Raw genomic sequence first — 118,107 nt, forward strand, 5'->3', positions numbered from 1 at the left:
CAAGGAAAACGGGTCCATAAAAAACTCCTGTGTCCAGTGTCCATTGTATGGAACAATGAACTGGTCGCCAGCCAATCGCAGTATAAATCAACTGACTTTTATTTCGGTCATAATCGTGCAACCCTAGCGCCAACATACCTTGCACCTCGGCTAGTCCTACCGCAGGAACTTTGGCAGGAACTTCCCGAGGTACCCTGGTAGCTTGAGTTCCCCCTGTGTACCCACTGAAAAAAAACTACCAGGGTACGGAAAGTTCCCCCTGAATTATTTCGTTCCTCTTGGCGGGAAAGGTCTTCTGAAAGCTACTAGAAACGCTTTGATGGGGTGGGCTGTGCTGACGAACGCTGATTGGTTGACAGACCTCTCTAGGCGTTGACTTTTTCCATTCACCGAGCCGCCATTCTGCGGCATTACACAAGGCTAGACATAAGAGGATTAAAATACATTGAAAAGCAACACTACCAATTACCGATCTTTATGTTTTCCAGCTGAGCCGTACTCTAAACTCAAACTCTGTGCTCACCAACCTAACAGCGCCGGGCCAAAGCCGGGCTCGGCGGCGGTTGGTCGGTCGGAGGCAAAGTTTGCCATGGGCTCATTGGTGAGATCCGCCGCAGCCCCGGCGGAAAGGTTCACCGCTGGCCGACCCAGTCTCGCTCAGGAGCGGAGGTCCAAGCCCAAGGGAGCGTGTGTGTCTTCCTCGGCCAAGTCAGAGGAGACGAAAACCGCCGTGAAAAACGTATAAAAGGCATGTGAGTACATGTTCTCTAAAGCTGAATTCCAAGACCTTAGAGAAACTTGTCTTTTTGAATAAGTATATAAATAAATATAAAGCCTGCAGATGACTATAATGTGATTTATTGTTCTCAAATTTGTAGTGGAACTGTTTAAGGCTTCAGTAAATAGAATATATTTGAAGTTATTGAAATGTACCTGTATATAATAAAAACCCCTACCTCAAAGAGTCTGGAGCAAGGTTGGCATTGCAAATGAGAATCAGTTCTCAATTGCCTCACATGGATAAAATTTTAGGTTTTAAAGATATCACAAGTATTTGAAATTTAGATTAAGATATAGAATAAGACATTAACTTGAAAGCTTGAAATACCAGCATATTTTAGATGTAGTAGGTCAGCCTCATTTGCTTAAACGACCCTGAACTAATAAGTGTGATGGAAACACAAACACCACAACCACAGGAACCTTTTGCTACCAGGAACTTACAAGTTCCTGGGCTGGTTGGTGGAAAAGCCCCTATTGCTCCACGTTGCTTTTGAAAGTCGCGAAGCGGCCGCCTGCCTCCATCGTCGGTCCAGAGCAGGGGGGCAAAGTGTGGCCACTGACGAGGCGGCATGCTCCGTGTGACGACGGCTGAGTTGGATCAGGAGCTTCGATTTCGCTACGGGACTGGCCAGCCGAGGAGGCGCGGCTTTTGTTTACTCCCACAACTTTGAAACAGGAAGTGGAGCAGGAAAAGGAAGACTGATTGGCTATAGTCACACATATTCCCGCCATGTTAGATCGAGGCAATACGCACACAGCTGATCACCGAGCTCGATGGGAAATTTATCACGAGCTTCAATCTCGACCATATCATCAGCTCAGCCCTAGCCAAGCCACACAATTGTCATTCTATTTTGTTTGTTTTTTTGGCTGGTAGGTCAAGCAGAAAGGACTATCTGTATCCCATATATGCCGTAACAGTTTTACTGTGCCACAGTGGAGTATCACACAATTATATTGCAGAGACAAGCGGAATGTCACACTCCACCCACCACAACAAGTCAAATCGCATCTTGTGACGTGCCATATTCCACGTTGCATGATCTCTGTGCAAGAATCCACTTGAGTAGCCATAAAAGGATGAACCCATGTGATGTATACATGTTAAGACATGTTTTAGATTCCTTGTCCATAAGGCAACTCAACCACTGAGGGGAAGTGTGAAGTGGAGTTTGATCTAGTTAACTATCATTCCAGAGAACTGCTGGATCAACAAAATAAACAGGGAGAAAGGTGGTAGACGGGTCAGCCCTCCAACCTGAAGGTTGTGGGTTTGATCCTGAGCCCATGTGACCATGTCAAAGTGTCCTTGAGCAAGATACTGACCCACCAGCTGCTCCGAGTGGGTGAATGAGGGACAGTGTTAAAGCGCTCCAAGTACCTTGAAGGTAGTAAAGCGCAATACATGTGAAAGCCCAAAGCCCAATAACGTCATGCACAAAAAAGATGCAGTACAAAAGCTACATGACGACACAAAAGTCAGGCCACCACGAGCATTGTTGTTTAAATAACATTTTAAAGGGGGCGCATTTTGCCAAACCAACTTTTTCTAGTATTTGGGATGTAATATTGGCTCTATGGTGCTTCACTAAACGCGAAATATGAATTAAAATCGGCCAAACAGTCCTTTGTCCCAGACGTTTTTCTGCCAAGAGGCACAAAATCAGGTCATTCGTATTTCTCGAGCTTATCTACGTCACTCGCAAAGATTTCCGCCTTCCCTTTCCGTTCCCGAGCCAGCACTGTCAACATAACAAACACGTGTGCTCTCACAAGTGGGTCTTCTGCACGGAGGTAACCAATCAGAGGAATGGGGGCAGTCTTTGCCCAAAATGTACAAAGCGGAAACAAAACTGGGTCAAACAGAAGTAGCTGTCAGAGGGGCCTTTATTGGACACTCGTATGACAAAACCAAGGTATTTTTGAAATTGTATTGACACTTTTATACTGAGTCCATGTTAGAGAATCAGTCTATGGAGGTCTAAATAGCCAAAATACGTGTTTATATGCGACCAGTTAGCAAGACTACACAAAAGATATAAAACAATTTTTTACAAAAATGGCACGGTGGCAGGCGGCACGGTGGCCGACTGGTTAGAGCGTCAGCCTCACAGTTCTGAGGCGCGGGGTTCAATCCCCGTCCCCGCCTGTGTGGAGTTTGCATGTTCTCCCCGTGCCTGCGTGGGTTTTCTCCGGGCACTCCGGTTTCCTCCCACATCCCAAAAACATGCATTAATTGGAGACTCTAAATTGCCCGTAGGCATGACTGTGAGTGCGAAAGGTTGTTAGTTTCTATGTGCCCTGCGATTGGCTGGCAACCAGTTCAGGGTGTACCCCGCCTCCTGCCCGATGACAGCTGGGATAGGCTCCAGCACGCCCGCGACCCTAGTGAGGAGAAGCGGCTCAGAAAATGGATGGATGGATGGATGGCACGGTGGCATGTGGACCAAAGATGAGCCTATGGTGAAGATGGTGAAGCTCAGAAGAATGACAATTTATTGGACATGGATGCCGATCAGCAACAAGATTAGATAAAACTGCACAATATAAGGCTTCATTTACACTGCATTGTTGAAGTGACACAAATTTTGACTTTTTTTTTTTTTTTTTTAAATAGAAATGCCATTTAAATTAAAAAAATGTATGGCTTCAGATATTTTTAGATTGGAATTTGGCTTCTTCCAAATGTGGATAAAAATTCATTAAGTATTGGATATGTGCTAATGCGAGAGCGGCTTAAACGCTCAGATTGAATCCACCCGTCAATGAGCGCTTGAGATCAAAATAAAGCAAAGCAAAGCACATTTATTTATATAGTGGATTTCATACACAGGTAACAATGTGCTTTACAAAACAGGGGGATGTTTAAAAATAAAAAGCAATTTAAAAACATTTAAAAACTAAGACAACAAATAAGACAATTTTAAAAATTAAAAACAACGTGCAGTGCAGGAAAGCTCATTTAAAAGAGGAAATGTTCGAAAAAGCACGAGGAAAGATAAAGTTTTTAACCTGGATTTAAGACATTGACACTTGGAGCTGACTTCAATTCTATTGGCAACTTATCCCATTTTCCTGCAGCTGGTTGCTTAGGACTCTGTGCATTGTTTTCTGATCTGAGTCTTTAGATCTCAGAGCCCTACTGGGCTTATATTCCATTAGCATGTCTTTAATGTATTCAGGACCTAAACAATTTTGTGATTTATAGACCAGCAACAGTCTATTCTAAAGTTGACAGGGAGCCAGTGTAGAGACTTTAGAAATTGAGTCATATGTTCTGATCTCCTTGTTCTGGTCATAGCTGCAGCATTAAGAATGAGCTGATGTTGTGTAATGGTCTTTTGGGGGAGTCAAGTCAGAAGACCATTACTATAGTTAAAACTACTTGAAATAAAAGCATGGATGGGCTTCTCCTGGTCTGCTTGGCACATGCAAACCTTCACTCTGGATATGTTCTTCAGCTGGTAGAAGGCTGTTTTAGTGATTGATTTGATATGACTGTTGAAAGTCAGGTCATATCAACACACCGTGACAAAACCCCTCAATTGAACTGTAGTCATCTGGAGACACTGCGAGATATAACTGTGTCATCTGCATACCTATAATAGTCAATATTGAGGTTCTGAAGAATTTGGTAGCATGTACAGGGTGAACAGAAGGGGTCCAAGAACTGAACCCATATGTCCTTGCCATTTGATGAGATTGAACACTTCCAAAGGTTACGAAATAACCTGAACCATTTCTGTTACATTTGGTCCTACCCACGTTTCCAAACTGTTCAGCAGTATGTCATGATCTACTGTATCAAAAGCCGCACTGAGATCCAACAAGACCATAAATGACACCTTTCCTGAATTAGTGTTCAACTTATATCATTTAGCACTTTCAAAAGAGCTGATTCTGTACTGTGATGTGTTCGGACATCTGATTGAAATTGGTCAAAAAGTCAATTTAAGTTCATGCAATTGCAAATTTTGTCAAGAACATTACCACAGGACAGTTATTGCAGTATATTTTGGAATAGGATAAAAATAATTCCGCATACTGTTCAACTGCACAACATAATCATTACTCTATAATCGTAATCGTTAATAAATTATGGCTTCAATATGTATTTTAATGTTTTTATTACATCATCCTTGTAATGGCGGACGCAGTTGCAGCCTGAATCAAAGTATATGAGATTTTGACATGCCATCGTCAAAAATATCTGTGAATATGGATGAATTTGCCTTTACCAATTCTGTTTTTAACCTTGGTTTAAAAAAAAAAAAAGTGTGTGTTGTGTGCTCAGATTAATCAGATCTCAAAAGTCTATTAAAACTCAGCACTCTATTTTTCAAACAAACAAATAACATTAGTGATAGATTGAATTTAATAGTTTATGCATGGACAATATTTTAGATTTCTATTTTGTGAATGTACTTGTATCGACGTCTTCTCTTTCATGATATTTATATTATATATTTATATTTCCTGTATCCACTATTGCTACTGAAATGATGGAAATTTCCCCACTGCGTTCTCCGATTACATCTCCAGTGATGTATTAAATCATTCCCGGGTCAGGGGGCGTCTTGTGAGGCCGTGAATTACTTTACATTTATATCTCCAGACGCGTATTAGTTGGCTTGTTATTCAAACTTGGTTACTCTCTGCTATTACATGGTTCCAGGGAGACCTATGTGACAAGTGTACTGTATAACCCAATCACTGTGTTTTGTTTTGTGACTTCATGACACTACAGCTTAGCAATTTGCATTATGCTTTTCCGTCCTTTCCTACCCACTCAGCTTCCCGTCGTGATAACGTAAATGATACGTGTAAGAAGCATGGTAAGAAGTGTGGTTTATTCGCGGTCATGGAGGCGATGATTACATAGGTTACTTACAACGCGCTGACACCGGACGCAAAGAGAACTTTCGCCTCCGCGACTTGGCAGCTTTTTTTCAACAGTATAGTGTTTATTTCAGCAATTTCATTTATGAAATTTTCATCACGGTGGCCGGACACAGCGGCGTACTTGTCAGACGTTTGATTTCCCCCCCCCCCAATATACATTAAGGCCGCTAACAAGATTAACGGTGGGTTGCACTCTTGCACTGATGGTTTTTAGTGTTTATTTTAGTCTTAAAACCAACGTAGGAGCTGATGCCATACAAAAAAATAAAATATGAATTATTTTACCATACTGAGAAGAAAGTGGAAACAGTCTCATTACAAGCTTAACACTGAACTAAAATTTCACCAAAGGTCAAACTAGCAACTTTACGTCACAATGAATTGGGACAAAATTAATTTGTTGTCTCACAGTATCACAAACACTAACCTTGTGCCTCATCGGTCTCATCATTATTCTTTTTCTTGCCGTTTAGTTTGAATTCGTTTTCAAAATTCAATGTCGTGTAAAGTTATCTTTCGTGCCAAAATCCTGACGAAAAGGCTCCAAGCTTAAAACAGGAAGTCAAGTTAAAACTTGCACATATAAACTATTTGAAGTGATAAAACAGTTGAAAATAACTATTTTAACAATGCTATATTTAACTTTTAGCTGAAATGTTAATTAATGAATAGTAAGTCAATTGGGTTAGTTCCACACACATTGCCAATTAGCTCATAGGTTTGATATTGATACTGGTTATAAAGAACCCCGACTCAAATGTTCATTTTAGTGTAAACTGCGGGCTTCTAACAAAATGAATGTTCACAATTTGGACACCCTTTATTTAAACCATGCAAATGTTTTTGACCCAGCCCCCGAAAAGAATCGGAATCGAGAATTGTTTGGAACTGGAATCTAAATGAGAAACCGGAATTGGGACCGGAATCGGTTAAATTCAAATGATACCCAACCCTAAAAATAACAGATTGATTTCAGAAGAATTACTAATGTTAAGAATATAGTATCCCAATGTAGTGTCTAAACGTCACGCATAGGCTATACGTACTACAGTAAAACTGGGCATAAAAATAAAAGATATTTTCTTGAATTCTGGTGAGAGAGAGACAAAGAGAATTGTGTGCTGGTTTTCAGATGTCTATATGCATCTTAACAAAAAAATGCTTTCAAATATTATTATGAATGAATAAATACACAAAGATGTTGTGTCATCTATGATTCCACTGCCTTTACGTACGGTATGTTTAGGTTTTTGCCATGATACCGTTTAAGTGTCAGAATTGAGGCGTATAGAGTTCCATATTTTGGTATTATGACAACACACCAATGACAATGCCCAACATTTCAACCACGGTGAAGTACATACAGTACATTGGCAGCAGCGCGGATGGTTGCGTTTCCTTTTAGTTTACAATAAAGAGACACCTGCAGCGACCCGTTTGTGACTTCAATGCGGGAGAATTTCGTGCATTATTGCAATGGGACGAAATCAGGCTGATTACAGTGAGAAGAGATTAAAAAACGACAGCTAAACCGATGAGACGTTTGAATTCTGACGAGAAATAAACAGGCGTAGGTAAGTTCGCATAGTTGCTCGCATGGGTCCGAAACTATTAAGTGTTGAGCCTCTTAGTGTAGCTGCCTCACAACAATAGCCGTAACAACTAAAAAAGATTAAACACATCCCAAGCTAGTGAAGCAGTTTATATTAAGCAGACGTGTAGTTAGCATTCAAGCTAACGGTGGTTTCACATCCCAGGGAGAACGGTGAGCTTTGAAGTTATTGCTTCTTTTTTTTCCTCCTTCTAGTTCCGTTAATACGAGCCAATGTGCTCCATGTTGTTATACACACAGGACGGTAAAGTGATTCAAAAGAAGAATGTTTAACGAAGAGGACAATTGGTGATTTTTTTTTCTTTTTCTGTTTTTTTTTTGTCTTCTTCTTTTTTGGGAGGGTGTCGTTAAATTAAATACAAGATGCTGTTCGCCTTACCTGCGACATCAATGGTGATTAACGGCGCAGAGCTGAATCTTGTTCGGCCAAGCAGACGGTAGTTGTTTTCGCCTGTAAAACTACTTACTTCACCTCAGGAAAGTAAAGGACGAGCGGGACGTACTGTCTCCCAGGCACAACAGCGACTGACCACAGTACAGTGAAGGTTCTGCTTGGAGCATCGAGGATTGTTGGTGTCGCGAGATAATACGAGAACGCCAAGGACCAATCAAATGGCAAATTTCGTCGTCAATGCTCCAGGAACACAGGGACAATAAGAGATATGGCCACTAGATACGCCAGCGCGTTGTAGTAGCTGGGCTAACTAACGTCCCTACGTGGCGGCCATGTTGGGAAGGTCGACGTTCCCATCGAAGGCAATGATGGACACTGAAATTAAATCGTAGCTTGCTCATTTCTCAACCGTTTTTCACGAGGATTGCCTCTTTTGTCAACGCCAAAGCGTATGCTGTCAATACGCAACATGCAAATTAGAGTTTTCAATTAACCTACTGTGCATGTTTTTGGGATGTGGGAGGAAATTAGAGCATGTGACTAGTGAAAAATATTTACAGTGAATGGTGTGAGTGTGTGCTAAGGGAGTGATTTAAGAGGCATGGCTCCTGCAGGCCGGGCCCATCCAGCGGGACAACCACAGAGAGAGAGGTGCATGTCAGCGCAAATGAGAATCATGAGGTCAAAGGAACTGCCTGAAGAGCTCAGAGACAGAATTGTGGGAAGGCACAGATCTGGCCAAGGTTACAAAAAAAAATTCTGCTGCACTTAAGGTTCCTAAGAGCACAGTGGCCTCCATAATCCTGAAATGGAAGACGTTTGGGACAATCAGAACCCTTCCTAGACCTGGCCAAACTGAGCAATTGGGGGAGAAGAGCCTTGTGAGAGAGGTAAAGAGACACCCAAAGAGGCTGTGGCTGCGCTCCAGAGATGCAGTCGGGAGACGGGAGAAAGTTCTAGAAAGTCAACCATCACTGCAGCCCTCCACCAGTCGGGGTTTTATGGCAGAGTGGGCCGATGGAAGGCTCTCCTCAGTGCAAGACACATGAAAGCCTGCATGGAGTAAGCTAAAAAGAACACCTGAAGGACTCCAAGATGGTGAGAAATAAGATTCTCTGGTCTGATTTGCCCAAGATAGAACTTTTTGGCCTTAATTCTCACCGGTATGTGTGGAGAAAACCAGGCACTGCTCATCACCTGTCCAATACAGTGAAGCACGGTGGTGGCAGCATCTTGCTGTGGGGGTGTTTTTCAGCTGCAGGGACAGGACGACTGGTTGCAATCGAAGAAAAGATGAATGCGGCCAAGTACAGGGATATCCTGGACGAAAACCTTCTCCAGAGTACTCAGGACCTCAGACTGGGCCTAATGTTCACCTTTAAGCAAAACAATGACCCTAAGCACACAGCTAAAATACCGAAGGAGTGGCTTCAGAATAACTGTTCTCGAATGGCCCAGCCAGAGCCCTGACTTAAACCCAATTGAGCATCTCTGGAAAGACCTGAAAATGGCTGTCCACCAACGTTCACCATCCAACCTGACAGAACTGGAGAGGATCTGCAAGGAGGAATGGCAGAGGATCCCCAAATCCAGGTGTGAAAAACTTGTTACATCATTCCCAAAAAGACTCATGGTTGTATTAGCTCATAAGGGTGCTACTACTAAATACTGAGCAAAGGGTCTGAATACTTATGGCTGCGTGATATTTCAGTTTGTTTTTTTTAATAAATCTGCAAAAATTTCAAAAATTTCGTTTTTTCCTGTCAATATGGAGTGCTGTGTGTACATTAATGTGGAAAAAAATTAACTTAAATTATTTTAGCAAATGGCTGCAATATAAAAAAAGAGTGAAACATTTAAGGGAGTCTGAATACTTCCCATACCCACTGTACATACAGTACAAAGAAAGTTTAAAAAAATAAGATCAGAAATTAAGTTGTGTGTAATAATGTGAAATGACACAGGGAAAAGGTATTGAACACATGAAGAAAGGGTCTTGCAAAAAGGCATGGAAAGCCAAGACAACACCTAAAACCAACCAATAATCAAACAGCAATCCAGCCCCTTGTCAGTGCAAATGAATATCAGCTGGTTCAGTCCTAATTGATGGCCTACAAAAAGGTCTCATTGCCAAGGTGTGAGTCAAGAGACATCTCATGATGGGTAAGAGCAGAGAGCTGTCTCAAGACCATCCATCCATCCATTTTCTGAGCCGCTTCTCCTCACTAGGGTCGCGGGCGTGCTGGAGCCTATCCCAGCTATCATCGGGCAGGAGGCGGGGTACACCCTGAACTGGTTGCCAGCCAATCGCAGGGCACATACAAACTAACAACCATTCGCACTCACATTCACACCTACATTCACACCTACGGGCAATTTAGAGTTGTCAATTAACCCACCATGCATGTTTTTAGGAAGTGGGAGGAAACCGGAGTGCCCGGAGAAAATCCCCGTAGGCACGGGGAGAACATGCAAACTCCACACAGGCGGGGCCGGAGATTGAACCCCAGTCCTCAGAACTGTGAGGCAGACGCTCTAACCAGTCGTTCACCGTGCCGCCTGTCTCAAGACCATCCCAAAGTAATTGTTGCAAAACATAACGATGGCATTGGTTACAGGCGCATATCTAAGCTTCTGAACGTTCCACGGTTGGGGCTATTATACATAAGTGGAAAGCCAAATAATACCACCATAAATTTATCTCCATCAGGTGCTCCTCGCAAGATTTCTGACAGAGGAGTGCAAAGAATAATCAGAAGAGTTGTCCAAGAGCCAAGGACCACCTGTGGAGAGATTCAAAAAGACCTGGAATTAGCAGGTACTGTTGTCACAAGGAAAACGGTGTGTCATGCACTGCGCAGCCATGGCCTGTATGCACGCTCACCACGCAAGACCCCATTGCTGGAAAAAATTAATAATGTCAAAGCTTGTTTAAAGTTTGCTGAACAACATTTGGACAAGCCAGTTAAATACTGGGAGAATATAATCTGGTTTGATGAGAGCAAAATTGAACTGTGGATGTCATAGTGCACACCACGTTTGGAGGAGAAATGTTACTGCACATCACCCTAAAAACACCATTCCAACAGTGAAGTTCAGAGGTGGGAACATGATGGTGTAGGGCTGATTTTCAGCAAATGGTACTGGTAAACTTCACACTACTGAAGTAAGGATCAATGGGCAAATCTACTGAGGCATTCTTGATAAAAATCTGCTGCCATCTCCACGGAGGATGAACATGAAACGAGGGTGGACATTTCATCAGAAATGATTCAAAACATACTGCCAAGGAAACTCTCAATTGCTGTCTAAGAAAAAAAAATAAAGCTGCTAGAATGGTCCAGCCAATCACCTGACTTGAATCCAATTGAAAATCTATGGAAAGAACTGAAACTGAAGCCCACTGAACCTTCAAGATTTGAAGACTGCTTGTGTGGAGGAATTGGCCAAAATCACAGAGCAATGCATGCGACTAGTTTCTCCATACAGGAGGCATCTTGAACCTGTCATTGCAAAAAAAGGCTTTTGTTCAAAGTGTTAAATAAATAACAGTTGGTGTGTTCAATACTTTTTCCCTGTGTCATTTCACATTATTACACATAACTTAATTTTATGATCTTATTTGTTCTACTTTCTTTGTATGTATGGATGACTTGTGTTGTTCCCAACATCTGGTGAAAATTTCATGTCAATAGCACCTTTGAAAATATATTTAGTGAGAAAAATGGTGACGTGTTAAATACTTATATCAGCTGCTGTATATCAGACGGGGAAAAGCCCATTTTGTGCATACTGTATTGCTTAAAGGGTGCTCTATGGAGCACTTTATATTGTATAAATTGTAAATTCGTATTGTTCGTCTATAGAATGTATTGTTACAGATTTGTATACAATAATTGCGGTCAGCACAGACAGAAAGGTCTTCTTCCCAATTAGTGATTGGGAAGTGCATTGAGTTTGAGATTAATAACAAAGTTTAGATTATTTTTTCTTTCTTTCTGGGAGAAGCTTGAAGCTTCACCATTTTCTGAACAAACTCAAGATGGTTGAGGGGTGCACTGAAGTGTTGGGATTCTTTTTTGGGATTCATCCAGCCATCCATTTTCTTCCGCTTATCCAAGGTCGGGTCGTGGTGGCAGTAGCTTTCGCAGGGAAGCCTAGACTTCCCTCTCCCCAGCCACTTCCTCCAGCTCTTCCAAGGGGCTCCCGTGGCGTTCCCAGGCAAGCTGAGAGACGTAGTCTCTCAAGCGTGTCCTGGGTCGTCCCCGGGGTCTCCTCCTGGTGGGACGTGGCCGGAACACCTCATCAGGGAGGCATCCAGGAGGCATCCTAAACAGATCGGGCTCCTCTCAATGCGGAGGAGCAGTGGCTCTACTCTGAGCCCCTCCCGGATGACCGAGCTTCTCACATTATCTCTAAGAGAGAGCACGGACACCCTGCGGAGGAAACTAATTTTGGCCGCTTGTATCCGAGATCTAGTTCTTTCGGTCACAACCCACAGCTCGTGACCATAGGTGAGGGTAGGAATGTAGATCGACTGGTAAATTGAGAGCTTCGCCTTTCGGCATAGCTCCTTCTTCACCGCATTGGACTGATACAAAGTCTGCATCACTGCAGATGCTGCACCTATCCGCCTCTCGATCTCCTGTTACATTCTTCCCTCACTCGTGAACAAGAGCCCAAGATACTTGAACTCCTCCACTTGGGGCAGGATCTCATCCCGACCTGGAGATGGCACACCACCGTTTTCCGACTGAGGACCATGGGCTCAGATTTGGAGGTGCTGATTTTCATCCCAACCACTTCACACTCGGCTGCAAACTGCTCCAGTGAGACTTGGAGATCACAGCTTGATGAAGCCAACAGAAACACAACATCCTCAAAAAGCAGAGATGCAATAGTAAGGCCACCCCCTCTACGCCTCGACTGCGCCTAGAAATTCTGTCCATAAAAGTTATGAACACAATCGTTGACAAAGGGCAGCCTTGGCGCAATCCAACTGCCGACAATGCGGACCAAACTCTGGGACCGAACAGCCTGTATACCCCATACTGCCGAAGTACGTCCCACAGGACTCCCCGAGGGACATGGTCAAACGCCTTGTCTAAGTCCACAAAACACATCTAGACTAGTTGGGCGAACTCCCATGCACCTTCAGGGACCCTGCCGAGGCTGTAGATTTGGTCCACTGTTCCACAGCCAGGACGGAAACCACACTTCTCCTCCTGAATCTGAGATTCGACTTCCCGACAGACCATCCTCTCCAGCACCCCTGAATAGACCTTACCAGGGAGGTTGAGGAGTTGGAACACACCCTCCGGTCCCCCTTCTTAAAAAGGGGGACCACCACCCCAGTCTGCCAATCCAGAGGCACTGTCCCCGATGTCCACGTGATGTTGCAGAGGCATGTCAACCAGGACAGCCCCACAACATCCAGAGCCTTTAGGAACGAATCTCATACATCGCCGCGGCCTTGCCACAGAGGAATTTTTTAACCACCTCAGTAACCTCAACCCCATAGATCGGGAAGACCGCCTCAGAGAAGAACCTGGTCATTCTTATTGAGATCAGGTCTCCACAGGAGGCTCCGCCTATCCACACTACCGAGGTAACTGAGGAAGTAAAAAACACAACACAATATACGGACAGATAACTGGATCATGACATAATTTCTGTAACGAATTTGAAGTTGTGCATATGCTTTGTAAAGAGCAACAAAGAAACTGTGTAGCTTTTTTTGGTGCTCTAATGTATTTTGCATGAAGCAGTGCAAGGCCACTTTACCAAAGTCTTAAATAATTCAAGCCTTCTTAATCCTGATGCCAAATCTTGGGAAATATTCTGCGAGACAGAATTAACAAAAGTGTCAGATCATGGAGCACAAGACATGCAAGACATTTTTTTGAGACATTATTGTCCCACATTCCCACGGCCCACTGCTAAGGCTGTACTTCTAGAAATAATACTGTAGAGAAGCAAAGTGAAAAAAATTGTTACAGTTGATATATAATGTCCACACTCCCTGTACAAATGAAAGGATCTGGGGGTAAAAAAAACATGAACCAAGATACATAATTTCAAAACTTCTTCCACCATGAATGTGACATGTAATATAACAAAAAAAAATCTGAAAGAGTAAGTACAAGTAAAAATATACAACTGAGATAATGTGGTTGCACAAGGCAAGGTAGATTTATTTGTATAGCACAAGCCATGCAGAGGGCAACTCACATTGCTTTCCAAAAAAGGTTTTGTACTTTTATCACTGACTGTTATTTCGAACTGTTCATAATTCCTTCCACCTTGTCTGAGGCCCCATTTCCAACTGAAGAAAAACAGACCCAAAGTATGATGTTGCCACGACCATACTTGACTGTAGGTCTGGTGTTCTTTTGGTGATGAGCAGTATTGTGTTTATGCCAAACATACCTTTTGGAATTATGGCCCAAAAATTGAACTCTCAAACAGATGTGGGAAAATGTGTTATGGTTCGATAAAACCAAGGTTGAACGTTTTGGCCATAATTCCAAAAAGGTATGTTGGGTGTAAACAAAACATGACTCATCACCAAAAGAGCACCATACTTACAGTCAGTCAGATAGTTTCCTCCAAAAGAAACAGAATTTATGTGTTTTATTTTCAGGGTTATTCTTTTGCATTTAATCTAGACGTGTGTGTGCATGTGTGTGCGTGCCTGTGTGTGTGTGTGTATGTGTGTTTGTTAAAGAAAAAGTCCTGAAATAGTAGGTGCATATAAAATAGACTACTAGGAAGTCATCGGAGAGGACTCTGGAGTAGGGAATTTAAAGGTTATGTGGTTTGAAGAGTCCAGACTGTTTTCCAGACCCTACTTTGATGCAATCGGATTTCTTGCCACCATAGGCCTCCTCTGAAAAAATGTCCACTTATCATGGTCAACAGCTCTGTGACAAGAAGTAAATAAGAAGAAAACCTCTTTCTGCTCCATTTAGCTTTTCTCATTCTGACTGATTCGTTCAATGTGGCGTGATTTTCACAGTTTCCTGTGGTACTATTTCGTACCAAACACAGAGGCAAGTAGTGTTGAGCTGAGCCGTAACAGGGCTAGTCTTAAAAGCACATTTGCTGAGCAAAAATATGTTTTTACATTTTCAAAGGCTGATTAAACATAGCACATCTGCAGAACTGTGATTGTGGTCTTTCTCTCGGTGGTTTGAATTAAACAAGGTCTCTTAGTTCCATGTATAAAAAATGTGGACTCACCAAGGCAATTTTAAAGGAACTTCAAACAGCAGTTCCACTTTTGATTCCTGTCAGAAATCATACCAGACAGCAGCAGCGAAAGGGAATTAGAAGATTTAAGTCACATGGCGAAAAATAAAATGCACCACAGACTTCACAATTTAGAAATACAGTCGGTTAGTAAAGCAAATTATGTATCATATTTGAGGAAGGCTTAAAAGTGTTATGTGTGTCTGTGTGTGTGTGGGGGCGGGGGACATGTTTCCACAGTGCCAGTTGCCTAGATAAGAAGGTCACTTTCCTCTCCATGGACCTATGTAGCAGGCACCAACTCCGAACTGACTGACTGGGGGAGATAAGGCACTCACCCCCCCTAACATTCATTTGATCTATGCCTCGTTTGTATTCTAAGCCCATCTCTCATTTTGAGTTTTGGAAGGAGATGAGGCCCACGCTTTAATGTGGCTCTCTCCCTATCTGACATCGAATTAAGGCACAAGGGAACAGATAAATTGATGGAAAGAGCTGTGTGGACAGATACAGTATATTGAAAGTGTGTGTGTTTGTGTGTGTGTGTGTGTGCGTTCGTGTGTGTGTGTGGAGGAGCTCACAGTGGATGGAGACATTCATATGAAACTCCTCTGTCACAACTCCATCACTATGATGATCTTTGTCAGCCGTTTCTTGGCCAAGGCCTGGAATGTCACGCGATGATTTTTGTGCCCAGACAGGATGGGCTCATCCTCATTGCCTTATCACCTTAATTTTCTACTCATAGGTGCTTCGGGTGGCAGAATATTTGCATGGATGAAAAGTGGTGCACAGGCACAATGCAGTAACTGATGTTGCACTGTAGTGGTTCAACTGCCTTACTATGCAAGCAGAGTGGGCTCAGTTCCCGCTCAGTGGCGGTGTAAATGTAAACCTGAATGATTGTGTCACGATTAGTAATCATCGGTATTGGACTGGACCCAAAAGCAAACGGAGGAAGAGGAAGTAGTTGAGAATGGTTTATTTGGGGATAGCTCAGGGTCTGTATTTCCAAGGAGTGAAACGTTGCAGGAAATGTTGCAGTTCCTTGTGGGTGGAGGGAATGGGCCAGTTGACGACTGCTTGAATTTTAGCCGGGTCCGGTTGTAGTTGTCCTTTGGCAATGATGTATCCTAGAAAGTGTACAGAGGAGAGGTGGAATTCGCACTTTTAAGGTTTCACAAAGAGGTGGTTCTAAAGGAGGAGCTGGAGGACTTGGCGGACACGTTGGCAATGTTCTTCCAGAGAGCGGGAGAAGATGAGGATATCGTCTAAATCAGGGGTGCTCAATGTGTTGATCGCGGTCGACTGGTCGATCGCGAAGGTAGTATTGCTAGATCGCATGACATCGCGTGACATAAAAAAAAAAAGACATCAGCCTATCATCCATCCCGTTGCTTGATTGATATACATATATAATCGATGATATCTGAATTTCTCTGATACTTAGGTCACGCACATGCGCAAACAATGCTGCTAAAAGGTAACTGCAGATGCGCAAACATCGGCGCCAAGTGTGTCAAAACTAACAAGCTAGTCAGTGAGTTACCTCTAATTTTTATCTCTCGGTGTTTTCTCTTAAACTTAAGAAAGCGTATAAAAATGAGTGGGGGAGCTGGACCAAGTAAGAAAACAAAAACTTACCACTTTCATACGGAATGGGACGAGGAGTATTTTTTTCACGATGACATTTTCGAAATGCGTATGCCTCATCTGCTAGTCTGCCATCGCATTACCAGAGAACGGAAATGTGGAGCGGCATTTTAGAACTGTCCATGGAAAATATGACCAAAAAATATTTCAATATCATGGAAAAGTTTATTTATTTCCATAATTCCATTCAAAAAGTGAAACTTTCATAGATTATAGATTCAGGGCCCACAATTTAAACAATTTCAATAATGTTTTTGTTTATTTTTACATAATTTGGGCTTCCAGCTCATAAAATCCATGAAATCAGGAATTCAAAAAATTTGAATACTGTGAAGAAATCACCATTGACTTATCTGGTACTTTTAAAACAATATGTTAATCTTCAATACTTGGTTCGGAATCCCTTTGCTTTAATCACAGCCTCGATGCGCCGTTGCATTGAGGCAATCAGCCTGTGGCATTGCCTGGGAGTTATGGAAGCCCAGATTTCCTTGATGCTTTGCTGTCAGTTCTTATTTGTTTTTGTGTCTGGTGCCCCTCATTTTCCTCTTGATAAAACCCAGTTGATTCTCAATGGGGTTTAGATCTGGCGAATTGACAGGCCAGTCAAGCACTGTGATGGCATGGGCATCAAACCAGGTTTTGGTGGTTCTGGCGGTATGGGCAGGGGCCAGATCCTGCTGGAAGATGAAATCTGCATCTCCATACAGATCCTCAGCAGAAGGAATCATCAAGTCCTCTAAAACATTCTCTGCTTTCTTCAATCTAACGTCACAGAAACAGTCTGCCAGTTTACCAACACCTGCACTGGACATTGCACCCCAAATCATGACTGACTGTGGATATTTCACACTGGAGCTCAAGCAGCTTGGGTTCTGTTCTTCACCTGTCTTCCTTCAAACCCTTGGACCTTGAATCCCGAATGAAAGGCACACTTTACTTTCATCGGAAAAGAGGACCTCGGACCACTGTCCAACAGTCCAGTCCTTCTTCTCCTTGGCCCAGTTGAGACACTTCGTACGTTGGCTCAGGCTCAGAAGTGGCTTGACCCGAGGAACCCGACAATTGTAGCCCATCTCCTGGATGCGTCTGAATGTTGTGGTTTTTGAAGCTGTGATTCCCGCCTCATTCCACTCTTTCTGGATCTCTACTAGATTTTCTTAATCTTTGTATGATAATCCGCTGAAACCCACGGTCATCTGTTTTGCTGGTCCAGCTTCTCCTGCCACATTTTGTCCTTCCACTAGTCTTTCAATTGATATGCTTGGACACAGCACTCTGTGAACAGCCAGCCTCCTGAGCTATGAACTTTTGTGGTTTACCCATCCTATGGAGGGTATCAATGATGGTCTTCTGGCCAGTTGTCAAGGCTGCAGTCTTCCCCATATTAAACCCAGCTGAGACAATTGAACCAAACTGAAGCGATTTAATGACATCTGGGGAAACCTGTGCAGGTGCTTTCAGTTTAGTAGATGATTAGTGTGTAACACTCAGTTTAAAACATTTTTGGCCTGCAAAATCTGGGCTGATTTCTTCACAGTATTCTAATTTTTTGAATTCCTGATTTCGTGAGTTTTATGAGCTGGAAGCCCAAATTATGTAAAAATAAACAAATAAATACTTGACATTGTTTAAATTGTGGGCCTTGAATCTATAATCTATGAAAGTTTAACTTTTTGAATGGACTTTGGAAATAAATAAACTTTTCCGTGGCACGGTGAACGACTGGTTAGAGCGTCTGCCTAACAGTTCTGAGGGCCGGGGTTCAATCCTTGGCCCCGCCTGTGTGGAGTTTGCATGTTCTCCCCGTGCCTGCGTGGGTTTTCTCCGGGCACTCCGGTTTCCTCCCACATCCCAAAAACATGCATGGTAGGTTAATTGAAGACTCTGAATTGCCCGTAGGTGTAAATGTGAGTACGGATAGTTGCCAGCGATTGGCTGGCAACCAGTTCAGGGTTTACCCCATCTCCTGCCCGAAGATAGCTGGGATAGGCTCCAGCACTCCCGCGACCCTTGTGAGGATAAACAGCTCAGAAAATGGATGGATGGAAGGATAAACTTTTCCATGATATTATAATTTTTGGAAAGGGTCTACACATGACCAAATATATCAAAGCTGTGAATCGTCAACCAGAGTCCGCCCTAGCCAATGTGGCGCCCGAGGAGAGATTTTATATGGCAATAGTTTTTACCATTGCCTTTAACTTATAAGATAGCATACCACACAATTTAAAATATAAAATAGAACATTTTCTTCATTTCATGACTGTATTGTTACTGCCAAACAAATCATGCGAGTAACTTGCTGTTGCAAAACCTAATAGGACAAACCAAAAGTAGCAACAAATTGAGCTCTCTTTCTCCCATTTTTCCTCTTTTTTCCTTCTTCCCTGTGTTCTGGACACTGTTGGTCGTTTTGACGTTTGCAGAGTTCTCAGGGGTCACAATAAATTTACCCCTACCCCAACAGAGAGCGAGCAGTATAGCAATCAGCCAGAGGAGAGAGTATTTGCTATAGTAGAAATATTATTTGGTCATTTCTTTAAATTTGAATCTATGTTTTCCATGTTAAAAGTTAAACAGACGCCATGTTGCGCCTGCTGGAGCCCTCATGCCCCAGCGCTTGGAGATGACAGCCTTTTACCTGCTTTTCCTCCCCAACTACTCCCATACCACCACACCGCAAAAGTACCCAGTTGGGGAGAGGGAGGCTGTGGCCTGTGTTAGGGCATGTGAAAGTGGCACATGCACCTGTATGAACACCACTTTACAGACGGACCACCAGGCTCTCAGAGCCTTGCTGGTTATGATGGGGTCAGGGCACAAGTCGCTGCGCTTGTACCGGTGGACTGAGAGACCACAGGTGTACAATTTCACCACTCAGTTCACGCAAGGCTGGATAATGTGTTGGCAAGACTCTCTCTCCCGGTTCACCTCTCGTCCTGCACCGGACACCACCCGTGACACTTTGGAATAGGGACTGGTCCTCATGCTGCACACACCCCTTCAAGCTGTTGATCTCACTGCAGGAACTCCAGGTGGCGTCCGCTCAGGCCCCTACATAAAGCGCACCTGGGAGTCAGCCTTCCCTTCTCTGTTGCACTACAAGGTACTCTGTTGCACTATAGCGCAACATCACATGCCACAACGGGAAACTCCCCAGCCCTCCTCATGCTGGGATGTGAAATGGCGCTTCCTCTCAATCACCTTCGCCGTCCAACAGGGGCCACTCCAGCACCAGTGACCTCCCGGCCAGCTGGATGGCGTATAAGCAGCGGCAAAATGAAGCGGCGGTTCGATGAGAAGCGCCGGGTGAAACAACCTGCACTTGCAGTATTCGCCGGCACAGCCGCTCACACAAACTGAGCTCATTCTGGGCAGTTCAAATTTAGATCACCGCCCAACTAAGACGGCCCCTTTTCGTCTTGCTGATGGTTCACGTTGGCATGCCAGCCACCTCAGGAGAGTGTCATCACTGCCTCCCTGAGACAGGCGGGCTGTGGCTGACCTGGACCACTTGGACAGTGAGAGGCTCCGACTGGCCTTGTTTCTATGTGCTTGTTGTCGTTTAGGACAGCTGTCTGAGTTCCATAAAAGGGGGTTAAATTTAGCTGTGGAAAGGAAGGAAGTGAAGCACATGACTACCCCCCGCCCCTCCCACACACACACACATCACCTCTCCTTTGGCAGTGGGCAAATAAATGTGTTTGAAACAAATCTAGCTTTTTTATTTTTAACTATTTATGTTGTACTCAGGGCTTGACTCTGACACCCGCCAAGCCGCCATTTGCAGGCCCATTTCCACCGTGGCGGGTGGCACAGGCACTCCCACAAGCCACTTTGTCAGGTTGAATTGTATTCACTTGTTTGTAATCCACGCAGACTCTGCCGCTATGCTGCTGCTGTTTGTTACTCATCCACTCTGCCAGCAGCCTGACCCCCCCCCCCCCCCCCCCTCATTGAGTCCACACACATGCACACACACGCACACACATGCACATGCACACACACACACATGCACACACAGTTGTGTCTTTGTGACCTAAAGATACTGTAAATGCAACTTCACTGTTGCATGTTCAAGAAAGACAAGAAAATCATTCCATGAATGATGCTTGCACTTACAAGTTTGAAACAGCAATATTGGATAATACAACATGAAACATAAACATTTCAATAGTAGAAATAAATGCTCATCTTTTCATTTTAGCCTACCTGTTTATACTTTTGTTTGTTTTTTCCTTGTTGCACCCAGACAACACATGTCAATCATCTGGAGAGATAAAAATATCTCACTATATGTACTTTATTATTGGGTTGAAAAATGTTAATTTTTACTTTTTTACTTAAATGCATTTATAACTGTGTACTTGTATACCTTTGCTGAAGTAAGGGAGTGGCTTCAGTACTTTTTTTTACCAGTTTTTTTTTTTTTTTTTTGCACAAGTAACAGGACTTTTACTTAAGTATAGAATACTAGTACTTTTGACATCTCTGGCAGTTTCCCACCAGATCAAGGATGGAAGTTTTTTTCTCTTTCTATAAGTATTTAAAGGGCCCATATTTGATCAAACTAACTTTTTATAGTACTTGAGATGTAATATTGGTTCTATTGTGCCTCAGTACAAATGTGAGATATTCAACTAAAATCGTCCACGCATTCCTCAGTTCCAGATGTTTTTCTGCCAAGAGGCCTGAAATCAGGTCATTCTAATTTCTCAAGCTTATCTACATCAGTAGCGAAGATCTCCGCCTACCTCTCCACTCCCAAGCCAGCGCTGTCAACATAACAAGCACATGCACTCTCACAAGTGAGTTTCTATTCGGAGGCAACCAATCAGAGGAAAGGGGGCAGTCTTAGCTAAATATTGACAAAGCGGATACAAAACTCGGTCAAACAGAAGTAGCTGTCAGTGGGGCCTTTTCTGGACACTCTTATGACAAAACCAAGGTGTGTTTTGAAATGAAAGTCACTCTTTTATACTAAGTCCATGTTAGAGAGTCACGCTATCGAGGTCTAAATAGCCAAAATATTGGCCCTTTAATGTATTTTTTCCTGAAATTGTTCAAAGTACAAGTTGTTCAATGAGCGAACTGGTCCATTCACTGTAATTACTGAGTATTTGTCTGTCTGAATTCCTGTTCCTGCTGGCTCTATCTCCAAAGGCACAGTGCTCTCAGCCACTATAGAAACAGAAGTGGTCTCGTGGGGTGTGATTGGCATAAGATTTTTATATTATTTTTTCTGTCCCATAAGGGAAATGATGAGCTCATAAATTGACTCAAAAGCGGTCATGCGAACCTGGAAATGAAGAACAAAGAGTCGACAGACAGTAAAAGAGTATATTTTTGTATTTATTCTTACTAAGTAGTAAATTCTTTCATTTAAAGACACCGAAGCACAGGTAATCATCAAACATTAACAATGATTGCTTACAATCTATGCAAAGGGGTAAGTGAAAACAACACCTGGTTGTCGTACGTAAAATATTTAGAATTGAGGAAACAAGCTATTCAAATGTAACACCACAACAAAACTGTACTGTACAAAGGGAAATTAAAAATAGCATATAGGATATACAACATGGAACACTGCTCTGTGATTGGCTGGCGACTAGTTCAGGGTGTACCCTGCCTCTTGCCTTGCGTCAGCTGGGCTCCAGCACGCCAGCGTCCCTAGTGAAGATAAGTGGTACGGAAAATGGATGTATGAAACATGGAACACATGAGAGAAAAACAGGAAATCACCATCATCCTTGAACTCCTTTCATCCAAGCTTCTCCAGCTCAGCGTCTCACCTGCCATCTGCCAGTGGATTTACAGCTTTCTGACGGGCAGGACACAGCAGGTCAGGCTGGGGGAGGCCACCTCATCCACACGCAGCATCAGCACTGGGGCGCTGTACTGTTTCTCTCCGCTGCTCTTCTCTCTCTACACGAACGACTGCACCTCAGCGAACCCGACTGTCAAACTCCTGAAGTTTGCAGATGACACCACTGTCATCGGCCTCATCAAGGACGGTGACGAGTCTGCATATCGACAGGAAGCGGAGCGGCTGGAGCTGTGGTGCGGCCGACACAACCTGGAGCTGAACACGCTCAAGACTGTAGAGATGATCGTGGACTTCAGGAGGCATCCTTCGCCACAGCTGCCCCTCACGTTGTCCAGCTGCCTTGTGTCAACCGTCGAGACCTTCAAGTTCCTGGGAATTACAGTCTCTCAGGACCTGAAGTGGGCGACCAACATCAACTCCGTCCTCAAAAAGGCCCAGCAGAGGATGTACTTCCTGCGGCTTCTGAGAAAGCACGGCCTGCCACCGGAGCTGCTGAGGTAGTTCTACACAGCGGTCATCGAATCAGTCCTGTGTTCTTCCATCACAGTTCGGTTTGGTGCTGCTACAAAAAAGGACAAACTCCAACTGCAACGGACAATCAAAACTGCTGAAAGGATTGTCGGTACCCCCCTACCCACCATTGAGGACTTGCACGCTGCCAGAACTAAGACAAGAGCGTGCAAAATCCTCTCGGTCACCAGCTCTTCCAGCTCCTTCCCTCAGGTAGGCGCTACCGATCAATGCAAATTAGAACTAGCAGACATTCCAACAGCTTCTTTCCTCTTGCGATCAACTTCTTAAACACCTAACCTACAATTCCATTACAACATGCTGGCAATTTTTTGACTTGAGTTCGTTGTCACATTTCTGTGGGGCCAATTATACATGACTCGTGCACTCGCTGTAGTTGTCTCGCCATGCTGCACTATTTGCATATACTGGCCACTCATGCCAGAGTAGCATCTGCTCCATTTGCACACTGATTGAGGAGTATCTGTAACATTTGCACAACCAACATTGTCCCAGATTATCGCACTACTCGTCACTTTAAACCGCATACACTCCTTGAAGTCTCGGCGCCCTTTGCACAATGGTCATTGCACCGGGCTATTGCAATATCAGTCTTTTGAACTGCTCTAAGTGCTAGAGGACGCTGCATCTTTTTGCATAATTGCCAAAAAAAATTAAAATTATGTACCGGCATTACCAGATAACTAGCAACCCTTTACTGCTCAGTGACTATTTTTTTGTCAATGTCTTTATGTCTCCAAAGTGTTCTCTGTCAATTGACTGTCTGTTGTCGTACTAGAGCGGCTCCAACTACCGGAGACAAATTCCTTGTGTCTTTTTGGACATACTTGGCAAATAAAGATGATTCTGATTCTGATTCTGAAATAAGAGGTCCCAAAGAGAAGCTTAATAGTCCACACAGGGAGTTTAAAAATATAGGCTACACAGACAGCGTTTGCTTTTTGTAGTACGCTGAGAAAGGTCATATACATAGAATTGATTGCGTAAGTAGACCAGACAAAGACATACAGCAATTTGATCACAAAAGCATCATTATTCCCAATTAAAGTACTGGTATATTATTACATACATTAAAACTACTAATCACTTTGATAACCTGTGTAATTATCCCTGCATTATCTTCATCGTAGTTATATAAACAGACAGTGGCAAGTGATTAAGAAACAAGAAAAACATCCTTTGGACACAGGAAACACCCACTTAAATAATAATAATAATAATAATAATAATAATACAACAATAATTGAATTGATTCTGTGGCGGTACACACACCTTGTATCCATTCACACAGGAGGAGGGTCAGGCCTAGAGGTCATGATTATGTCAAAGCTTTGCACTTCAGCTATTTCATATTTTGTCGTGATAAAATATTTTTATGTCCTTGGTTGTTTTAATTTCCTGTCACTGTCTGTGTAGAAAATATCTCACTTAGAGAGCACAAGGGACAACCTCAAAGCATTCCAGTTAAACCCAAACCGAAATAATGATGACTGCAAAATTTAGTTTTATTCATTAACAAGTATCATAATGACTGTCAGCAGTCCCAGCCTGAAAACCTTTTTGTTTTGTTTTACATTTTACAAAAGGCTGAGATAATATAGTGATACAGTAGCACATTCATACTTTTATAAAAACACATACACTATATTGCCAAAAGTATTCACTCACCTGCCTTGACTCACATATGATTTTAAGTGATATCCCTTTCTAAATCCACATGGTATGACATGATGTTGGTCTACACTTTGCAGCTGTAACAGCTTCAACTCTAGTGGGAAGGCTTTCAACAAGTTTTAGGAGTGTGTTTATGGGACTTTCTGCCCATTCTTCCAGGAGCATATTTGTGAGGTCTCTCATCCATGTCTTTATGGACCTTGCTTTGTGCACCGGTGCAAAGGCATGTTGGAACAGGAAGGGGTAATTGCCAAACTGTTTGACTGTCCAAAATCTCTTGGTATGCTGAAACATTCAGACTTCCTTTCACTGGAGCTCAGGGGCTAATATTTTGGACATTTCCAACTTTGCGGGAACAGTTTGGAGATGACCCCTTCCTGTTCCAACATGACTATGCATCAGCGCACAAATCAAGATTTAAAATTTACATGGATGAGAGAGTTTGATGAACTTGACTGGCCTGCACAATCCTGACCTAAAACCTATAGAACACTTTTGGATGAATTAGAGTGGAGACTGGGAGCCAGGCCTTCTCCTCATCCAACAACAGTGTGTAACCTCACAAATGCGCTTTTGGAAAAATGGTCATAAATTCCCATAAACACACTCCTAAACCTTGTGGAACGCCTTTTTCTAGAAGAGTTTAAGATGTTATAATTGCAGAGGGTGGACCAATATCATAATAAACGCCATGGATAAATAATGGGATGTCACTTAAATTCCTATCTGAATCAAGGCAGGTGAGCGAATACTTTTGGCTATATACTGTATTTAACAATGATAAATCAATAAGTGCATTTTAAAATTAGCAAATGTCACAAAGCACTGCAAAAAAGTGGTTAGACATTACCTTGAGAACTAAACTAGTGGTGCTGCTGGTGTACTGTACAGCAGCATGTCAAATGTACTATTTATTGAGTTGTTGTCCACACTGCCTTCTTTAAAATTAAAATTATGATTAGTGTGTCTCACCCCCTTCACCCTACATAACCTGTTTGAACATGAACAAACGAGCAGTCAGAGAAGTTTCAGAGTCTTTCTCAAGGGGGGGGGGGGGGGGGGGGGGGCTTAGCACCAATCTGTGCAGCAATCGGCCCCAATTATCATACTTGGTCTTTAGGAAAACCAACATCTCTAAGTCAAGTCCTTTCACCGTGAGCTACGGCTATTTATGTTGTATTTTCGACTGTATTCTAGTCATCTACAAACCCCAATTTCAATGAAGTTAGGACGTTGTGTAAAACGCAAATAAAAACAGAATACAATTATTTGCAAATCATTTTCAACATATATTCAGTTGAATACACTACAAAGACAAGATATTTAATGTTCAAACCGATGAACGTTATTGTTTTTGCAAATATTCTCTCATTTGTAATTTGATGCCTGCAACATGTTCCCAAAAAAGCTGGGACAGAGGCAACCAAAGTCGTGTCTTCGTGTTGCAGTGTCTGGGTGAGCGATGGTGGGCGTTGACATCGGTGACGCACCTGTCGTGAATTGTAATCATCAGCCTTTTCAGGGGCCACCGTGACAGAGTGCGGGCATCGGAATATTCACCCGTTTTTTGCCCCGTGTTCGCCACTGACGTTTGTCCTCTGTCTCAACTTAGCTACTCTACGAGTATATCGTTTACCACACGGACCTTTTGTCGTGTCCCCCCTGTTATCCGTTTTTTTATTCTCTCTGGATGTGAGTCCCTTTGGCTTAGTACGTCTCACCATCACATGCTCTTTCGTTGAATTAAAATTGTTTTGGGACCTTTTATCTCGATCCTATTTTTGGGATCTGCTCTTACGGCATTGCCGTCCACGACACAACCAGCTCAGGGTGTACCCCGCCTCTCGCCCAAAGATAGCTGGGATAGGCTCCCTAGTGAGGATACGCGGTACAGAAAATGGATGGATACTTTTTTCCTTTTCTTACAGTTGAAACACTTTGATTTGAAATTAAGAATTATTAGTAATAATTCATTTTAATACAATTATATTTACCATGTGCTAATCTCGCCGTATGGGCAGGCCTGGAATTGGGGTTTGTATTACTGAATTGTTTGCCTTTTTGCTAGCGTCTCTGTGACTTGTTAGCTGTCTATTTATTCTAAGTGGTACGAATCTGGCAATCCTGGAACACAAGCAAACAAGTGTAGACAGTAAACTTGATCCATTTGATCTTCTGCTGGGACGGGGCCTATTCTGACGAAAGAACAAATGGTGTCATTATGTTTATGCAGTCTGTTGCACAAAGACATTGACAAATATTAGTCACTGTTGATATTTGAAGAGGGTGATGAAGACAGTTAGTACTGTTACTGAGTATGGCCAATTGTTTTCGTTTGGTTGGTCTGTATTTATCAAGCGCTTACCACAACATTTGTAGAAATAAACATACAAGTGATGGCCCTGGGTTTTGCAAACAGCCCCAAGCTGAGCTGCTCAAGTTATGCATAGTTAAATCCAGTGGGCAAAGCTTGTTTTTAGAGGCATGGGAACCTCAGATCAAGTACTCTATGTAGGTCTTTGGCTCAATTTAGGATTTTTGGGAGAGTGTGCTACATTCTGCTGTGCAAGCGCAGGAAAAAAAATAGCATGAATTTCTAGCTACTGTATTTCTATAACCAACATGAAGACTGAGCAAGGAAGCAGTATAAGAATTTGAATTCTGCGGTTGCTGTGACCTTGCTCCAACAGTATAAAAACAATGCAATAAATGGGAATGTTAACAAAAATGTTCTCCACTTGGAAATAGCCTCATCGCATCTGCCGCAGTTGTGTCAAGTGCTCTGTTAGCTCGTAATTAACATGAGGACACCACTGCAGATTATCACACAGATATGTAATTATGCATTATGATGTTGGAAATTCTATCAAGCACTGGCAGCGATGTGTGTTCCTTTTGCACAACACTGTCTAGCTAGCTCTCTTTCTTCTCTCTGTATTCTCTCTTCTCTCTCTCTCGCTAATGAATTTAAGACGTTTCATCTTACTTTTTTGAAGCAGCACCATTTCCCAAAAGCTCAAAGGCAAAATCAGAAATCTTTCTTTTCCACAAACCCGTCTATTAGACCATAATGTGTGGTGTTTAGTATTTACATGCCAGGGGAAAAGCGAGGTGGTGACAGTAACCATGAGAGTGTCTGCACATTACTGTAACATCCGACTGCTCCAGTTGAGCCGAATGAAGAGGCCTCATTAAAATTTAATTGCCTCACAGTGCTGAGTGCTTTACCATCTACATCAAGATGGATGCAACCTTTTTTGTTTCCTCACTCGCTTCTACCAAATCAGTGTGTACATCTCATTTGTCCTCTTGTCAGCTTATATAACTGTGTGATTAAATAAAAAGTCTCTTGTAGGAAACATGGGCGCAATTAATCATCACCACTTTAATTGTGAAAACAAAACATAACTGCATTAAAAAGATGCCTCCATTTTTGTTTGTGTATCAAAGGCTACTGACATGATCGTTTAAACCGTCTTATGAGATCCAATCCAAGAGCTTCTGCCTTAGATGTGGTTTCAGGGCCCTGTAGCAGCACAAATGTGTATGTAACGGTCCAGCGATACACAATGCTGTCCTTTTCATCATTTGTGTTTCAACCGGAATGTAATGTGCAACTGACAAAATTAGCAGATGTTATTTCTGGATGTTATTTCTGTGTTCTTTTATTACTGATTTCTATCACACTATAGTGCAGTTAGAGGCTAAACTATTTGTATTTGGAGTGTTTTGGCAAGATGACTGATTAAAATGTGAGGTTGACCGTGATTTCCATTCAAGGTTGCACTTGACGGCTGCAGGACCTTGCAGGATGTGCAAAAAGATTTCTTGAGAGCACTGATTCCCAACCACTGTGCCGCAAGACATTAATGTGCCAGGAGATTGTCAGGTATGCAAATTGTATCCGAATTTTTGAAATCGCAAATTATCGAATTTCACTTAATTGTTTTGAAAGCAGTCACTGATGGTGTAGTGGTACACTCGCCTGACTTTGGTGCAGGCAGCGTGAGTTCAGTTCCCACTCAGTGACGGTGTGAATGTGAGTGCGAATGGTTGTCCGTGTCTATATGTGCCCTGCGACTGACTGGCGACCAGTTCAGGGTGTAGGCCGCCTTTCGCCCGAAGTCAGCTGGGATAGGCTCCAGCGTCCCGCGACCCTAACCAGGATAAGCGGTGTTGAAAATGGATGGATGGCTGTTTTGAAAGCTATTTTAAAAAAGTATCATTGTTCATCTATCTATGCAAGTCACATATAGTGACAGGCAGAACAAATACATGCTCTTCCACTAGATGGCTGAAGCTACAGTACAAATAACCTGTGTGCCCACTTGTTGCCATTCATACCTCAGTCACACTGAGTTTCCTCACACATGACTTGGCAGCTACCATGTTTAAACCAAATGCCAAGCATAGCTGCAAAGCTTTGTTTAGATTAGCATGATCAGTGTTAGCTTCTGATAAGCAGCACATACTTGATTGCTTGGTGAAGTTGTCAACATGGTGGCCATCATAGGGTATATGTGTCGGGTGATGTGTCCATGCGCCACATATACGTTCAGCATAGTGTATGAAGTGCTACCCCCACGAGTGGAAATGCTTTGTCTTGATGGGTGCTTGTTTTTTTCCTCATATGCTGGCCTCTGCTTCCACAATGAGAAGCCGCTCTTATTGAAGCGTCCAGGCACAGCCCCGGTAATCACTTGACTCACCACAGTTTATATGGCGGTATGTCGTTCACTTGCATGAGGCAGGGTGGCCCCCTAACAATGAGCTAATTCCAGCAAGACAAGAAATAGGGTGTGTACACACAACCCCAATTCCAATGAAGTTGGGACGTCGTGTTAAACATAAATAAAAACAGAATACAATGATTTGCAAATCATGTTCAACCTATATTTCATTGAATACACTACAAAGACAAGGTATTTAATGTTCAAACTGATAAACTTCATTGTTTTTAGCAAATAATCCTGAACTTAGAATTTTATGGCTGCAACACGTTCCAAAAAAAGCTGGGACAGGGTCACGTTTACCACTGTGTTACATCACCTTTTCTTTTACCAACATTCAATAAACGTTTGGGAACTGAGGACACTAATTGTTGAAGTTTTGACGGTGGAATTCTTTCCCACACTTACGGATGTAGCGCCGAACTGTATTTACTGACATTGGTTTTCTGAAGTGTTCCTGAGCCCGTGTGGTGATATCATTTACACATTGAAGTCAGTTTTTGATGCAGTGCCGCCTGAGGGATCGAAGGTCACGGGCATTCAATGTTGGTTTTCGGCCTTGCCGCTTACATGCAGTGATTTCTCCAGATTCTCTGAACCTAACAATAAAGTTGATCAGTTTGAACAGTGTCTTTGTAGTGTATTCAATGAAATATAGCTTGAACATGATTTGCAAATCATTGTATTCTGTTTTTATTTATGTTTAACACGACGTCCCAACTTCATTGGATTTGGGGTTGTATTACAAAACGTATATGTCGTGATCCATGCCCTGCAGTTCCTCTTTTGGAGCTTGGATGGCGCCGTGTGCCTCGTCTCTCCCTCTCCCCCTCTGTCTCCCTAGCAATCATCAGCACCTGTGCAGCGCACCTGTCTTCAAGCAGCACTGATTACTGCCTGCATTTAAAGCCTGTCAAGTTCTACAGTCTTCGCCTGAGTATTAATTGTACGGCCAGTTTTTTTGTGTGTGGTATGACTGTACTCACCCGATTGTGTACTTTCCCGTCTCCAGTGTTCCTCCCATGCCTTCCTCGCCTTGCTGCCTGCTCCAGCCGCGCCGCCAAGCTTCATCACCTGCTCATGTTCCCGTTTCCCGCTCACTCCTTCTCCTGCCGGTCCTCCACCCTACCTCGGATATTCTTACCCTGTGTCAACCTGAAATAAACTATTTAAAATCTACTCCCTCCGCCTCAGTCTGCTCTTGGGTCCATCGTGACAGTATATGCAGAGGTGGGTAGAGTAGCCAAATTTTGTACTCAAGTAAGAGCACTGTTACTTGACAATAATGTGAATCAAGTAAACGTAAAAAGTATCCCTCCCCAAAATTACTTGAGTAAGAGTAAAAAGTACACAGTGAAAAAACTACTCAAGTACTGAGTAAATCGTGTTTTAACTTTTTTTTAATCCGAGCATGAACATCAATAAAATAAAAAATGCAAATGTGAAAATTCTTATGTGTGTGTGATATTACCACATAGATGCATGTTTTACAGGTATTTGTGATAAAATAGGGCAAATGTGCACGGCCAACGCAACAACAAAACATCTGCAGTTAACCACAAGGTGTTTTCTCAAGTTATAAGTGAGCTGAAATATCCACATTTGGGCAGACCGTGCCAGACAAATACTACAATACATGAAAGCTGTTGTTTTTCTTCATCTCAATGTAAACACGAGTCACGAGCCGTTGTCTTCAATGGGAACGACGACCTTTCCAACATGGTCGCCATGTAAGCATGCCGATTAGCCGGGATGGCTTCTCTAGTATTTTACCTATGCCCGGGAAGCCCAATAGAAGACGTGTGCGGTCATGTGACTTCCTTGTATCGTTTGATTGGTGAACTAGACTTAAACATCCCGAGCCCATTAATTGGATTGGCGCAAACAGCGCCCCATGCGGAGGTTGTAGTCTCGCGCCCGAAAGAGTTGATAAATAAACAACAATTGATAAATAAAAGTAGCGAGCGGCCCCTTGTCTTTTGTAAAAAGCTCACTAAACATTATTTTGCGTTTCTGTAGCAAAAAATAATCATCCAAAAATTACTGTGTAAACGAAAACTAATCGCCGCGAACGAACAAAACCTCTTTCCGAGGACCGCTCAGCTGTCCGGCAATAGTGATGGAGAGATGAAGCTTCATGAAGCATCGTAACACTTCTGCCATTGGTTCATTTCTTGATGCTTCACGTGCACATGAAACCATCTGCTGTCCATGTGCATAATCACAGGCGGCTGTATCTTAAGCACATATGTCATACTCAGGCCCGGGGGCCAAATTTGGCCCGCGATGTTATTATATTTGGCCCGCAAGACCATATCAAATGTGTCTTAGAGCTGGCCCGCCAGTATATAGCACATGCGCCACTAATATTACAAATCCCAGAATGCTTTCCTAGTGTGTTGCCCCATCATTCTAGTCTGGCGAGCGCCCCTTCTCTTTCTGTTGCAGTCGTTAGTAACTATGCTACCAGTCTCGTCGAGCAAATTTACACTTCCCCTTCTCAAAAATGGCCAAACGAAAGATGGAAAACAGTTAACTTCCAAGGCAGGTGGGAGGCAGAGTATCTGTTCACTTTCACTCCGTGAAAGGCAGACCTGTTTGTCGTGTGCGGACCAACGTGGCTGTAGCAAAGAATATAACATAATTGAATTAATGCTTTTTTAAATGCCCTTTACCAACTCCGAGGCAGGGACTGTTAATAGTTTGAGGTTTGGATTTTTATTGAAGCACATTCTTATTTTTTTGGGTTGTTTAGTTGTTGGCCTTTGAAAAAAGATTTACATAAAAAAAGAAAGGTAATTGGAGAAAGATAAATAGAAGATTGAGCGACAGAAGAATTCATGTTATCTATTTAAATATAAAACAACAAACAAATGCCACTTATGTCTGTTATCGCAAATTAGATTTTCCGTGTTTATAACATTCATTCATTCATTCATCTTCCGTTCCACTTATCCTCACTAGGGTCGCGGGCGTGATGGAGCCTATCCCAGCTAACTTCGGGCGAGAGGCGGGGTAGACCCTGAACTGGTCACCAGCCAATCGCAGGGCACATACAAACAAACAACCATTCGCACTCACATTCACACCTACGGGCAATTTAGAGTATTCAATTAACCTACCCTGCATGTTTTTGGGATGTGGGAGGAAACCGGAGCACCCAGACAAAACCCACGCAGGCACGGGGAGAACATGCAAACTCCACACAGGCGGGGCCGGGATTTGAACGCCGGTCCTCAGAACTGTGAGGCAGATGTCTTAACCAGTCAACACCGTGCCGCCGTTTATAATATTAAAGTTTGTTTCGTCCAGATTATGTGTTTAAGCAAAATGTAAGTTTGTTGACATGGTAAACTTCAACGCTTAATTTCTGCAGAAAAACTGTGTTTATCACCATTTTTGTCTTTTGTTTTTATGTGATTCATTCAAGAGTAAGATTATATAAATTGGGGGAACAGTAATTTTTTCCTCTCCCACTGAGGTTTTATTGTACCCTACTATCATGGAACACAATTAACACCTTCCCTTTGAATAAAATAAGAAACGGTGGAAAATGCAGTTGTTGAAGGAGGCATCCTTCGCCACAGCTGCCCCTCACGTTGTCCAGCTGCCTTGTGTCAACCGTCGAGACCTTCAAGTTCCTGGGAATTACAATCTCCCAGGACCTGAAGTGGGCGACCAACATCAACTCCGTCCTCAAAAATGCCCAGCAGAGGATGTACTTCCTGCGGCTTCTGAGAAAGCACGGCCTGCCACCGGAGCTGCTGAGACAGTTCTACACAGCGGTCATCGAATCAGTCCTGTTCTTCCATCACAGTCTGGTTTGGTGCTGCTACAAAAAAGGACAAACTCCGGACAATCAAAACTGCTGAAAGGATTGTCGGTACCCCCCTACCCACCCTTGAGGACTTGGACGCTGCCAGAACTAAGACAAGGGCGTGCAAAATCCTCTCGGACCCTCCCCACCCCTGTCACCAACTCTTCCAGCTCCTTCCCTCAGGTAGGCGCTACCGATCAATGCAAACTAGAACTAGTAGACATTCCAACAGCTTCTTCCCTCTTGCAATCAACTTCTTAAACAGCTAACCTATAATTCCATTACAACAAGCTGGCAATTTTTTGACTTGAGTTCATTGTCACATTTCTGTGGGGCCAATTATGTATTACTCCTGCACTCGCTGTAGTTGTTTCGCCATGCTCCACTATTTGCATATACTGGCCACTCATGCCAGAGTAGCATCTGCTCCATTTGCACACTGATTGAGGAGTATCTGTAACATTTGCACAACCAACATTGTCCCAGATTATCGCACTACTCGTCACATTAAACCGCATACACTCCTTGAAGTCTCAGCGCCCTTTGCACAATGGTCATTGCACCGGACTATTGCGATATTAGTCATTCGAACTGCTCTAAGTGCTAGAGGACTCTGCATCTTTTTGCACAATTGTTTTTTGTCTTTATGTCTCCAAAGTGTTCTGTAAATTGACTGTCTGTTGTACTAGAGTGGCTCCAACTACCGGAGACAAATTCCTTGTGTGTTTTGGACATACTTGGCAAATAAAGATGATGATTCTGATTCTGATGATTCTGATAAACAAATGTAACTAATAATCCTCAATGATGGTTATTTATGCAGCACAGTCCTGCTTGTAGTTTGAACTCACGTGACCACCATACACCAGGTTGAGCCGACCTCTGAATCGCTCACGTGGTACAGCTGGGCAGCGAGGCTTCGGACGTCATCACTTCCGGCTCCTCCCCTAAATGAAGCAACGCTCAATACGCGCTTTGCGGAAGCGCCCCTTCCATGACCCGACACACCCCTCGAAGACTCGCCACATCTTGTAGCATCACTACCCAGCAAGGTGCCTGACGTTAAATACACGCGCCAAACAATGCATGCACAAACGCAACAAAAATAGGGAATGACTCACTCTATCTGCATTGCACTGCCTGAGATATTTCTGTATATTTATGTCTGTATCTTCATCACAAATGCAGACACGCTTCGATGATAAAAGAAAACAATAAAAACCGTCTGCCGTGAACGAAATCCATGCATCTTCCTGAGGACCCAAGCTGCCCGGCACGGTGCCTGTCGTAAAATAAACTAAATTCCACAACGTCCGAGTCGTCACTGAATGTGTAGCGATACACTCGCCTGACTTTGGTCCAGGCAGCGTGGGTTCAGTTCCCACTCAGTGACGGTGGGTGCGAATGGTTGTCCGTGTCTATATGTGCCCTGCGATTGGATATCGTAGCTGCGGTTTCTGTTGTTTTACTAGGGAATTCCGGCCTCGGGGCAATATAATATAGCTTTAGCACAGTGACAGCTACTGTAATTGTGAACGAAGACCTTTCTTTCTTTGACGTACATGATGATTTGCTTATGTGTCAAACTGTCGAAGTGTAGGCCTTATCAAAGTATCGGTTGCTGGTAATCGGCAGCCTTCACAAGTACCTGATACGTTGAAATAAGGCTGGTATCAGCTCAATACCGATACCTGGTATCTTGGATTGTTGTTGCAATGTAAAATTACTGTACCTAGTGTCACTTGTACTTAGCACTCAAATGCAGACAATGCATCTCATACCCCCACAATTGGGAATAAAAGCTTTGGTTTGATGTCAAAAGAATCCATGCAATCAGGAAGCAGCATGTTGGGGATGTGTTTATCAACCTCCCGTCCTGGATGGGTGTTGCATTACAAAGAACTGTCTCCAACCTGCCAAAATCAATTATCATGAATAAGGAATGTCTTCTGATGCTGATGGTTCACTGCTTATTTTGTCAGAGCTGCCATTGTTCTTGCACATGCACATTGGTTTAATTTTGCTGGAATTATAGTAAGTGCATTTTTTTTAGGTAAGAAAGGTCTTTTACCAAATGTTTGTTGGATCATCATTTCAACTACGGATTTTCTTCTTTTTATTTATTTATTTATATTTGCCACTCATCAGAAAGTTTCTGATCAGTTTCATGATGGAATGGTTCAGAGTGGATGAATTTTTTACGATGATTATGTTGAAGTGCTTTCAAATTAGGTTCAAGAATGAATAGAAAAGGTCGACAGATTCATGTTTGTATAACTGGTAACACCAATCACATTATCTGATACTGAGATTAGTCATACTTTTGTGTCAGACAACATGGGCATACTCATTAAAACATATAAAATGGCCAGCATGTCATAGTCTGTTTTTGCTAATTCCATTGCTGGATCAGCAATCCATCCCGCAGAGGCTGTCTTCTTAAATCATATCACCCTCTGCTGGTGCAATATAGTATCCTTCTGCAGTGCCAGTAAATTTCTATTACTATAAAAGTAGCGGAATGTCCTGCCAGTGCTTTTGGAATTGACACAGCAATTGTTCACTTGTGTATCTGGTGCATAAGTCACTTGGTTTTGGTCACATTTGAATGAATTTCATTCAGCTGTATTTGTTGGATTTTTCACTTACTTGTCTAGTGTTATGCTTGTCTACCTCACAGTTCAGAGGTTCTGGGTTCAAATCTCTTTTTAAACATATGTGACCCACTAAACCAATTCAAGTATGCCTACAGCATGTTTCTTGCTAAATAGGTTTGGGTTTTTTCAAGCAATTTTTCTTCATTTTTAACAAATATTACAAGCATCCCCCATCCCCATCAAATCCCTTTTTGACATAAAGTAAACAATAGTTCTGCTTAAAATTTGTGTGATTTCAAATTCAATTTGTTGTTACTAATAGATTTAACAATCAATTCAGAATCAGAATGTCTTTATTGTCATTGTAGCAATGAAACATCCTCCAAAATGGAGATGCTCAAGAGATAAAATATGCTAACAAAAAAATGGGAGGGAAAATAAATATACATATACTAAAAAAATTAAAAATTACACAATCACACAACATATTGCATTGGTGCCCTTAGCCGGTGTTAATGCGAAGCTGTTGTAAATGTGTTAACATGAGACCATATTAAAGCATGAGACAGTATATAAGCATGAGTCTGTCATGTCAAAAATGCTGTCTAAAAGTGCATTAGATCAACTTAGCAGCAATTAACATAATGGCAGAAGGATAGAAACTGTTTCTTAATCTGTTTGTTGTAGTTTTTATGGGTCACTGATGGTGTAGTGGTCCACTTGCCTGACTTTGGTGCAGGCAGCGTGGGTTCAGTTCACACTCACTGACGATGTGAATGTGAGTGCGAATGTGCCCTGTGACTGACTGGCGACCAGTTCAGGGTGTAGTCAAGTGCAGGGAGGATGATGCTTTTCCGGACTTCCTTAATTACCACTCCATAATACACCAACAAGCACTATGCGCGAAAATGCTCAACATGAAGGAAATAATGGATTTAGCAACGAAGATCGCCTGTTCGATTCGCACCAGATCTCTTCAAAGACAGCTTTTCCATGCACATCTGGATAACGCTGACAGACTATTCTGAGTTACTGTTGCACACTGATGTCAGATGGCTTAGACGAGGGACATTCCTGCAAAGATTTTGAGACCTCAGTCCGGAGATTAAGGTTTTTCTCAGTGAAGCGAAACATGCAGAATATAGCCAATTAAATGATGACCGGTGGCTGCTGGACTTGGCATTTTTAACTGATCTGACCAACATGCTGAATGAACTGAACCTAGAGCTGCAAGGAAACCATAAAACTGTGATCAATATGAAAAGCTCAATTAATGCTTTCAAACGAAAAATGCGACATTTCTCCTCAAAGCTCCAGTGCCATGATTTGGCAAACTTCAAAAACCTTGTGTCGGAGTTGGAGACGCAAAGGAAACCATGTGTGCAGCTCGACAGTGTACGCTACACAGAACAGATTGATAATGGTCTGTCAGAGTTTGACAAACGATTTCAAGATTGTGCATTACTCGAGCCAGTCGCTACGTTCATGTGCTACCCTTTTCAGGAAGATGCTTAGGTTGTTTCACTCGCATAAAAAATGACAACACTCTTTGACCTAAATTCTACTGACATTACAAGCCGATATTGAGCTGAAGTCCAAAGCTCATGGACAACTCTGGTGCTTACTCACAGAGGGGAAGTACCCCAACATGAGAAAATGTGCAACTTATTTACGTGAGTCAGCCTTTTCTCACATGAAGATCATCAAGTACAAGTACCGTTCCACCATGACTGAGGATCATTTGGAAGTGTGGTTGAGGCTAGCTGTCAGCAGCGACTGTCCGGATTATGCATCTCTGTCTGATTCCATTTAGTGCAAATCATCAAAGTAAGGTAAGGACAAAAAATGGGTTCACACAGTTATGCAAGGTACACTACCATATATGGTTGATATAAAGAATTCTCAATATATTTATAAATAAATGTATGTTTTGCAATTTTGCACTGCATAATCCCAGGTCTCCAACAAAAGAGGTCCCACCCAAATCTGATGTGGTATTTCAAAATAAAAGTCCCCTCAACCTTGCATATTTCACTGTCACTACCACTAATTTAAATTATTAATGAAAAGAAATCTATGAGATATCGCAACACCAGTCCAGTTGTGGGTGACACTACACCTCCCCAGGTCTCCAACAAAAGAGGTCCCATCCAAATCTGATGTGGCATTTCAAAATAAAAGTGACAGTGAAATGCATATTTCAGGGGACTTTAATTCTTAATTATTTTAGGGTGGCTTTGGCTCACTAGGTAGAACAGGTTCGAATCCCTGCTACGATTGTCCGCATGTCGAAGTGTCCTTGGGCAAGACACCGAACCCTAATTTGCTCCCAGTGGGCATGGCAGTGCCTCGCATGGCAGCAGTCGCCCATTGGTTTATGAAAGAATGGAAACTAGAACGAGCAGACATTCCAACAGCTTCTTCCCTCTTGCGATCAACTTCTTAAACACCTAACCTACAATTCCATTACAACATGCTGGCAATTTTTTGACTTGAGTTCGTTGTCACATTTCTGTGGGGCCAATTATATATTACTCGTGCACTCACTGAAGTAGTCTCGCCACGCTGCACTATTTGCATATCTGTTGTTGACCACTACTGGCCACTCATGCCAGAGTAGCATCTGCTCCATTTGCACATTGACTGAGGAGTATCTGCAACATTTGCACAATCAACATTGTCCCAGATTATCGTGCTACTCGTCACTTTAAACTGCATCCACTCCTTGAAGTCTCGGCGCCCTTTGCACAATGGTCATTGCACCGGACTATTGCAATATTAGTCATTCGAACTGCTCTAAGTGCTAGAGGACTCTGCATCTTTTGCACAATTGTCCAAAAAAAAAATGTACTGGCATTACCAGATAACTATTAACCCTTTATTGCTCAGTGACTGTTTTTGTCAATGTCTTTATGTCTCAAAAGTCTTCTCTGTCAATTGACTGTCTGTTGCCGTACTAGAGCGGCTCCAACTACCGGAGACAAATTCCTCGTGTGTTTTTTGGACATACTTGGCAAGTAAAGATGATTCTGATTGTGTGTGAATGTGAGCCTTTGTAAAGCGCTTTGGGCACTGTGATGGTGTAGATAAAGCGCTATATAAGTGCAGTCCATTTACCATTTATTTTTCATAAGATATCAAATAAACTACATTTTTAATGCATCTCAAGATTCAAATTAACTTTGCTGGTTGCATTCCTTAACCGAAGAGCATTGACGTCCGTATTATTGGGAAGCTTTTTTTTGAAGGTGACTTTCGCCGCGAGTTGGCGACCTATTGCCGTAATGCCTCGTATGAACAAAATTAGGAGCGGCTGGCTTGACTGCTACTTTACGAGTGGAGGCTGGCTTGACCGCAGTGCTCTACGCACCCCGGAAACTTCGGTAACTCAAGAGCGTTGGTAGTGTGTGTGCCACTCGATACAAGTAAAACTGACACATTCAATATGGCGGATGTACTGACGCATCCCTAGCAATAGCCAACACGTTCAGTAGTAAAGTTATAGAAAGTTGAGCGCACACTGTCTCTGGGTGCCGCGGTCTCGGGGCGTGGTGGGAACATCGGACTGAATTTCCGAACAGAAACACTAGGGTGAAGCTACGATTGGTCCGCAACTGCATGACGTCATGACGGGAAGCATCCATCCATCCATTTTCTGAGCCACTTCTCTTCACTAGGGTCGCGGGCGTGCTGGAGCCTATCCCAGCTGTCATCGAGCAGGAGGCGGGGTACACCCTGAAGTGGTTGCCAGCCAATCGCAGGGCATATACAAACAAACAACCAGTCGCACTCACATTCACACCTACGGGCAATTTAGAGTCTCCAATTAATGCATGTTTTTGGGATGTGGGAAGAAACCGGAGTGCCTGGAGAAAACCCACGCAGGCCCGGGGAGAACATGCAAACTCCACACAGGCGGGGCCGGGGATTGAACGCGGGTCCTCAGAACTGTGAGGCTGACGCTCTAACCAGTCGTCCACCGTGCTGCCACGACGGAAAGCAGTTTTGGCCATAAAACAAGCGGACAAGAACTTTTGCGATCTCTTTTCCAAGGGCGCTATTCTGAACCAAGTGGAGAAGAGCCCAGCGCTGAATCTTTTACAACCTTATTGTTTGACTTTGTATTTTCGAATAAATTGTTAAACCTTTTATCCGGCCTAATCATTGAAGTTTTACCTCAACCAGAATAAAAGAACCGGGAAATAGAGGTTTGTACAGCCAGCAGGTTATACCTGGGCCACTACTTTTCTTTGTTCCCTTTTCCAAACCTCTAACAGACCTATTCATTGACTCCACTCGTGCATGTGCTTTACTTTTTAGCCACAAGAAGATATGAAACGATACATATAGTCAAGTATCATAGGAAAAAACAAGATATATACTGTTTATACTGTATTGGTAGGGCTTGGTAGCAGCAGGCTGGACCTCACCTCGTACCCGTAAATGTCATTTTTGTTGTTTAAGATCATGTGATACAACATGGCATTTTTGATTGGCTACGACGCCATTCACCTACAATTAAAATTTGGAATCTCAACAAAGGTAGTTTCTGATGGTCGGTCACTCATGAAAACTAGCTGCAGAATCCTGCAGTGTGCGGCAGTGCATAAGTGTCCAGCTCCGTCCCTCGGTGTGCGGCAGTCTTTGGGTTAATTACAAACTTAATTGTCCATAAATGTGAATGTGAGTGTAAATGGCTGTTTGTCTAGATGTGCTTTGCAGACTAGCTTCAGACAAGCCCAGGGTGTATCCCACCTCTCGCCCAAAGTCAGCTGTGATAGGTTCCAGCTCATCCGTGAACCTAATGAGGACAACTGATATAGAACAAGGATGGGTGTTTTTTTTAATGTGTGAGGATGCCTGAGTAGTACGTACCCAGAGAAAACCCTCACAAACATAGGGACAACATTCAAACAGCAAGATGCAAGATGCAAGGGAGGCAAGATGCAGAGAACCACAGAAATGTGATGCAAACATGCTAACCACTAGGACAAAGTGCTGCCCGACATTAGAACTTGACATTTTATCTTTGAAAGAGGAATTTGCACTTTTAAGTAAGCAGTTTCCTGATCACATAATGACTTCAGTGGAATTATGATAGCACTACCACATTTTTATGAAAAATAAATTAAAGGGCAGCAGTGTGCTTGTGGGTAGCACATCTGCCTCAGTCGAGAGAATCTGAGTTCAAATCTTAGGTTGGGCCCTCCTGTGTGGAGTTTGCATGTTCTCCCTGTGCTTCTTTGGGTTTTCTCTGGGTACTCCAGTTTATTACCATATTCCAAAAAATGCATGTTAGATAAACTGCTAACAAAATTGTCCATAGGTGTGAATGTGAATGGTTGTCTATATGTACCAAGCTTCTCGCCCAAAGTCAGCTGCCAGAGGCTCCAGCTCACCTGTGACCCTAATGAGGTCAAGTGGTATACAGGGATTGAAATGTAACTCCCTACCCTAAATTACTAAATTTATAGTGTTTGTTTTTTCCCTCTAATATTTATGGTTGTTTTGGTATATATGAGAGTCACTGATGGTGTAGTGGTACACTCGCCTGACTTTGGTACAGGCAGCGTGGGTTCAGTTCCCACTCAGTGACGGTGTGAATGGGAGTGCGAATGGTTGTCCGTGTCTATATGTGCCCTGCGACTGACTGGCCACCAGTTCAGGGTGTAGTCCGCCTTTCGCCCGATGTCAGCTGGGATAGGCTCCAGCGTCCCGCGACCCTAACCAGGATAAGCGGTGTGGAAAATGGATGGATGGTATATATGAGAACTTAAGTAATGGTGTGGTGTGGTATGACTTTGGACTGGATTGTGTGTGGGTCCATAAATTCTGTGATATCATGAATGCCAAAATGTACCTTACCCTGATGCAAGATGAAATCCGCCTAGTTACCAGTGCTTCGGAGAAAGCACATTCAACATTTTGCTGTTGTTGTTTTTGAATGGCTGAATGCCCACTTCCTTGGGAGATGGATGGGACTGTATGAGTGGTCATCTTTGGGGTTAATAGTTTCACACTGTACACTGGTGATCGCAAATTATGATGCCTATATCTCATTTTGAATAAGACCTCGTGCTAAACGCTTTCTTGTAAAATTTCACACAAAAAAATGAAAAAGAAAAAAAACTATAATGAATGAAAAAATTACAGGTATTTTGAAATAGGGACTTAGGGAGCTACTTTTCAACCAACCTTTAGAAACTGGAGGTGTGATTTTATTATTATTATTTTTAAATATACAAAATAATGCTTATTTTTAGTTATATTAGAACCAGTGGCGGGTGTACATCTACTTTCCACAGATGTTCAGTGTAATGTTTCTCGTGTATATATATATATGTGTGTGTGTGTGTGTGTGCAGTACTGTCACTTTGGGTTTTATTTCAGTGTAACTGGAGTAAGAGACTGCAGCATAATTAGACGTGTCATCTAGGTCCATTTGTTCTGTCGCGGTCGCCATTGTTGTTGCTTTGTTCCTTGTTACTGTAAGGAAAGGACAAACGGCTACCGGAAATGGCCAAAAAAAAATGCAGAGGGAACTCCACCTTGTGGTGTCCTATCCAATACCAGCCGTAGCGACACGCCCGACTTGGAGGAGAACTGCAGCACATTTTCATAACAGCGCGTGTGGGTCGCGCTCGAGTATAAAGGCAAACTACGCGAGGGACAGCCGCAGTGACGTCAACGCGGTCGCCGTCTGCGCGATTATGAAGAAGCATTGAGCCTCAGCCAGCCGTCGACAACAAAACCCCACACTGTTCGACGGGAGGGGGGTCCGTTCCATTGGTTCGTGCGTATGTACATCAACGCGCTCTAAATTCGGCACCTCCCATTGGTCGACAGTGACGACAATCCCGAGCCCGCGCCCACCTAGCGGATCAAGTTTGAATGGACTGCAACAGCCTCGCTCTGGAGGTGCCAGGAGCATTTGCGCTAATTATTTCAAAAGTGTGATTCAAAGGGCGCGCTGAACCAGGATGGAGATGAAGAAGAGAATTCACCTCGAACTGCGGAACCGTACTCCGTCAGAAGTAAGTTACCATGCGGACCATGGCTTTCCCTTGTCAGCGAACGGTGAACGCTTTCGTGTGCGTTCTTGGCGTGTTGGAGAGAAGAAGAAGAAGAGAGAGAGCGAGATACAAAGTTTGTCAAGTCTGAGGAGGATGCGGACGTCGACGCTGCTTTGTTGCTAAGGTGTTGACGAGTGACAGGTGTTGCCGGCGCGTCGGTCAACTCGATCTCCCATCTCCGGCGTGCTCGGGACTATTAAAGTGCGCCCGTAGAAACAAGGCAAGCGGCGCGAGAAGCCATAGCGGTAACTTTTTATCTGCGAAGCCGCTCGTTGATAATATTGAGGCGATGCTTCGACCGCCCATTATGGAGTAATATTTTTTTTTTTTTTAGCCAAGCAGTGACAAATTAATAATAAAGCCTCGAAGTGCCGCTGGCCAGCTCCACCCAGCAGCATCCCTCAACGCTTTTAGCGTAGTATTGCAATGGTGAGGCATACTGTATTGTAGAGAGAACGTTGGCGGGCAGTGCTGCTCAGCAAAGACCGTTGTCGTATTTTGCCCCAGGCGAGTACGTCGACATACTTATTCCGTTCGCACCTACTAAATGCTTGTATCGGTTGGTTGCTTGTTTGAAGCAGTCGTGCCATTTCGAATGCGTCGTAGACGTCCACACCTCGCTGTTTGTTTCAAGAAGTAGGACACGCCGCCATTTTACTGCCATGCAAACGTCCTACTTCGAAAAACTGGAACGCCGCGTTTTTTGTTTTGTTTTCTCGATACAAACGACGAGCGATTTATAATACCTGGTTATAAATAGAGACGTATAAGCGCCCGTCGATCCTATCTGGGTTTGTTTGTCGTAAACAACAAGGAGAAACGTTCGCCTGGCAGCGGCATAATCCGCTTTCGTTGCCCCTCCTACTCACAAATGACCCTCTTTGCCTCCGATTTGTTCGGACAGACGTGTCTCTGCGTCGTTCACACGCGTCTCTGCTCGCTACAACAAATTAAGTAAACCTGTTTTCTTCATGATAAGCAAATAAATGTTAAATTAAGTTACATTTACGTCATGTTAAATGAGCCAATTCATCGCGAGAAGTACTGCGTCGGAAAGAGAGGGGACCGTTGTCAGCGCAATAATATTATGCAGGTCTATGTTCCGGTTCTCGATGCTGATTGGTGTCACATTGAAGGACCCAGCACTCCTGTGAATATCCATCCGCTCAATTCACTTACTGTACTGTAGTGCATTTTGTAAGATCATAATGATAATACAGCACTGTATCTCTAATAGATCGCACCCATTACAGCACGGGTGGACAAAGTATACATCCATCCGTCCGTCCGTCCGTCCATCCATTTTCTGAGCTGCTTCTCCTCACTTGGGTCGCGGGCGTGGTGGAGCCTATCCCAGCTATCATCGGGCAGGAGGCAGGGTACACCCTGAACTAGTTGCCAGCCAATCGCAGGGCACATACAAACAAACAACCATTCGCACTCACATTCACACCTACGGGCAATTTAGAGTTGTCAAATAACCTACCACGCATGTTTATGTTATGTAGGAGGAAGCCGGAATGCCCGGAGAAAACCGGGGAGAACATGCAAACTCCACACAGGTGGGGCCGGGGATTGAACCCAGCTCCTCAGAACTGTGAGGCAGATGCTCTAACCAGCCACCACAAAGTATACATACATTCTTTAATCCTACCAATATCAAGAGTCCTGTAATATTTGTTGAAATAATTTAGCCCTTTTGGGGGTTGGGTGATTATAATGTATTCATTATTTTCTCATTTATCTCATTTAATAATTATTGAACATGAACAAACTTTATTTTTATATAAATATTTTACACACTTTTATTTAAATAATTGGTTAGTTAATTTAACTAAAATTAAATATAAATAACACAGTAAAATGTAAAATGTGTTTTTCTATGACAACAACCAATTTTGTATACACTATACTTTTTTACTTTTTTAATCCATCCATCCATTTTCTGAGCCGCTTCTCCTCACTAGGGTCGTGGGCGTGCTGGAGCCTATCGCAGCTATCATCGGGCAGGAGGCGGGGTACACCCTGAACTGGTTGCCAGCCAATCGCAGGGCACATAGAAACAAACAACCATTCGCACTCACAGTCACACCTACGGGCAATTGAGAGTCTCCAATTAATGCATGTTTTTGGGATGTGGGAGGAAACCAGAGTGCCCTGAGAAAACCCACGCAGGCACGGGGAGAACATGCAAACTCCACACAGGCAGGACCGGGGATTGAACCCGGGTCCTCAGAACTTGGGGCTGACGCTCTAACCAGTCACCCACCGCGCCGCCTTACTTTTTAAAAGTGTTTTTAAAATTATTTAAAACCTATCTACGAAGGACCCGACTCTTCTGTTGGTTATAATAAAATGTGGCCCTTGAGCACCAAAGTTTTCCCACCCCTGCATTAAGTACAAGATGTAGTCTTCCGCCTCGTTTGAGGAGCAAAGTGAACACTTACATTACTGCTCACCGTCTCCATTTGCTCAAATTTTGTCATTAAGATATTCATGTTTTTTTTTTTAATTTAAATATCCTACTTAATGTAAACTGAACAACTGCCGTGAGTTTAGATGTAGTTAAAATATTGCTTCACATTTCAATAGTGGTTAATGTTGCTTATTCAGAAATAGATTATTGTTTCTCAAACTTTTTACACTAAGGACCACAAAAAAAAAATACTTGCTAATGATCTCTAAGTACCACCATCATAAACAACATGAAAATACACTAGGGTAGTAGGCCCACATGTTCAGAAATGAGACAGATGTTTTAGTCCTAAAAATGATATGGAATATTGTTGCAAGGCCCCGCGACCCTAGTGAGGATGAGCGGTACGGAAAATGGATGGATGGATTATTGTAATCCACTGTAACATTATGCTGTTTGTTAAATATAGGGGACAAGACAGGTTAAAAAGAAAAAAAAAATTATTGCACATAAAAGTAAAAAAAATTGTACCTCGATTACAGTTGAAAAAACAAACAATTGTTTCAAAAGCAAATGTATTAAACTTTTAAGTGTTACACGCAAATACCCAGTAACCCCCCACCCCCACCCCAAAAAAATTGTTGTAAATTTGAGACACCATATTGAAGAGTCATGTTAACAAGCCAGACAAATTTGAATAAATAAAAAATTGCAAGTAGGCACGGTGACCGACTGGTTAGACTGTCTGCCTCACAGTTCTGAGGACCGAGGTTCAATCCCCGGCCCCGCCTGTGTGGAGTTTGCATGTTGTTCCCGTGCCTGCACTCCGGTTTCCTCCCACATCCCAAAAACATGCATGGTAGGTTAATTGACAACTCTAAATTTCCCATAGGTGTGAATGTGAGTGCGAATGGTTGTTTGTTTGTATGTGCTCTGCGATTGGCTGGCGACCAGTTCAGGGTGTAACCCCCTTCTTCCCGATGATAGCCGGGATAGGCTCCGGCACGCCCGCGACCCTAGTGAGGAGAAGCGGCTCAGACAATGGATAGAAAAAATTGCACAGTATGTGAAATCAGGCTTCAAAATGGTCAAGAATTGAGACGTTCTTTCAGCTTGCAGACGCTGTGGGCGTTTTGCGGAATGCACTGAAAACCCTGCCCCTTGGAAATTTCAGCTGTTAATGAAATATGTGCCTTTGGAGGCGGGTGAGGAGAATTCCCAACGATGCACATTGCACACGTTCTCATGGGCCGCAGAGAGGCATTCTGTGGCGGCCAGGCAGCCTCTGAGCCCCGCGCCGGGACAATTTTCCGTTCTTTGCCTCTGTTGAAATTCAGCGGGCCATGCATCCCGCTGCTGTGGCCGCCAAAGTGTGTACCATATGTGGGCACAGTAGTGCGATACACCGCCGTCCCCCTGGATATATATTTTTTCCTTGCTCCTAGCCCCGCGACGTTGTGGTCGGCAACTGTGAGGCTGCCGGCCCTAATGCTGTTGCGTTGGACTGCCGGCGGCTACTGTAGCTACTGGCAGGCTGGTGTTGGGCCGCCAAGACGGCAAAGGCGGCAGGTTTGCCGGTGCCTTGCGACACGCTGCGCGTAGGGGCAGACACTGTACGTAGCCCAAATAATACACAACACATTACACATCGGGGAAGATATATTTTTTGTTGAGCTGGAGGCATAAATTGATGGCTAACTGCACGCTGTAGTGGTAGAACTGGGCCAAGTTATGAATAAGCAAGTGGCAATTCCGCCGAATGCACACTGCATGGAATAAGGGCGCTTGGCAATTATATATTGGGGGAGGCCCAACTCATGCTGTTACGTGGTTGCATCACCGCGCAATGTTTACCACTAGAGGGAGCCTGTATACCATGACTGGTACCCGCACCACACTTTGTGGAGAATCTCTGGATTAGAGCAATTAAAATACGCTACATGTGCTATTAATTGACACTTAATTCAGCATAGTGCCCTCCAAAAAAAATCATTTATGAGGATGATTCTGGTTGAGCCTCATATGTTGTTTGTTTTACTTTCATCATTGATCATTTGTGATTGGTAAATGATAACCAGACTTAAATGTGTTTGCGTTGTAGGTCAAAGCGCTTGTTCTTGACAACTGTCGCTCCAATGATGGTAAGCTCGAGGGTCTAACAGACGAATTTGAGGAGCTGGTATTCCTGAGCACAATAATGGTTGGACTGACCACAGTCGCCAACTTGCCGAAGCTAAAAAAACTCAAGAAGGTTGGTTTTGTTTCATTAAAAAAAACATGTTAATTAAGAGTGTGCATATTTTTTTATCGTTTGAATCATTCAACAGCTTGAACTCAGCGATAACAAGATCTCAGGAGGCTTGGAAGTGTTGGCAGAGAAATGCCCCAACCTCACACATCTCAACCTAGGCGGCAACAGGATTAAAGACCTCAGCACCATTGAACCACTGGTAAATTGGGACATAAACATGGATGAATGTCGTACGTACTGGTAGTCATTGATTTAAAAAAAACAAACCCAAAAAAAACAATACATTTATTTTTATTTCACCTTTTTTAAATTTTATTTTTTATGAATCAAAGTAAGGCAATTGAGAAGAGATTCTCATTTGTAATGCTGACCTGGTTGCAGACAGCAGAGTAAAAAAACATAAGTTGTTTTGTATGTGAACTCAAGTGGTGTGTCGCGTAGATTAGTATAAATTGTGTGACGTTGCACATCAATGGAGACGGAGGAAAATTTTGCAAAAATGAAACTCATTGTACCCTCGTGAATATAAGTGTTACGGAAAATGAATGAATGAAACTCATTGTGTGGTATTGTGTGCAACATCAATACCACACAATGAGCTTAAAGACCCCGTAAAGTGAGGTCAGTGACCCCCTACATATTTCACATTTCGGCACCCTTGGATTCACGTATTTGCAGATTTATTTTTTATTTTTTCCCCCTCTCCCCCATTTCTTGATTTCAATTTCATGTATGTGTGTGTGAGGGGAGGGGGGGGGATCAACCCCCTTTTTCGTGGAAAATGCTTATTGGCAGTATATCCTCGCTCATTCAAGATTTTTTTGGGGGTTATAAAAAATTCTCAATGCAATTATAATGGATTAAAGTATTTATGGATTTTCGCTATTTGCGGTCGAGCCCGGTCCCTATCCCACAAGAATATCGAGGGTCTTACTCTAGTATGAGACGTATAGCTGGATGAACTAATTTTATTTGTCTGGATTTTTGGGGCATGGCTAAAACCAAGCCCAAGCACTCACTTGAGCTTTCTGGTATGAGTCAGTCCTCCCCCACTACATAAGTACTGAGCACCGTCATTTCAGACGATCCGGTAGCCGGTCCGCTCGCTATATCGCTATGTTGTGTGGAGCCACACATAGGACGCAAAACAGAGTGAGGCGGTGACTTATTAGACGACACTGACGCCTGTCCGCAGGGTAGCATCCTTCAGTAGTATCACTTCTCCTCCTCCTTATTAGAAGTAAAGCCAGGGCATCTCAACCAGCAATTAAAGGCACCAGGCTTGAACCAGTTAGGTTGCCTAGCAACCAGTGCCAAATATGGACACACCTTGTTCCGCAGTGAAACCAGAAATGTGTGCAGTGTAAAAAGGAAAGGCTAATCTGTGCAACACTGTAGCTCTGCTTACCTTTTGGCTTGATAATGCTTCGGGTGCCGCTTCAAAGTGGTTCTTTTGCTCTGGAACTTCGACCAGCCGAGCTGTCAAGTCAATGGCTGAGAAAGTCTGTGTGCTGGGGGTTATTATGCTAATTAGCCCCACACTGACACGTAATTTCAGAAATAGGCTCAAGAAAGCTGAATATTGACTTGGTTGTTAAATTTCCCACTTGATGGGTGGCCAGGCACTTTTAAAAGTCAATATTCCTCAATATGTCCCCTTAAAACACAAGTAAAATAGAACAGTTATCCGTCGCATATGTTGCTTTGCATTGCTCATGAGACTCATCCTTCTGACAGAAAGAACTGGGGACGCTGAGAAGCCTTGAGCTGTACACATGTGAAGTGACAAATCTGAGCGAGTACAGAGACAGCGTTTTCAAGCTACTACCACAGCTCACCTATCTGGACGGCTACGACAAAGATGACAAAGAGGCACCATGTTCGGATACCAAGCTTTACGCAGAAGGCTGGGAATGCGGCGATAAAGATGAGCATGGTATGTTTGACACATTATACACTTGGATTAAAAAGAGTACACTGATAGATATTATACATAGTTCACAGATCCATTTTGCTGAAAGGCCATGGGTTTTACCCAGCTATAGATGGAGAGGATTATGGTGACGAGGCACCATCAGGAGACGAGGAGGATGAGGGAGATGACGATGAAGAGGAGAATGTTGATTGGGGCCTTAGTGGAGAAGTCAGACTTAAATTATTCTTGAATTATTGAAATATATTGAAGTGTTGTTATTTCTTTTTTTTTAATACATTGTGGTCATCATCAGAATGAAGATGAGGAGGACCTGAATGACAAAGAAGTAGATGCCGATGAGGAGGTGGAGGAGGATGAGGAGGAGGAGGAGGAGGAGGAGGAGGATGGTGAGTAGGAATGGTGGACAAAGAAAAAACAGAATTCCTTTTTTTGAATGAAAGGGAAAAACTGCAGTTTCTTCTGGCATTGTAAACAATTTGACTGTTGTTCCAATAGAGCAAGAGCGGGGTCAGAAGAGAAAACGAGAACTGAATGAAGAAGGAGAAGACGATGACGACGACGATGATGATTGAGGGTCATTTCGAGGCTAAATGTGAACTGTTTGAACTCCTGTATCCCAGTCTCTTTCCCAATAACCAAGTGTTTTTCCCTGCCATAGGAGAGCTTTGGTTCTTTGCCCTTTTGTCACAGGCTCTGCAGCTTTGTGCATCTTTGAAGCTCTTAACAGTCTACTTTTAACTACTTTGCAGACACACATTTTGTGAGCTCGGCAACAATAAACCTTTCAAGAGAAATGTGGGGTGTTTTCTCACTCTTTGTATGAGACCAGTTTGTGAATAGATATGTATTTTAAGTCCCTCACTTTAAAAAGAAAATAAAGAAACAAAAAGTGCATGTCTAAATCCGGTAGAAGTCCAGATATGTGAGCTGGAGTCCAGTAATTGCTGAAGAATTTCTTCGTCCTCTTTCTGCATTATACTTTATTTCCTAGAAATAAATGATGTGTACTATGCTATCCTGATGTGAAACGTGCGCTGAGAGTGACCCTCTGGGGCATTTAAGCTATAGCCCAAGTTGACCTTTGTGAAAGCCGCTCCTCCATGTCAAATCCTAAGCTTTGATAGTTCTGATATTGCGTGTTCTTGTAAATATTGACCAAATATATTTTTTTGTATTCTCTTTGATGGCAGCAGACATTGAGTATATAACTGATGTGAAACTATACATTGTAATAAGATATAAATGATGGATTCTACTTTACCCGGAATGGGCAGTGTGAAACTTCTTGGATTTGGACAGAACATTTTCAGCATAATCTCTCCATAAAGATTATTATTTCCGAATCTGAATTCTTTCCGTGTCTGTCCATGTTCTTTTGTGACAAACTATTGGCACTATATGAAAATGTGCTGGCAGTACAGAGAAGTTCTGGTTGGTCCATGAATGTTAAAAATTGTATGTGTGCAGCAAACTGTTAACTGTAGTTACAGTATTTGAATTTTCACAATAATACAACATGGTCAAATTGGCCTTCATCAATCCTTATTCAAATATTTTTTTTCCTCTTTGAATTTACAACAATAAAACCGGTTTATATATATTTGGAGCTTTGTCGTTTTTGCAAACATGGTTAATGACTTCCTCATCTACTGTATAAATCTAGCCTGGATCATTTTAAGACTGACTCTTTACTGTATATTTAAATCATTTTCCATCTTGTCAGTCCTGCAAGAAAACCATCCATTAGCCATTACTGCTGTTATATACCACAGTCTATAAAACAGCATTTTGTTTAGCCTTTGTTTTTTTTGTGCGCCTCCTCAACTTGACATGACACACTGAAACTTGCCCTTCACCATAGTTCATAGTTCCTTTTTAGGATAATTGGCTACAAAATAAGGTAGTCAGCCCCTTGCACAACCTATCCATCCATCAATTGTCTGAGCCGCTTCTCCTCACTTTGGTCGCAGGCGTGCTGGAGCCTATCCCAGCTATCTTCGGGCAGGAGGTGGGGTACACCCTGAACCTAGCCAATCGCAGGGCACATACAAACAAACAACCATTCGCACTCACATTCACACCTACGGGCAATTTAGAGTTGTCAATCAACCTACCATGCATGTTTTTGGGATGTGGGAGGAAACCGGAGTGCCCGGAGAAAACCCACGCAGGCACGGGGAGAACATGCAAACACCACACAGGCGGGGCCGGGGATTGAACCCTGGTCCTCAGAACTGTGAGGCAGACGCTCTAACCACCGTTCTACCGTTGCTTTGTATCGCACTGACTGTGACTTATTCATTTATAATCTCATACAATATTTAGTTGGTTTGGATCTCATTGGATTATCATTTACATTTTATTGATTTGACACTAAAATATGTTTAAATTAGGCCATCTTGCGTGCATGTTTAGGTTTATACTGACGCCTAACATGATGCAGGGTGCAACAACTTGGATGCTACTAAGCAAAAACGTAATAACAATGACGGACACAAGAAGAAATGCTCAAAGTGACAGACTGTAGAAGAATCGACCTTTAATTAAACTTACTGGTTCACGTTTCATTCTTGTTACACATGTACTGTAGCCAAACATATCCTTTGCACTTTCTAAGTCCACTAAAAGATAGGATCAGTTTGAGGATGTTTCTAAATTGTCAAGAAAAAACATACAGTGAGCGGTTTTATGGCTATTATAGAGTCAAAAAATGAAAAATATGTATATATATTTAAGGTTTTAAAAGTTAGCATACATGTCTTTCTACTATTAGAAGCAGAGCAAAATTAGATATTTACTCATAATAAATATGGTTTGTAGTAACAGTGATATAGGTAACAACTAAAGGAAATAGTTATTGAGACTATACTACCTTTATACAGGATCTACCTTTATGGTGTTATTGTAGAAAAACAAAACAAAACAAAGAGCCACTTCCGTGACAATCTTGCATCAATTATATGTAAACATTCAGCAAAATCTGTCAGTCATCACAATCATTACTTGCCCATCCACATACTCATAAACAATATGAGAAAAAATACAAATAAATAGAAGCAAATGTACAATACCCCCATCTATGTAATTAGCCCTAAAACCAAATAAGCGCCCCCAAAAAATTCCCTTAAGGCTTAGCTGCAGAGCCAAGAGTTCACACCTGCTTGTTACCTGTTTGCTCTCTTCAGAAGACTGCACTTGAGCAGTTTTATTAGCGTCAGGAAGCAATAATAGACATACACAAGTACGTGTACGTCAGCCATTTTGAGATGATTCTGTATTCGCTGCAAACAAGCTGCAGTAACGTTTAAGACTTTGAAGAAAAATATGCACATATATGCAATATATTTTATCGACCAAATTGGCCTCAATAAGAAAAGGAATGTTGCTGCTTGTCAGATTTTGAGGCATTTTCGATAAAGCATAGTGGCTGAAACTCAAACAAGATTCTTAAAGGTCTGATGGAAAGTGTGCCGTAATTCATCACCTTTTCTAATCCAATGAATTCATAACATAAAATAAAATTTCACTGATTGCAATCTTTCCCTCAATGTGGCAATCAATGACCGCTACTCTATTGTATAACATAGTTGTCTTTATTACAATATTGCGGTAATCAAAAAAATTATTGTCCAATGACCATAGAATGTGTGAGGCAGAACAGCAGGAGTGAGGCTCAAACATGGAGGAGGGCTCCGAAGCTTTTTGGAGGTCCAAACTGGAGGCAAAGCAGGCGGCTTTGTCTGAGGTCAGATGTTGTTGGGGTTCACATTCTTCATGTTGTTCAATTCCAGTTCCAGTTGGCGTATTTGCACATCCTTGCTGCTCAACTCCTCCCTCAGCCTCCGCAACTCATCCTGCTGCCGGAAGAACATCTGCAGGAGCTACAATAGGAAAATACAATTAAAAGAGGAAAATAGGAAGCTCCATGCAACAATTACAATAATACGGCCTTACCTAAACAATATTTTTGAGAGGACAAATATGGACCATGTATATGATATTTTGACATTTTGATATAATTCTGACTTTCACATTAAGTGCCTAGTGGTTAGAATGTCTGCCTCTTAGTTCTTGTATGGGCCTGATATCTTCGTATCCAAAACCATCACTTTTTTTCAGGAAGCCAAAAAATAGAGCAAGCCATTTTCAACACTTTAGTTTGGTCAATAATTCACAAAGAAAACAGACCCACGTGGGAATTGACCAATCATATCAATTTGTGAAAAAAATATGAAATGGACCAAATTTGGCCATCGGAGGTTTCAGCCCGATGCCAACGATAGGTTTTCCGTCCCGCTATGGACCACCTTCAAGTTTTGGCGTGCCCTATTACATACTGTCTGGATAAGTTATGTTAACTCCATTGTAATACGGCCGCTAAATTACGTTCACTCCATTTTAATACGACGGATAAGTTACGTTCACTCCATTTTAATACGACCGATTAGTTGCAGTCACGCCATGTTACTATGATCGACGAGGTTTCTCATCAGCATCGTGACCGCATACATTTTTTGGGGAGTTTTGAATATCTCGGCAAATCACAGCCTGTCACATTTGTCCAACCTGTCCCCCAACGTCGTCTCATAACCGTCCGTTCCAGAGAAATTTGTCCAAAACTGTCTGAATTTCCATATTTCAAAATTTTGTCAAGAACATTACTGCGGGACAGTTGTTGCAGTATATTATATTATAAGATAAAAATAATTCTGCATACTGTACAACATAATCCTTACTCTATAATCATCCATCCATCCATTTTCTGAGTCGCTTCTCCTCACTCGGGTGGCGGGCATGCCGGAGCCTATCCCAGCTATCATCGGGCAGGAGGCGAGGTACACCCTGAACTGGTCGCCAGCCAATCGCAGGGCACATACAAACAAACAACCATTCGCACTCACATTCACACCTACGGGCAATTTAGAGTTGTCAATTAACCTACCATGCATGTTTTTGGGATGTGGGAGGAAACCGGAGTGCCCGGAGAAAACCCACGCAGGCACGGGGAGAACATGCAAACTCCACACAGGCGGGGCCGGGGATCGTCCACCGTGCCACCTCTATAATCATAATCTTATAAATTATGGTTTCAATAGTTGTTATTTTAATGTTATTGCATCCATCTTGTAATGGTAGACACAGTTTCAGCCTGAATCAAAGTACCATAATTTCTCGTGTATAATGCGCACCCATGTATATACGCACCCCCAAAGTTGACCTCAACATTCTGTAAAACCCTTCTACCTATGTATAATGCATTTTTACAATGCATGATTTTGCTTCTTCCCATATGATCAAAACATAAAGTATTATCTGTAGTTTGTTATCCATCCATCCATCCATGATCTGAGCCACTTCTTCTCACTAGGGTCACGGGCGTGCTGGAGCCTATCCCAGCTGTCATCGGGCAGGAGGCGGGGTACACCCTGAACTGGTTCCCAGCCAATCGCAGTGTAATTTGTTAGTTTTTTTTCAAATTTTTTTTATGAAGTTAAGCACTTAATTTGAACACGTAATACTTTTTTTTTTTATTTACTTGCTCTTATTTTGAAATTCACAGCCCTACTTTTCTTTAGTAAATTAGAAAACACACAGTTGTGCTCATATGTTTGATTACCCAGGCAGAATTTGTAAGATGTCTCTCCAGCGTCTTACAAATTCTGCCTGGACACGCTGGAGAGACTACGTCCTTCGGCTGGCCTGCGAACGCCTCGGGATCCCGCCGGAAGAGCTGGATGAAGTGGCTGGGGAAGTCTGGGCGTCCCTGCTAAAGCTACTGCCCCCACGGTAGAAAATGGATGGATGGATGGATGGATTTGCAAGATGGGTACAATTTTTTAAAGAAAACATGAAGGACCAGGCGAAACATATTTAATTTTATTTTAATGGGATTCAAATTAAACGATCAAGCATTTCAGAAAAGCATTATCATTAAACAAAACATAACAATAATGAAATTAATGATGGTTGTTGTTCAGTCATCAGTCATATTTAAGAAAAAAACTATATTTCACAAATTCTGCCAGGGTATATAAACTTATGAGCACATACATATATGCAGTCATACATACCCCTGTCATATTAGAATGAAAGTGTAGGCCCCCCCATTTTTTTAATAACCAATAGGTGGCGGTGGCATTTTGGATTGAAAGTGTACAGCTTTTTCATAACCACTAGATGGCGGGATACATTTATAAAAGGTGAAAGTTTTTTTTCCATTTGCCCCTATAGCTATGTATAATGCGCACCATTGACTTTAGACTATTTTTTGGGGAAAGAAATACGCATTATACACGAGAAATTACGGTATATGACATTTCAATGTGTCGTCATCAAAAATATCTGTGTGTATGGAATAATTTTAATTCTATTATACTGGATTAATTAGATCTCAAAAGTCAATTAAAACTCAGTGCTCTATTTTGCAAACAAACAAATACCATTGCTGATTGGTTGAATTTGATAGTTTATGCCTGGACAATAGTTTAGATTTCTATTTTGTTAATGTACTTGTATAGATGTCTACTCTTACATGCTATTTATATTATATATTTAGATTTCCTATATCCACTATTGCCAATGAAATGATGGAAATTTCCCCATTGTGGGACTCATAAAGGTTCTCTTATCTTATCCATCCATCCATCCATTTTCTGAGCCGCTTCTCCTCACTAGGGTCGCGGGCGTGCTGGAGCCTATCCCAGCTATCATTGGCCAGGAGGCGGGGTACACTCTGAACTGGTTGCCAGCCAATCGCAGGGCACATACAAACAAACAACCATTCGCACTCACATTCGCATTCACGCCTGCGGGCAATTTAGAGTCTTCAATCAACCTACCATGCATGTTTTTGGGATGTGGGAGGAAACCGGAGTGTCCGGAGAAAACCCACGTAGGCACGGGGAGAACATGTAATACACCATCAAGTTGGCTGCCAACCACCGTAAAAAGAGAAGAAGAAGAATTCCTTTCCAGTTCAGAGGGCGTCTTGTGTGGCCGTGAATTATTTTACATTTATATCTCCAGACGTATTTTAATTGGCTTGTGATTTAGTTATTTGTTATTTCAAATTTGGTTGCTCTCTACTACTACTCTACTCTCTTACTGTATCACCCAGTCACTTATTTCGGTGTTTTGCGGCTTCAGGACATGATGCTATCCTTAGCTGTTAGCATCCTGCTTTTCCGTCTTTCTCTACCCACTCCTCGGCATCCCTTCGTGATAACATAAACGATACGTGTAAGAAGCATGGTAAGAAGTGTAATTTATTCCCTACCATGGAGGCGATGATTAGTGACTTACAATGCGTTGACAATGGACGCAAAGAGAACTTTCTCCTCCCTGGCTTGGCAGCCGGTGGGAAATAATGTACGCCCAAGCAACTTACTCTCTCTCTCTCTCTCTCTTTTTTTTGTATTTATTTTTTTTAAAACAATATAGTGTTTATTCACAATTTATTTTGTGACTGGACACAGCGCCGTTCTGGCCGGTAATGTCGGATGCTGGGTATAACTGGAACAATCGAGTCAGCGTTCAATGGTTTCCATAACAAAATACAGACATTCCGTAACATTTGACAGCTCTGTTTACCAAAAACGTTCATATATAAGGCTACGATATATGTGAATCGACACAAAGACGTTTACATTAAGTTTGTATGTGAATGGACATGTACTGCAGATATTTTACATTATGACTGGACTAGCTAACGGATGCTTACAGTACATTGTACATACAAATGTAGGTAAGTGGGACCTATGAATAAACTTCCAAAGAATTATTGGTGAATAAAAGCCATGGAGTACACAATGGTAGTTTTATCTTCAAGCAAATTTGTCAAAACTCTGGCCCGCCACATCATTTTCTGTCGCCCACTAAAGCAAATCAAGTGTGTCAAGTTCATGTTTCTTGCTAAATAGATTGGTTCTTATCATTTTGGCATTTTTTTCTGGACCAAATTCCCAATTTTTCTGTAGCTTTTACAAATATTAAAAACATTTGTTTTAACCAATTTGGTTTTAAATATTAAACAATATATGTATACTATACTTAAATATTTGGTTGTCACTATTTTACTTGACCTTTAATTTCAAATTATTTACTTTTGTTAAAAAAATCTATTTAAGAACAATGAAATGCAGGGACTATTGTGTATAAATAACATGAAGGGATTATACTATTACAGTATATGATTTTCACAGTCATAACATCCACTTGAAGATAACCATAACTAAATACATATTAAAAAATATATATAAAAAATGAATTTGACACCCCTGTCTTAGAGGGTAAATAGCTCTAAGTCATTTATTTTAATATTAAGACATTTCACACGTGTATTTTTGGATCCAGGCATGACTATCTTCAGGTACCTCATTTTCCGTCCTGGGTGGTACGTTCTCAAGCAAGTCGATGCCATTCACAACCACATTTTTCTTGTCCTTCACTGGGGCCTTGAACACTAACTTGTTTGGCCGGTTGTAGCCATCCCTCAAGGACATTAAGACCGGCTCTGTTTGAACAGAAGAAGCCACACAGTGAGATCATAGATCATAAAATCATGACATCCACCAAAGGTGTTATTTGTGAGTTTTGAATCTGCTTTAAATCTTAAGTGTTCCTTACCTCTGTCGATGCCACTGAGCCACTCGGTCGCTGAGAGTGCAGGTTCTGTTCCTGCCGTCATTGGATAAATGTCTTCTTGGTATGTGTCTGACTGTAACGCAGACACATCAAAATCCACTTTCAGTGAATTCATTTGAAAAGTCAATTGTTGCAGAGTATTGTCCACTAAGATTCAGGAAAGCAAAACTTCCAGTCTTGAGTTTCTCACTGACCCTTCTTGGTACAATCATTGAAATAGGCTCTATCAAGCCCTTGAGGGTGACCAACTTGTAGAAGCGGAACACCTCACAAGCTCCCACATCCAGACCATGCTTTGGCATCACGCCTGTAAAAGAGAGTCAATAATGTGACACATAGATCACATAAAGGGTGAACGCAGAACTAACTTTGACAGCACTGGACAAACTGAGGTTTCAGTTAACATGACTCTGCTTTATCTTTCATTAGTTTCTGCTCAAATCCTCTTTTCCTGACAAGCCCACTTTCATACAAAACACATTTCCATTGTGACCGGTTCGCCTTCTCCTGTCACGACTGGCGAATAATGAAGGAGGTAGGGGCTTTCTTTTAAGCAGAGCCACTGCCAGTTATTGTGATGGTGTATAACACATTAGTAAATGATTTACCTAATCCTTTCTGAGGGGCCGGGGACCGGAACTCCATTAGATACTGGATGAATGGTTTCTCTGTAGTAATCTCGAAGTAACGGATGTTTCCGTCGCCCTAGTAACACATCAGAACATGACTGTGTGAGCTTGGATGACCTTTTTGAATCCAATAGTTGTTGACATTTTGGGCCCTATTTTCGTGACCGGTTATAAATCCTGCGCGGTGGGCAGCACAACTGTGTGCCAGGGGCGGGTTAGACTGGTGCAGCCCGATAGTGGGCTGTGCCACCGTGGGAGTGTTTACAGCAGATTTCATTTGCCGCCAATCAAAGTGGCTCCACTCTTTACTTTTAAACGTGGCGGAATGAAAGTCTCGATGGAGACATCTCTGTGCGGAAGAGGACGATGCGTAATCACAGCGATCCGTGTGTGAATGGAGCATTGTCACTGTGATGACAGACAATGTTAGTGGGTCCCCTTATTAAATACAGAATGAGCTGGTGATAACCGCCGGCGACTTAAATATGGCCGCGGACCTCAGAATCTGTCTGCCTGGGCCCTGATCAAATCACCAAAATTGCATTAGATCAGCTGCGCAGGCAGTTAGATGTGGTCTAAGCAGGCATACGTTTAGACCGACTTTCTGCCACCAAATTGTCACTCTGTTGGGCCGGAATGCCCAGCTTGGCACAGACCGTGCAGCAAGCCTTCCACTTGTATGAAAATCACAATCCGCCGGCATTTGCGCCCCACCGTCTACGAAAATAGAGCCCTTTGAGTCTGACTCCAAGAACAGAACGGATCATGTAATCAGTCTCTGAACACTGTTGAACCTTTTCCCCATTTCCTTTGTCAAAAGTTTTCAAGGGAACCAACATAAGTGAAGAAATTACTGGAATCTTTATGACTATGATGGACAGGGACTGGGGTAAAGAAATGAAAAAAGATAGGAATGAGGGGTGCGAGACAACCAATGATATAAAGGACCCAATTGCAGTTCTGAATGTTATGTTTTTTTATTTTTTTTATTTTTTTTTATATTATGACTACTGGTACTATTTTCTCCAGTAGTATCTAGAAGTAGTAGTTGGTAGTGAAAATGATTGAAGGTGCAATTTCTCACTCTGAAAAGTGTCTGTTAAAGTGAAGCATGCGCATTCCACTACTCATCATTTGGGCAACCAAAATGTATGTTTCTTACTACAGTAAATATTACACTAAAAGAAAAAAAGAAAAAAAGAAAGAAGAAAAATGTGTGAGACAGAATGGGGCCCTGCGAACCTTGCCTGCCAGGTACAACATGTGCGTGTCATTGTCATAGAAGGGAAACAACAATCCAGAGAGTCCATCTATATCCTCCTCCATCACTGGCATAGACAAATCCTCCTGGGGGGGGGGGGGGAACACACATATTGATGCAAAAACAGGCACACACTTGCTACTCCCACTCAGAAAGTGCCATATGGAGGTTTAACAGACCTGATCCCAAAGAGCAATCTGACGTGTGTTCCAACGAGAGACGCCCGTGGTGAGCAGCCGCTTGAGGTTGCCCAGGAAAACCACTCTGTTTACCCGGTGGTTCTTATAGCTGGCTTGCTGGAAGAGGAGCACAAAGAGAGAGTGAAGTGTCAGGGGGATGCTCTAAATAAAAGAGAGACCAATTGGAATCAAGCATGGACCTATTGTTCTTTGTTGCATAAAAAGCAACAATAATCCTATTTTGGGGATTATTCATTTGGAATTCAGGTATAGACCATTTAAGTGGCTTGTCCCTTTCTCCTATCTGACTGTGATCACCTCCTGTAGTGCATGAGTCCTAAAGACAATTCATTGGACATCAAGCCAAAAATGCCAGAAATTTAAACCTTGGGGAGAGAGACTAGATTTCCAACATGGGGGGGAACATTTTTTGTCTAAAAAGATATAGAAAGTGAAAAAGACACTACATTAAGATAGATGTTTTGTGTCTTGTGTAATAGAACACAGAATAAATCACCTTAAAACATTTTTATGCAATAAATCAAAGTGATTGACTCATTTTAGCCCCAAATATATTTCATCTGATGATGAGGTTGTTGGTTTTTTTTCCATCATTGATGATTGCTGAAAAAGAATACCCTCCTTCTACGTAACCTACCTGAAGGACTCTCCCAGAACGCGGCTCAATGACTCGCAGTTTCCTGTCTTTACAGCTGGTGGCCAGCAGGCTGCCGTCTGTGTTGAAGGACATGCTTAGGATGACGTCTGTGTGGCAGTCAATCATTTTTACTGGCTCGCCGATCTCCAAGTTCCATATCAGAATCTGATGAAAAGGAATGTTTGATTGGAGTTGATAGCTTGTGTTTGAATTGAAGGCCTCTGGCAAAAGACCAAGGTCCTGATTTACTTAAAGTTTGAAAGTCCAAAAGCTTGTAAACTTGATTGTACATGCCAGAGGCAATTCTAGGATCAGAGGTTTAGGGGTGCTTCAGCATCAGCAACCCCAAAAATTATATATGTATGCCTATGCCAGTCAGTAAGCTATTCAATACCACCTTGGCTTTAATATTATCACATGTACATAACACAACAACTAAATTATCTCTGTCCAATTGAAACAGGACTCAACGAACCACCTGAATCGTTTCCAATTGCTAGGGAGGAAAAAAAAAAAAAAAGCGTGTTAAATCAAAGCATGGCTTTTAGAGGTTGCTAGATCCCCCAGAATTATTGGTGCAAAATATTTGTTTTCTGTAACTCAGTAATATATTTGTTTTCTGTAACTCAGTAATATGTTTGCTCACCTAAAATTTACTTGGTGAAAACCATCAGAGCTACCCGAAGCGACAAACCCTCTTTTAAGTACGGCGGTCCCCAACATTTTTTCAGGTTCAATTGCCAACAGCGAGCGTTTTATGTCAGTGAGTGGACACGCAATTAGCACCCGCTATTTGGGATCTTAGTAAAAGATCACAATCTTAGTAAATCAAGCACAACATGGCCATTAACAGTAACGGGCAATTTAGAGCCCACTATCGCGATATTCGTAAATCAGGACCCAAGTGGCGTGTCCTCAATTACTCTCAAGGAAATTACTAATCTAATTGTAAAGGCATTTTCATCTGCTAAATCCCATCCATCCATTTTCGATAGTGCTTGTTCTCATTAAGACCAATTCATACTTTCCGCATTGTGTTGCCACATACAGCAAGCCGTGGATGCACACGTGGTTCCATTCATATTACATTTCGGGGTTCACGTCGCTACACGTTCCACGCATGCACATTGGTCCCCACAAACCCGCTGCACGCATGTGCATGAATAATCCAAATGCAATAACAGTGATAGTGGTGCCCTTATTAACCTACTCTAGTGGGCGATAATATTGCTGCACCATATGGAAAGCTGTTTGAGCGTTTATTCGATATTCTTGATAGCCATCTTAAGGTCCATGTACTAGTACACTCTTTTTTTCTCACTAGAAAAACAATTCAGTGTACTTGTAGAACAACTAGGGTGCACTAGTAAAAGAACAATGTCTTACTGGTAATGTTTCCCAAGAGTCTGAATACTTATGGCTGTGTGATATTTCAGTTTTTCTTTTTTAAATAAATTTGCAAAAATTTCAACAATTCAGTTTTTTTTCCTGTCAATATGAGGTGCTGTGTGTACATTGATGAGGGGAAAAATGAACTTAAATGATTTTAGCAAATGGCTGCAATACAACAAAGAGTGAAAACTTTAAGGGGGTCTGAATACTTTCCGTACCCACTGTACATGTTATGTGGTCAAACTGCGTACTAGTTGACATACTGTATGCGCACTACTAGTACTACTAGTGAAGTGCTAGATGTTAACTCCTTGATTTTTTTTTTTATTATTTACTGTTTGCACTAGTTGCTCACAGCTGTCAAGTAGTGCACATGTACGCTTCTCTAATAATGTGATGTAATGTAATGTATTGTAGTTCATTCATCTTGCGTTCCGCTTATCCTCACGCGGGTCGCGGGCGTGCTGGAGCCTATCCCAGCAATCTTCAGGCGAGAGGCGGGGTTCACCCTGAACTGGTCGCCAGCCAATCGCAGGGCATGTATTGTAGTTGTCCTACTCGTAATCTAAAATTGTCCTGCTCATGAGGACAAAGAGCGTTCTAGTCTATGGACCTTAAGCCGGATATCAAGGATCTCAAATCAATGCTCAAACGGCTTTTCATCAGACCAGCCTTTACGACTAATGACAGTGTTTAGTGACTCTGTGTCAGTTGCTTATAACAATGTGCATACAGGAAACTAAAATGAACAGGCACGTGCAGGGGCATCGAACGGTGGTGGGGTGGGGGAAAGGGGCCAACTGCCCCAGGGCCCTGAGAATGTTGTTTTGTGTTTATGTGTGTGGGGGTGGGTGGGCTGTATGTATGAGAAACAAACAAGGAAAACAATTGTGTTTGTTTTATTTCCCATATGGATGGTGAAAAGGAAATGTTTCGATTATTGTTTAGTTGCTACATGCAAGGCTCGGATGTACTGCATATTACGAGCCTGTCATGCCAACGAGGTACTTATGACATACCTTATAATCATAGCCAGCGCTGAATAGGATGCCACTGCTGGTGGGATGCCACTCGATCAAACCCACCCGTCTGCTGTGACCATACAGCTCCAGCACTGCCTCGGTCATGTTACGCCTCAGGCCGCCATCTGGAATTTCCCATACTCGCACCTGTCATATCCACATGGCCAACGACACCATGAGACAGGCAAACATAAACAGAAACCTAGAAGTGTATATGAATTATTATTTGTTAGCAGGCACACGCACGAATATTTTTGGGGGCAGGTGCTCAAGCCAAAAAAGGGCACCCATCGCCAGATTTATTCATACGATTAAGAAAAACAGTAGTATTTAACTTATTTACTTCTGTTAACACAATCAAAACAATTAATATTACAAGTATTAACGAAGGAGGTGAAGGGAGGCTAGTCCAAGGTGCATCATAGCTCAAAATGTAAGACTGAAATGAACCATATAGGATCAATCAGTGCCTAAAGATGCCTGGCAGTAAGCAGGTAATGGATGCACTGTATGTCTTAGATTTCTAAAATTCCTTTCAGATTAAATAATTTTGAATTTAATTGAATTGAACCAGAAGAAGCTGTTGCTTATCCAAACAGGCATAACACAGTTTAATAACAAAACCTAAATCAGGCAAGGATGGGAATGAGGGGAGAGGAGGTCTTGTGTTCAACAGAGAATTTGCATTCCCTTAATGTCTGGGACTAATTTCCTCCCGAGACCAAAAGGAAGTCTTCAATTGAGCTAAGATTAAGCATGTTTAATAACAATCTGCTGAATGGGATGCGATAAAAATGGCGAGGGTCACTCACCGAGCTGTCCTCCGAGCACGAAGCTATGATGTTTTCAAAGAAGGGGTTCCACTTGATGTCCAGTACATTGCCTTGGTGCCCGCATACCTTTGGGTAGTGAGAGTCTAGACGACCTGACTGCAAAAGAGATATTTGCTTCTTTCATGTTTTGGATATTAAGCTTGTACAATAAAAAAATGTCTCAAAAGGTAATGTGATGATAAATGAACGAATGATCATGGTGGGAAAAAACATGCATATTCACACAGCTCTCATGGGTTTAAAAAAGGTTTTTTAAGATGATCCTGCTGCTGAGGAAAATTCATGGTATACAATGCTCAAGATAAATGAATGCATCCAAGTAAGTTTTTCCAACAAAAAAAAATTCTTAATGAACACTAACAATTTTCCATCCATTTTCTAGACCTCTTATCCTCACTAGGGTTGTGGGTGAGCAGGAGCCTATCTCAACTGAACTTGGGCAAGAGGTGGGGTACACCCTGGACTGGCTGAATTTTTATAGCAGTGCGAGACTTTCATTTGTGTGGACTAATTTTGATTGATTGATTGATTTGAATTTGTGCATCATTAAATGACTTTGTTTGACAAATTTCATTTGCAATCCATTACCCCATTTGTGGGAGTATTTTGTCCGTCCATCAGTCCATCCGTCCGTCCATCCATCCATCCATCCATCCATCCACAGAGCTGACAACCGATAAAAATTCACTTGAATTTTTTAATTCATACTGTATTTTCATCCATCCATCCATTTTCTGAGCCGCTTCTCCTCACTCGGGTCGCGGGCGTGCTGGAGCCTATCCCAGCTGTCATCATGCAGGAGGCGGGGTACACCCTGAACTGGTTGCCAGCCAATCGCAGGGCACATACAAACAAACAACCATTCGCACTCACAGTCATGCCTACGGGCAATTTAGAGTCTCCAATTAATGCATGTTTTTGGGATGTGGGAGGAAACCGGAGTGCCCGGAGAAAACCCACGCAGGCACGGGGAGAACATGCAAACTCCACACAGGCGGGGCCGGGGATTGAACCCGGGTCCTCAGAACTGTGAGGCTGACAACTAACCAGTCGTCCACCGTGCCGCCCTGTATTTTCATATTTTCAAAAATAACAAGTTAAGAACATTACCTTGTGACAGTCATAAATATAATCGATAATAAATTAAGGCACGGCGACACGGTGTACGACTGGTTAGAGCGTCTGCCTCACAGTTCTGAGGACCGGCGTTCAATCCCCGGCCCCGCCTGTGTGGAGTTTCCATGTTCTCCCCGTGCCTGCGTGGGTTTTCTCCAGGCACTCCGGTTTCCTCCCACATCCCAAAAAACATGCATGGTAGGTTAATTGACAGATAATTGATAGGTGTGAATGTGAGTGCGAATGGTTGTTTGTTTGTATGTGCCCTGCAATTGGCTGGCAACCAGTTCAGGGTGTACCCCGCCTCCTGCCCAATGATAGCTGAGATAGGCTCCAGCACACCCGCGACCCTAGTGAGGGGAAGCGGCTCAGAAAATGGATGGTTGGAAATTAAGGCACACACACCCAGTGAGGACATGCAACAACTTACCAAGAGAACAAGATGAGAGAGGACAGAAAAGGGCAGGACAGGCAGGATGTGGGAAATGAGCAATGTTACTGATGAGTGGTGCCGTGGAATGCTTTTATTGTGTCTAAACACCTGTAAGAACCTGTGAGTTGATATCTTAATACAACCTCTGTTATTGTTAGTTGTCCCAGCATAAGCAATTCAAGCCTATAGCGTGTCTATAGAACTTATTAGTGAATGAACACCATATCACATGCATGTTAGTCAACTGGTGTACGGAGATGCTGTGCCGGCACATTGAGGAAGGGTGGGCCCCGCCATCACCACCATCCGCAAGGGGGGGCCAAGCCAGCGAGCCCATCCCATGGGGGCCCCAGCGAGGGGGGACGCCATCGACTACCCAAAACCCAGGCCGGTCCCCCAGCCTAACCAAAGTGCCCCGACCAGTCTCAAAGGGAGGGGCAAGGTGACCAGACCACCCACCCCATGCCCAATACCCCCCAACCCCACTCAACGTCCCCCACCATGGGGGCCCCAACCACCAACAGGGCCCAACGCAGGAGCAAGCTGCCACAGAGAAAAGGTCACAGCCCATCGAAAGCAAGCCCAGGTCAAGCACACACCACAAGGGCGAGGAGGCCAGTAGAGGGGAGAGGAAGGCAGGGACCCATGGGGGACCCCATCTCCTTGCGGCCCGACAACTGAAAAAAAGGGGGGGGGGGGCTGGGTGTAGGCGGGAGGGGCGCAGGCCTCAGGAGTCAAGCCAAGAGAAATGTGAATACCCACCACCCATTATTTTATAGTCACAGAAAATATAAATTCTGAGAGTTTTCGAATAAATATTTTGGTGGTATACAATTTATGTAAAGCACTGTAAGCATAAGTAGTGAAAACAAACTAGAATACCAGAGTTGTTGTTGCGATAACCCCTTGTGTCCACTGCGGGGCACTGGTTCATAATAACGAGACTGTAGAAGTGATTTGAGTCATGTCATAAATGTTTGATGTCACTTTAGTCCACTGACCTCTTTTTTTTTAATGCCCAAGAGATTTGTGTTACGTAGCATCTGCTGAAATCCGGGCTGTGAGAGTTCCGTTTGTTAATGTGTGTCAATACAGTTCTGAGGTTCAATCCCTGCCTGTGTGGAGTTTGCATTCCAAAAACATGCATGGTAGGTTAATTGACAACTCTAAATTGCCCGTAGGTGTGAATGTGAGTGCAAATGGTTGTTTGTTTATATGTGCCCTGCGATTGGCTGGCAACCAGTTCAGGGTGTACCCCGCCTCCTGCCCGATGATAGTTGGGATAGGCTCCAGCACACCCGCGACCCTAGTGAGGAGAAGCGGTTCAGAAAATGGATGGATGGATGGATGGATGGATATGCACTGTCCTCTCTGAACACCACACATTTTTTTTGGGCATTTCATCTAGTCTTCTTCCTTGTCATTTAAATGCATGAGAATCAAATAGTACCACCCTAACACGCTATATACAGTAAATTGACATGACATGCAAGCATATAGGAAAGTTTACAAGAGTGAAAAAATATTATTATTATAATTATTATAATTTCTATTGCAACATATTTCAATAACATCTCAACAGAAAAGTATTTAGTAGAGAGGACAGTATCCATCAGTATAAGGAGATTGCTATGGGACTAAAGCAGAATCCACAATAATCTTTAATCATGTATTATATATTACAGGCGGCACGGTGTCCGACTGGTTAGCACATCTGCCTCACAGTTCTGAGGACCTGGGTTGAAATCCCGGCCCTGCCTGTGTGGAGTTTGCATGTTCTCCTGTGTGGGTTTTCTCCGGGCGCTCCAGTTTCCTCCCACATCCCAACAACATGCATGGTAGCTTGATTGAAGACTCTAAATTGCCTGTTGGTGTGAATGTGTGCGCGAATGGTTGTTTGTTTCTATGTGCCCAGTGATTGGCTGGAGAGCAGTTCGGGGTGTACCCCGCCTCTCGCCCGAAGATAGCTGGGATAAGCTCCAGCACACCCGCGAGCCTTGTGAGGATAAAGCGGTACAGACGATGGATGGATATATATTACATGTAAAAGAATTAAACGTTCCTCAATCATCATTGTCATTAGAAGGCACTACCTGTACAGTATGTACAAATACAAGTCTTTACTGCACTCTGACAAAATAGAAAGATAGCCGTAATGCCAATTAAATGTGTAATGAGCAAATCTCTTTCATTAAATCATTTTCTTTCTGCTTTTGCATCACAATAAAATGACCTGGTCCTCCTTCAATTTATCTGTATTTCCTAATAGCTTTACAAATAATGGTGAAGACTTTCATTTAACATTTTACAAATACTGTCTTTCACAATTAGTACAGCAATCAGGAGAAGCTGAAATGTATTTTCTTGTATTGTTTGCTCTTCAACAACTTTGCAACAGTTTCATATTTTTACATTGTAATTAAAAAGTCTCCAAATCTTTTCAGAGCAGGTTATAAATATTCTGCGCCATATTCTCCCTCATGGCTAGCCACCTCTCATTAGACTAAAAAGAATATGCTGAGCCATGCTTCTGGAGGTTAATTGCTATTCTGCTGCTGTGGTTTATCAGATGGACAAACGCATGCTGCTGCAGCTCAGTGTGGCTAGGCTGCTTGTTTCTAAAACGAGACAATAGCTTAAAGAATGGGTATTAAATACTGTCGCCTGTTCACAGTAGTCCCCGTCCGATAGAGAAGCGGTGGTAGCAGCTACAATCAGAGATGTCTGAGGTGTTAGTGAGCCCATGTGGTACATTCTGTGTGCTTCTGCATGCTTGGTGGTCCCAGCAATAGCCCTTCCTCCAGCTATTGGCTTTGTCTGACGGGCAGCTGTGTGACTGTCACAGTCACTGTCATCGTAATGTCAGCCACGATGAAGGGCGTAACCTTGCTCTCCATTTCAGGGGAGGCAAGAGTGGTGTTGCACTGAAAGCTACCGTCTGTAGCAACACATTTTTGAGACTTAAATCACTTACAGTACCTACATATGTGTCACTCAATTTTACCAATCTGCTTCTATGAAGTACTATTATTATTATTATTATTATTTTACTTAGACTGCCTTAAGGTCACTTCCTCTCTGTCATCTTTCTCTGTATACTCATGGCTGTATCAAGCGACATCTCAAGGAGAGATAACGAATGAGACTACCTAATGCATGTGATGCACTTTTGTGTACGCCAATGGCATCCACTTACTCGGCCTTGACAACGTTAGTTTCAGCTGCATTTGTGCTCCAGAACCCTTTTTGTATGCGAGAAGTAGTATAACCTAAAGTGAATGGAAAACACACATACACAGACCTCCATAAGGCAGGCCAAATGATTCTTAATTGGATAACCCATCCATCCATCCATTTTCTACCGAGGTCGGGTCACGGGGGCAGTAGCTTTAGCAAGGACGCCCAGACTTCTCTCTCCCCAGCCACTTCATCCAGCTCTTCCCGGGGGATCCCAGCCAAGAGACGTAGTCTCTCTAGCGTGTCCTGGGTCGTCCCCGGGGTCTCCTTCCGGTGGGACATGCCCGGAACACCTCATCAGGGAGGCGTCTGGGAGGCATCTGAATCAGATGCCCCAGCCACCTCATCTGGCTCCTCTCAACGTGGAGGAGCAGCGGTTCTACTCTGAGATCCTCCCAGATGACAGAGCATCTCACCCTATCTATAAGGGAGAGCCCGGACACCCTGCGGAGGAAACTCATTTCGGCCGCTTGTATCCTGGATCTTGTTCTTTCGGTCAAGACCCTCAGCTCATGACCATAGGTGAGGGTAGGAACGTAGATCGACCGATAAATCGAGAGCTTCGCCTTTCGGCTTAGCTCCTTCTTTACCACAACGGATTGATACAAAGTCCGCATCAATGCAGACGCTGCACCGATCCGCCTGTCGATCTCCCGTACCATTCTTCCCTCACTCATGAACAAGACCCCAAGATAAGTACAAGCTTTGACAATATAACCCTGTTACAATTTTGGCTTTCATCTGGATGATATTGTGTAAAGCCTGTGAGTTGCTCAAGCTATGATTGTAAAAACATGCTGATGTTATTGTTTGTCTTAACACAAGAAAACTGTCAATCTATTTTTCATTTCAACATGAGTTCGTGTAGTTTGGCATTGCCTGGAGACAGCACAGACACACACAATTCAGTTATGATGCATTTCACATGTGGCGTCCGACTTTAACGACGAGTGTTACCTGGGAAACAGGAATGATGATGAATGAGCCCCCACCAGCGCTCTCAGTGACCACAGCCAGGAACTTGGAGTTGACGGCACAGAAGTGGTTGTCATGGACGTTCTTGGTGATGGGGATACCATCGTAGCAGTGCTCCCGACTGCCAACCTTCCCATAGACATTTCGAAACTTGGAGCTTCTGTAGGTCGGGCGCCATGACATCTGACATCAAAAGAATGTAATTAAACATACAGTACAGTGTACTGTATAATATATGGTAGAAGTTAAATGTTTTGAAACTAAGAAAGGTATTTACCATTGAGATTTGAATTGGGTGAGGAGTTAATTGAGATTGTTTGAGGTTGCCTGAATATTGGACACTGATTTTTTTCAGATACATATATAAAATCATCAACAACTTGAGGATGCCTGGTGGAATAACTTAGCATTTTTAGTTAGTGTGTAGTATGTGTAATTCTATATATGATTTCTAACACAAGTCCAAAATAGGGTTAAATTTAGACATCCCAGGTATTTCAATGAATGCCTTACACAGTACTACCACTGCATCTCATGCTCAGATGCTAGCCCTAACACTCCAGCCTCTTTCACAGCTGCATTTATTCACATGTGCCTTTCAGACAGATCCCACTGAAGTGGGACATTACTGTGGAGTGAGTGACGGGTGTTTAAACTTCATACACTGATACCAGAATTGCGGAATCCCCTTACACACAGGCTCAGCATCCCCTCTGATCCCACCTTGGAAACGTATGAATGTGTGGGTCAATTGCAGCATGTTCCCTTACATTGCTCACATTCAATAACTTTCGATTGCACTCTTAGAGAAAGCTTCACTCTTTTCAGAGAATCATTTTTGAGTGGACATAATGGGCTGAAGAAATAATGTTTCACATTTCCATCGAACAAGGCCACAGTTGCAGGGTGGGCAGTCCCATCTGTGTATGTCTGATAAAAGTCACACATGAAGTGATGAGAAATGCTCCATCAATGTGAGCAGGGACTTAAAATACTATTGGTAAGATTTGTGAGCCACACAAACTCAATATTGTTAAGATTCTTTTCATTCTTTCAGATGAGAGCAGCTTCAGTGGATGATTCACTATGAAGGGAAATGACACTGATGCATTCAGGCACAATCCTCACCTCTTAAGACCAAGGTGCTACTATTGTTGTTTCTTGTCTGTTTCAAACAATACAGAAATGGCATCCAATATCTTACTCATCACTTTGCACTTACCACATGGCGCTACTGCTGACAAAATTGTGGCTGATGTGCAATGAAGAAATATACAAAATAAAAAAATGGAATGAGGTTTAAACCATCCATCCATTTTCTGAGCCGCTTCTCCTCACTCGAGTCGCGGGCGTGCTGGAGCCTATCCCAGCTGTCATCGGGCAGGAGGCGGGGTACACCCTGAACTGGTTGCCAGCCAATCGCAGGGCACATACAAACAAACAACCATTCGCACTCACAGTCACACCTACGGGAAAATTTAGAGTCTCCAATTAATGCATGTTTTTGGGATGTGGGAGGAAACCGGACTGCCCGGAGAAAACCCACGCAGGCACGGGGAGAACATGCAAACTCCACACAGGCGGGGCCGGGGATTGAACCCGGGTCCTCAGAACTGTGAGGCTGACGCTATAACCAGTCGTCCACCGTGCCGCCGGTTTAAACCACACCTTCTAAAATAATTTTAATGAAGGCTGTTCATAGCCAATTGTCCCGTTTTTCATGGTTAAACTCAGGGCATCAAGTCAGAAACCACATCCAGACAGCTGCATAATAGCAGTTTCATAATGCATTAAGTGTAGCAGAAAATCCGCACGGAAGTTGACTGAGGAAAGGGAAATTAGAGACTCATCTGCTTTTAGCGCTCTTGACAAGGACTCATTCATTGATCACTGGTGTATGGTACAGAAAGGATGTGTGTGTCATCCCACAAGGGTTTGCATGGTCTATGCATGCACCCACAGAAATGGTAATACACAGAAACAGAGAATATGTAACTTTTAACTGTATGTTCAACAAAGTTGTATGCTTGGTTGAATTCATATCAATCTTCTCTTCATATCAAGCATAATGAAGATCAGGTCACCTTACCATACTCCTTCCTCTAGAAGTGACACTGTAGGCACAAGGCTGCTGTAAGTCAGCCAGCGGTCTGTAGCCCCGACACCAGCCCCCTCAACACTACCCCCCGACCCCTCCCCCATACCTCTTCATTCCTGCAAGATGATCACTTTATTCTTTTCAAGTACAAGGGACCATGGAAAACATGTAAATATGTGCAATTCAAGCCTCTGGCATTTGTATTTTTGCTGCATTCAAATCCTTACTGCATTTGCACCTTTGCACACATTCACAACCGCAAAAAGTATTTTTTTTAAATCTTATTTTCTTATTCTATGTGTTTTTCATACGCTTTACACGATCAGCATTTTTGGGGCCGGTCACCGATCAGCGAGTTAAAAAAAAAACGATAACCGATCACCGATCTGATCACGAGATGGAGCATTGTGTCTATTTAAATGACTTGTATATACTTGTTTACTGTATACTGAGTATCTTCAAAAATATTCTCTATTCAGGTCATGTATTCTAATCAGTCAGGTCAAACGAACATTACAATATGACAGAACTAATGGGTGCTAACTTACTGTAATGAAATTACTTTTTGTAATTAAATTACTTCACACACCCCGAAACTTTAGAGCATGATTCAACATAACCCCAGCATGTTTACGTACAACTGTTAGTGCTAGCACTACCTTGCTAGGCTACATAACGTTTTGTTGGCTGCTTGTGAGCCGTATCGTATTAAACGTACGTGAACATACCTCAAGCAATCCTTGAACGAATGTCTTCTCCAGAGCACCGGTGACCACCAACACCACACGTTTTTCTCCATTTTGTTCTTTTTTGACCAACATAATTCATGCGGGCGACACGGTGAATGATTGGTTAGCACATCTGCCTCACAGTTCTGAGGACCGGGTTTCAAATCCCAGCCTCGCCCGTGTATTGTTTGCATGTTCTCCCCGTGCCTGCGTGGGTTTTCTCCGGCCACTCTGGTTTCCACCCACATCCCAAGGTAGGTTGACCGAAGACTCTAAATTGCCCGTAGGTGTGAATGTGAGTGTGAATGTTTGTTTGTTTCTATGTGCCTTGCGATTGGCTGGCAACCAGTTCAGGGCAGTCTTCAATTAACTACCACGCATGTTTTTGGGATGTGGGAGGAAATCGGAGTACCTGGAGAAAACCCACGCAGGCACGGGGAGAACATGCAAACTCCACACAGACGAGGCTGGATTTGAACCCGGGTCCTCCAAACTGAGGGGCAGTGGTGCTAACCAGTCGTTCACCATGCAGGCAGACAACTGTTGTTTTAATTTTGTTTTTCTATACCTTGCCAGGGGATACTGCTACTTCTCAAATGGCTAATCCTTCTCTTTCTGCCTGCCTTTCTTTTAAATATCTCATTCAAGCTGCTTCAGCGAGTCTGCTACACGTGTGTGTGTGTTGACAATTGAAGCAGCAGGGCGAGGCTAACATTGGTTGAAAGGAATGACAGACACATGGACCAAAACAAACACGGGTAACAGCTCAAAAACAAGAATCAGGACTAATCAAAATGGTATCTACCTTCCTCTATTTTCCCCAAAGAACCACAATTAGGGTTCTTCATGGATTTGCACATCCGGTATACTGTGTGCAAGGATTTCTTCTTCATGCATTAATCAATGATTTAAAGGGGTGTGAAAAAGTAATATACCTCACAGTGTTAAAAAAAGAGAGAAAAAACATTCAAAACGTGAACACACTCCGTTGAAAACGTAAACATCTTTCAAAAGAGTGAAACGATTTCAATTTAAAAATAAATGAATAAATCAGCCCTGCCATGTGCTGAGGAAGTTTGGCCTTCTGACATCTAACATTCAAACATCTGACAGACAAAAGAAGTCCACAACATCACAATAACTCATGTCATTTAAATGTAGCAAGGCGCAGTCAAGCCATTGTGTCATGTTTTGGCTTCCCTTCTCTCCTTCACAGTGACAGTAGACAGTCATTCATCATGACTTCCCCTCCGAGTGAGGAGTGAATCTCACAAAAACAGAGAAATACTGTCTCTCTTCTATCCAAATATCTGCTCAGTGTGAAATGGGGTTCCTATTCATTCACACAGGAAGTGCTGCAGTTTAGCTGGAATTGCTTTCTACCATTGGAACTGGCTGTGTGTGGTTATATAACGTTGACAGTATTTGTAGTTTAGACTTGCAATTGGCCATTGTTCCCTGCCAGAATTTATTTTTTTACTTGACCGGCCCTGCATAGTATCTTGATTGCAAGTTCCTTTCAGGTCAATAGTCATTGTTGCATTGCTAAAATATCAATTCATGACGATGGACTGCTGTACTGTGTACTCTGGGATCTTGGATCACACTGTTTGAGGAGTATCTGTAACATTTGCACAACCAACATTGTCCCAGATTATCGCACTACTCGTCACTTTAAACCGCATACACTCCTTGAAGTCTCGGCGCCCCTTGCACAATGGTCATTGCACCGGTCTACTGCAATATTAGTCATTCGAACTGCTCTAAGTGCTAGAGGCATCTTGTTGCACAATTGTTTTTTGTCAATGTCTCTGTCTCCAAAGTGTTCTGTAAATTGACTGTCTGTTGTACTAGAGCGGCTCCAACTACCGGAGACAAATTCCTTGTGTGTTTTGGACATACTTGGCAAATAAAGATGATTCTGATTCTGATTCTGATTCTGATTGGATGGTTCAGGGATCAAACCACTTAAAATGTCTAACTTTTAGTCAAATTCAAACCATCCATCCATTATCTAAAATGTATCCTGTTCAGTGTCAATGGTGAGCTGATGCCTATCCCAGCTAAGTTTGAGCACTAGGTGGGTACACCCTGGATTGGTTTCCAGTTAATTGCAGGATTTAGTTGTCCAATCCAGAGTAACAAACTAAAACAAACTTAGAAACACATTTCTCAAACATGGACCGTTACTTAGCACACATATATAATTGTGTATAAGATAACTCAGAACATTTTTAATTACCAAAAATTAGGAAACATAGTTCTGAGTTTGTGCTGATTTCAATCAGTTGTAAAGAGGAGACTGATTTTACCTTGAAGGTACAACAGTGCTTTACTATTGGAAACATTTTTATTAATGATCTCATTAATGGGAACTGGATAACAGAGATCCATTACTGTGTTTATTTTGGTGGAAAATTTTTGTGGTGTATGCTGACTTTTTTTTTTTCTCTGTACAAAAAAAGAAATACTTCCACCACTCAGAGGCAGAAATAATGGCTTTTAAGGGCGCGAGCTGCCGCCAGTTGTGACAGGAAATAGTGACATCCTGCCCAGCACACATGGCTGTCCCACAAGTTAGTATCCATCACAACTGAGAGAAAAAGAGGTTTTTATGTCCAGTCAAAGTAATGCATTCTCAGGGCATTGAATCAATCGCAACTGGACTGTTTTGTTTGTCTTATAAGACGTTTCGCCTCTTGTTCTACAGCTGCAATTTTACATATGCACACACACACACATGCACACACACACACACACTCACACACACACGCACGCACGCACGCACACACACACAGACACACACACATACAGGCGCGCTTCAATGCACACACACTGTTAAAAGCAGCAGTAATTCCCTTCAATTATCCATTTGTGAGCCGGTTAAGCCACATTTGAAATGATAGTGATTTTGTCATTGGTTGAAGGTTAATATGTGATTTGATCATCCAGGGACACACCACAGTGCTTCATACCTTTATGCATGTGTTTATATCCATCCATACATCCATATATTCATTCATCTATGCTTACGTTTATATTTCAAATCATATACAGTAGCTTTATTGTAATTTCTTCTGCCGTATCGGATGCATTACCCATGGTAGGAACGTGCTTGACTGTGGACAGTATATTAGATACTGTATCTATTAAAAGGTCACTCATGCACAGCTTTCCAGTCTGTTGCATTGATCTGTTTATTGCCAGCCTGTCAAATGCCCTTCCACATTATCGTAACCCTGTGTTCCAGTAGCCTCTTTTCACAACAGGCTACCCTTTGGACAAATATTCAATTTGGTATTTTATTCCATAAGTGTCCCTTTAGTGGTTTATTCCCTGTTGGATGATGCCATCAAGTGACATGAATTATAGTGATCGTTTGTCAGCCAATATGTCATGGTCTGTGTTTTAGTTTAGATTATATTTAGTTTTGTTTTCATGTTTTCCTGTGTTCCCATGTTGTTCATGTCTTCTTCTCCACCTGCTCTCATCAGGGCGGCACGGTGACTGACTGGTTAGCACATCTGCCTCACGGTTCTGAGGACCGAGGTTCAAATCCCGGCCCCGCCTGTGTGAAGTTTGCATGTTCTCCCTGTGCCTCTGTGGGTTTTCTCCGGGTACTCCGGTTTCCTCCCACATCCCCAAAACATGCATGGTAGGTTAATTTAAGTCTCTAAATTGCCCCTAGGTGTGAATGTGAGTACGAATGGTTGTTTGTTTATCTGTGCCCTGCGATTGGCTGGCAACCAGTTCTGAGTGTACCCCGCCTCTCGCCCGAAGATAGCTGTGATAGGCTACAGCCCACCCGCGCCCCTAGTGAGGATCAGCGGTACGGCAAATGGATGGATGGATGTTCTCATCAGCCCTCTACCTTGTGTCAACCAATCAGCTCCCTCCAACCACCCCTGTCTTGTCCAGGTGTTCCTCATTGTCTTGTCAATTTGCTTGTATTTAGTTCCCTCTTTTTTTCAGTCTTTGTTGGTTCATTGTTGAATGTCGATGTCGTATGTTTTGTTTTGTGTGTATGTTTTTTGCTATAAGTCACATTTCTGTCATGTTGTTTTATGTTGTGCGTTTACCCCTTGTGCTTCTTTGAACCTTATTTTTTTAGACTTGTTAATTCAGTGTTTACATTTTTCTGTGGGTCTTGTTTGGCGCTTTTGTGTTTTAGAAAATAAATATTATCTTTTGAGATTCCTGCCTTACCTCCCTCCTTCCCTGTACTTGGGTCCTCCACGTTTTGCCTTGCCTCCAACACCACGAAAACCTGACCCTGACACAATATGCATGAATCAGCGGTTTACTCATTTTAGACTGTTCTGGATATTGTTTAACACCAACAGAAGAAGTTATTTCCTTATACTTCCTTTCCTTATATGATACTTAGACCCTATCAACTTTCAGCCAGGGAAACATCTCTAATTAAAGTCTCTAATTCTGCTAGTTTGCCTTTAAAGCGTGTCACTGATGGTGTAGTGGTACACTAGCCTGACTTTAGTGTGGGCAGCGTGGGTTCAGTTCCCACTCAGTGACGTGAATGTGAGTGCGAATGGTTTTCCGTGTCTATATGTGCCCTGCGAGTGACTGGCGACCAGTTCAGGGTGTAGTCCGCTTTTCGCCCGAAGTCAGCTGGGATAGGCTCCAGCACCCCGCGCCCCTAACCAGGATAAGCGGTGTTGAGAATGGATGCCTTTAAAGCCTTTCCTTGAGCCCTGATGATGATTGTTTCTGCAGGTGATGCCTAAGTATTGCTGACACAGTGTGTGACTACTGGTCGTGATCTCATCAACTGTCAATTAACCTCAGACTAGCCTTGCCTTAACAGGCTCTGCTTTGACAAAAATCATTCAAACTGCTGACACATGATGCTAAAGCTGTGGTTTATAGTTGACACAGCTGTGCACCACAACTAACATCAATAAAATGAATTAATACAATCTCCAATTCCAATGAAGTTGGGATGTTGTGCAAAATGTAAATAAAAACACAACACAATGATTTGCAAATCCTTTGCAAACTACTTTATGCTCAATTGAATACGCTACAAAGACAAGATATTTAATGTTCAATCTGATACTCTACACAGTTTTTTTTTCTTGTTTTTTTTTTTTTTCAAATATTCACTCATTTTGAATTGGATGCCTGCAACATGTTCCAAAAAAGCTGGGACAGGGGCATGTTTACCACTATGTTATATCACCTTTCCTTTAACAACACTCAATAAGTGTTTGGTAACTGAGGACACTAATTGTTGAAGTTTTGTAGGTGAAATTCCTTCCCATTCTTGCTTGATCTGCAACTTAATTTGGCCAACAGTCCAGGGTCTCCGTTGTCATATAATTCGCTTCATAAAGCGCCACACATTTTTAATAGGAGAATGGTCTCGTACTTGCATTCTTTAACTATGAAACCACACTGTTGTAACATGTGAATGTGGCTTGGCATTGTCTTGTTGAATAAGTAGGGACGTCTCTGAAAAAGACATTGCTTGGATGGCAGCATATGTTGCTCCAAAACCTATGTGTATCTTTCAGCATTAATGGTGCATGAACAGATGTGCAAGTTATCTATGCCATGGGCACTATCACACGCTCATAACCTCCCAGATGCTGCCTTTTGAAGTTTGAGCTGATAACAATTCAGATAGTCCTTTTCCTCTTTGGCCCAGAGGGCATGATGTCCATGATTTCCAAAATCTATTTGAATTGTGGACTCGTCAGATCACAGCACATGTTTCCAATTTGTGTCAGTCCATCTCAGATGAGCTCAGATCCAGAGAAGTCAGTGGCCTTTCAGGGGGTTGTTGATATATAGCTTTCACTTTGCATGGTAGAGTTTTAATTTGCATTTGTAGATGTAGCGACGCACTGTGTTAACTGACATTGGTTTTCTGAAATGTTCCTGAGCCCTCGTGGCAATAACCTTTACACAATGATGCCAGTTTTGAATGCAGTGCCACCTGAGGGATCGAAGTTCACTGGCATTAAATCTTGGTTTTTGGCCTTGCTACTTACATGCAGATATTTCTTATATTGTAAGGTGCTTAAAAAGCATTACCTATATTTACGCTGCTATCAGAGCCCATAGACATAAGTTTGACCTGAATGAACTTCAATGTGTGCACAGTATGTGTGTGTGTGTGTGCGTGTGCGTGCGCATGTGTGTGTGTTTCTGTGTGTGCGCTAGTGTGTGTGCATGTGTGGGTGTTGTGATCATTCATCATTGATGTGCTCTTCTTGCCCCACTCAGCATTCCCTAGTATTCACTCAGCTCTCTGTTGCTGGCAGCTCAAACCATAGTGTATGTTAGGTTGTGTTGTGTATTTCATTTCAAATATTGCTGCAGTAAAACAAGAAAATAAATCATTACCAACCACCAAACCATGAGTTGAGAAAAAACACGGAATATGAGGACACGTGATTTGATGTTGCACAAACATGTCCAAAATGACAACACAGCAGAGTATACAGTATTGCTATTGTCAGCTTCATGCATGAGAATGTGATGTGGGATAAAATTACGTAAGTAGATTCCACAAGACTTTTATCAGGAAACTACTGTTTCATGGAGAGAACCACCCTGATTGTCCATCAGTAGCACAGCAGAGTATAAACTTATCAATGCATCTGCACTGTTGCCATAAATATACTGTAACATTTGGTTTATAAGCCGCACATATTCCACATACAAATATGAGAGAAAACAAAAGCTTTAATAAATGTTGTTTCATCAATTCATGTGCAGAATTGATTTAAACATTGCAATTAACACTCTGACATGAACCTTAAAGAAAAATTAATGAACAGAGTTAAAGAGAAGCAAAGAATAGACAAGCGCCTGAAGCTACTGGGATCAGGAAAATCCACAAATACTATAAGCGGCATCATTGTTTAACCCTGGGATGAAAAACCCTGGGAAAAAATGTGCTTTAAAGTCCAAATTTTATGGTTCTATATAGAAAACAGTACGTTTCTTAAGATGTGTCTGTTTTCTAAATTGCAGTTGAATTGAAAACATTTAACTCGGGACTGTCATGGTATGATAAGGTAGGATGGTGGTGTCTCTAAAAGCCTTTCAACTTCACACCTATCTTCGACTTTGTTGGGGACCATTGGTTGGGTTTGAATTGAATCTAAGCTGATTTTTGTCTGTGTTTAATCAATGTGCCAGTCTCCAAAAACAGTCACACATGCCACTACCTGTGTATCCACCTCTTATGGCCACATCAGCCTCAAAGGGAAATATTAGGCAGTGATAGAAATTACTGACTGCACACTTACAACACTGCATACATGTATTGTTGCTACATTCCATTACAGATACACACCCAGCTCTTCTCACAAATATATGGTTGCATTATATGTACACGTGTACATACGCTGAGGCATGCAGATACAACACTTGCACAACATATCAACAGAGGGTACGTTGGGAAGTTTACTCCGGGCACGCTCTCTGTGTCCCAGAACGTTGGGAAATTCGGGGCGTTGTTGGAATTTGCCATTCGGTACACGCAGATCTTACACATTCAATATGCCGGATGCACTGGCGAATTCCTGCCAATAGCCAGCACGCGCGTTTGTAAATTCATAGAAAAAGGAGCGTGGTCTGCCTCTGAACACCGCACTCTCGGGGAGCGGTGGTAGCATCAGACTGAATTTCCCAATATACCCAGACATCAAAGCGAAGCTAGGATTGGTCCACAACTGCATGACGTCCCGACAGGAAGCAGTCTCTCTACTATAAAACACTATGACCAAACTTCTGGGGTCTTTTCCGCCCAGTGCTGATCGAGCTGTGTGTGGAAGACCTCAGTGCTGAACGTTCATCAAACTTAGTGCTTTACTTTGTACAACCCCAATTCCAATGAAGTTGAGATGTTGTGTTAAACATAAATAAAAACAGAATACAAAGATTCGCAAATCATGTTCAACCTACATTTAATTGAATACACTATGAATACACACAGCCAAGATATTTAATGTTCAAACTGATAAACTTTATTGTTTTTAGTAAATAATAATTACCTTTGAATTTTATGGCTGAAACACGTTCCAAAAAAGCTGGGACAGGTGGCAAAAAAGACTGAGAAAGTTGAGGAATGCTTATCAAACACCTGTTTGGAACGTCCCACAGGTGAACAGGCTAATTGAGAAGAGGTGGGTGCCATGATTGAATATAAAAGGAGCTTCCCTGAATTGCTCAGTCATTCACAAGCAAAGATGGGGCGAGGTTCACCTCTTTGTGAACAAGAGTGTGAGAAAATAGTTGAACAGTTTAAGGACAATGTTCCTCAACGTACAATTGCAAGGAATTTAGGGATTTCATCATCTACGGTCCATACGGTTTCATCAAAAGGTTCAGAGATGGCGGCACGGTGGACGACTGGTTAGAGCGTCAGCCTCACAGTTCTGAGGACCCGGGTTCAATCCCCGGCCCCGCCTGTGTGCAGTTTGCATGTTCTCCCCGTGCCTGCGTGGGTTTTCCCCGGGCACTCCGGTTTCCTCCCATATCCCAAAAACATGCATTAATTGGAGACTCTAAATTGCCCGTAGGCATGACTGTGAGTGCGAATGGTTGTTTGTTTCTATGTGCCCTGCGATTGGCTGGCAACCAGTTCAGGGTGTACCCCGCCTCCTGCTCGATGACAACTGGGATAGGCTCCAGCACGCCCGCGACCCTAGTGAGGAGAAGCGGCTCAGAAAATGGATGGATGGATGGTTCAGAGAATTTGGAGAAATCACTGCACGTAAGCGGCAAGGCCGAAAATCAACATTGAATGCCCGTGACCTCCGATCCCTCAGGCGGCACTGCATCAAAAACCGACGTCAATGTGGAAAGGATATCACCACATGTGCTCAGGAACACTTCAGAAAACCAATGTCAGTAAATACAGTTTGGCACGACACCCATAAGTGCAACTTGAAACTCCACTATGCAAAGCAAAAGCCATTTATCAACAACACCCAGAAATTCTGCTGGCTTCTCTGTGCCCGAGCTCATTCACTGATTCAAAGTGGAAAAGTGTTCTGTGGTCCGACGAGTCCACATTTCAAATTGTTTTTGGAAATTGTGGACGTCGTGGGAAGTCACTGATGGTGTAGTGGTACACTCGCCTGACTTTGGTGCAGGCAGCGTGGGTTCAGTTTCCACTCAGTGACGGTGTGAATGTGAGTGCGAATGGTTGTCCGTGTCTATATGTGGCCTGCGACTGACTGGTGACCAGTTCAGGGTGTAGTCCGCCTTTCGCCCGAACTCAGCTGGGATAGGCTCCAGCGCCCCGCGACCCTAACCAGGATAAGCAGTGTTGAAAATGAATGGATGGACGTCGTGTCCTCCAGGCCACAGACGAAAAGAACCATCCGGACTGTTATGGATGCAAAGTTCAAAAGCCAGGATCTGTGATGGTATGGGGCTGTGTTAGTGCCAATGGCATGGGTAACTTACACATCTGTGAAGGCACCATTAATGCTGAAAGGTACATACAGGTTTTGGAGAAACATATGCTGCCATCCAAGCAACATCTTTTTCATGGACGCCCCTGCTTATTTCAGCAATACAATGCCAAACCACATTTTGCACATGTTACAACAGTGTGGCTTTGTAGTAAAAGAGTACGGGTACTAGACTGGCCTGCCTGCAGTCCAGACCTGTCTCCCATTGAAAATGTGTTGGCGCATTATGAAGCGTAAAATACGACAACGGAGACCCTGGACTGTTGCACAGCCGAAGCTGTACACCAAGCAAGAATGGGAAAGAATTCCACCTACAAAGCTGCAACAATTAGTGTCCTCAGTTCCCAAATGTTTATTGAATGTTGTTAAAAGAAAAAAGTGATGTAACACAGTGGTAAACATGACCCTGTCCCAGCTCTTTTGGAACGTTTTGCAGCCATAAAATCCTAACTTAATGATTATTTGCTAAAAACAATAAATATCAGTTTGAACATTAAATATCTTGTCTTTGTAGTGTATTTGATTAAGTATAGGTTGAACATGATTTGCAAATCATTGTATTCTGTTTTTGTTTATGTTTAACACAACGTCACAACTTCCTTGGAATTGGGGTTGTATTTTGAAATAAATTGTTCAACTTTTCATTCGGCCTGATCATTGAAGAATCACCTTGACCAGAATAAAAGAACCGGGTATTTGAGATTCAAACGGGTGCCAGGTTAAGCCCAGGCCATGGCCTTCCTTTTTTCTTTTTACCTCTAACAGCAGAGAAGAAGCAAGACAATACTTTCAGTTCTATTAAATAAAAGTAGACGCAAACAGGCGGCACAGTGGCCGACTGGTTAGAGTGTCTTCCTCACAGTTCTGCGCACCTGTGTGGAGTTTGCATGTTCTCCCCATGCTTGCGTGGGTTTTCTCCGGGCACTCCGGTTTCCTCCCTCATCCCAAAAACATGCTAGGTAGGTTAATTGACACCTCTAAATTGCCCGTAGGTGTGAATGTGAGCGCGAATGGTTGTTTGTTTATATGTGCCCTGCGATTGGCTGGCAACCAGTTCAGGGTGTACCCCGCCTCCTGCCCCATGATAGCTGGGATAGGCTCCAGCATGCCCGCAACCCTAGTGAGGATAAGCGGCTCAGAAAATGGATGGATGGATGTTTAGATGCAAACAATAGCCCTCTTTTGCTAGCACATAAACACACCATAAGATGCTGTATGCCCTGACCTAATTCTATTTGGATAAGAAAGTGTCATGATCTGTGCCCTGCTCTGCGAGGTGTGAGTGATGCCTCTTTTTCCCTCTCTCTCTCTCTCCAGCATTAATCACCTCCTCGCCTGTGCACCTGGTTCCAATCAGCCCTCATCAGAGCCTGGACTTAAGCCGGTCTTAAGCGCCAGAGTATTCTTACTCCTACACGGTACACCGGCCAACGCCTGGCACATGATCGCAAGAATAGTTTCTCTGATACCCGTGCTCGAACCTGTTGCCTGTTGTTCCTCCTCCTCCTCCAGTTCCTTCCAGTGTCTCCTGCCACGATGCTCGCTCCAGCCACACTGGCAAGTTCACTCACCTGCTCACGCTCCAGTTTCCCGCACGCTCCCTGCTCCTACGGACCACCCTCACGCCTTGGAATTCTTGACCTCGTGCTTCTCCCGAATAAACCAGTTCCAACTGCTTCCTCAGTCTCAGTTTCCGCTCAGATGCACTCCGGCCTAACCGAATTCTCAGTGAGTATTCCTCCCAAACCCGCTGCCTCCATCCAACCCCCATCCCTTACAAGGAACGTCACTTTTCCTCTCCAGAACCATTCTCTGGTGATTTAGGTTCCTGTGGCTAGTTTTTATTAAACTGCTCGCTAGTCTTTGACTTGCAGCCTCTTAGTTACCCCACTGATAAAGCTAAAGTTGCGTTTGTCATAAATCTCCTGTGCGGAAGAGCTGCTAGGTGGGCTACAGCTTTGTGACATAATGCTTCAGCGGTGTTAGTCTCATTCGAGTTATTCCCAACCGAATGGAAGAAAGTTTTTGACCACCCTGTTAAGGGTAGTGAGGCCACTCGGCGGCTCCTGGATCTTACTCAAGGCTTCAAATCTGCCCCCTCATATTCCATCGAGTTTCGCATTCTGGCAGGTGAATGTGGGTGGGATGAGGCGGTTCAGATGGGAATTTTTTCTAAGGGGCTGTCTGAATGACTAAAGGATGAATTAGTGGCTTGAGAGGAGCCCACCTCCTTAGAGGAACTAATTTTCCTATCTATAAAAATGGATAATTGCCTTTGTGAGAGGGATAGAGAAAAAGAGAGTCGGTCCCGCAACACAGCACCCTATGCAGGCACAATCCCCCCTACAAACCCGCTGTCTATGGAAGCCCCAGCAGACACATCATCACTCCCCACTGGACTTGAGGAGCCTATGCAATTGGGTAAGACCTGCCTGGACCCTCTGGAGCGTCAGCGCCATCTTAGTCACAGGGTCTGTATATACTGTGGACAGCCAGGCCATTTCATCGCCTTCTGCCCCCAGAAGCCAAAAGACCGGGCTCCCCACGGGCTGAGAGCGCCGTGGTGACTCTCTGGCCTCCATTCACCTCCCTCCAGCTCTGTGGAGCCTGAGCCCATCCTTCCCTCCTCCTGTTTTGTCAGGGCTGCTACCTGGGAGATCGAACGAGTGGTTAAGGTGGCCCAGAGAGACCAACCAGACCCCAAGACTTGACCTCAAGACCGTCTCTTCGTCCCGAGACCCAGAAACTCCACCCCTGTGCCTACTTTTCCCATCATCTGTCACCCGCCGAATGAAATTCCGACCTGGGTAATTGTGAGCTGCTGGCAATTATATGGCCCTTGGAAGAATGGAGGCACTGGTTGGAGGTTTCCGGAACTCCTTGGATTATTTGGACAGATCACAAGAACATCGCCAACTTCCGCACTGCAAAGCGGCTAAAACCCCGTCAAGCTCGCTGGGCACTATTCCTCAGCCGCTTTAATTTCAGCCTGTCCTTTCACCCACGGTCTCGCAACACCAAGCCAAATGCCCTCTCTCGCCTCCATTCACCTACTTCCAGCTCTGTGGAGCCTGAACCCTTCCTTCCCTCCTCTTGTTTTGTCGGGGCTGCTACCTGGGAGATCGAACGAGTGGTTAAGGCGGCCCAGAGAGATCAACCAGAACCCAAGACTAGACCTCCAGACCGTCTCTTCGTGCCTGGGTCTGTCCGCTCTCAGGTGATCCAGTGCGGGTCACAGCTCCAAACTCACCTGTCATCCCGGAATCACCCGAACTCTCCAATTCTTCCAACAGAACTTCTGGTGGCCCAATCTGACGAAAGATACCCAGGAGTTCATTTTAGCCTGCTCCGTCTGTGCCCGGGGAAAAGTCTCATACCTGTCCTCAGCTGGCTTACTGCGTCCCTCACCCATCCCGAGTCGCCCGTGGTCCCACATCGCCTTGGACTTCGTTACCGGCCTACCCCCCTCAGAAGGTAATACTGTCATTCTTACTGTCATAGATAGTTTATCCCTTCCCAAGTTACCTTCTGCTTTCGAGACCGCTAACCTTGCCCTTCATGTATACAAACTCCACGGAATACCCATAGACGTTGTCTACAGTTAAAACTTTCCCAGTCTCTTAAGATCCATCCCACGTTTCATGTATCTCTGTTCATCTCCACCAGTGCTCTTCGCCCTCCAGGCGTGCCCCTTCCGCACCCCCGAATAATCGACAACCATCCTGCCTTCACTGTATCATGCATCCTTGATGTGCGGCCCCGGGGTCAGGGGTTTCAGTTCTTGGTGGAATGGGAGGGTTATCTTCCAGAGGAACGTGCCTGGATATCCCGTAAACTCATTTTGGATGACACTCTCATCAGGGATTTTTATGCTGCCCACCCTGGGAAGCCTGGTAGGATGCCAGGGGCCGTCCGTTGAGAGTGTGGGGTACTGTCATGATCTGTGCCCTGCAGTTCCTCTGCGAGACGTGGGTGGCGCATTGTGCGTCTTTTTTCCCTCTCTCTCTCTCTCTCTCTCTCTCTCTCTCTCTCTCTCTCTCTCTCTCTCTCCAGCACTAATCACCTCATTGCCTGCGCACCTGGTTCCAATCAGCCCTCATCACAACCTGCACTTAAGTCTGCTTGTTCCTGTGTTCCAGCGCCAGAGTATTCTCGCTCCTACACGGTACACCGGCCAACGCCTTGCTCATGATCGTAAAAATAGTTTCTCTGATACCCATGCTCGAACTTACTCCCTGTTGTTCCTCCTCCTCCAGTGCCTTCCTGTGTCTCCTATCACGACGCACGCTCCAACCGCATTGCCAAGTTCACTCACCTGCTCACGCTCCAGTCTCTCGCACGCTACCTTCTCATACGGACCACCCTCACCCTTTGCGCTTCTCCCTAATAAACCACTTCCAACTGCTTTCTCAGTCTCAGTCTGCTTTTGGGTCCAGTCCAATACCGTTTGGTACATACCGTGACATAAAGAGTATAATTTCACCCTTTCTTTAACCTGCCCTCTACCAAATGCAAATATGAACATTTGACTAAAAAAAGAAATGTAACAAACCATTCCGCTGAGTGCTTTTCACAATTGGTTCCAGTCATTCAAACAGAAGTCTATCACTGACATAATGTAAATGCTTTCAGCATGTGGTTGAATGATATTGTTTGGACAGACACATAAGAATTGGAGACTTTCCCATCTCATATGGAAATGCACTGAGGCTTCTGATACAGATTTGAAATGTCCAGTTTTACAGACCCACAAACTGAGCAGATTGGACGTTTTCTGAAAGGCAATGAGCTCATGCGATCTGAATGTCTTCCAGTCCTGAAAGCTTTTCTGTGGCTTTCTCCCAACTATTTACTCCTTCTCCCTCTTTTGTGTAACGCTTTTATTCTACCCCTTTGCACAACTTGCTCTCTCAGTTTATCTCTCTTGCATGTGTCCATTATCTGCTCTATTCAGCCTGGCATTAAAAACACCAAAGATTAACTCTGGATTCAATATTCTTAATCTTTTACACTGGTGAGTTTTTCAAACTCCAAGAAAGGATGTTTAATTTTGCCAGGTTACTGATTTAGCTTTTAGATTACCAATGTGTGAACGAGTGTGTGCAATAAAACAGATTGTCAATTAATCAGCCAGCTGTCTCAATCAAACTACATGTAGATGCATGGCAGGTGAGGTACTTTAAGCAAAGAATGTTCAGAGTTTCCATAGAAATGTTCTTACAGACATACATAGATCAAAAAATATAGATGCAACATATAAAAAGAACTTAAGAAATATTCACAACTTTACAGTAGTAACCACTAGAGGCTTAAGCATAAAGACATTTATGAACTCTTTCAAACCACATCTGAGTGAATGATAACAGCATACAATAGGCTTCCTTCATAACTGGAGTGTTTGCTGATATTTAATTGCAAACACACTCAACACAGCTGGAAGCCCACTTTGAATTAAACAGCACTCATGTCCCTGGGATGGATATAAAGCTATGGCTGTAAACAAACGTGTTTATGCTTGTGGTGGAGGACTTCGTGGTCCTACAGAAAAATGACTTTTTTTTTGTTCCAATGTAAGCACTTGGTGGGTGCCCACTCTTCAATCACCGTTCAGGGGGACTGCTTCTAATTTGGGGATTAAAGTTAGAATAGCTTTCAGGTTCAGGTTTCAAACAGTTGGTTAGGGTTTTAACATGGTCTAAATACATAGGTTCTCAAAAAAGTAAATCACTGTAATCCTTAATCAGCAAGCACGAGTGTGTACATATTGTTCAGATTAGTGTTTGTTGATGAGTAATTTAGCAGGTATATGCAAAAACACAATCAATTTCTTCATAACTTGGGAAAGGGTGGAAGGTTTGTTTTTACAGGAATGTTTTTTTTTTGTAGTGACAAAAAAAACCCTATCCACACTTAGTAGAGGCCTTCATCATTCATTCATATAATGTTTTAGGTGATACTCCACGTTAGTGACGTTGGCAGAGGCGATCCTGGACCAAATGGTGCCCTGTGCGCCGCCAGTCGATTGCGCACCGAGGGCTGGTTGAGGTGGGGGTGGAGGTGGGGGGGGGGAGTGCCTGGACATTGACATTACTGGACATTGACATTACTTTCACACACACACTCTTTAGTTTTAAGTTGTTTTTTTCCCTGATGTGTAAAGAAGTAAAAAACGAAACACTTATTGTCTCTCCCCTTACTACTGTCTCTCATTTCCCTCTTATTTTATCATTCTTGCGTCCATTTCCCACTACCCACAACCACCGTCATAACACACTGCTATCTCTGTTTTCTTTCGTGCCCATAGCTGACCATTAATCTTCGGAATAGCTGCTAAATGAACAGAAATTGGTTCGAACATGAGGCACAATTGAGTCCCTTTGTGCCTTAAATACCGAAAGTCTTTCACAGGAGATTATCAGACAGACTACAGTCAGACAGTCTTGAGGAAACACTTTTGCATTCAGAGAAGTCTTGTTGTGGTCATTATGCCTCTCCATTTAAAGCAAAACTGAAAATTACAGGAGGATAACAGCGCAACAATCAGCACATAAAACAGCCTATGTTAATGGAGCAAACTATAATGGGTTTTTACTGAAATAATTTGAGAACACCATATGGGGTTCTTTCTTCCCACTTCTATCTTATGTAAGATAGCAGATGCAAGCTGCAGGGTTTTATTTAGAAGCCTTGAGGATGTCCACACACACTTGCACAGATTTAGGTCATAAAACACCATCATGGTTCTTTCGCTAGGATCACAGGATCTCCAACAGACCTCACCAGTAGAAATGGTAGTCATTTGCCCACCTACAGATTATTTGTCTGCCAACTCACTCACACACAATACACACACACACACACACACACACCTACACTCATGCACACGAGCAGTCTAGCTCTAGTAGTACAGCAATATTCTTGTGCTGATCCCTGAGGTGTAAACTGTGAAGCTCATGGTGTGTGCTGCATATGCTGTATGCAGCAGGACGCATAGCACTCGACACATTCTTTTAATTCTGCTTCAATAGAAAAAAAATCAGAAATTGAACAGTCAGGGGAAATCAAAGTAAATCAATTGGATAATAGTTGATAAACAGATGTACGTGTTTCATTTCAATATTGCTTAGTAGTGTACTATCGATTCATTTTTCTATCCCATTAGAGAGTTCAGTTACTAGTACGAATGCTATCTTCATGTATAGACATGCAGTAGTATTAGTTTTGCTGAAATCTATACAAAATTGATACAAATAGTAATGGTGATAAAAGCTGCCATTACTTTCCATTTTAATTTTCAAGGCTGCACATAATTTTAAGTATACAGTGGACTCCCACTATTCATGGGTGATAGGGACCGGGCCCGACCGTGAATAGCAAAAATCTGTGAATAATTAATGCCCAGGATAATTGCATTGAAAAAAAAAATTCTTGAATAAGTGGGGCTATACCGCCAATAAGCATTTTCCACAAAAAACAGGGGTTGTTCCCCCCAAAGTAAAAATGAAACAAAATGTTTTTTTTTTTAAATTTGAATAGGTGAATCTACGGGCGCCAGACCACAAGTATGCGGGGGTCCACTGTATCATTTTGGTATGTCTTTAACTTAATTTTACATACCCTATAATCTAATAGGCGGCACGGTGGACGACTTGTTAGAGCGTCTGCCTCACAGTTCTGAGGACCGGTGTTCAATCCCCAGCCTCGCCTATGTGGAGTTTGCGGGTTCTCCCCGTGCCTGCGTGGGTTTTCTCCGGGCACTCCGGTTTCCTCCCACATCCCAAAAACATGCATGGTAGGTTAATTGACAACTCTAAATTGCCCGTAGGTGTGAATGTGAGTGCGAATGGTTGTTTGTTTGTATGTGCCCTGCGCTTGGCTGGCAACCAGTTCAGGGTGTACCCCGCCTCCTGCCCGATGATAGCTGCGATAGGCTCCAGCACGCCCGCGACCCTAGTGAGGAGAAGCGGCTCAGAAAATGGATAGGTGGATATAATCTAATAGTGATATCAAGCTTGATAGGTTTGAACAAATCAAATTATGATTTTCCAAACGATGTTTGGTAGCAATACATAGACTCAAGCTCCAGGTCCAAACAAAGTGGACCAAAGTGTCAGTCTTAAAAGGTTAAAGAGCTTAAGTTCTCTCACAGACGACTCAACCGAGTAAGGCCTTGTTTGAAGGCAAAGGCCAAGGAATTAAACAGGCAATGACCCATTTTCATGGCACTCACCATTTTGCCACTGAAACACCAGACATTTCATTCACTTCCCATTTGGCTGGCTGATACATTATGTAGTCAGACTATTCTTCATTGTGATAGGTTAGAAATAAGCAAGCACATATGTATATATTCCTCAGTTTTTGAAAAACAATGACATTTTGGAAGGATTTTGCAGAAAAGTCAATGACCTTGTACATTCAACTAAAATTAATAGAGAATATTTCGTTTGGAAGAAAATGAGCTGTCAAATAACATTTTGGATGATTTAGTATTATGCTAGCTGAGCTTAGAGGCTCATTCTCAAGTTCAAAACAACATGTTGACCAACGTGATGAAACTGATTTTTAATTCAACTGAAACATATTCAATTCATTCAAGAATGTGATTTCGATGAAGAGATGGATCTGAATTCTAATATTGATCATTTGTTATTGAAACATGTGGTCATGATTTACTATGGTAGTTTATGCTGGTGTTCCATTTTGTTACTTACTGTAATACCGTGATATGTTGTAAAATAGGGGACCATCCTCATAAAGAGAACTGCATTCAAGAAGAATGCTGGATGTTGAAGCCAAGTTGAAAACTTAATTAACATATCCACTACTTGTTATATCAGTAAATCACCAGATGTAGGTTTGTTTATGTCTTCTACCACCACAAAAAGCTCCATGCAAGTCAGTTGTTCTCCTCATTTCATGTGGCAATATTTTGAATATGCAGATATTTTTTATTCCAGATGCCATAATATTTAGCTCATTCTGCAAACTTTTGATGTGACTCAATCCATGAACACCTTCTCTGATTAACCAAGTCAAAAGGGTCGGGTGCAAAGTCAGCTGGGTGGCGGCCAAAGGCGGGGACCTTGGCAGTCCGATCTCTGGCTACACTAGCTGGCTCTAGGGACATGAAATGTCACCTCTCAGGGAAGGAAGGAGCCCCAGCTAGTGTACGAGGTTGAGAATTTTTTACTAGATATAGTTAGGCTCACCTCGACACACAGCTTGGGCTCTGGTACCAGCCCTCTTGCGAGGCGTTGGACTTTTTATTAATTTGAAGACCTCCTCAATTCCACTGACACTATGAGGAAGCAGATTCTGGGGACTCTGGGGCGGGCTCTTCAATCTCTGTGGTTGAGGAAGTCAAGGTGGTTAAAAAGAGCCTCAGTTGCAGGGCCCTGGGGGTGGATGAGATCTGCCTGGAGTTTCTAAAGGCTCTGGATGTTGTGGGGCTGTCATCGTTGACACACCTCTACAACATTGCATGGGCATCGGGGACTGTGCCTCTGAACCGGGGTGGTGGTTCCCATTTTGAAGAACTCTGACCGGAGGGTGTGTTCCAACTACAGGGGGATTAGACTCCTCAGCATCCTTGGCAAAGTCTGGTGAGGGTTGGACACCGCCAAGGTTTGCCTTTGTTACCAATTCTGATCATAACTTTTATGTAGAGAATATTGAAGCACAGCCAAGGCATTGAAGGGGTCCAGTTGTTGCCTCAATATTGCGTCGCTACTTTTTGCAGACCATGTGGTTCTTTTGGCTTCATCAAGCTGCGATCTTCAAATCTTGCTGGAGAAGTTTGTAGCCAAGTTTGAATTAGTTGAAATAAAATTCAGTAGATCAAAATCTGAGGCCATGGTCCTCAGTCAGAAAAGGGTGGAGTTCCTTCTCCAGGTCAGGAATGAGATCCTGCCCCAAGTGGAAGAGTTCAAGTATCTTGGGGTCTTGTTCATAAGTGACGGAAGAATTGAACTGGAGATTGACAGACAGATTGGTTCAGCATCTGCAGTAATGTGGCCTCTGCATCGGTCTGTCTTGGTAAAGAAGGAGCTGAGCCGACTGGCAAGGCTTTTGGTTTAGCGGACGATCTACGTTCCTACCCTCACCTATGGTCACGAGCTGTGGGTCATATACAAGTGGCTGAAATTAGTTTCCTCCGCAGGGTGTCCTCTTCGAGATAGGATGAGAAGGTCAGTCGCCTGGGTGGGTCTCAAAGTAGAGCCGCTGTTCTTTCCATCAACCACTAAAGTTCGTGATAAAGGGTTGTGCTGACATGCCTGATAACAAGCAAGTGAACCATATTGCTGTGAGTATTGTTGCCCACATAGCTCCTTCAGTCACTTGGTATAGTGCAAGTTGGCTCGCTACAAGGAGAGTTAAATAATGGAAACATCAATGTTTCTAGACTCACTTTTTTGTTGAAATTATACCATATTAAAAGGCAGATTTAAAGTTTCCTATTGTTTTCAATGAAGTATTCAAAACAACTTCAGATTAGGTGATAGTGACAGTACCTCTTTATATAGTAAATGCAATGTGTGTCATCCTGTATGGTGCGCTGCTAGTCTTAGTATACACATTATATTCTCAAAAGGGAAATCATCATGAATCATAAATCTGGTGTTGAGGATAACTGACTAATCAAAAGCCTGTCTACATTATTGTCTGTATGTGCTGAAGGATGGAGGGCCATTCAGCACTGTCAGCATGGTAGCTGTTGTTCCGCATCCCTCCCCAAGATGACTTCTCTGCTGTTGGCAGGGAGAGCCATGAAAAGAATTCACTTCCATCTCTCATGCTCCTCCCGCTCATCAAGATTGAGACAACAAAACTGTCTACCCCTCTAAATTTTGGCCAACTGCATGATTGTTTAGCAAAATGGATGAGCAAAATTAACTTCCCATCCTGTCTGGAGTCAGATTTTGGCATTGGCTCCTTTCTAACAAAGGAGCACTTGGCCCTTTCCTATTTCAGTTGTCATAGTGGAGAACTTACGCAGCAGCACTCACACCTACCCACGCAATCACACACAGGAAGAGAAATTGCAGTTTGATAGTAAGTGTCTGTGCACTTCTGTGTAATAGATGAAGAAAAGGCACAATTTTATATTAAAGGGAACATTTTTGTGCAGTAACAAGCAAATTAGGCCATTGTCCTGTGTCTACACTAGGTTATCTATTCTAGTCCAGGTTAATTCTCCTCATGGGTGTAGGTGTGCTCATTTCCTTTCTTTCTTCCTGTCACTCTTCCTCTCTCATATTCTGTATTTCTCTCACTTGGTTAATTAATTAAGAGGATTCAACCTGCTGCTGCAGTCTTAAGCACAGACCACAGGCTCCATGTAAACACTCAGATCAACTTGTGACTGACTGCACACGCACTTATTGACCCGAGGTGTTGCAACAGGCCAGGTAACTCAAGCAATTGCCTGGAGCTGAAGGGGGCCCAGAGAGACGGCTGACATTGGTCTATATCATGACAAAGCAATGGTCCAGCTTTAGACACTGTAACAACAATAGTTGTAAATCCTTTGCACAGGGCCCCCTATTAGCTATTGCTGTCTGAGATGCCTGATTTTTGTCTTTCAATGACAGTTTTTTTTTTGAGGGGGTGGGGTGGGGGCAGTGCTCTATCCTTCTTGCCTGGTGCCCCCAGGGTGTGCAGATACGCCCCTGGCCTCAACTTCAGCCGAACCCCGAACTTGTGTGGGTTGCGTTATAGAACGAGTGGGGACTCTACAGCCTTGGGGCAATTTTTGTCCACAACTATACAATTCTAAAACCAAACAAAACCTCAGTGGATTTTTTTTTTTTTAAAAGTCCTTGTGTTAACCCACAAATGTTCATAATACATAATATAATTTATTTTATTTTTTTTTATCATTCACCGCGACGGTGACTGCGCTGACTAAGGCTGGGGTGACAGCCGAAACTGTCAGCAAGGTAATTACAATTACTAATCATTCTCCATCAGGTTGCTAGTCTCTGTGATGCAACAGAAATAAATCTGTTAATTAAATCCTGTAATTTCATCTACAGCCAGTTTGTATTAAAAAAAGTGGATGCTTGAATGCAAAGCAAATAACGTTGCTTCTCTGTTACATTTAAATAATACCTGGACTTTGTAGACTTTAAAGGGAATCTTGTGAGAGTTTAAGAAAAAAAAATTGTTTATAGAGATGAAATCTTTTAATAAGAGTAACATATTGCAGATGAGAAACTGTCACCCACACTTGTATCATAACCACAGTTTCTGCTACGTAAACAAACCTGGCAATACATTTTCATGCACTCCACTTACATCAATCACCGGACAATTTCATCCACCTTCCTCACCCTCTCTAATCATATCATAAGGGTTAATTCCGAAACCCAATAAGAGAATAACACCTTACCTTTGTCACAGTCATGCAGAATCAGTGAGTGAGCTGCAGGCCAGTGTCCCGTACAAACAGAGAGCAATGCTGCGGGAGTGGCAGAGTGATGATGAGGAGAGTGGGGCAGCTCTGGTTGCTGGTTATGGAGAGAGAGAGAGAGAGAGAGAGAGAGAGAGAGAGAGAGAGAGAGAGAAGAGGAGGGGACAGACAGGTTAGTATGTCTAGCCCACTAAGTACCGAGAGACTGATTGCCGCTGCAGTGAAGTCACGGCTGGCGCGCTGAGTGCATTTGGTTACTGACAGAGGGAAAAGCTCCCCCGCACTCTGCAGGACACACCCCTTCATCCTCTCCCACCACTTGCACGCAAGGAGACAACAGCCGCACTGAAATGATGCACACACAGACTGGCTGCCCTGTTTTCTCACTCGGTATCACAGTATGATTAGTGATGGGTTAATACAGCTTAGAGGAGTAGCCAGGCAGAGCTACGCAGGAGGAGTGACTCTGCATTGTGCAGAAAGAGGGGGAATGTTGGAGAGTGTGTGTGCGCGTGTGTGTGTGTCGCACTTTTGCTATCCAGCCTGCTGCACACTGCTGTGTGTATTGCACGGCTGATAGAATTAACACATTGTTTCCCCTACATGAGCACCTGCATGTTATCTGCACGTAAATGAGAATTATACTGCATGTAATACGTGTTTGAGCTTGTGTCCTGATATGTATATACATCACATGTACAACCTTTTCTGCAGTAAGACTCTTTTCTCTTGTTTATACACAAAACAACACTGACTTTGTTTTGGGGATTTTGACATGTGCATGAGATGCTTGTCTGTATTTGGATTTTACTTTTTACTTTGTGTAGCTCGATTGTCACACACATTGTCATTCCCTTCTTTCTGTTTCGAGGCACCATTCCAATCATTTCCTGTGTGGAACAATCGTATTTCCCGAGGGGGGCAGAGTCTTTGAAATGTTATTAATAAATATTTGTGTAACAAAGGGCGGCACGGAGGACGACTGCCTCACAGTTCTGAGGACCGGTGTTCAAAAGTTTGCATGTTCTTCCCGTGCCTGCGTGGGTTTTCTCCGGCTACTCCGGTTACCTCCCACATCCCAAAAACATGCATGCTAGGTTAATTGAGAACTCTAAATTGACCGTAGGTGTGAATGTGAGTGCGAATGGTTGTTTGTTTGTATGTGCCCTGCGCTTGGCTGGCAACCAGTTCAGGGTGTACCCCGCCTGCTGCCCGATCATAGCTGGGATAGGCTCCAGCACGCCCGCGACCCTAGTGAGGCGAAGCGGCTCAGAAAATGGATGCATGGTGTGATGGAAAACAAATGATTTAGTTTATTTTCAAAAGCGCTGAGCTTTACTTCACTTTTGCACAATGAGTATTCTGTCCAACACTTCCATCCATTTCCTATAGCGTTTCTCTTCGTTCAGGTCACGAGTGAGCTGAGGCCTATCCCAGCTGACTTCGGGCGGGAAGCGGGGTACACCCTAGACTGGTCGCCGGGACAATTAAAGGGCACATATAGACAAACAACCATTCACACTCACATTATATGTGTGATATTTGAACCCGAAACCTCAGGACTGTAAGGCAGACGTGCCAACCACTACTTCACCGTGCGTGTGTTCTAATTTAAAATATGAAAGAACGTTCTCAAGTTGCACTGTATGATTTGGGGACATTTTCATTCGCAAGTATTGATCCCAATTCACACTAATAATTCTGTCGGAGTAATTGGCATCATCACCGGGATGGAAGTGTTAGATACCTGAAGGTCTGAGTCTGAAGTAGCTCGTGGAAGCGGGAGGAGAGAACTGCTTGGAATTTAGTGTTCATGGATGCCATCACCGTTCGGTGACAACATCACAACTTAGTCATGACAGCCATGAAAGTCATGAACTTCTGGGTGAATTTGAGTAATTCAGTAAAATCTGTTTTATATTATGACGTTAAATCTCACGTTTTATTTTAATCCGCGAAGGCCATTTGTCATAAGGAAGCCTAATAAATAACCGTTTGCTGCTCTCTTGTGGAAAACTTACGTTATTACCTAGCATTTGTACTGTACATACAAAAGCTCTCAACCATCCACCTTGAAGACCAGGAGTGCCAAAATTAAATAAATAAATAAAATACGTCATTAAATCAATAAATATATGTGTCATTACACGGCATACACTAACTCTGTCCCATAGCCACTATCCCAGCAGTCCTCATAAAAATAAATGGCAACTAGAAAACTAGAAAATTGATAGCCTACGACAATAAAGCACATACTGAACTTTAAAAAAAATATATATATATATTTTTTTTAATAAATTATTTCCTTTTAAAATGACGTTCGTGGTAAGTGCTCACATTATGTATCATTGTTTCTGTCCGTGTCATTGCATTCTTACTCACTTTACACAAAACTCATTGTATTTAAAAAATGAACCCAAATAGAATGAATGACTTTTATGCTGTAAATTTTAAGGAAGTTCTCTCCTTTTGGTTAAAGATCATGATTTTTATTATATTTGGGTCAACAAAAGAATTATTTCATGTCTGACAAGTTAATTTATCACTTTTTTTAAATTAACATTTGATCTCAAAACTGCTTTGAGAAAGGTAAACAAAAACAAAAAAAAGCTCAACATCCAAAAGTGATTGCAACACATGAATGATTTTACATGTTAATGTCTTTTAATCTTTCATTTGAACACAAAGTTGCTATCAGTCCAGCTATCAAAACTTTGCATAGCTGGTTTTTGCATCACAAACCCAGAAGATCTTTATGCTGCACTTCGCGAGCTTGCTCTTCATGTATTCCATAAACTTGGTCCTCCCTCTGTGTCAAATGTCACAAGTTGTTCGTTCACTGTGATACAATCACTGGGGATGAATCTCTGCCTAATTTACCAGGAACAGGTCCCATCCATAGCAGAAGGCTGCCAAGTGGCCTGTTTCCAGTCGCATGGCTACGATCCTCTTGTCATCGAAGTGTAAGAATCGGCGAATATCTTCAAATTGTTCAATTGACATGGTGTCCTTGTGCATGGGGCTATAAGGAGGACCCCCAGAGAGCTCACAGTTTGACGCATCCCAGTTTTTCTCACTTCCTGCAAAAATGGTCAAGCCAATGAAGCCCATGAGTGCATCTTTGCTTGCAAGTTTCAACTATTCTCCTCTACCTGCAGCTTTCTTCGTCCCGCCATATTTGTGCATGTCAGCACCTCTTCGATTTTATTATCAGTACTGAACAGCCTCCATGCATCTATTGGTGAGTCGGTAGTAAACCAGGGTGCTGCGGCTCATTGTGTTGGATGCAATATGCCTTTCCTCTTCCTCTTTAGATAACTCATCAGAAGACTCTTCTGTGTCCAACTGATATTGTTCATCATGGGGAGAGGGTTGATTTCTATGTGTTTCAATACAGCCCTATGGGGGGCACAAGCCAGTGCAAACTGTAGTCCGGTCCCAGGCCCGGATAAATGCAGTGGGTTGTGTCAGGAAGGGCAACCAACTTAAAACTTTGCCAAACAAATATGTGCATTCATCCAAACAATTCCATACCGGATCGGTTAACAACGTCCGTCACCTGCGCCATTAACCTACAGAGAGGCAGAAAGAGAAAGCAAAGCACAGAGACTTTGAATGTTGGGAATAGGACAGGAGAAGCTCGGGAGTTGGTTGACATGATGATTAGGGGAAAGGTTGACATACAGGTACATAATGTGTACATCATAAAGGTTACTAAACAAATGAGTAGGTTCCAGTAAGGTCAGCAACATTTTCCATTGATTTGAGTGACTGAAAGTTGTTTTTAAAAAATGTGGCCAATTTTGAAATCTCACCACACCACAAAATTTCAACATGAGCCAAATAAAGCTGTGACCTGTCTTCCACAAACATCAAATTTCTCCTGTGGCAAGTAGACTATGAAGCAAAGCTTCCACTGGTGGGATACAAATGCGGGTCCAAAGTAAACACACATTCAAAGATATAGCTTGCCAAGATAAAAAAAAAAAAAAAAAAGAGATCTGAAAGAGTTTGATATCCTTCAGTCTTAAACCCTAAGTTTTCCTCTCCAAGCTATTTGAAATATGCTCTTGGGCCACTGTGTTTAAACCCTTAAAGACACCTACTGAAACAGTTATTGGTTATCCCAATGGCTGTGTTTGTGTTTTTCAGGGATGGAGTCATAAAAACCAACAAAGCAAAACAACAGGTATGTGCTGAGATTTGAATGCACAAACACAGCTTCTGAAAGCAGCATGCATTTCCCACTGAGACCACCAGAGGGGCCACTTTCATGGCTGGAATAATGAGCTGTGTTCTCTCTTAAAAATTCCTCCACCTCTCACTCTTCTTCCAATCCTAAATCCCCGAAGCGCTCCTTCACCACCGCCCCCACTATTTCCCTTCAGAGAAACTGTTGCTCAATTGGAACATTTAATGTACAGCTGCTCAAATTTCAGCTTCTGGAGCTGATGGCACCAGAGTTCCAGTCAGCCGCAGTCTGCGCACAAAAACACTTCCTCTTGCCTCAGCAAAATGAAGAAAAAGAGGGGAGTGGAGGGAAGGGGAGTGAGTAGGACTGTGCAAAGAACAGCTAGAGGAAAGTATGTGACATGGGTTGACAGAAGTAGGAAGTATAGAAGACAGTGGGAGTGAGCACCATTGAGATTGAGGTCATTTCGTCTCATAGGTTGTTAACAGATGCCTTGACCCTTCCATAATTTATGGATTTATTGTATCACTGAACTCTCACAATCTCTTGAAGTAATTTTCCACTGCGTCCTGATATATACAAGTCTCCTCTCTCACCCTTTCCCTTCCCAGAGCCTCTTGTTTTTTCACCTTGCGCTCATTTATGCTGATTTGCCGTCTCATAGAGGAAAAAAGCTCAGATGCCTCACAACCCTCACAAGGTCCTGAATTATTGAGAAGATACCCTTGTCGCTATTAAACATTGGATTTTGAAAGTTTATAGAAACAGCCCTTTGAATTAAGTGGGAGATGCACTTGTGTTGTGGGTCTCCTATTTGGAATAGGGCTCGAATCAATCACCAAACACGGCATGTCAATTCTTTCTTGACTTGTTTTCATGCCTCGCACCATGTTTTCACACACACACTGATTACCTTGCACTGGCGACCAGTCCAGGGTGTACCCGCGTCCCCGCTTCTCGCCCATAGTCAGCTGGGATTGGCTCCAGCTCGCCTGCGACCCCAACAGCAATGAGCTCTATAGAAATTGGGGCAACAGATGGATGATTACTTTAATGATTTTACTTTGTCTTACATGTGGTAACTAAGTACTGTAAGTCAAAAGACATTTTTCAGATAAATACTGACCTAAAACATCCGATATCAACATTTAAATTTTGATTTCACTAACTCTGGCCCCCTACCAATGTGTTTGTGCGTTAGTATTACTGTGGCTTTTTTTTCGCAATTTATTACAATTCTATTCTTGTTTCTTTTTGTGTATCGTTTGTTAATTTAACAAACACTACCATGTTGTTTTTGTTTTTACATTTTCCAAAAAACCACAAGTTGAATTAGGTCCCCACCCCTTTCTGTTTCTACAACACTGAATTTACAACAACTTTTGTTTGGTGTCTCTCGTTTTTATGTAATCTGAGGAAGTTGTTTTGGCCCTCTGTTGAAATGATAGTGTCACAAAAACAGCCGTGCTGTGTATGTTGTTGTGTGGTCCTCTTTTTTTCCACAGTGGCGAGAAAAGACAGACTAGCTTCTGGTTCAGCACAAAATCCAAAACTCTTTCTTCAATTAGTGAAGCTCCTGCCATTGCTTACACAGCTTGTTGGCAAGTCTGACGTTTTCACTCCCTCACTCAACACTAACAGACGTGGGATTATCAAAAAGGCGATGGAATGCTCTTGAACCTTTACAGTACATCTATAATCGTAAATACGTAACAGAGCACACAAAGGAATCCAACATATTTGAATTGTTTTTAAATGCACCATAGACTGCCATGATAGTAAAAAACCTAATGGGTGTTTTATTTCATATATGTGTTTTTTGTTTGTTTGACTGTCTAAAAGTGTATCTTTGACCTCAATGTCTGCTCTATTGGATTGTCGGAATCAGACAAACAACTTGCACCTAAACTGCTTGGGTTTGATGGCATTGCAACTTCCCATCATGAGTGTGCCGAGTAACCAAAGTGCATGAGAGCACATGATTACTGCCAGCCGCCTGAAAGCAGTGGAATACTGTAGTTCCACCACATGGAACAAGCGAGAGCAGAATGGTGCAAGCAGTTCAGAACTGTCTGTGTGGACTTTGTATGTTCTCACTGCCCCCTGACTGTGCATCCTCCCATATGCCCATATTAGCATGCAGGTTAGGTTAGTTCAAGACTCTAACTAGTCCATATGTGTTGTTTCTCTCTCTCTCTCTCTTTCTCTCTCCCTTTCTTTCTATCTAGGGGAGGTTGCAGACGAACAATTTTCAAAGTTCCAAGACGGTCCGAATCCTACATGCATGGCAGAGTGCTTTGCACATGCCAATTTCCACCACTGCATATCAGGTAAACAGGGGTTCACAGATTTTGAGCTTGAGTTAAACGCCACTTAGTTGATTGCTCGGTTAAGTTGTTGGTGGGTTAGGGGACCGGGAGTGTTTGTGTTTGGCATCGTGTCTATGCGCCACAAAGATTCTTTCGTTGTCTTGGGCACTCACTTGTGTCCACACTCTGGGCTCTGCTTGCCCTGTTGGAAGCGAAGCAGAAGAGGAGACAGCCAAACAAGATCCAGCCCACTCTAACCAAAGCCGGGCTTGAAATTGGGCCAGCAGTATATGGGGTGGGATGATGGCTAGTGCACTGCCTGAGACAGGTCTGCTCCTAAACTGAGCCAGTTTTACCATGGCAATTAATATGCCGTATAAATATGTCTATGATTCTCGATCCTTGGGGTGTTTTGACAAAAAGCATATTACTGTTATTGTTTAGGTTATGTAGACACTTAGCAACTGTTTTAAATTGTGAAAAAACGCATAATATGTAATGCATGTAGACTTCAGCACATCTTATGATAACTCAATCCAGTGATCAACAAAAGGATTCTTTTTTTTTCATGTTTTTCATGTTCTTTTTCTTCTGACATTTCTGTGATTCTTTGGTGACCATAACATTGAAAATGTGACACTACAACATTGAAAGAACAACATGTGTCAAGGTTGACACTAATAATGCAATAATAAGAACAGAATTTAGACCTGGAAATTAGCTAGTTGTCTTGATGCGAGGAGATGTTGTTTCAAGCAATAACCTTTGCTCTCCATGTTTGTCACTGTGTCCATCCCTTTACTCATCAAAGTGAAGATGAAATTATTGTTTTGACAGTTCATGTAAATTCTAACTTTATTTTACTTTTGTATGACAGGTAATCATATTGTGATGTTACTTAAGGCACTGCAGTACAGTCAATATTTGAGGGCTGAAGGTCCACCTCAGACCTCTGAGTGAATTTTTTAAATTTACATAAATTTCTTCTCGACAAAAAAAAAAAAAAAAAGGCTGCCACTCTTGATATGGCCTGATGAGCTTTAGAAATAAGAAAATGTGTATTTCAAAGGCATCCTCAAGTGACCAGTGATATAAAGGTTGATGGAGAATCTCACAAACTCACATTTTTGGTGTACAGAAGGGAGCTCCTAAAGCAGGGTTGTCAAACTCATTTTTGTCGCGGGCTGCATCGTAGTTAGGGTTTTCCTCGGAGGGCCATTATGACTGTGAACCCATATAAATGTATGATCGCCTCATATTATTAGATAAACATAACAAATTGATGGATAACTTTTGAAATTAGAAGCCAGTAAAAAAAATTATAAACTTTTATTAAATGTATTTAGTGGCACGTTGCACGACTGGTTAGAGCGTCTGCCAGCGATGATAGCTGTGATAGGCTGCAGCACGCCCGCGACCCTAGTGAGGAGATGCGGCTCAGAAAATGGAGGGATGGATAAATGTATTTTAAAAGGGGGATTAGTAACAAAAAATGCTTGCAATATCTCAACGTTACTAAAAGTATAACCATGGGTGTCAAACTCATTTTTGTCACGGGCCACATCGTAGTTATGACTTCTCGCAGAGGGCCGCTACAACTGTGAACCCATATAAATGAAAGATTACCTCATATCCTGTAATTAAATACAGTATACAGAACAGATTGATGAATAACCACATTTGAAATCAGAAGCCTATAAAAACATGTTTTTAGACTATTACATTTCTTTTCAAAGTGGGATTGGTAACAAAAAAATGCTTGCAAATATCTCAATGGTATTACACCAGAACACAATGAGCAATTTTGATTTGCTTTCGCGGGCCACATAAAATGATGTGAAGGGCCGGATCTGGCCCCCGGTCCAACAGTTTGACACCAGTGTCCTAAAGTAATGTTATTGAACATGCAGCTGTCCACAACAGCAGGGGGGCATATTTACCTGCAACTGGCAAAGGGAAGACACTTAGCAGCCTACTAACACAAAATCACGGTAGCAGTAGGGAGCGTTGAAAAAGCTGAAGTCTTAGTTGCTATTTCCAGCTAAAAACCGGATTCCTGGACACCAGCTGTTTGGCTGAGGAAACTGGGGCACCAGCCAGCTGTTTCAGCGGTTTTGGTATAGGTACACACTGTGTCCTTTTTTCCATAGACTTCTTTCTGATGTTCTTTTGCTTGATGTGTGCGCAGATCCAGCGTGTCTGTACTGAATGGCTCAGCCTTTCCCACGACAACTCCAGGGTTTGTGATGAAAACTAATCCATTGTCATGCATCAGTTTAAGGGCTAATTGAAGTTTTAAAACAAATATTTGGCTCTAAACAGCTCACCCTCAGGATTGCTTGACAGATAAAGTCGATAAATCAAAGTACATTGAAAAACAATGTTGTAAGGTGAAGTACTGTAATCTGCACAGTAGTATTTGACTGTGGAATTGTTGGAGGCACATTGACGTTTTCCTGTCACATAACTTTTTGTCCAATATCCAACTCAATTCCTATGATTAGGTTTTTGCCCAAAGTCAGCTGGGATAGGCTCCAGCGCCCCGTGACCCTGAACAGGATAAGCGGTGTTTCGAATGGACGGATGGATAAATGGGTCTTTTTGCCACAGTCCGAAAAACATAAAGTATACTGTATGTTGGGTTCACTGAGGAGATTAAATTGCCCATAGAGGTGAATGTGAGTGTGAATGGTTGTCTGTCTCTTTGTGTCAGTGCAGTGATTGGCTGATGATCAGTCCAGGGTGTACCCTGCCTCTCACCTTACATCAGGCTTCCTCTGACCCAGAACATAATAAGCAGTACTGATAATAGTTTGGTGAGTAGGTTTGATATCCCGTGTATAAAAAAGTATTACTGAAAGCTAGCTCTTTTTTTTCTTCTTTTCCTTCAGTAATACCTTATTTGTTAGTCAAAGAAGCTACTGAGTACAGCTTCTGTTTCTTGGTCTCTAAGCATTTGAGGTCTGTGTTTTTGTAACACACTCACATTTTCGTTGAGAAATCTCCCCTGTGTCCTGGCGCGTCTGACAATGGGGCCGGGATCACTGGTAATAAGAGGTCCCTGGCAAGGTCGTTTCACCCATTCCAGACATACATCCCACAAATATCCATCTCCTATTACACATTGAACATTTCTATGGCTATGTGTCATGTCTAAATTTATATGAACTCGAGTAAACTATTATTTTTACGTGTTGTCCCTTTCAAAGTATAAGCACATATGCCGTATGCTTAGCAGGTTATTTCAATGACATTTTTAAAGTTTACAGTATAAGTGAAGGGTGTTCTCCCATTCCGAATTAATAATTGGTACCGTACTGTACTTCATTTTGTACCCTGGGTGCAAATCAGAATCAACTTTATTGGCCAAGTACCGTATGTTGCAAGACACACAAGAAATTTGAAATGTGCTCTGATCTGCCCGGTGGCCATGTTATATCCGTAAAAAGTCTTGATAGAACGTGTAAAATGTGACAGACCTTGATCAGAACGTGAGAAACATAAAGGATCCGAACCGAATATGATACGCTGTGTGGTAACGTAGCGGACTGACATCTGGGGTAGAGCGTGGGCCGAATCGTAGTGGGCCTTTGGACCTCCAGGGCTCAGCAGCACAGTTCCCCAAGACCCATCATTGATACTGTGATCGACTGTGAGAAGACTTGAATACATTTTCCAAAATTCCACGAAGCACTACGTTTTGGGCAAACGGGGCTGGCGTGGCTGCTGGTAACATAGTGTAAACATAGATTGAGAGCACAAGTTAATCTTGGCTGTAGATAGTTTTTAATCATATGATCGGTATTTGTTTGTCCGTCATGTTGGAGGTCGAGATCGGGAGGTTACACTAGGCTTGAAACGGAAAAACTAGTACACCGACTCATGTTTGTTCTCGAATGTTGTTGTTGTTTTTTTTTCTGTACCAACATAATCAGTTTTTAAGCAGCTATAATATAAAAATGTCAACCTCTTTAGATGACCTCTTTAAGACGAGGGCTAGAGAGTTCACAGAGTACAAAGAAATTTTGGATGCAGTGCCAAAGATGACACAATGACAAAGTGGCTGTCATAAACAACTACGATCGCTACACAATTCAAACATCTCTCAGCGCCAAATTGCGTGCAAATAAAAGCAGAAATAAAACCTTGACTGTTTCTTCTTCTTTTCCTTTAGGGGTCGCCACAGCGCGTGATCCTTTTCCATGTATGCCTATCTCCTGCATCCTCCTCTCGAACACCAACTGCCCTCATGTCTTCCCTCACGACATCCATCAACCTTCTCTTTGGTCTTCCTCTAGCTCTCTTGCCTGGCAGCTCCATCCTCATCATCTTTCTACCAATATACTCACTCTCTCTCCTCTAGACGTGTCCAAACCTTGGAAGTCTGCTCTCTCTAACTTTGTCTCCAAAACATCTAACTGTTGTCTCTTCAGTGCCACTGTCTCTAATCCGTACATCATGGCTGGCCTCACCACTGTTTTATAGACATTGCCCTTCATCCGAGCAGAAACTCTTCTGTCACATAACACATGACACCTTCCTCCACCCGTTCCAACCTGCTTGGACCCGTTTCTTCACTTCCTGACCACACTCACCATTGCTCTGGACGGTTGAGCCCAAGTATTTCAAGTCTCCACCCTTGCTATCTCTTCTCCCTGTAGCCTCACTCTTCCCCCACCACCCCAATCATTCATGCACATATATTCTGTCTTACTTTGGCTAATCTTCATTCCTCTGCTTTCCAGTGCATACCTCCATCTTTCTAACTGTTCCTCCACCTGCTCCCTGCTTTCACTTCAGATCAAAATGTCATCTGCAAACATCATGGTCCACGGGGATTCCAGTCTAACCTCATCTGTCAGACTATGCATCACCACTGCAAACAGGAAGGGGCTCAGGGCTGATCCCTGATGCAGTCCCACCTCCACCTTAAATTCGTCTGTCACACCTACAGCACACCTCACCGCTGTTCTGCTGCCCTCGTACATGTCCTGTATTATTCTAACATACTTCTCTGCCACTCCAGATTTCCACATGCAGTACCACAGTCCCTCTCTGGTTACTCTGTCATAGGCTTTCTCTAGATCTACAAAGACACAATGTAGCTCCTTCTGACCTTCTCTATACTTTTCCATCAACACCCTCAAGGCAAATAATGCATCTGTGGTACTCTTTCTAGGCAGGAAACCATAAAAACCATTACTGAAGATGACTGAAATAAAACATGAATATTGAAAATTCAAATATGTACTGTATGGACATTATGTAAGATGCATTTTCTAATGTTTCTAAGCATTAAAGCTTACCTTCAACAAAGTGTACAGAACAAACACGGAATGGACTGGGTATCCGGCTGGAATAAGGTCAGGCCTGCTGATTTGTGCTCGTGGAATCCTCAATCTTCCATCATTTCCTTGACACGTGTTCAGTCTTCTCGCCCTGATTCAAAATTGGGACCAGTAAACAGTGGACTGAGACTTTGTTCCTCCCACCTGTATTGTTGCAGCCAAACACTGCACAGTAATTCATCACTTTTTGATGCTGGCAATCAAAATTTTCTCTTCACTATTTCTATACACTTGATAAGCACCAGAACCCAACAATGCGTCAGCCTCCAACATTGTGGTCCAGGCACGTCCAGAGGAGGTGACTCACGGGAAAATCTATAAACACAATACTGTACATAAAACTTTGAAAGGGTGACTATTAGGTGCCCTTTGTAAAGCGTTTCACACTGAAAATAACAGAAACATTTTGTCACATTTAGCTTCAAACAGTTTTAAAAAAATAGTGTGAATTTTCAAGAGTCACTTTTTTGCACATTTAGAACAACATTTCTCAACATTATAGTTAAATCCAAATATGAACTCTAAATGCTAAATATATATTTAAATGTTAAATAATATCTAAATATATCCATCCATCCATTTTCTGAGCCGCTTCTCCTCACAAGGGTCGTGCTGGAGCCAATCCCAGCTGTCATCGGGCAGGAGGTGGGGTACACCCTGAACTGGTTGCCAGCCAATCGCAGGGCACATACAAACAACCATTCGCACTCACGCCTACGGGCAATTTAGAGTCTCCAATTAATGCATGTTTTTGGGATGTGGGAGGAAACCCAGGTAGGCACGGGGAGAACATGCAAACTCCACACAGGCGGGGCCGGGGATTGAACCCAGGTCCTCAGAACTGTGAGGCAAAATGTTAAATATATATTTAAGTACACTTACTAAATGTAAATGTTAAATCTAAATGTTTCAGGTCAAACTAAATATTTAGCTAATATGCAAATCCACACAGCCAAGAAACAGAAGTACCAAAATAAAAGGTGTGTGTTTGTAGTGTCAAATAGCATATAAAAAACATCTTATACAGGGAAATGGACCCTTGAGCATAGACGATCACTACCTGAAATAACAAACTAGTTGGGTATACTTTATTTGACGAGTGCTTTGAGTGTTCAGTGTCACTTTGATGAAGACGCACTTCTTCACCACAGCTCTGAAATGGGTTATGGGTGGGCACAGCTGGAAGATGTCGCTTCTCCCTCCGGAAATCCTCGCTGGCTGGGACCTCAACCTCCTTTCTCAAGCAAGGAAGCTACCTAGCTAACACAGCCACTGGCATCTGCCTCAGTGACTTTGCCATCAGCCGTCGTCCACCTTCAGCGCTGGACAACCGAATCAGAGAACAACCATTCATGTGGACGTCGCGGGAGCCGGGGGAGGCTTCGTGCTGAAATGTCTGGGTGAAAAAAAGAACCACAGCAGCAGCAACAGTTCTTTTGTCCTCCCCTCAACCCCCTTTGTCACTTGTTTTTCCAAATCCACCTCCAGGGCCGACGTCCATTCTCTTGCGGCCGGCAAGCAAGCACTCTGAGTCGGGCAGCGCAGTGGGAAGCACCGGTCTCTGGCTGGTTCTCTTTTTTTCTCTTCCCCCTGCTTCCCTGGCTCCCGCCCCATGACTTCCACGCATCACTTCTTCAGAAAAGTGACACTAAACACTCAAAGTACTTGTTAAATAAAGTTTCCATAACCGGTTTGATATTTCAGGGAGTGATAATACTGTATGTTTCCAAGGCTCAATTTCCCTGTATAAGATTTTAATTTTTTGTTGTTGTTGTTCTTGTTGTTGTTATTATTTGACTCTACAAACACACAGCTTTTATTTTGGTGCTTCCGTTTCTTGGCAGTGTGAATTTGCATATAAACTAAATATGTAGTTCGACCCGAAACATTTAGATTTAGAATTTAACATTTATATAAATTTCTTTATATTTAAAATTATATTTAACATTTAAATATATATTTGACATTTAGTTTTAATATTTATATTTAAATTTAAGATTTATATTTAGATATAGATTCATATATATGAATAAACATTTATATGATATATAAACATTTAGTTTTAAGTTTTATATTTAAATTTACATATTTGACATTTATATTTCAGATTTATACTCAGATATTTAACATTTAAATATATGTTTAACATTTACATTTGAAATTTAGGTGTAACATTTAATATTTGGATTAAACTATTAAATTGACAAATATTGTTCCAAATGTGCAGAAGAATTACTCTCGAAAATTCACACCAGTGTTTTAAACACGTTTTGAAGCTAAATGTGACAAAATGTTGCTGTAATCTTTGGCGTGAGCACCTTTACAAACGGCACCCCAAAGATTACAACTACCTCTGTTTGCCAGATTAAATAATTATTTGAAAAATACAATTTGCAAAGATGTCTTCTCTATATCAAGCGAATTGCCAAGTGTGGTACAAAAACAAACATTAAATCTTAATTTTGGCCAGTGCCAGCTGTGAGGGTGTAAAGCAACAGAGAATGGCTCACACAGGCATTCACTTTGGAGGATTGAAGTGTTGTCCTAAGTATTACATATAAAAAGTCTAGGATTTGCACATAATCTTTGTGTGCAGAATATTCTAGACTGTTTGGTTTTCCATTGAACTCCAAAAGGACAAAAAAAAACTCCTACAATTTTTCCATCTGCCTCATCAAAATGCAACGAAAGAAGATGTGTGAGATGATGTGAGAAGTGTGTTCCCAATGATGAAGGCATGACTAAAGCATAAGTTTATGTTAAACCACATGACGGCATGACCTAAGCATCTGCTATGAGCAGCATAATTGGATAAATGAATGTGGTGACATTTATTTTATTTATTTTTTTCAACATATTTGCCCTGGAAAGCAAAAAGACAAGGGAATGGCTTGTATAAGATCAGTCTGGGCATATGTTTCATATTTAGTTTTATACTATGTCTGCTATAGCAAAGAAGACCAGGATATGAGTCACACTGACTTCTTGCACATTAAGAAGAGGAGGAAGAAGAAGACGAAGAAGAAGAAGAAGAAGAAGAAGCAGAATCTAAAGTTTCATTTACAAACAACATCAAGTTAGAAAATCAGCAACACTGTGTAAGAATTATTGCACCTTGTGTGTTTAGCTTTTTGCTAAATCTGGTGCAAGCGTCTCTTCATGTCTTTCGATATTGATTAATGTACTGTATGTGCACATTGGCCATAAACGTAACTCAATCTAAAAACATAAAAAGCTTTTGATGTTGATTTAACAACAGCATCATGAATTTCTGTCTGAGCTTGGAGGCCCGAGACATGATGGTGCCCTGATCATGAATGTGTGAGCTCTGTCGCATTCCATTGACGTCCGTCTTGAGGCGTGCGGCTTTAAATTTCCATATAAGTCTAGTTCCCCGCTATTTCTACTGGCACAAGTCAACCTGCCAGAGATCTGGAAAAGTAAAAATGACTCATTCAAACTCAGACAGAAACATTTACCTTTCTCATTCTCTCTATGTTGCTCTCCATTGTTTTCACTTCATATGTACTGTAGATATGGATTTCCCAGAGGCCTGCAGCAACTGAGATTTTATTGACCACTCAATAATTGTTTTTCTCTGACAGAAATTAACCCAGGTGACATGGTGAAATAATGGCACAGCCTCATAGTTCTGAGATTCGGGATTGAATTAGAATTTCTGGCCCTTTTTCATGTTTTTGTTTTCATGTCTTTCCCGTGCTTGCATGGATTATCTCTGGATACTCCGGCTCCCTCCCACATTGCAAAAACATGTATGTTAGATTAATTGAAATCGAATTGTCCATAGGTGTGAATGTGAGTGTGAATAGTTTGTCTTGATGTGCCATGCAACAAACAGGCTGGTGACCAGTCCAGTGTGTACCCGCCTCTGGTCCAATGTCAGCTGGGATATGTTCCTGCTCACCCACGATCCTAATGCGCACTATAGAAAATGGATGGATGAAGATTTACCCAGAACCGAGCTGTGTGCCAGCGTGCCAAGTAAAGTTAGATATCAAATTTGTGTCTGATCCAATCCATTAATCAATTGACATATACCTCACTCCTAAATTCATAACCTCAGGTCACTAAATATTAATCAGCCTTTTTATTTAATGATGCTTATAGAAAGCATTTCGTGAAATTATGCCTGATAATGGTAAAAATGGCCATTTTAAAACCAAATGAAGTGCTGCGGAAATAAAAACACTTGGTCATGATTTAGCCTGGAAATAAAATGAATCTCAACTTTAAAGGAAAGTGTGCTTGTTTTGTTTTTCTGCATTTTGATTAATATTTTTTTTTAACTCAACTCAACTTTATAGAGCACTTTTAAAAAACAACTGTGCCTGAAACAGTGTTGTATAAATACAACGATATATTGCGATATTGTAATACAGACAGGTTCACGCTACAGGTGGGGGAGAGAAGCGCATGCAGCAGAACCGAAAAACCGCCTTTTTTCTTGCTGGCCAGTCTGTTTCGATAGGCTTTAATAAATTCTGTGCGTTTTCCCACAGATTTTTGTGAAAAAGACATCTTCAAATCATATATTACAGTTCGCTTCAATCCCTGTCCTTACGTTTGGATTCATATGCCTCCAACATGGCCGTGCATCCAAGTAACTGTGACGTCACAACAAAACACTATAAATTCTGCTATGCTCACAACATTTATCCTTTTGTCTTGCCTATGTACTGTGTGTTTTCCTATTTTGTTCAATGTATGTTGCAAATAATTGTAAGCTTTGACATATTGTTGGATAAAGATTGATTTACTATATTCATAATGTGTAATGTGCCTGTCGATGAAAACGCAAATGTACGCGAACGCAGTACGTACACGCTGAGTACAGTCAGTGAGATGCCTTTAAAACACACTTTCACTTTTATTCTCGCATACATCCTCTCTCTTTAGCAACCCGCTTCTTCCGTCACTGTGAATCTATCTTTTTATGGTTTAAGAAATGTGATCAAGTACAATATACTGTATATAACGCATCAATAGATGGACACCCTGAGCGAGGCTGCCGTACACCACCCACTTTTGTAGGAACATAGCAGTGAGTGAACCCCCCTTCTCCAGCCGTTCCTAACTTAATTTTAGGTTAAGCATGCTGCACACTGCTTGAAAAAGTCGAACCCGATTGGACCGGACCACTTAAAAATAAGTATTGCGGATCGACATACCCCCAAACATTAGCGATTGTATATCTGGACGCCCTGAGCGAGATTTGAACTCATTTTATGGCTATTTTATGTTGAAATTGTTGGTACTTTTTTCATTAAAAAAAAAATAATAATTATTTAGGGGAGTTTAAGAATGTTATAGGGGGGTTGAAGTCCCCTAAAATAGACCTACTGACACCACTGCCACTGAATTACATCACCTTTCCTTTTAACAACACTCAATAAGTGTTTGGGAACTGAGAACACTAATTGTTGAAGTTTTGTAGGTGGAATTCTTTCCCATTCTTCCTTGATCTACAACTTCAGTTGCTCAACAGGCCGGGGTCTTCGTTTTCTAATTTAGTGCTTCATAATGCACCACACATTTTCAATGGGAGACAGTTCTGGACTCCTGGAAGGCTAGTCTAGTACTTACACACTACAAAGCCACGCTGTTGAAATAAGCATGGACATCCCTGAAAAAGTCGTTGCTTGGATGGCAGCATATGTTGCTCCAAAACCTATATGTACCTTTCAGCATTGATGGTGCCTTCACAGATGTGCAAGTTACCCATGTTATGGGAAGTAACACACACCCAACCCATCACAGATGCTGGCTTTTGAATTTTGCAGTGATAACAATCCAGATGATCCTTTTCCTCTTTGGCCTGGCGGACACAACATCCATGATTCCCAAAAACAATTGAAATGTGGACTCGTCAGACCACAGCACACTTTTCCACTTTGCGTCAGTCCATCTTAGATGAACTTGACCCCACAGAAGCTGGCGGCGTTTTTGGGTGTTGTTGATATATGGCTTTTGCTTTGCATGGTAGAGTTTTGACTTGCATTTGTAGATGTTGCGACGAGGTGTGTTAACTGACCATGGTTTTCTGAAGTGTTCCTGAGCAATATATATATATATATATATATATATATATATATATATATATATATATATATCCATCCATCCATCCATTTTCTGAGCCGCTTCTCCTCACTAGGGTCACGGGCGTGCTGGAGCCTATCCCAGCTGTCATCGGGCAGGAGGCGGGGTACACCCTGAACTGGTTGCCAGCCAATCGCAGGGCACATAGAAACAAACAACCATTTGCACTCACATATATATATATATATATATATATATATATATATATATATATATATATATATATATATATATATAATATGGCAATATCCTTTACACGATGATGCCGGTTTTTAATGCAGTGCCACCTGAGGGATCGACGGTCACGGGCATTCAATGTTGTTTTTTGGCCTTGTCGCTTATGTGCAGAGATATCAATCGATCAATCAATCAAATTTTATTCATATAGCACTTTTCATACACAAAGAATGCAACCCAAAGTCCCTCACAGAGACAATTGAAATAGCAGGATGAATAGAAAAAACACCCCTCCCATCCCCACAGAGAAATGCAGACACACCCATACGAACACACACACACATGCACATATACAGAAACAATTGACTAACAGTACAAAGATAGTATAGAGACAGGATAGAGACATGGCAAGGCACTGAGGATCCAGGCTAGGAAAGACAACCTTTGGGGGCCATCCACACCGAGAGGTGCCACAGCTTGCAACCATAGAGGATGCCACCACAGAAACCACACAAGACGGAAGACTGGTTGGCACTCCCCACCTTGTGCAGAGACCCCAAGCCCTCCCGGTCCCGTGAGGCTGCAGGATGACATCCCCGTCGACAGACCGAACCACACCTCCCGGCGTGGAGGCTCCCATGAAGAGACACTGGAGTAGAATTTAAGAAGACTAAGAAAACAAAAGAACAGGATAGAAACTAAAAACTAATGGACAATAAGAGAACATATAAAGGACAATAAAAAATATAACAGGTATAGATAAACAGATAAAGGAGTAAAATAAGTAATGAATAAATGGGTAAATTGATAAATAAGTGGAATGATTAAAATAAAAATGAGTAAATCAGTTCAAAGCTAAACCAAATAGGTGAGTCTTGAGCCTTCCTTTAAAAACATCAATAGTCTCTGCGTTTCTAATGTCCTGTGGTAGGCTGTTCCGGAGGTGCGGGCCATAATTAGTGAATGCAGCCTCTCCATGGGTTTTCGTTTTGAGTTTTTGGAATGATTAAAAGGCCACTGCCAGAGGACCTCGGGAGCCGTGAAGGTTGATAAGATAAAAGCATATCAGATAGATATGATGGCCCAAGACCATTCAGACATTTAAGAACTCATAAAAGAACCCTAAAATCTTTCCTGAAACACACGGGGAGCCATTGCAGCGATCTTAAAATTGGTGTAATGTGATCCCGCTCTCTGGTCTTCAACAGCACATGGGCAGCTGAGTTCTGGAGTACTTGTAAAGTGGAGATGTTCTTTTGGGGAAGACTAGAGAGCAGGGCATTGCAATAATCTAAACGACAGGAGATAAAAGCTTGCATCAACACCTCTGTGTTAGCCTGAGAGAGAAAGGAGCAGTTCAAGCCTAGATTCTTAAAATGGTAACAATCTATATTAGTTTCATTGTTGATGTGTGGAATAAAAATACGTAAAAAATTACACCTAGGTATTTAACACATTGTGAGGTTTTAAAATCTTGTAGTTTTGGTAAAGGTTTCTCTCTCCAGCGTTCAGGACCGATAACTAAATCCTCTGTTTTGTCCGGGTTGAGCTGTAGGAAATTCACTGCCATCCATGACTTAATATCTAAAATACAGTAAAGAAGGGTATCGATTGACCCTGTGTCATCATGAGACACGGTGATGTACAGCTGTGTGTCATCTGCGTAACTGTGGAAGCTGATGGATGCCATGTCTCCTGATGACATCCCCAATGGGAAGCAAGCATTCCTCCAGATTCTCTGAATCTTGTGATGGTATTATGGACCATAGAAGTTTAAATACTTGCAGTAGATGTCTTGCAATTGTAAGTTGAGAAACATTCTTCTTATGCTGTTGGACTATTTGTTCGCACACTCACACACAAATGCACACACTTCTTTATACCCAATCATAACACTCACCTGTTTCCAATTAACCTGTGGAATGTTCCAAAAAGGTAATTTTTTTTTTGAGCATTCCTTAACTTCTCCAGTCTTTTGTTGCCCCTGTCCCAGCTTTTTTTAAACATGCTGCACACATCAAATTCAAAATGAGAGAATCCATCCATCCATTTTCCGTACCGCTTATCCTCATTAGCGTGCGAGAGGCGCGGTAAACCCCGAACTGGTCATCAGCCAATCGCAGGGCACATATAGACAAACAACCATTCACATTCACACCTACGGGCAATTTAGAGTCTTCAGCCAATCGCAGGGCACATATAGACAAACAAATATTCACACTTACATTCACACCTACGGGCAATTTAGAGTCTTCAATCAACCTACCATACATGTTTTTGGGATGTGGGAGGCAACCGAAGTACCCAGAGAAAACCCACGCAGGCACGGGGAGAATATGCAAACTCCAAACAGCTGAGGTCTGATTTGAACCACGAACCTCAGAACTGTGAGGCAGATGTGTTAACCAGTCGCCCACCGTGCCGTCAAAATGAGAGAATATTAAAAAAAAAAAATGTTCATCGGTTTGAACATTGAGTATCTTGTCTTCGTAGTGTATTTAACTGAATATAGATTCAAAAGGATTTGTAAATCATTGTACTCTGTTTTTAGTTATGTTTTAGGCATCCCAACTTCAATGAAATTGGGGTGGATGACTGGTTAGAGCGTCTGCCTCACAGTTCGGAGGAACGGGGTTCAATTCCCGGCCCCTCCTGTGTGGAGTTTGCATGTTCTCCCTGTGCATGCGTGGGTTTTCTCCAGGTACTCCGGTTTCCTCCCACTTCCCAAAAACATGCGTGGTAGGTTAATTGAAGACTCTAAATTGCCTGTAAGTGTGAATGTGTGTGCGAATGGTTGATTGTTTATGTGTGCCCTGCGATTGGCTTGCAACCTGTTCAGGGTGTACCCCGCCTCCTGCCCGAAGATAGCTGGGATAGGCTCCAGCACTCCCGCGACCCTTGTGAGTGGCTCGGAAAATGGATGGATGGATATATATATATATATATATATATCATATTTAAAGTACGAGAACTACTACACTAATAATAGAAGTACTCGAAGTAACAAATATGTATAAATATATATCAATGCAGGAACAAACACAACTTGTTAAAATCCAATCCACATGATGCAGAGGTGAAATATGCCTGCATGGTGGCCATGAAACCACTGAATTCCTCTTAGCTGGCACCCTGTCAGTCATATTCCCATTACCGACTTCCACTCTTCATGAACTGATTTGTGTAACCTCAACAGTGGTCAACTACTTCATCCCATTCCTGAAAGATGATTTAATATTAATTTCTTTATTCCGGCTACAGCAGTGCTACTGATCTGCATTTTATTTATTTGAAAGTCAGCATACAAACTTTCAGTTGACGATTCAATACTTTGGAATGCAACCCACATGATAATCTGGTATTCTGTTATCGCCTTCTTCAATATTATCTCTGTCCAATGAAAAGCATATTTTTTTATCCTGTCATTGTTTGATTTACATTACTGTTCAATTGAAATAACAATACCTAGCTGTGGACTAATGTCTCTTCCTGCTGATGTCCTTACACACCCTCAAACACTTTCTCCAGATGAATATTCAGGGCCACCTGATGGATTAGTAATCTCTTCCTGCTGTCCTCACAGTGGATGAGGCCGATCCAAAACCTTGTTTGACGGAGTTTCATAAAAATCCTTCATTGTTTCATCCTGTCTTTTCTTGCTGTGATTTATGGAAAGTAACATCCCCACTGGCGGCAATCTACTCCAGTGTGTAGTTACTGTATTTGTCTGAAGGATGATTTCTAAGTTTCTATCACTGGCAGAAAGAAATTGGACCTGACTTTTGGCAAACAGGATATGGGATTGTAGCTATTAAAGGTAACATATACTGGGGCCAATATCAGTACAGCAGTTGGCACAGGGAGGTAACTCTGAATGTGCTTTCCTTCTTTTTTTTTTTTTTTGTCCTGTTCGGCTGTTAGGTCTAGCAGAATGGAAAATCTCTATCCCTTTTATGCCGGAACAGTTTTACTGTGTCACAGTGGTGTTTTTAAGCTTCGCTATGGTTTCTTAGTATTATAATTGAGGGTTATTAAGAGTCAGACTTGATCAGTCGAAAAGAACTAAATTTCTAGAAGGGAGAGAGAAACAAAGACAAAGCACTAATTGTAAACAGGATGAGAGAAGTAAATCATTACATTATCTACAACAATGAAACATTAAATATGAGTGTTGCATGGGGCTGTAGTCCTGCACCCTGTGAGGGAAGGACAGGACAAGACGGAACAGGACAAGGACAGGAGAAGAAGCATGCAGGACAAGGGTCGTGAACATGGCTGTACAACTGAAGTGTGGTGGGATTAATTATGTAAATTTTAAAAGTCTACAGGACGAGAGTATAAGTGAGGGGATACACTAAGCGATTTGCATATTCATGAGTTATTTGTCGCAGTAAGTGCGTGACCCCACACTCAGTGAAAGAGTCCTAGGGGGGTGTGTCTGCAGATACATGCAAGTGAATTGATACCGTTTTACATGCACAAAGACTGACAGAAGTGTCCTGTAATTGCTGTGGCCGCACCGCGGGGGCTGAGGACCCCACCCGTTCAATCAAGGGGTGGGATCAGGCCCAGGGGTCCACCCGAGAGCAGCAACAGGACACGTCCCACACCGAGGGATCCAGGGCGGTGAGTGGTGTGAGTGTGTGCTAAGTGAGCGATTAAGAGGCATGGCTCCTGCAGGTTGGGCCCATTGGGACAACCACCGACAAAGAGGGCCACCCCACCCAGACCCGCAGCACCGACCCTGGGCCCCACATTCCCGCCAGCACCCACTACCCGCAGCTGAGTGTGGGAGGTGGACCCCCCCCCCCCCCCCCAAACCAGGCAGGTAAAAGAACCCCACAGCAGGCCCCACAGCTCGCAGGGGACCGCCCGGCTCCCTCACGGGAAGAGGAAGAGGCGACCGCAGCAGGATGCAAGGAACGGAGAGAAGAGGAAGAAGCAGGCTCGAGGAGCGACAGGGGGGCTCCACCGCCCCCACCAGCAGCCACAGCGGGGGGCCCAGGCAGGTGCCGGCCGGCACCGCCCCAGCACCTACGGAAAAATGGGCGGGTCACCATCACACCACCAATACTCCCCAGGAGGTCGCCCCAGTGGTTCCCCCCACCCCCAAGATCAAGAATGAGTGAAAAAAGTCCCACCCCCACAGACTCCGGAACAGCAAACACAGGGACAAGAGGAGAAGATCCCCACAGCATGCATGTGTCTTTTCACCATGCAAACCGATTTAAAATGTAAGAAAAGAAAAAGAAAAAGAAAAAGAAATAAACTGAATAATAATAAAACAACAACAACCTCGACAACAAAGAATATAGAATTCCATTAGATTGAGCATGTTGAGGAAAGGTGACCAGCTATCTACGTATATGTATAATTTTTTTTTTTTGTTCTGCTGACATTTTTTCTAACGCAATATATTCTATGATGAGATTTAGCC

At 42.7% G+C, this 118,107-nt stretch overlaps 3 protein-coding genes and 1 long non-coding RNA gene across 15 annotated transcripts in view; 2 read left to right on the plus strand and 2 right to left on the minus strand.

Moving 5' to 3' along the window:
• Positions 1-7,891, minus strand: part of glceb (glucuronic acid epimerase b) — a 43,581-nt gene extending 35,690 nt beyond the window's left edge. The window contains exon 1 of one of the 3 annotated variants that reach the window (XM_061760436.1): positions 7,677-7,877. The gene's annotated coding sequence lies outside the window, so the exon portion shown is untranslated. Of the gene's footprint in view, positions 1-7,676 lie in introns of all 3 variants that reach the window. The other 2 variants (XM_061760446.1, XM_061760456.1) reach the window with 2 other exon arrangements.
• A 21,592-nt stretch (positions 7,892-29,483) lies between these two features.
• On the plus strand, positions 29,484-33,112 carry LOC133471171 (uncharacterized). Of its 2 annotated transcripts, XR_009786141.1 has the most exons (3): positions 29,486-30,309; positions 30,376-30,593; positions 32,905-33,112. It is a non-coding gene; the product is annotated as an uncharacterized LOC133471171 (long non-coding RNA). The 2 variants fall into 2 exon arrangements; XR_009786139.1 differs by lacking the exon at positions 32,905-33,112 and having other exon boundaries at positions 29,484-30,309; positions 30,376-30,542.
• A 9,378-nt stretch (positions 33,113-42,490) lies between these two features.
• Positions 42,491-51,053, plus strand: anp32a (acidic (leucine-rich) nuclear phosphoprotein 32 family, member A). Of its 8 annotated transcripts, none has more exons than XM_061760498.1 (7): positions 42,491-42,811; positions 47,368-47,517; positions 47,594-47,716; positions 49,255-49,453; positions 49,563-49,660; positions 49,746-49,839; positions 49,949-51,053. In XM_061760498.1, the coding sequence occupies exons 1-7, from the start codon at positions 42,758-42,760 to the stop codon at positions 50,023-50,025; spliced, it is 795 nt and encodes a 264-aa protein (XP_061616482.1). In that variant the 5' UTR covers positions 42,491-42,757; the 3' UTR covers positions 50,026-51,053. The 8 variants fall into 8 exon arrangements, with proteins under 8 accessions (XP_061616482.1, XP_061616470.1, XP_061616477.1 ...); XM_061760486.1 differs by having other exon boundaries at positions 42,493-42,811; positions 49,539-49,660; XM_061760493.1 differs by having other exon boundaries at positions 42,499-42,811; positions 49,557-49,660.
• Positions 51,054-51,972: 919 nt separating this feature from the next.
• coro2ba (coronin, actin binding protein, 2Ba) lies at positions 51,973-94,768 on the minus strand. Of its 2 annotated transcripts, XM_061760540.1 has the most exons (12): positions 94,507-94,768; positions 69,814-70,014; positions 64,050-64,166; positions 63,235-63,384; positions 60,824-60,988; positions 60,166-60,282; positions 59,968-60,072; positions 58,705-58,801; positions 58,291-58,403; positions 58,079-58,169; positions 57,826-57,965; positions 51,973-53,334 (listed from the first exon to the last, which is right to left on the minus strand). In XM_061760540.1, the coding sequence occupies exons 1-12, from the start codon at positions 94,519-94,521 to the stop codon at positions 53,200-53,202; spliced, it is 1,446 nt and encodes a 481-aa protein (XP_061616524.1). In that variant the 5' UTR covers positions 94,522-94,768; the 3' UTR covers positions 51,973-53,199. The 2 variants fall into 2 exon arrangements, with proteins under 2 accessions (XP_061616524.1, XP_061616532.1); XM_061760548.1 differs by lacking the exon at positions 59,968-60,072.
• Between the last annotated feature and the right edge of the window lie 23,339 nt (positions 94,769-118,107).

Source organism: Phyllopteryx taeniolatus, chromosome 2 (genome assembly GCF_024500385.1).
Source record: "Phyllopteryx taeniolatus isolate TA_2022b chromosome 2, UOR_Ptae_1.2, whole genome shotgun sequence".
NCBI classification, from domain to species: Eukaryota; Metazoa; Chordata; class Actinopteri; order Syngnathiformes; family Syngnathidae; genus Phyllopteryx; species Phyllopteryx taeniolatus.

Bases quoted from the DNA above. Each gene is read 5' to 3' on its own strand.
- coro2ba (XM_061760540.1), bottom strand. The intron at 63,385-64,049 runs GTGAGTGACCCT...TGGATATGACAG, and splicing joins CGTGCTCGGAGGACAGCTCG to GTGCGAGTATGGGAAATTCC. The intron at 58,404-58,704 runs GTAAATCATTTA...TCTCTTTTACAG, and splicing joins GGCCCCTCAGAAAGGATTAG to GCGTGATGCCAAAGCATGGT.
- anp32a (XM_061760478.1), top strand. From the start codon at position 42,758: ATGGAGATGAAGAAGAGAATTCACCTCGAACTGCGGAACCGTACTCCG. The intron at 47,518-47,593 runs GTTGGTTTTGTT...ATCATTCAACAG, and splicing joins AGCTAAAAAAACTCAAGAAG to CTTGAACTCAGCGATAACAA. The intron at 49,661-49,745 runs GTCAGACTTAAA...GGTCATCATCAG, and splicing joins ATTGGGGCCTTAGTGGAGAA to AATGAAGATGAGGAGGACCT.